Source organism: Moschus berezovskii, chromosome 20 (assembly GCF_049115385.1).
Source record: "Moschus berezovskii isolate FMDL1 chromosome 20, NW_MosBer_1.0, whole genome shotgun sequence".
NCBI classification, from domain to species: domain Eukaryota; kingdom Metazoa; phylum Chordata; class Mammalia; order Artiodactyla; family Moschidae; genus Moschus; species Moschus berezovskii.
The window spans coordinates 55,140,585-55,268,121 of NC_142479.1; the positions used below are offsets into that span (position 1 = coordinate 55,140,585).

The 127,537-nt window shown below is 42.0% G+C and overlaps 4 protein-coding genes and 1 pseudogene across 23 annotated transcripts; 2 read left to right on the plus strand and 3 right to left on the minus strand.

The window, feature by feature from the left end:
- Positions 1–4,163: 4,163 nt before the first annotated feature.
- Positions 4,164–74,485, minus strand: BRCA1 (BRCA1 DNA repair associated). Of its 3 annotated transcripts, none has more exons than XM_055407958.2 (23): positions 74,376–74,485; positions 73,429–73,539; positions 68,227–68,280; positions 57,793–57,870; positions 56,750–56,838; positions 54,581–54,720; positions 53,396–53,501; positions 50,490–50,535; positions 49,431–49,495; positions 48,404–48,520; positions 44,653–44,741; positions 35,141–35,312; positions 29,424–29,535; positions 27,497–27,684; positions 24,709–25,019; positions 21,957–22,044; positions 19,360–19,437; positions 18,823–18,863; positions 13,436–13,519; positions 8,542–8,596; positions 6,937–7,010; positions 6,276–6,336; positions 4,164–5,419 (listed from the first exon to the last, which is right to left on the minus strand). In XM_055407958.2, exons 2-23 carry the CDS (start codon positions 73,506–73,508, stop codon positions 5,304–5,306), a joined length of 2,244 nt encoding a protein of 747 aa, XP_055263933.2. In that variant the 5' UTR covers positions 73,509–73,539; positions 74,376–74,485; the 3' UTR covers positions 4,164–5,303. The 3 variants fall into 3 exon arrangements, with proteins under 3 accessions (XP_055263933.2, XP_055263930.2, XP_055263927.2); XM_055407955.2 differs by having other exon boundaries at positions 27,497–27,648; positions 45,113–48,520; XM_055407952.2 differs by having other exon boundaries at positions 45,113–48,520.
- A 249-nt stretch (positions 74,486–74,734) lies between these two features.
- Positions 74,735–104,530, plus strand: NBR1 (NBR1 autophagy cargo receptor). Of its 6 annotated transcripts, none has more exons than XM_055407962.2 (22): positions 74,735–75,194; positions 79,276–79,386; positions 80,589–80,651; positions 81,368–81,386; positions 82,121–82,143; positions 88,878–89,072; positions 89,375–89,452; positions 89,942–90,156; positions 90,645–90,812; positions 91,237–91,446; positions 92,230–92,389; positions 92,483–92,773; positions 93,551–93,697; positions 94,192–94,267; positions 94,794–94,904; positions 95,162–95,326; positions 95,543–95,620; positions 96,761–97,178; positions 97,615–97,709; positions 98,347–98,404; positions 99,288–99,402; positions 102,775–104,530. In XM_055407962.2, the coding sequence occupies exons 2-22, from the start codon at positions 79,285–79,287 to the stop codon at positions 102,946–102,948; spliced, it is 2,961 nt and encodes a 986-aa protein (XP_055263937.2). In that variant the 5' UTR covers positions 74,735–75,194; positions 79,276–79,284; the 3' UTR covers positions 102,949–104,530. The 6 variants fall into 6 exon arrangements, with proteins under 6 accessions (XP_055263937.2, XP_055263936.2, XP_055263938.2 ...); XM_055407961.2 differs by lacking the exon at positions 74,735–75,194 and adding an exon at positions 75,404–75,556; XM_055407963.2 differs by lacking the exon at positions 74,735–75,194 and adding an exon at positions 75,404–75,556 and having other exon boundaries at positions 89,378–89,452.
- On the minus strand, positions 86,422–87,061 carry LOC148774748 (thyroid transcription factor 1-associated protein 26 pseudogene; annotated as a pseudogene).
- Positions 104,531–104,675: 145 nt separating the features above from the next.
- Positions 104,676–117,956, plus strand: TMEM106A (transmembrane protein 106A). Of its 12 annotated transcripts, none has more exons than XR_016035541.1 (12): positions 104,682–104,861; positions 105,042–105,149; positions 105,729–105,794; positions 105,939–106,165; positions 106,696–106,759; positions 107,900–108,053; positions 108,611–108,751; positions 108,861–108,904; positions 109,581–109,634; positions 110,118–110,278; positions 112,564–112,649; positions 115,202–117,956. XR_016035541.1 is itself a non-coding variant. In XM_088829145.1 (11 exons), exons 4-10 carry the CDS (start codon positions 105,958–105,960, stop codon positions 110,236–110,238), a joined length of 786 nt encoding a protein of 261 aa, XP_088685271.1. In that variant the 5' UTR covers positions 104,682–104,861; positions 105,042–105,149; positions 105,729–105,794; positions 105,939–105,957; the 3' UTR covers positions 110,239–110,278; positions 112,564–115,177. The 12 variants fall into 12 exon arrangements, 10 of the variants coding, with proteins under 10 accessions (XP_088685269.1, XP_055263944.2, XP_088685272.1 ...); XR_016035540.1 differs by lacking the exon at positions 112,564–112,649 and having other exon boundaries at positions 104,683–104,861; positions 115,202–116,362; positions 116,743–117,951; XM_088829145.1 differs by lacking the exon at positions 115,202–117,956 and having other exon boundaries at positions 112,564–115,177.
- CCDC200 (coiled-coil domain containing 200) lies at positions 111,292–116,377 on the minus strand. Of its 2 annotated transcripts, XM_088829148.1 has the most exons (5): positions 116,288–116,377; positions 114,280–114,565; positions 113,784–113,833; positions 112,542–112,745; positions 111,293–111,431 (listed from the first exon to the last, which is right to left on the minus strand). In XM_088829148.1, the coding sequence occupies exons 1-4, from the start codon at positions 116,375–116,377 to the stop codon at positions 112,719–112,721; spliced, it is 453 nt and encodes a 150-aa protein (XP_088685274.1). In that variant the 3' UTR covers positions 111,293–111,431; positions 112,542–112,718. The 2 variants fall into 2 exon arrangements, with proteins under 2 accessions (XP_088685273.1, XP_088685274.1); XM_088829147.1 differs by lacking the exon at positions 112,542–112,745 and having other exon boundaries at positions 111,292–111,431.
- Positions 117,957–127,537: the final 9,581 nt, after the last annotated feature.

Consider the following 127,537-nt stretch of genomic DNA (forward strand, 5'->3'; position numbering starts at 1 on the left):
ATTGCAAGGCAGGTTTGTAACCACTGAACAGCCAGGGAAGTCCCTTGTGATTATTATTGTTGCTCTTGAGAGCTGGCAAGATCAAATGGTCCCCAGAACCCAGGATTGGGTTTCCATTTCTCTTTTTAATTGAGTCTTCTTCTTCCCATCGACCTCTGGTTTTGCCCTCTTTGGGCCTTTCTTGTCACTAGGGGTCTTCCCTGCCTTTCTCCCTCCAGGCCAGCTTTCTCTTCTCCCCTCAGAGCCTGCTGGTGGCCACCTCTCACTGTGTAAGGGCTTGATCTCCGTCAGTCAATAAAGGTAAATTATAAAATCATTTGTTGTATTTGTTCTCATTACCTGGAGGGTTGTCTGAAATTGCCTTTTGTTGCAATGCCACATTTGCATATCTCTATGCTGGAGTCAAAGGCTGCAGCTGTGGTTTCACTGCAATTTAAATATTAATAAAACCTCCTAAACCTCAAGCTGTTGTTTTAAGCAGCCTGGCTCTTTGGCTCCTAGGTTGCTAATATAATTTAATCTTTGTCCTTTGCTTCATATTTGTTTAAAGAGCCATTCTGGAGTCAACTGAAGCCAGCTCTGTAGAAAAGATCCACTCATCGACCCCGGGAACCTTAGTTTTCCTTAAGGAGCCTAAGACCTACTTCTCCTGGAGACAGAACAGAACATGGGTAACATTTTATACCAATTAGCAGCCCCTTACACTAAGCCAGTGGTTCTCAAACCTGAGCTTGCTTCAGAATCTGACTGCTGGGCTCTTCCCCCAGTTTCTAATTCACCAGGTCTAGAGTGAGGCCCTGGAATCTGCATAGCTAACAGGTTTTGTCTCAGCCTCCCCCCTCACTCCCCATCAGGAGACTGTGGTTTGAGAATCACTGTGCTAACCTGCCCTTTCATTCTGGGTCCCTGAGCTCTGGTTGGCTGGCTCCCACAACATGCAGGGAGTCTTCTGTTCTCCATTTCTTCCAGTGGATTTTCCTGATCTCTGAGACTCATTTCGGAATCCTCTTCCTCCATCTCCCCGATCCCTGCTCTCCACAGCAGTTGACTGTCTCCAGTTCTTAATTTTCTATTTGCCCAGATTCATTTCTTTAATTTTCTCCTTGTTAGGGGCAGATTTACAGGCTGTTGAAGGGAGCCAGGAATTCTTCGAGTTTGGTACAGGGTTCCCAGGCTTAGCCATTTCACAGCTAGCTCCCCCATTCCTGGCCAGAGCCCCACTCTCTCCTGGGTTCTATAGGTGGATCTGCAGTTCCCATCTTACCCTGCCCTGCTCCCTGTGCTGCCTGCCTCTGGGGCTGCCCTTATCTGCTCCTCGCAGCCTTCACAGGATACATTCTGGGCACCTTGGCTCCTTCCGCTCCAACCACCCCAACACTGATTCCTTTCTTCTTCCCCTGCATGTTTTTGAGCCGATACTTTGTGGATGATTCCGGTTGCATTTTTTTAGGAGGGAGATAATCTATGAGCTCTTCTCTAGGCCCCCCTCCCTGTGCCTGCATGATAATCCCTCCTCTTCTCCTTCCCTTCCAGCTTCTTTGCAGTTCATTTCATGAAATGAGATAAAGGCAGTACAGGAAATCATTCCCCAAAGGCTGCTATGCTCAGAAAGGGCTGAAGATTGTGGGATGGAAAAGTGGGAGGATACCTTAAAGCCAGAGGTCAAAAAAGCAAGTAGCTTTATTCTATCATCAGATAAGATTCTTAAGCTCTGCCAAGCATCATGAGGCCAGGCCCAGAAGCTGACTTCTGGGAGAGGTTAGGCAGATCGGGGAAAACAGATTGGGTGGATATTTGTTGGGAGACCTTAAGAGACAATTACAGAAAACTTCTTAGTCTCTGCTTTCACTCAGGATTCCTGGGAAGGCAGGATATACTACATAGATGTGCTTTTTCTATTAACCCATCAGTGATAGGGGAAGCAGGATGAGACTGAGCTTACTCTCAGGGTCCAGTAAGCCATGGCTTGTCACAGGAATGAGACATTTTGGACTGAAGACTGTGAAGCACTTGCTTCCTGCCTGCCTTTATGGACTCTCTGCCAGGTACACAGGAAGCTGCCCTGGGCCCAAGAGAGGTTGCGCAGTGGGTGAGGCTGAACTGGACTGAACAGCCTGGACAACTGAAAGATAAACAACCCTAAGTGAGGAAGCTGGATGGGAGTGGAAAAACAAGTATCTAGGATCCAGTCATGTAAATCCCCTTGCCTAGGGCTGCTTTCCAAGTAGAGCTGCCATCAGGAGGTAGGAATTTTCTACTGTCTCTCACTGTAGCCCATAAAAGAAACCAGAGAGGGACTCCCCTGGCAGTCCAATACAGGAGGCACAGGTTTGATCCCTGGTGGGCGACAAGATCCCACATGCTGTATGGTGTGGGCAAAAAAAAAGCCAAAGTGCACCAATTCCTCTCATAATTCACACCTCTCCCCAAAGTCCCTTGACCTGAACTGCTGCTTTCTAACCCAGGGTCCGTGACAGATGCAGGTGAAAAGCTGAATGGTGGGATGGAAAGGGTGTGGGTTCCGATCTTTGCGTTGTCATTTACTAGCTGTGCAAACTGAGTACAATCTTGAATTTCTAGCTCCTAGTCTTCAAATGAGGTGACAAATACTACATGAGGGACTGTGATGAAGACTAAATGAGGGACTTCCTTGGTGGTCCAGTGATTAAGAATCCACCTAGCGAAGCAGGGTACATACATGGTTGGATCCCTGGTCTGGGAAGATTCCATATGCTACAGGGCCAACAAAGCCCATATGCCACAACGATTGAGGCTTTGCTCTAGGGCCCGCTCACTGCAACTAGAGAAAGCTCATGCACAGCATTGAAGACTCAGCGAAACCAAAAATAAATAAATATTCATTTAAGGACTAAATGAGATAAAAATATAATAATGGCAGGTAGTTCCATTTTCTCTAGTTCTCCCCTCACCTATGCGCCTTCCTTACAAATAAGGCAGTACTGAATTATGCAAGGATTTCCCTCTTTGTGTCAAAGAGGATGCTAATTTCTGAACAGAGCAAGACAAAGAAAAGATGATATAGACCTTATCAGTGGATTAAGCATGTTAAATAGGAGGGGTTGTCAGAATTCTAAAGATGTCCTCCCCGGATTTCTGGCCCCAGGGGTTATTCAATCAAGCACTAAGCTAGGTGCTGCTGTGAAGGGACTTTGAAACTCTAATTATGGTTATGGACCTTAAGATAGGGAGATTACCCTGGATTACCTGGTGGGTACACTCCTACTGGCTTCCCTGGTAGCTCAGACAGTAAAGCGTCTGACTGCAATGTGGGAGACCAGGGTTTGATTCCTGGGTCAGGAAGATCCCCTGGAGAAGGAAATGGTAACCCACTCCAGTATTCTTGCCTGGAAAATCCCATGGATTTAGGAGCCTGGTAGGCTACAGTCCATGGGATCGCAAAGAGTTGGACACGACTGAGTGACTTCACTTTCACACTCCTACCAGAAACAGAAATTTCTCTGGCAGAAGTTATGAGGTAGAAGCAGGAGTCAGAGAGATCCTGTGAGGAAATTTGCGCAGGCAATGCTGGCTTCTGAAGATGTAGGTAAAAGGCCATGAGTTTGGAATGTGGGTGACCTCTAGAAGCTAAGGATGACCTCTGGCTGACAGTCAGCAAGGAACAGATATCTCAGTCATAAGACTGCAAGGAACAATTTGGACAACATGAAATGAACTTGGAAACATTCATTCCTAGAGCCTCTGGGAAGAAACACAGTCCTGTGAAACCTGAAACAAAGAAACCAGCTGAGCTGAGTTGGACTTCTGACCTACTGAACTACAAGATAATAAATGGGTGTCTTTTTAAGCCACTAGATTAGTGACAATTTGTTATGGCAGCAACACAAAACAAGTACAATAAGATTTTGAAGTCCCCTTGATAATCCTAGGAGGTAGGTACTATTATTACCCCCATTTAACAGATGAGAGGGGCTTCCCTGGTGGCTCAGTGGTAAAGAATCCGCCTGCCAATGCAGGAGACTTGGGTTGGATCATTGGGTTGGGAAGATCCCCTGGAGAAGGAAATGGCAACCCACTCCAGTATTCTTGCCTGGGAAATCCCATGGACAGAGGAGCCGCAAAGAGTTGGACCCACGACTTAGCAACTAAACAACAGTAACAGCAGAGATGAACGTAGAGTGAGAAAAGGCTCCAAGCAAGTCTGCAAGTGAGCCGTCAGACTTGGTGGAAGTGTTTGCTACCGAGTTTATTTGCAGGTGAAAATACAACATTTACAAAACATATTTTGTACAATCAAGTCTTTACTGCCCCACACACTGGGGGACTAAGGAAGACCTAGTCCTTCCAACAGTTATAAACAGTCCTGGATCATGAGTTTATGAAACACTTTCTCTTCCTTCAGCAAACAAAATTATTTATGAATCTGTACAGTTCAGCAATAGGGAGCAAAGGGAAAAAAAATTACCTCAAGGAAAGCAAACAGCTCCTTTCCTGGTGGGATCCGTCGTCTCATGGACATGAAATATTCATATCAGAGATCTTACATTTCAAGAGGAATGGGTCACATATCAGAGCTACAATAAACATTTTATTTATTACTAATGGGGAGTTAGAAGACTCTCTTTGGACACCAGTTCTTAAAAAGATTCTGTTTTAGAGCACATTAGTGCTGAGAATTTCTTTAGAAATCCAACAACTATGGCCCAGACTTTAGGAGATCAGGGCCAGTATGACTCCCCTCTCTTCTAAATAACCCTCAAATTTTATATTATATCCATTATCTGCCTCTGGATTCACTCGCCAATGCTCCACTCCAACACTTGAGAGCTGCCCTGGGATTGTTCTGATTTTAAGTCATGTCACATATCCTCAAGCACTCACCTTCCATTGAGGATCTGACTTTTAGCCTTTAAGAACACAAGGTTTTTGAGAAACAAATTTGGGGAAACCAGCTATTCTCTTGCGGCCAGTCACTCTGTGCCTCCAGCTCACCCTCGGACAAGGAATAGGGCTGATAAATAATGAATCAGCATCCTGTTCAATTGGTGGGGTTTAAATGATTTTAAATTCTTTTCAGATGAAAAATTACTACAATTTTGTGCTTATGGCAGATTTCAAAGGGAGACCTGAAGCAAAAAATCTTTAAGCGACCCTTGCAGAGTCAGAAGTTCTTTTCAGGCTAATGTACATAAAATATTTAGTAATCAGGGCTGTGGAAGTACTGAAGAGGCACTTCTTAGACCTGGAAAAAGACCATTTCTTAAGCTCATTTTTGGGGTCCTGCAGAGACAGGCCCTATCTCTAATATACACGGCTGGTTGGAATCAGCAGCAGCTCTGGGCGACCAGATAGGTGTCCAGCTCCTGACACTGGTAGAGGGCCACACTGTCCAGTACCCACTCTCGGGTAACCACTGGTGCTTCACACATCTGCCCGATCACTGGGGACAGAGAACACAAGCAGAGATTAGTATCAGTTCACATTTCCCAGACGAGACTCTAAATCTACTCGGGACAACTGGTTGGATGAGTTTGTAGAGCTCCTCAGGCAGGAGCAAAATCACGCACGGATCCTCAGCAATGCTTCAGGATGTATTAATAGAACCTTACTCTGAAGCCCAGGAGTGACTGTGGGTAAAAGCCTACAGCCTCTGGCAACTTTATTAACATGCGCTCCCATCTGGTAAAGGAAAAATCAACGGAAAGAGCAAAACAGCACTGCAATTTAATGATGTGGAAACATGTTTGCAATATCTTAAGTGAAAAAGCAAAACAGTTGATGAGCATGATCGCATCTGTGTAAAATAAGGTGTGCATACAAAGACACACACACACAGAGGCCTGGAAGAACTTTCTGGTGATCCTCTCCAAGTGGATTTACTGGGATTATTTTATTGTGTTTGTGCTCATTTATATTTTATGTGATGAATTTTCATATTTTACCCTTCCCCCCCGCCCAGGGAAACAATTCAGGCACTACTTTTAAAATACAAAATAAACATGTTTTGAAAGGACATTTCAGCCATTCATTCATGCAACAAATATTTATAGAGCACATAAGAGTGTACTGAGAACTGTGTTAATCAACCACTAGGTAATCTGTGGTGAATAAAATGCATCCCACACCATAGGATGCAAGTACAAGCCTATGGCCTGCTGGAGGCCCTCACAGGTGCATCCTCCACCCAGTTGATACAAATAGGACATTTAGACCTAAAATCACCACAGTAATATGCACACTTAACCTGGACCTTCTACCCCAGACTCCTCTGGATGAAGGCTTACAGAGAGACTCACCACGGAAGCCAGCATCCTCTGTCCAGGCATCTGGCTGCACGACCACAACTGGGTGAGTACCCTGCACCCCCCAGGAAGGAAAAAGCATTAAGGGTGTCAGAACAGGACTTTGGTGACTGTCACTTCACCACTCCTCAATGGTTTGCTGAAGCAGACTACTCTGCGGGTGACCACACAAATGAGGGAGAAGGGCACATGGTAAAAAGGAAGGGTCAGAGGGAAAGAGGGCTTCCCAGGTGGCTCGGTGGTAATGAATTCACTTGCCAACGCAGGACATGCAGGAGACCACGTTTGATCCCTGGGTTGGGAAGATCCCCTGGAGGAGGAAATGGCAACCCAGTCCAGCATTCTTGCCTGGAGAATCTCCTAGACAGAGAAGCCCGGCGGGCTACAGTCCATGAGGTCACAGAGTTGTATACAACTGAGCGACTGAGCACACATGCACAGAGGGAAAGAGCATCCCCTAGGTGTGTTAAATACCTGGAGCTCTTAGGTTCTCACTTATCCCTTAGAGATAGAGTCTTCTGGCACAGCTACAAAGTCAGTGAAGGGTCAGAGTGAGGTGAGGCACCTGAGGGTACACTAGGGGCTGATGGGTTCTGTCTTGCTCAATCTCAGGACAGGATACTATGTCCTTCCTGATAGGGCACCAAACACTTACCTGGCCTGGGGTGAATGATGAGGGCTCCTTCACCACAGAAGCCCCACACAGCTGCACCATCCACTCTAGTTGATCTAAACAGGACATTTAGACTCAAAATCACTATAGTAATCTACACATTTATCTGAGCTCTCTAACCCATCCTCCTCTGGATGAAGGCTTACAGCAAAACTTCTCAGTGGGAGAGTCCATGTTTTGCCACTCCAAAGGGACAGAAAGGCCTTAAACTACAAATTCTAATTCTACAAAGTAAGTCAATTTGCCACTGATATGCTACTTACTTTGCTTATCAGTACCCATAAGGCCACTTAGTATATAAGGTCAAAGTCTCTCAAATGAAACTCTTTGGAAGAAAAAAAAAAAAAAACACCAGAGATCTAATTTCCATTAATTTGCTAAATTGCTGGCTAAGATACTATGAAAAAATACCCACCCGCCATCCCTCCTTCCCTGCCTAATTCTGTGTTGGTAATTGATAATCACAGCCACTGCGAGCACCATGCTTGGTGGTAATTACTGTAAATGTCAAGAGACGGGAAGATAATTCATTTAGTCAAGAAAAAATACAAGTCACCATGGACAGAGACTCAGCAAGTGGGGAAAGGCTGTCTACAGAGCTGGAATCAAATCACTTGGGGGAAGAAAAACCCGAAGAGATGCTAGAGATATGCCACTTGGACCTGGAAAATCAGCAGAACTGACCGCTGGGTGGCTTCCAGGCAGCTTCAAGTTCTCTTTTCCATCAGTCAGTCCATTTCTAGGGATTGCTGAGATGCTCCTTTTTGTTTGGCTGAGTACACTGAGGTCCATTAACTCATGACAGCTGCTAGAGACCCCGGTTCTCATTATATCAAAGTACAGAAACACTCAGAAAGCTCTGAGTGGCACTTGGAAATTTCATAAAAATCCAATCAGTAAACAAAGACAAAAGTAAAATTACTTTGCCAGGTTCTGCTCATCTGGTCCTCGGGGGAGTAGGAGGACCTGATCCCTGGGACAGAAGTGGGTACAGAGGCAAAGCTGGGTAGCCAGAGGGTAGCCTCTGTTTGGAAAAGAATGAACCAAATCTATACACACCTCAGTACCTCAGCACTGCACAACTCCAGAGCTGAGTTCCACAGCACTTCTCAACATAACATTACATTCAGTATCAAATTTAATTAGAAAATGTTCATCAAGAGTCTTCCTCTACTCTGGGCCTGTGTGGGGCCCCAGGCCCACAGGGCTTAGAGGCAGCTGCTGTGCTTTTGTCTCTGTTTCAAATAAAGATGGTTTAGGAGGAGCAGAATTGTTTCTTGACATTTTCAAGCCTAAAAGGTATCTTCTCCCTAACTTATTATTTCCCACTTTCTTAGACCAAAGGGCAGTAAAAGCAGCTCTATCCCACTGAGCACAGAGCATACTGTGTGCTAACTCTTCACTGCCTTCTAGCTCTTGAGAAGGGGCACTGGGCTAGTTCTCGGCTACAGGCTATTTAGGTGCAGTTTTGTCTGATGGGTGGTAGAGAAAGAGAATAACCTCTAGAATATCTCACCCACCTGAGGGAACCCCCATAAGGTGACGATGTAGGGGAAAGGTTGGTGCTGGATTTAGCAGTTCTCTTACCTGTGGGCATATTGGTAAAAGGTCCATAGCAACAGATTTCTAGGCCCTTGAAGATCTGGGAGAAAGAGGGACAGAGGAGTGGAGAGAAAGAAACATTCGTTGTAAAAGATATGGATTTTATAAAAAGCAATATAGAGGACTTACCTGGTGGTCCAGTGGTTATGATGGCACTTCCGAAACAGGTGGCAAGGGTCCAGTCCCTGGTTGGGGAACTAAAATCCCATATGCCATGGGGGTCAACTTCCCCCCAAAGCAATATAGAGACTCTTAAAAGTAAGAACTTCTCCTTTTCTTTAACACCTGATAATTTCTGCTGCTATTTTCCAGAGATAATCAGCCCAGTGTCCAGAACACTGATGGATTTTAGAAGAATTTAAGTGCTATATGTATTTGATCTACTCTACAGACAATCATTCTTTGTTGTTCAAGGGCTGAGCATCCCACCTTGGTACCAATCAGGTCTAGGCTCTCCCCTGACCTGTGCAGGTTAACTATACTTCTCGTAAGAGGAGAAGGAAAAAACTGGTCCTCCTCTATGTTTAAGAAAAGGCTTGGATGGCAAAAGATTCAAGTTATCATAAGAAGTTTGATATTTATCCAGACTTGATAAGTCAGTACGAACCCTGACCCTAACTGCCAGAGAGGTTCGTATTTATTTTATGTGTACATGCTCCTTTTCTTCTAGTCCTAGAACATCTGTTCCTGCCTTCACAATGCTCTTTGAATGGCCATTGTTCCTTCAGGCAACCCAAGTTGTCTTTAATCTGAAAGTGAAGCCTGATTCTGCCTCTCTCCACTAAGCTGACTGCATAAATTTCAGGAGACACAGATCACAATGTAACTTGTAGGTACCTCTTCTACTCACAGTACTCGACAGACTGTCCAAAAGAACTTTCTGTGATGGTGGAAATGTTCTATATTTGCTTTAATGAGTTACCTGTAGCTAACCACCACTTGAAATGTGATCAGGATGATTGAGGAACTGAACTTCCTATTTAATTTTAGTTAATTACAATGTAAACAGCTTCGTGTGGCTGGTGGCGACTCTTTCCAGACAAGCAAATTCTTACCCATGCTTTGGCACAGGTTCTTAGGGAAGAAATTTGGTATCATTTTAAAGAAAAAGTCGAAATTGTGCCAGTTGGCTGGATACATACGATTTAGGTAGCCTGTGTTCTCTCCTGACCCTCCTTCTTTCTCCCTATTCCACAAAAACGAAAACTGTCTAGGCCTAGAACTCACATGGCTTTAAGAGAGACTGGAACAGAGAAAAATCAGGAAGCTAAAAACACATAGGGCTTTTTAGGAAATGCTCACCTCTCTCCTTCCTCCCCTCTCACTTTAACCTCAGCCAGAGGAATAAGGACAGACAGCAGGACAAGTCTGCTTCTGCTGTAAATGACAATCTCCATCTGTGCCATTCTTACTATCTCTACAAATAAACTGCATCCCAAACCTGTTGGCAGGACCTACATGTTTATGATGCTAAAAGTTGTCTCCAGACAGCCAGCTGGAGCCAAGTGAAGTGAAGTGAAAGTCGCTCAGTCGTGTCTGACTCTTTGGACCCCATGGACTGTACAGTCCATGGAATTCTCCAGGTCAGAGTACTGGAGTGGGTAGCTGTTCCCATCTCCAAAGGATCTTCCCAACCCAGGCATCGAACCCAGGTCTCCCACATTGCAGGTGGATTCTTTACAAGCTGAACCACGAGGGAAGCCCAAGAAAACTGGAGTGGGTAGCCTATCCCTCCTCCAGCGGATCTTCCCAACCCAGGAATCAAACCAGGGTTTCCTGCATTGCAGGAGGATTCTTTACTAACTGAGCTACCAGGGAAGTCCAACTGGAGCCAAATGTTGCTGCAAATAGTACAAAAGATTAGGAATTCTAATTCCTAATTCCATTCTGGATGTCAACATCCAGCTGTCATTCACTGATGAGGATGTCTAGTTATGAGAAAGGAAATCCGAAATTTCACCTCTTCAAATACATTTCTCTGCCACAAGAAAACACTACGGTGACTCCTGGTGTCTTATGAACGATATTACTTTGACCAGCACGTTCTGTCACTGCCATCCCAAATGCAGGACAAAACCCCAAACGCTGGACTTTCCTTTCAAGGAGGGAAGAATCTCGTGCGGATTCTGCCTCGCATCCAGTGGAATAAAAACAACTGACTGGTTCACACAGAGCTGCCCTGGGGCCCAAGCAGGAGGAGAAACAGGGCAGAAACTTTTCTTGGCATCTGGACATTACTTGATAGGCTCAAAGGGTGGGGGTATGCCAACCCCAGGGGTTTTTGAGCTCCAGGGCTTGATCTATGCTCATCTCCCAAAGCAGTTTTTCTCAGAAAAGCATCTCTGTTGGCTCTCTCTCAAGTCCTATAAAGGAACAGGAGGTGCTCTGTATGGGGATGTTCTGAGATGCCCAGTGGTGCACACTTGGAAAAGGAGGGAATGCAGACCAAGAGCATCAGCGCTCAGTGTGACCCAAGAGCAGCCAGTTCAGGCCTGACCTACAGGTGTGAAATCTTTTTCTTTTTTTTAAGTTGGAGTATAACTGCTTTACAGTGTTGTGTTAGTTCCTGCTGCACAATGACGTGAATCAGCTATATGTGTGTGTGTGTGTATATATATATATATATATATATATATATATATATCCCCTCCCTCTTGAACCTTCCTCCCATTTCCCCAGCCCATTCCACCCCTCTAGGTCATAACAGAGCACTGAGCTGTGCTCCCTGTGCTCTACAACAGCTTCCCACTAGTTAGCTATTTTACACATGGTAGTGTATATATGTCAGTGCTGCTCTCCCAATTCATTTCACCTTCCCCTTCCTGCACTGTGTCCACATGTTCGTTCTCTATGTTTGCATCTCTACTCCTGCCCCGCAAACAGGCTCAACAATACCATTTTTCTAGATTCCATACATTTGCATTAATGTACAATATTTCTTTTTCCCTTTCTGACTTCCCTCTATATGACAGACTCTAGGTCCATCCACATCACTACAAATGACCCAATTCCATTCCTTTTTATGGCTGAGTAAAATTCCAGTGTGTATACACACCCCCCAAATCCTCTTTATCCATTCACTTATCAATTTGACCTGACTATTGTAAATAGTGCTGCAATGAATACTGGGGTACATGTGTCTTTCTGAAGGTGTGAAATCTTGCCTGGATTTCTCCCTGAAAGAATGACATAATTTTGGCTACATCATCCACAATGGTATGATCGGGGGAGGAAAGTCACTGAATCTTCCTGGGCCTATAGTCTTTTATTTGTAAAGTTGTTAGAATAATTAATTTTCCTCCTGTATGAAACCTCCTATAACATGCCAGGAAACTATGGTGTTGTCATTAAGAGTCAGATTGGAGACGGAGACTGCAGGGGTTCAGCTTCTAGTTGGGCTCACAACTAGCTGTGTGAGCTTGGGCAATTTACTCAACCTCTTTGAGCCTTAATTTTCTCATCTATAAAATAGGCATAATTATAATAAATGCTTCCTAGAGTTGCTGTAACATTCTTAATTAGCAGTCCCTGGATATAGTGAACATGGCATAGATGTTGTTAATGATTATCACTTCCTCTATGCTGCCCAGACAGCACTGGGTACATCCCCCTCACAGCACTTTCTCTGTAGAGAAACACCACCGCAAAGGAGAAAGCGCAAAGGTTTTAGATTCACATCTATCTCAAGTGCCAGCTCTGCCATTTATCAGCTAAGATTTGCACCCTAGAATGAAATCCAAATTACATAACTTCCCTAAACCTCTAAGCTCCCTCATTTATAAAACAGATAATACAGTTGGCCCACTGCCTTATTGGATCCAACAAGTTCTGTGTCCAGATTTAATCAACTGTCAATGGAAAATATTTGAAAAAAAAAAAAAAAATTTTTTTCTAGAAAGTTCCAAAAAGCAAAACTTGAATTTGCTTTTTAGCAACTATTTATGTACCATCTACACTGTACTAGATATTAGCAGCAACTGAGAGTTGATTAACGGAGAAGACAATGGCACTCCACTCCAGTACTCTTGCCTGGAAAATCCCATGGACGGAGGAGGATGGTAGAGCGCAGTCCATGGGGTCACGAAGAGTCGGACACGACTGAGCGACTTCACTTTCACTTTTCACTTTCATGCATTGGAGAAGGAAATGGCAACTCACTCCACTGTTCTTGCCTGGAGTCCCAGGGACAGGGGAGCCTGGTGGGCTGCTGTCTATAGGGTCGCACAGAGTCGGACACGACTGAAGTAACTTAGCAGCAGCACATTTGATTTAAAGTATATGGGAAATGGAATTCCCTGGTGGTTCAGTGTTAAGAATCTGCCTGCCAGTAGGAGGGACATGGGTTTGGTCCCTGTTCTGGGAAGATCCCACATGCCTTGAGGCAACTATGCCTGGGTGCCACAGCTACTGAACCTGCGCTCTAGAGCCCATGAGACCTAACTACTGAAGTGTACATACTCTGCAACAAGAGAAGTCACCGAATGAGAAAGTAGACCCTGCTCACAGTAACTAGAGAAAGTCTGAGCACAGCAACCAAAGCAAAAATTTTAAAACAATGTAAGGGAAGATATGCAAATGCTACATCATTTTTAAAAGGGACTTGAACATCCTTGGATTTTGGTTATCTTCAGGGTTTCCTGGTACCAATTCCCCAAGGGTATTGAGGAATGACTTTACTTATTTACTTCGTTGGGTTAGGAAAGCTAAAAAACAAACAAACAAAAAAACCTATTATGAACGCACCTACTTGGTATTCTAGCAGTGTAAGGGACCATCTTATAAGGCCCCTTATAAGATGAATGAGACCATCTCCTTGAAGCGGGTCGGAATGCAGAGGAGTGGGTGGGTTTTTTGTCAACACTGGGGAGAAGGGCTTTACCTTCTTGTCCTGGGATTCTCTTGCTCGCTTTGGGCCTTGATGGTTTCTTCCATTAACAACATCTCCTCTGACTTCAAAATCATGCTGAAAGAAACCAAACCCAAACCACAGGGGTCAGAGAAAAAGAAGCTTCCTTCAATGGAAACAGAGGAGATACGTCATATTTAAGGAATGTATTGCCAGGTAGTTTTGACCCCCTTCCCCCAAAATCATCCTTATTGGTAGAATGAATGAAATGACCAGCATCTGAGATGCTGAAATCAATTCACTGAAGCAAATCTTTCTGGACAGAAACTAACAATTGGCTTTTCACCTCACTGGGACTTGATGTATTTTAATTTTCAACACCTATCTCCTCTCAAAACATTCACTTAGCATTTAGATTAAACCGCTAATACTGGGCTGTTTAAAGATAACTGGAGAATTCCTGATCTTTTAAATCAATCTGTATTACCATCGAAAGAAGTTAGGCCTTCTCAGGTTTCCCACTGAGAGATTTACAGTTAATGAAACCAAAATGATAAAATATACATTTAATATACTGAAGAAAGAGGCTTTTCATAATGATATTTTGACTGGTCAAGGATGAGGAAATAAAGACTAATCAGATTGGAGAGGTTAGAGCTTTTGGGAGAATTTGAGGAAAAGAATGCTTAGAAACAATTCTTACTGAAACTCAGATTGTCAGGGACTACATCTGTTGCTAAGAGTATTGCAAAGAAAAATAAAGTCGTGAGTATAATCATAGGCTGTTATTAGGTGAAATAACTCTGGGACTTTCCTGTGGTCCAGTGGTTAAGACTCTGTGCTTCCAGTGCAGGGGCACGGGTTCTATCCCAGTTGGGGAACTAAAATCTCAAATTCTGCCTGGTATGGTCAAAAAAAAAAAAAAAACTCCGAATATTTCCTGGTCATGTGAGTGAGAAGAGTCTAGTGATAAATATATCATCTATTTGAAGATGACCTTAAAATTACAGTCCTCATCGTACCCCTGTGCCTACTAACCTCTATCTGGGTGTCACACAACATAATTTCCCAAATCCATCCATCTGAAACAGAGCTCATGGGGCTTCCCTGGTGGTCCAGTGGTTAAGAATCTGCCTTGCGATGCTGGGGATACCAGTTCAGGAAGATCCTACATGCTCTGGGCAACTAAGCCTGTGAGCCACAAGTACTGAGCCTGCACCTTAGAGCCTGCAAGCCGCAACAAGAGACGCTTACTGCAGTGAGAAGCCTGTGCACCAAAACTAGAGTAGTCCCTGCTCTCCTGCAACTAGAGAAAGGCTGCCTGCAGCAATGAAGACCCAGAGCAGCCGAAAATAAATAAATAAATAAATAAATAAATAAAACAGAGCTCTTGATTCTACTCCTGCCTCACTCCTCCCCCTCCCAACAAGCTTCTCCCTCAAGTCTTCCTTATCTAATTAACATCACTAACATTCACTTCATTGTTCCTGACAATCGGAGGTTCCTGACAATTGTACAAGAGGCGTGATCAAGACCATTCCCAAGAAAATGGAATGCAAAAAGGCAAAATGGTTGCCTGAGGAGGCCTTACAAATAGCTGAGAAAAGAAGAGAAGCTAAAGGCAGAGGAGAAAAGGAAAGATATACCCATCTAAATGCAGAATTCCAAAGAATAGCAAGGAGAGATAAGAAAGCCTTCCTTAGCGATCAATGCAAAATAGAGGAAAACAATAGAATGGGAAAGACTAGAGATCTCTTCAAGAAAACTAGAGATACCAAGGGAACATTTCATGCAAAGATGGGCACAATAAAGGACAGAAATGGTATGGACGTAACAGAAGCAGAAGATATTAAGAGGTGGCAAGAATACACAGAACTGTACAAAAAAGATCTTCATGACCCAGATAACCACAGTGGTGTGATCACTCACCTAGAGCCAGACATCCTGGAATGCGAAGTCAAGTTGGCCTTAGGAAGCATCACTACGAACAAAGCTAGTGGAGGTGATGGAATTGCAGTTGAGCTATTTCAAATCCTAAAAGATGATGCTGTGAAAGTGCTGCACTCAATATGCCAGCAGATTTGGAAAACTCAGCAGTGGCCACAGGACTGGAAAAGGTCAGTTTTCATTCCAATCCCAAAGAAAGGCAATGCCAAAGAATGTTCAAATTACCACACAACTGCACTCATCTCACAGGCTAGCAAAGAAATGCTCAAAATTCTCCAAGCGAGGCTTCAATAGTACATGAACCAAGAACTTCCCAGACGTTCAAACTGGATTTAAAAAAGGCAGAGGAAACAGAGTTCAAATTACCAACATTTAAAAAAAAAAAAAAAAAAAAAGGCCAACATTTGTTGGATCATAGAAAAAAGCAAGAGAGTTCCAGAAAAACATCTACTTCTGCTTTACTGACTATGGCAAAGTCTTTGACTGTGTGGATCACAACAAACTGTGGAAAATTCTTAAAGAGATGGGAATACCAGCCACCTAACCTGCCTCCTGAGAAATCTGTATGCAGGTCAAGAAGCAATAGTTAGAACTAGGTATGAAACAAAGACCTGGTTCCAAATTGAAAAAGAAGGACATCAAGGCTGTATACTGTCACCCTGCTTATTTAACTTATATGCAGAGTACGTCATGAGAAATGCTGGGCTGGATGAAGCACAAGCTGGAATCAAGACTGCTGAGAGAAATATCAATAACCTCAGATACACAGATGACACCACCCTTATGGCAGAAAGTGAAGAACTAAAGAGCCTCTTGATGAAAATGAAAGAGGAGAGTGAAAAAGCTGGCTTAAAACTCAACATTCAAAAAACAAAGATCATGGTATCTGGTCCCATCACTTTATGGCAAACAGATGAGGAAACAGTGGGAACAGTGACAAATTTTATTTTCTTGGGCTCCAAAACCACTGCAGATGGTGACTGCAGCCATGAAATTAAAAGACGCTTGCCCCTGGAAGAAAAGCTATGACCAACCTAGACAGCTTATTAAAAAGCAGAGACATTACTTTGCCGACAAAGGTCCATCTAGTCAAGGCTATGGTTTTTCCAGTAGTCATGTATGGATGTGAGAATTGGACCACAAAGAAAGCTGAGTGCCGAAGAATTGATGCTTTTGAACTGCAGTGTTGGAGAAAACTCTTGAGAGTCCCTTGGACTACAAGGAGATCCAAACAGTCCATCCTAAACAAAATCAGTCCTGAATATTCATTGGATGGATCGTTGCTGAAGCTGAAAGTAAAACTTGAACACTTTGGCCACCTGATGCGAAGAACTGACTCACTGGAAAAGACCCTGATGCTGGGAAAGTTTGAAGGGAGGAGGAGAAGGGGATGACAGAGGATGAGATGGTTGGATGGCATCATCGACTAGATGCACATGAGTTTGAGCAGGCTCTGGCAGTTGGTGATGGTTAGGGAAGCCCGGCCTGCTGCAGTCCATGGGGTGGCAAAAAGTTGGACGTGACTGAGCAACTGAACTGTACATCCACTTCATTGTTCAGGACAAAAATTTAAGCATTACCCTCTCAATTCCTTTCTTTACCCCATCCTCCAATTTAACCTATTAGTAAGTCTTATTTCCAACCATCGCAAACTAAACTCTTCTTAACCATTTCCAGGCCTCATTACTGTAAAGATAACATTCAAACTCTTTACCATGACCCACACCAAATCTGGCCCTTGTCTATGACCTTCTCCAACATCTTGTCTAACCTCAGCTGCCTACGTAAGATTCACCAACTCCCCAGCTATACTGGCCCATTTTTCTTTTTTTAAAAATATTTATTTATTTGGCTGCACTGGGTCTTAGTTGCAGCACACAGGACCTACAATCTTCAGCTGCAGCATGTGAACTCTTAGTTGTAGCATGTGAGATCCAGTTCCCTGACCAAGGACTGAACCTGGGTCCCTTGCATTGGTAGTGCAGAGTCTTAGCCACTGGACCACCAGAGAAGTTCCTCCCTGGTCTGTTTTTCTTTAACAAACCAAGCTCATTCCTTTCTTAAGACCTTTATGTTTGCTGTCCTCTGCCTATAACATTTGTTCCCTACATTTTTCAAGGCCAATTCTTTCTTGTTTCTTAGGTCTCAGCTCAAGCTTTTCAGAAAGCTTCCTGGGTCTCTTTACCTAAATATTAATAGTCAACCTCTGTCCCCAGTCAACTGCCAGTCTGTTGTTCTGTATATTTCTTATAGTGCTTATTGATATTTAAACACACCTTTATCTATTTATCTTTATTTATTATGTATCTCCCACCTCCCAATGAACATTCAGCCCACCAGAGCAGAGGCCTATCAGTCTTGCTTTCTGCTGTATCCCTGGTGCCCAGCAGATAGTAGGCTCCCAGTAATATGTCACTGAAAGTTAAAACCAACAGAAATGTCAATTAATTAATTATGAATATACTGAATAGTGCATAATAGTTTAAAACTGTTTTTTGGTAATTTTATTTTGCCTGATCTGTTGTCACCAGCAGCTCTAAGATGGCTGTGCTAAAATTATTCCTCCTCCTACGCTCTATCTTATTTACCTCTCACTGTTCTCAGTATCAAAGAGTAAAATCTCTTTGAAGGAATCAGATTTCTAAACAGACACATTTGCACGTTAATATGAAGGAATCTTCTTCAACTGTGAATGAGTTTTCTACAAAGGTGTATGTATGCGTGTAAGATTTAGGTGGGCCGGTTTCTCCTGTTTATGAATCTTTGTTTGCTACTTTATAAATTCCTTTTCTTTTCTCTGAGGAAAGGATTGTTTCTATTGAAACAAACAACTGAGAACACAGAATTTCCTAGTTTGCTCTGCATAACTCTTTTTTTCTTTTTGGGGGGGCTGCACTGGGTCGGAGAAGGCAATGGCAAGCCACTCCAGTACTCTTGCCTAGAAAATCCCATGGATGGAGGAGCCTGGTAGGCTGCAGTCCGTGGGGTCGCTAAGGGTCGGACACGACTGAGCGACTTCACTTTTCACTTTCACACATTGGAGAAGGAAATGGCAACCCACTCCAGTGTTCTTGCCTGGAGAATCCCAGGGACGGGGGAGTCTGGTGGGCTTCCGTCTATGGGGTCACACAGAGTCGGACACGACTGAAGTGACTTAGCAGCAGCAGCAGCAGCAGCAGCACTGGGTCTTCCCTGCAGTGCGTGGGCTTTCTCTAGTTGCAGTGTGCAGGCTTAGTTGCCCAGAGGAATATGCGATCTTAGTTTCCCAACCAGGGATTGAACCCGCATTGCCTGCATTGGAAAGCAAATCCTTAACCACTGATCACCACGGAAATCCCTGCATAACTCTTGATGATCCATATTGTTAAAGAAAATCTTTAGAAAGTAGTGCAAGGAAGGAAGCAGATAAATTTTTGGTGACTGATTCAGTGGTATAAAGTCTCTCTGATTAGTTTGTAAAACAGAGTACCTACCTCATCCAGCATCTTTCTTTCTTCAATAGACTGGGTGACCCCTGAAGAGATCACAGAAAAGACAGGTTACACAAGAGCAGAAGACCTCCTTTCATGGAGGTGGATGGTGAAGTGATTCACATAAGAGTGTGGGAGAAATAACACTCAACAGAGAGTCTCTCTTTGTAAAACCACAGCTCCTTAATAGACTTCCTTCGAGAGACTGTTGATGCTTAATTTAACATTATAAAAAGTGCTTGCTGCACGTGGATTTCTGCCTACAATTAAATAAATCCGTAGTTTTTATGCTTAACACTGCCTGGAGCAGATTAGGTCCTATTAGTTATCAAAAGAAAAACATTTCCCCTCATACCACCAGCGTTTTATCTGAACAAAGACATATGCACTAAAGATAAAACTTAGTTCAGTGTTACCGTTAAAGACCTTTCCTTAATTCAGATTCAGCATCAGCAAAAACCTTAGGTGTTAAAATGTTAGGTGTCAAAATGCAATTCAAAGGTGTTAAAGGGAGGAGGGGAAAAATTATACAGTACTTACAAAAATAGCTAACTACCCATTTTCCTCCTGCAATTCCCAGAAAATATTTCAGTGTCCGTTCACACACAAACTCAGGATCTGCAAAATGGAAAACATCCAAAGGATTAGAAGTCTAAAATAAATTTAGGAAAGGCTGCCATTAAGAAGCTGAAGCACCCCAGGCTCCTTACACTACTTGAGATCAGTCTGGATGGATGATTCCAACTCCTCTGGTGATAGAGGCTAAAAGCACTCGTAATTCTAACCAGCCAGTGTGGATGTTTGGAAGTTTGGAAAAGGCTGATAGGAAGGCAAGACCACAGGAAATGTCAGCCCTATTTTCTAGATGCCAAGGCAAGTTAAAGGTGTCTGTCATTGTGCTCAAGAAATTACCCATGTTGGTAGTATTGATATGTGTCGACGGGGAAGATCTATTTTACTGGATGGTACATGTAAAAGGAGAAAAAAAAAGTGTTATTGAAATCCTAAATTTGAAATGTCAATGTAAGTGATGGATTTTCACCCCTAGAACTTCTACTTGGGGAATCCTAACCTTAATTCCTAATTCCCCTGCAAGTGACCAAAAAAAAAAGTATTTTCATAGTTTTCCTCTTTTCAACCTAAGTATTTTAGAAAGCAGCTGAAGAATCGCTTCTGTTTATTTTTTCATGTTTTAAAGGCCCCTGTGAAGGACTAAGCGAACTCAGGAAAGAACACTTAGTTTTAAACAGGAGAAATGTATTTAACTAAATCCTGAACACAGCAGGCCATCTGCTGGGAGTAGCAACTGCCATTCTTCTTAACCGAATTCTTCACAAATTTAAAAAAATCTCCACCCCACCCCCCCACCCACAATTTTTAAAGCTTTTTGTTTAACTGCTGTGAAGGTTGATTTAATAATATGTTTTAAACCCAGAAATTTTAGGTCATTTCTAGTTTAAAAGCAACAAATGTATTATTGCCTTTGAGTTTAAAGACTTGAACCACTTTCAATTTAATTTGCATTTTAAAGTTTTCTTTTCACCTATCAGCAGCCTTGATACAAACCTATAGCTTAAGATATATTCAAGTTTAAAGATATTCATCTCTAAAACAGTACTTAGTTCACAGTACCTTGTTGTCTGGTTCCTGTGAGCATTATCCTCTGTTCCCGTGGTATAATCTTAATACAGTAGAAACCTAAGCTCTTAAAGGTTTCAAGGCAATGTGTCCCTGCCAAGGAGTTTTGACCACATGCTCAAGAACCTACAGTTGTATGAACAGAAAAACCCAGAGAGGACTAGAGAATCCATTTTGTTAGGAAGGTTTTAAGAGGTGTGCTTCAACCTGCATTTTCTGTTTGCCACAGGAACCCATCTTTGCTTTTGAGAGCTCATGAGTGAGCCTAACTCCTTTTCCAGACAACAACTCTTCAGATATTTGAAGACACTTGTCTTGTTTCCTTAGGTCTTCTTATTTCTTCATTTCTTCTTCAAATGACATTGCTCTGAATTCCCTTTCCCCATTCTCTTCATCTACCTCTGGATAAACTGTTGTCAGGGACCAGTGTGAAAAGAAAGCATGGTGCTCAAAACAGAGCACATATCTTCCAAGAGCTTGCTCTAGAGTGGGTGGGGTTGTGTGTGTGTAGGGGGGGTGTCAGGATCATCACCTCACTTGCTCTGGTGTTAGGCTTGTATCAGTAAGGCCCAATTTCAAATGAGCTTAGTTAGTGGCCCTGAAATGTTTACTCAGATTTACCTTCAGTTCAGTTCAGTTACTCAGTCGTGTCCAACTCTCTGCGACCCCATGAATCACAGCACGCCAGGCCTCCCTGTCCATCACCAACTCCCGGAGTTCACTCAAACTCATGTCCATAGAGTCGGTGATGCCATCCAGCCATCTCATTCTCTGTCGTCCCCTTCTCCTCCTGCCCCCAACCTTTCCCAGCATCAGAGTCTTTTCCAGTGAGTCAACTCGTCGCATCAGGTGGCCAAAGTATTGCAGTTTCAGCTTTAGCATCAGTCCTTCCAATGAACACCCAGGATTGATCTCCTTTACAGTCAACTAAAAGCCTCTGCGGTCTCCCTTGTCATCACATAAGTCGAACTTAAGATTTTTAAAAGGGGAAGGAGTTGGACAAATGAATTTTTCCTTTCTTTTTCCTTTTTCATATGCTAGGCTATTTCAGAGTGATAACTGGACTTGTTTCCTGAAAAACTCTCAACCACACTGAAACTAGAGTTGAAGTGGAGAGAGGACTTGGAGCCAGGGTTTCCAACCACCTAGATTTTGAATAAGCAGATTTCACTTCTACTCATTCCCCTCTTTGCCCCATGTGTTTCTCTAGGACTTGGGCTCTGTTCTACCCAGAAAGCCCTCACACAGTGTAGTCCAGGCACGGTGGACTAGAAGTGATTCATTGTTCTGGCTTATCACTCTCCAATATTAACCCAAAATAAAAGAGGTTCAGGAAGTAGCAAAACTTATTATTTTCCTTTCATCAGGTAACAACTGACTGACTATTGGAACAACTGACTGACAGAGCATCATTCATGCTATGCTTAACAAAGATTCCCATTTCTTCATGTACTTTTATACAACAGATATAACATATTCTGTAAAGGCTCTTGGTATACCTGTTTTCATAATGACATGAGTAGTCTCTTCGGTAATTAGATTAGTTAAATTGACGTGATGTTTTCTGGCAAATTTCTGCACAAGTATCTGAAACCAAACCAAATATTACATTATAATAAATTACCACTAGTACACAGCTTGAGAATTAGTTATCCTAGTTTTGAATTTCCATTTTTTCTCATAAAAAGTACACCCTTTTTATTCTAATATGAAGTCTCAAAATAAATAGTAATTTAATAAAAATTATGTACAAATCAGAGGAAGAAATTCTGAAGTAGTCTGTGCTAGCAGACATGGAATTATAACCAAAGATTCAAAATAATATTAATTTTCCCTTTAATAACAGATATGCAGATATCATTTGATTCCCTAAGACAGTTTCTTTGTGGAGTGACACCCTTTTATACTATAATTTAGATTTATGAGTCTATACTTTATAAGCTGAGGGGTAACTAGCCTATACAGAAAGTTATGCTCAGATAAGTGGCTTATAAAGAACTAGATTCACCCTGGTGACAGTTTCAAAACATTCAAGTCAAGATGCTTCTAGAGGTTAATACAAATCTATCAATTCGTCTTAAGGAGAAGGATTGGAAGAGACACACACTCTCCCCAAAAGAAATCTAGAGCCTTTGAGCTATTATCTAGCAACCAAAAAAAAAATCAATAGGCAGTAAAAGAAATGAACCAGATCCATTATGGACACAGCTGACATAATTAGCAGCTACTGCTTGGTAAATAATTTTGTTTACTAAGGGTCATCATTGACTAGCCATCGCCACCCACGCCAGTGTTTATGGGTGCCACGAGACTGCAATGGAGGCCCAGCAACTTTCTTTCATGCTGCCTCACTCCATACTGCCAAAGGGCACTGAAAAAGACAAGCTAGAGAAGTTAATGACATCCTCCCTCTTTTGCCACTGCCCTCTGCCAGGATCATTAGCAATTCTGAACTGATTAATTGCTGAAATCCCAGCCTTGAAACAGTGTTCAGTTAGAAGAGCAACTGCTGAAAAAATTATCTTAATATGGGCTTCAGAATTAATCATGTGTAATACAGTCAGAAGCTTTCATAATAAATTTACCACACTTCAGCAAGTCTGAATAGAGCTGAAAAGTTTTCCTCTTTGCTTGTTTAAAGACAACAGTACCCAAGCCACTTAGAATCTAATATGCAGTTCAGGATTGCCCAGGGCAAGAAAGATTACATCATTTTAGCCTCCTCTGAAAAGCTGATCTCACAAAACAAAGGAATGAGAAATGCTAATTTTCAACGAATAAATGGGAATTTTAGATGTGTTGGCAAAAGAACAAAAGCAACATTATCAGACATACGTATGAATTTTTAGAGCAAACAGCTATTCTGGGCACATAAATATGAGGTGGGAATTCTCGCATTATTGATGAGATTCACTGTCTCTACTAGGGCAGACATAGCTTACTTTTTGCCGTTTTAGTAGTGAGACACATCTGGCTAGAGAGATCAGATGGAGCTGCTAACCTATCAACAAGCTAGGATGAAAAATGGCTCCTATCCCAGGAAGGATATATCAAGAAAGATATTTAAGAATGAGTGTGTGCATGCTAAGTCGCCTCAGTTGTGTCCGACTCTTTGTGACCCTATGGACTATAGCTCGCCAGGTTCCTCTGTCCATGCGATTCTCCAGACAAGAATACTAGAGTAGGTTGCCATGCCCTCATCTTGAACCTGAATCTCTGATGCCTCCTGTATTGGCAGGTGGGTTCTTTACCATGAACGCCACCTGGGAGGCCTCATTTAAGAATGACTGAATCATTTCTCTGCATGCAATAAATGACATCCACTATTGAATCTTTTCAATAGTGAAAATAGCTGAAGCTCCAAAACTCTGGCCACCTGATGTGAAGAACAGACTCATGAGAAAAGACCCTGATGCTGGAAAAGATTGCGGGCAGGAAGAGAAGAGGACAGCAGAGGATGAAATGTTTGGATGGTATCACTGATTCAATGGACACGAGTTTGAGCAAACTCCAGGTGATGGTGAAGAACAGGGTAGCCTGGTGTGCTGCAATCCACGGGGTTGCAAACAGTCAGACACAACTTAGCCACTGAACAACAACAACAAAGAATAGTCAAATTCATAGAGACAGAAAGTAGAATGGTGATGCCAGGGGGAATGAGGTGTTACTGTTTAATAGGTATAGAATTTTAGTTTTGCAAGATGAACAAACTTCTGGAGATTGGCTGCACAACAATGTGATAAACTTAACACTAATGGAACTATACACTTAAAAATGGTTAAGAAGGTAAATTTCATGTTGTGTGTATTCTACCGTAACAATATAACAACATCAAAACAGTGTAATAAGCCAGGATAAAAATAAATAAGCAATGGAAAAATGCTACTATCTGACGATGTGCTTAGACCAGCGGAAATTTAATCATGCTGGTAAGTTCACTTAAGGGAGGAAAAAGATACCTTATACTTACTTGTTTTCAGTAGAAAGAAACTTAAAAAAGCTCTGTATCATACTGAACACTCTAACCTTTCTTCTATTTCCTTTAGTAAATATATATAAAAATAACTCATGCTATAGCTTTATCTAGGTATAAATTTTTAGAAATTAGTAATGGAAATTAAATTACATAGAAATGAGCTTGTTGGCTAGATTTCTTCCTATAGGTTATTTACAGTTAATACCCATTTAAAACCACCTGCAGTATGTCAATGAAGGCTTGGTCATTAGGGAAATACATATGGAGACACTCACAAGTTCTTTTAGGGTCAAGCCTGATGCCACCATAGAAAGTCTTTTGTTGCTTCTTTCTGTTGAAGATATCACTTCTGGCTTCTCTTTGCTCATACTTTCTTCCCTCAGGTTACACCCTGTAGTATTAGTAATGTGAGCAGCAGCTGGATTCTTGGTAGATTCTTCTACTTGAAATTGGGATAATTTCGGTGCAGAGGCTGAGGGTGGCATGCTGTGAACATGAGCTGGCTCTGGGGCTCTGTCTTCAGAGGGATCAGACTCGGTGTCATGAGAGAAGAGGCTGATTCCAGATTTCAGGTAAGGGGTTCCCTCTGGAAGGAATGAAAAAAGAAGTTGCAAAAGCCTTGTGTGTTTATACTTGCAGTCAACAATTCTAGTTTTAGAAATGTATCCTAAGGACATTAAAGAGGTCTGCACAAGTGTAGTCATGGGAGGGTTCACTGCAACAATGTTTATAACAGTAAAGCTTTAGAAACAAACTAAATGTCCAATAATGAGATTAAAAAAATCATGCCACATCCATCACAATGGAGTACTTACTCATCGCACAGTCCACTGAATTACAATAAAATGGAGATGTGTACACACGCACCTTCATTGTAGAATTATTCACAATAGCCAAGAGGTGGAAGCAACCCAAATGTCTCTCAATGGATAAATGACTAAAGAAAATGTGATACACACACAGATTTTTTTTTCCAGAAGTCTTTTTGTTAGTTGTGTTATTATTTTATTTTTTTAGTTTGTCTTGGCCATGATGCTCAACATGTGGGATCCCAGTTCCCTGACCAGAGATAGAACTCAAACACCTTGCATTGGAAGCATGGAGTCTTAACCACTGGAATGCCAGAGAAGTCCCTCACACAATGGTTTTTAAAGAAAATCCTGTCACATGCTACAAACATGGATGAATGTTGAAGACAGTATACTAAATGAAAGAAGTCAGTCACAAAAGGATAAATACTGCATGATTTTATTTGTATGAGCTATCTAGAATAGCTAAACTCTTAGAAAGTAAAATGCTGACTCCCAGAGAATGGGGGGAGGGAGAAAAGGGAGTTGCTATTTAATGGGTACAGAATTTGTTTTACAAGATGAAAAATTTTAGAGATCTACTGCATAATAATGGGAGTATACTTAATATCGTTGAGCTCTTAAAAATGGTTAAGAGGTAAATTTTATGTATTTTTACCACAATTACAGATAAACTTAAAAATTTTAAAAGATACCAATTTCTTTTAAAGGAATTATGGTTTATTTATTTATTTATGGTTGTGCTGGGTCTTTGTTGCCACTTGGGCTTTTCTCTGTTTGCTGTGAATGGGGGTTATTGTTATGGCTCCTGGGCTCTAGAGGACAGGCCCAATAACTGTGGTAAAAAGGCTTAGTTCCCCCAAGGCATGCAGGATCTTCCCACACTAGGGACTGAACCCATGTCTCCTGCACTGGCAGACAAATTCTTTACTAAACCACCAGGGAAGTCTAAGATACCACTGATTTTTAAGATGCTACCCTATTTCAGTCTTAACATGAAATATGTTTGTATCTTAGAATCCCTTAGATGCAATATTATAAAGCCTGCTTTCTGTAATTTCTGTCATTTATCTATTTTAGTTCTTAGGGGATGGTTTTGATTCAAATGTATACTTCAAAGAAGTTTTTATCTTATATTGGGGTATAATTGACTTACAACATTGTATTAGTCTCAGGTACACAGAAAAGTGTTTCAGTTATACTCAAATGTATACTTTAAATCTTTGGGTTGTTTGTGAAAATTTTGGCACTGCCTATATCACTGAAACTTAAAAAAAAGGACCAAATACAAATAGTTTACTAAATACAATCAAAATGTTTTTAAATTAAAAAAAAAAGTAAGACATGCTCCTGATATACTAAAGATGGCAAAAAAATACTGATCATGATTTTTTATTAAAAAATTAAAGTTTATGTAAACTGACTAAAGATATATAGCATATTTTATTATTGATGACAAAAATATAAGTAGTTTGAAATGGCCTTTTTATTACTTATATTCTCCAACCATCTGGTACTGAACATATTAGTACTTTTGTAAGGAAGGAAAAAGGGTTGAAAATGAGACAGCTACTTACGATGGTATCATTAAATTTTTCACTCAATAAATTATCAGCTATCATTACCAAATTAAAAAAATACATCATCCCTAAAACATTTCAGAAAATGTCACTACATTAGCAAGTAAGCACAGCTAAGTAGAATGTATGAGATTACTAAAAGACCCCAGTGAATATGGACAAAAATACATTTAGGTGCCTAAGAGTACCTTTTATGACAATGTGTTTTTGAGGATTAATTTAAAACTTTCTTTACTGATTAAAACCTTGATTTACAAGCCATAAAACACACCTTTCAGTTATAGTGATTTATAAGGCATAAAATATACAGCAATTTATATTCATTAATTCATAAAACAAGAGCTTACTTTAGAGATCTGACTCATTTTTCAATAAAGGACAAGCCTAAAACTTTACCCTAGGGCCCTAGAACTCTTATCTAACAGTTGAAGTGAAATATTTAGACAGTACCAAGAACTCTCTCATCCTCAAAACTGTTAAGAGTTAAACCAGTATAGACAGATTAACAGTGGCAATAATTTTCTACTTGGATTCAAGCTATTTTTCTGACGTGTTTACATATAACAGATGCATTCACGATAGACTACTACATTAGAAAGCTGATTCGCCCAGAATGTCTTTAGGTAAGACTCAGAGTAAAAGTGTTTTCTCCACCAGAGCAGGTGAAATATTACCTTGATCTTGTCTTGGCAAATAAGACCCCATTAAACCTTGGGCCTCACACTCAGTCAGCTGTTGCTCCTCCATGTCAGCAACATTAATGGGCTCCTTTTGAGATAGGCAGTTTCTGTCCTGAAGACTCCTTGAGTGGCTGTGCATATACCACCTATTATCAGACAACTGGAATTTAGAAGGGGAAGACCTGGAAATAAGGAAGAAAGCAGAAAACCACTGCTGCAGCTTGTGAAAGGACTAACCACACTTTCTAAACAGCCAAGGCATAAGTGAAACAGCTCACCGTCACAGAGATTGGGAATGACTAGTGAAAGAGAACACCAGAGATGGCTAGGAGACTGGATTCATGATGTCTGCCAACATGTCAGGGCTGACATGTAACGTCCCCCCTTAGGTGCTGGTCTGAGGCAGCGTATCTCCTAGCTGTTTAAAAGCATGTCAGCAAATTTCATCAAATTATCCACTGACGCTCACATTCTATACACTATTTCAAATGAATGTATGAGAATCAGCTCTCACGAAAAGAGAAAACTGATTAATTTTGACACTGTTACACTCATTCTTTCTACCCAATTTTAGCAAAATTCATAGAACCATCCCTACCCTCCTGCCTTTTCAATGTCCAAAATCACTCTAAAAACAAAAATCAGCTATAAAATATCGTTAGAAGAGCATATGTACATTGTAATTACTCTACTCTTCCAGGTGTTTAAAACTTTGCTGAATAAGATATTTACCTGCAGATTTAAAGGACCTCAGAGGTCAGATAATTAATTCAAACAATTATTGGGTATTTACTATGAGTCAGGCATTAAAGCTAGGCTCCACAGATGAAAGATGAGCAAGAGTCTAGTAGAAGGGGAAGTTCAATCAATGTGTAGGTTCTTTAATAGAAGTCTCAGGAGGGTACACTGGGATGGGAAAGGAGGAAGAGGAATACTTCATCTAAATATTAAATGGGTGATTAGCTCAATTGGATAAAGCATGGTAATGAGGTCATTACCTCTAAACACGGGTTTAGTACCTATGGATGTCCAATCTTTTCACTCTCCATCACAGCCACCAGGCCAGCATCCCAGCCTCAAAAATATATCCTCAGTTGGAAAAGATGGTGTGATTACATTATTGACAATGTGTCACTATTCCCAGTTAGGTAAGTGGAAATAGACATATATTTGGTAGAAGCTCCATACGTATGAATTCCCTTTCTTTCTGGTAGTGGTGAGATGTATGATTCCATCAGTTCTGAGACTCTTTCCTGAACTATCAACTTGGAATAATAGTCCAGAACTTGTCCTTTTACTTTCACTGTTATTAAGATCAAATGAAGGTACTTTTAAAACTAGGTAGTGTTTCATAGTCTTATATCAATAGTGATGTGAGTAACATCTCTTAAAAATATTCTGAATATTTACTGGGGTAAATCAATAGCTAAACTTTTTCTAGGAAGGCAAAAACTACGATGAGGGCAAGTATGGCCTTAGAGAAGTCTACCTTCAGCCTCCAGGCTTACTGAGGCTTTAGATCTATACATATATATATATATATATATTTTTAAACATTTTTTAAATTGGAGTATAATTGCTTTACATTGTTGCTAGTTTCTGGTGCACAACCAAGTGAATCATACATCCCCAAGCTTGAACGTCCTTCCCTCCCACCCCTCACTAGTTCTCTATTTTATTCCAACATCGAGAAGGGGTAGCTGTACTGTGCATGCCTCAAGTTGTAGCTCATGCCTGGTATAGGTCCAAAAGGCCAACATGAAATTAAACAAAAGACGTGTCCTAGGGCAATGAGAGGATAGAAATGTCTATGTACAAAAACCTAGAGAAAGTATGGAAAAAAAAAAAAATTACCAATAAGAGTTTAATGTCAGTGCAGGTGCTATTCAGCTCCCCAGACCTGACATTTATTACTTCTTACCTTTCCATTCCTGGTTCTTTATTTTTATTGGTAGAACTATCCAGAGATACTGGAAACTTGTCAGCAGAGAGGCTTTCAGGATTCTGGCTTCTAGAATAGTCTCTACTTTTCTCTGAAGTTAATATTGTTTTAAATGGGATGAGAAAACAAAAGAAATCAACTTTACTGCTTTGTTTTGATGATGATCATTAGGTGAGATAATTGATTTTTATCAAAAGCAGCAATATGTGACAATCAAATTGGTTTTTAAACAGGTACACCAGACAGAATTCTATAAACACAAGCAATACTGCACCAAATGAAACTAAATGACTAAAAAATAATAATGACAATAAAAAGGAACATTTTAAAACTGGGTAAATAAAGATACCCAGCTGAGACAAGGTTGAAAAAATCATATGTTTATATTTTTTGACCCTGAATGATAAGGAAACAAGAATAGGAAATGAATTTTTATCTCTGCTGCAAACTACACTCAAATCCTCTCATATAATAGGGAAGAGAAAGTACTAGAAAGCACAAAGCACACCCTCTTCCATCCCTATTTACCTCCACATCAAAGATTGTATAGGATGGGGTTAAAGCTTCTACATGTGTGTGGAAACAAGAGGGAGGGGTTAGATGAGAAAAAAAAAAAGAGGTGACATTTTGCTTCACATTTTCAATTATTAAGAAAATAATAAACTGAAAAACCAATACAAACAAAAAACTCAAGGTGCCGACTGATAAGGAATCTAGAAGTAATATATGGAACTAATGATGAACTGGTACAAGAAAGGAAAAAACACAGAAAAGACCCAAGGCAAAGCTCTGGCATGTTAGTACATCCTTTTTATTTATTAATTCCTCCAAATGTATTATTGTGCCACTTCTTTCTAGAAAGTGGCTTAAAGGCAGAAATATTTAAAAAGCAAAAACAAATACTTAAAAATTACAAATGTCTTCTATCCATTACAAAGTCACTGACAACTGTAATTTATTTTTAGCTTTTATTAGGAAAGCCAAACTCCATAAATCTAGACAGAAAAATGTAAACAAAGAGCTGTATTAATTAAACTATTTTTTTTTAAGACACTGGGTAGCCTGGGGGAAACAATCATTGATTTCCTGAGTTAATCCTCAAATACATTATTTATAGCTTCCTTTATAGTCATCATTTCTGGACCCGAGCCTTTCTAGGAACACAAGAACCCTACCCTGGAGGTAAGGTGCTGAAACGAAGGAGGGTCTAACCATGAACCAGCAGGTTTTTCTTTCAATTGGAAAGTAAAGTGTGTTTTTAATATAGGCATCATTTTCTGCCTAAATATAGGGTGATCACTGATAGAAGGTAATGCGCAGTCTCTAAGGAAACAAATCAAACAGAATTAACCACTGGAAAGGGGGTTTTTTTGGTTGTTTTTAAAGTGAGAGAGTGGGAAGGGAAAGGCCTAAGACACAAACACAGATATTAAAAAGTCATTCTATCACCTGGACAGTTAACATACAAGTTCCTCTTTTCACTACAATAAAGCCCAAACTACAAAGAAAATAAGCTACCCTGAGTTAGGATGCAATAACTCAGTATTACCTAAAAAAACACAGGGAAAAATGTTTCTGCTCTCCTTTTTCTTTAATCCTTTTTTCATAAAAGCAGGGATCCAGTGCCCAAGTATTGAAATAGTATTGTAATCCCCCCAAAATCAGTCCTTCACCTGTGGATCTTAACATTAGTTATATCCTTCATGGGTAGGGAGTATGGGTCAGACCAAACATTTAATAAATTTTACTGACTGCCTATTAGGTACTTATAAGCATTGTTGCAAAGTATTGGGAAGAATCAAAGGAAAAGACATTGAAGAGGCAGGAAAGAGATACTGACTTGTGATAAGCTCGAAGTGTCCACAAATGAATGTACTGTAGGACAACAAAGCTCAGATGTGTCTGAAAATTATCTCAGCTGTAATAGACTATGATGTTACAAATGCTAATGTTTGCTTTACGAATGACAGGTAATCCAGGAGGAAAACAAAAAGCAAAAAAAAAAGCTAAGTGCATGGTATGAAATAGCTTTACCTGCAGAGGGAAGTACACATAATTTGTAATGGTTAAGAATACACATTTGCACAAAAATATTATGTAGACTTGGAATGACCCTTAGATAAACAGCAGGGCAGGTCTAGGCTGAGGACAGGACATTTGATATACAGACCTTAGAAAGGGGACTTTCATCATCTTTAAGAATACTGAATCTTAAGTAAAAACGTGAAATCTGATTAGGTCGAGTTTCACTCACTACTAGTAATGTACTGATTTCTTAGTCTTGACAATTGTGCCATGGTAATGTAAGTGGTTTTTCCCGTGGTCATGTATGGATGTGAGAGTTGGACTGTGAAGAAAGCTGATCGCCGAAGAATCGATGCTTTTGAACTGTGGTGTTGGAGAAGACTCTTGAGAGTCCCTTATACTGCAAGGAGATCCAACCAGTCCGTTCTAAAGGAGATCAATCCTGGATGTTCATTGGAGGGACTGATGCTAAAGCTGAAACTCCAATACTTTGGCCACCTCATGAGACGAGTTGACTCACTGGAAAAGACTCTGATGCTGGGAAAGGTTGGGGGCGGGAGGAGAAGGGGACGACGGAGAATGAGATGGCTGGATGGCATCACCGATTCTGTGGACATGAGTTTGAGTGAACTCCGGGAGTTGGTGATGGACAGGGAGGCCTGGCGTGCTGTGATTCATGGGGTCGCGGAGAGTCGGACACGACTGAGCGACTGAACTGAACTGAACTGAATGTAAGACAACAACATTAGGAGAACCTGAAACTAGGTAAGGGGTAGAGTGCCTGCAGGAACTCTCCGTACTATCATTGCTCCTTTTCAGGAAATCTAAAGTTATTAAAAAAATAAAACATTTATTTAAAAAACAAGTTATTTTAATACAGCTGAAGGTAAACAGAACTTCTTTTCCCAGGGTTAAGAAGCTGCATGAGGACTTTCAATGCTTCCAATGCAGGGGACGTGGGTTTGATCCCTGGTAGGGGAAGTAAGATCCCACATGCCACGCACTGCGGACAAAAAAATGTTTCTTTGAATTTCAGTTAGAATCACACCAATTTAAAAGGGAAAAAGACACAAAACTTAAGCTGCTATTAAGTTGATGCTCAAAATGTTTCAGAACCAAAGCCACAAAACTCCAAAATCCATATCCAGAAATTTTCTTTCAGTAACTCTAGAGTGGGCTTCAGAGTTGTTTTCTGTTTTAATATTTATTACTTGGCTGTGCTGGGTCTTAGTTGTGGCAAGCAGGATCTTTAGCTGTGGCATATGGTTCCCTGACCAAGGACTGAACCCAGGTACCCTGTGTTAGGAGTGTAGAGTCTTAGCCACTGGACCACCAGAAAAACCCCTGGGCTTCAGAGTTTTAATCAAGTGAATTAAAATATTCATTGAGGGGACTTCCCTGGTGGTCCAGTGGCTGGGAATCCACCTTACAACGAGGGGGGACGTAGGTTTGATCCCTGGTCAGAGAACTAAGGTCCTACACGCTGCCGCAAAGTAAGCCCATGAGCCATAACTAGAAAGCCTGTGTGCCACAACTTTGTTGCTGAAACTAAGACCCAACACAGCCAAATAAATAAATATACTCAAAAAAATATATTTATTGAGTACCTACTGTGTTCCAGGCACAGGTGTAAGGGTTCTCTGCCCACATGGATCTTATATTCTAGTGGGAAGCAATAAGGAACTCTAAACAATATGCAAGACAAATTAGATATTGTTAAAAGTTAATAAGGGCTATGAAAAAAAGTAACAGTCTAACAGGGTAAAATGGGGCTGGAAAAATCAGACTTAAAAATCACGATTAAAAAATACTGTGGTTATAGGTGATCCTGAGAAGTAGCATTTCAGCATTTTGAACAACATATTCAAGTTATACAAATAAAAGTGGTCATGGCAGACACTCCCTGTGGAATTGGAAATTTTTTTTTAATGGGAAACTTCTCATAATCCTCTCCTCCCCTCCTCTCAACATTTACCCACTACCTTCTGAGGATGTTATAATTTCATGAGAAAGCAGACCAATGACTACATTTATTACAAAGGATAGAATAAAAGCTTTCTCTAAAGAAAAATGTTTTAAATAGAGATTTGGAAGAAATTTTCAGAGTTTGTCAAATTCATCGTAAAACAGAATATATAAAACTATAGCAAATTTGAAAAAAAAAAAAACCTCACAAACATTTTGTGTACGATCTTCAGGAAATAATAAACACCCTCCCCACAAAGATGAGATAACAAATTTACAGACATATTCAAAGTCAGACAATAACATTTTATATCTGGTGCATTAAAACTGAAAGTCATCTGTTTTTAGACTGAAGACAGTGAAAGCACCAAAGAGAATTGTGATGGGTTTGAGATTTTGGGCTTCATTATCTGGGAGATGAACTAAATGAAGATAAAGTTACAAAGAATGTATTTAAGGAAATACATTTTGAACCAGTGCCATAGCAACAGAGTTCCTAGCTTCTCATGCATGAGTTACTGTTTCTGAACATAAAAACACTGCAAGGCACACTCTACAATCAAGGCCACTCTACTGAATAATTAAGAGTAGAGTTCCTAGAAAGACTCAAATGAAGGCCCTTTGGCCCCTGCAGCACTGATGAAAGGAGCAATGAAGAAGGGACTTTAACAGTAAGTTAGCTAGACGGCTATCACTGAGATAGCTCTAAAGAGCACTGTGGGAGGGCCCACCACACCTGCCAGTTCCTAAGCACCAGTTTTCCCCTAGAACCCAGGCCGGTGTCTGGCATTTTATCTGTGTGTCTACTACATATTTGCCCCTATTTAGAACAATGACTGATATGTTGTTTTTCACAGGCCTTTTCCAATTAAAATTCAAATTTTCATCTCACTTTCATTTATGTGAGGTTATTCCTCAGGTCAGTGCTCACTTCTTCCGGCTCAGAACAATTCCACCTTCCCGGTTACTCCAAATGCCTCCTCTTGTCTTGGTGGTAACAGTCATGCTGTTATAAAGCACTTATCTCTACTGCATAATTGGGCTTTCTGTGGATCAAGGTGCAGTTCCTAAAGTATGTAAATCATGTCCAACTCTTGCGACCCCATGGATTGCAGCCCGCAAGGCTCCTCTGCCCAGGGGATTTCCCAGGCAAGCATACTGGAGTGGACTGCCATCTCCTTCTGCAGGGGATCTTCCTGACCCAGGGATCAAACCTGCATCTCTTTGTCTCCTGTATTGGCAGGTGGATTCTTTACCCTTGAGCCAACTGGGAAGCTCATGAAGTATGTACCGACATCTCTCTCCACAAACCGAAAAGTACATTAAATAGTTTTGTGATCTGACACCAGTGTTATAAGAAGTAAGTCTGAGTGGTTTTTAGTAAGCTTTCTAAAATGATGGGGTCACCTATTTCCAGCCTGCCCCATGACATTCAGGTTCCTGTGGGCACCCCCATGGCATTTTCTTACTGTGGGTAGTCAGACAGCAACACTTATTGACACTCTTGGTCCCTCTGAATGGCAAATTAGTTGTAAGCAAGAACTAGAAGTAAGGCTCTATGATTTCCCATCACGTGACTCAGCAAATACATACTGAGCAAGGATCATAAGATATTGGTGGTGGATTCATACCTTTCAGAAAGAGATAAAAGCTTAGAGAGGGAAGAATCTTGCTTAAGGTAACAGAGATTGGCCAGTATTACAAACCTCTTTCTGATGTGTCTTGCTCGAGATTTAGCAGGTGCTCTGGGCCACAAGAATCAGCTGTGAGGGAAGCAGAGCTGTGGGAAGGCTGGCTCCCGTGCTGCTCTAACACAGCTTCCAGTTCGGCCATTTCCTGCTGGAGCTTTAGTAGGTTATCTTGCATGGTATCCCTCTGCTGCAGACACGAGAAAATAAAACCAAGAAAGTCACATGCTTTTACAATAGAAACTTGCCAGAAAGCAAGAATATGTCAAACCAATTAATTTTAGCATGGGAACTGAAATCACCTCGTATGGAATTATGAGTTATGGCTGAACACCTTTTAATTTGACCATATTCACACAATTAATGCCATGAAATTATTTCAAAACAATGTTAGAGGAGGAAGAAAAATTCCTCAAACCCTCTCAAGTATCCCCTAGCAGTGGAAGTGCAGAGTCTTAACCACTAGACTGCCAGGGAAGTCCCAACTGTGATGTCTTTTTTAAAAAATTTTTTAGTTATTTGGCCATGCTGTAGGGCATGCAAGATCTTAGATCCCTAACTAGGAATCGAACCCACACCCTCTGCAGTGGAAGCTTAGAGTCTTAACCATTGAATCGTCAGGAAATTCCCAATGGTGATGGTCTTTTGAAGTTAGTTATTTTCTTTTAATGCTAGGGAGTGAAGAATTAAGGTACTTAAATACTTTTGGTATTTACAGTTAGCATGATTGGAGAAGGAAATGGCAACCCATTTCAGTATTCTTGCCTGGGAAACCCCATGGACAGAGGAGATTGGAGAGCTATAGTCCATGGGGTCGCAAAGGGTTGCTCTTTCACACTCAGGGTAGATTTTTGAGCTCTAAGTCACACTTTGAAGAACTACCTCATTTTATACTGCTTTGTGTAAAAATAAAGACTACTGTTGAAGAGGAAAAAAATTAGCATAAGTGTTAGTCCATACAAAAATGTCTGATTTCTGGCTGTGAGGTCTCTTCCTTTTCGGGGACTCTTTGAACATTTATCTCTAACAGGAAGAGCACAGAGTTAACTCATTAACTTATCTATTTGTTCATTTAACTATTTGCTGACCACCTATTATGTGCCAGGCACTGTCATAGGCTGGGGATACAGCCCTCATGGTGCTGCCATTCTAGACAGTGACAGGGTACCTAGAAATCCATCGCCAAGAAGAACCTGCTAGAAGAAAGGGGCCCACAGAAAGAGCCGTTGGAAAGTCTGTAAGCCATTACTGTTTTCAACTCAAGATAACAGGTTCCTCTTGCTTATGGGGCTCCTGATGTTTATTTCTCCAGATGAAGAAGAAACCTGCTTAGTGTAAGGTTTTTGATTAGCAAAGTATCAGGTAAGTAAGGCGCTCTCCAAAATATATACTTATTTTCTATTTAAAAAATTTTTATTTTTGGTTGAGTGGGGTCTTCCTTGCTACGTGAGGGCTTTTTCTAGTTTCACAGTACAGGGTTCTCACTGTAGTGGCTTCTCTTGTTGTGGAGCATGGGCTCTAGGGCACATGGGATCCCATAGTTGCAGTGTATGGGCTCGGTTAGTTGTGACTCATGAGCTCTAGAGCATGGGCTCAGCAGCTGTGTGGCATGTGGAATCTTCCAGGGCTAGGGATCAAACCCTACACTGGCAGGTGGATTCTTATCTACTGTACCACCAGGGAAGTCACAAAATACACATTTCTTCATTACTTTAGAAGGAGCAGGAATGGTTGCCAGCAAACCCTGGGGAAATACAAATTGCTTCACCGTTTCTTCTTCAGATCCTTGCAAATGACTTTGCTCTCTACTAAAAACAAGTCATCTACTTTATCCCACTACACTGAATTCACAGTTTTTAGGAGGTTTTTATGACTGGTAAATGCATTCCCTGCTCCACAAAGGCTTCTACTGCTACCCTGAGACTGCCGTGCTGCCAGTGTCCACAGCAGCACCATTGCCACCACGTGGTGCTTCTGAGTAGTTCCATCACTGATTGAATCCTAGTCAAGGGCTCACCACAGTAATCTGGGATGAAATCGCAGATATCAGATGAGGTTCAGGAGCTCTATTGGTAACTACTGTCATGATCATCACCTCTAACTTCTGTGGCCATTAAATAGGTTAGAAAATCAGAAAATATTAACAGTAATGGGAGAATAATTAGTAGATAACTTTCCTTTAGGTTTTTCCAAAGCAATTACTTCGTAACTTAGACAAATTCCCCTATAGTCAACTGGCCAGATACATTTGGCAGACTAAACCCAAATTGGTTACCAAGTTTTCCTGATTAGAATTCTTATGTTTCTTGAATTAGTCCTACTTTTCTTATCTATTTCTACTCTGCTACTCTGATCTCTACTTTCACTACAGCTAAGGTTCCCTAAAAGCCATGTTTATCATATTTTTTCTTTTATCATTAGGAGCTTAGTAGTTCACCACTGCTCAGATAATAAGTTAACACTTTCTGAATACTATATATAATTATTACTTGTTATTGCTCTCACGATAAATTCCTAAGTACAGTATTCAAAATAGGCCTTTATACTCTGATCTTATCTCTTATTTCTCCCCAAACCATCACACATGCCCTATTTTCCAGTCACAATTTTGTGCTTCCTTGGCATTTCATGCTTCTGTGTCTTTGCCTTGATTTACTGCCTCCCTTCTGTTCCCACCTGGAAAAAAATTCTTCTCATTTTTTAAGGTCCAGCTTGAATATCTCCTTTGGAAGTCCCCACTAACAATACATCTCCTATCAGGAACATAATTCCTCGGTCTACATCATTTATATTGCTAATGTATTAGTATACCAAAGTGCAATACCTGACTCTTCAAGATGGGAAGAATCCTTCCTTAAGCATTCTTGTATTCAAAACACCCAGCAGATAGTATTAGTAAGTGTTTAATGCAGACATGAATGAACGAATTTAGTTAATCAGTCTTTGATAAAGAACGAACACTAATGATACTGAATTAGCATTTATCCCCTAAATATGTCTCCCCAGTTCTGTATAAACAGACTTTGGGAAAAGATCCCACTTCAACCATTTTGCTTGTTAGCACTACTCTAGATTTAAGTTAGCCCTGAAATCTGACTTTGGCTCTATTTTGGGTAGATTTGATAAAAAACACCTTTAAAAATGAATATTGAACAAATAGATACATCTCTAGGAGTAAGATCAGAAATATAGAAAACAAGGAGATAGTTTAGTTTATTGAATGTCATATATTCTACAATATGGCTAAAGCAGATGGAATCAGAAACCAGACACAACTCTAAAACACAAGGTATAAAAAGGTGAAAGCCATGTTGACAGAGCCCCAAACCCATACCCAGAAAAGATCACAGGAATTGCAAACAGAGAAAAGGCTTCCTAGGGAATTCCTTGGTGGTCCAGTGGTTAAGACTCTGCTTGCACTGCAGTGGGCACAGGTTCGATCCCCGGTTGGGGAACTAAGATCCTGAAAGCCACACAGCATGGCCAAAAAAGATAAAAAAGAAAAGGCCTCCTAAATCCTTTCATGAATTTAGTCATCATGGCAATCCTGCAGAAGTGGAGAATACTGGCGACAGTTCAGGCAGAGAACAGGTAGTGGTCTGACTCCAGAAGACTTCAGTCCTAGAGGGATTTGCTCCATGTAGAAAACAGGCAAGATAAGACAAGCCCTCTACCTACAGTCCTCAGAGCAATGCCAAGACTTAGAAGTTTAAAACTGGATACTACCCAGTGCTGGCCAAGGTATAGGAAAATGGGAGCTACCAAGTATTACCAGGGCTGGAAGAGCACAGCTTGGTTCAGTCTTTCTAAAGAACAATTAATAACATGTGTCAAACACCAAAATTCCATACTAAGGAAGTCATTGGGGATATGGGCAAATTATTTAGTTATCAAGATAAGACTACAGTGCTGCACATGATAGCAAACTGTGTATCTTGCCCTGAAACCCTGATATTCAACCCACAATTCAAATTTTCACTGAAGAAAATTTAGTGACATAGTAAAAACAATATAAGGCCTTGGTAAATTCAGAAAAATTGAAATCATTTCAAGCATCTTTTCTCTGATCACAATGAGGTAAGATCAGATGTCAACTACAGGAAAAAAACCACTAAAAATACAAACATGGAGGCTAAACAACACGCTTCTGAATAACCAACAAATCATGGAAGCAATAAAAAAGGAAATAAAAATATGCATAAAAACAAATGAAAATGAAATCACAACCCAAAACCTATGGGATTCAGTAAAAGCAGTGCTAGGGGAAGGTTCATAGCAATACAAGCTTACTTCAAGAAACAAGAGGAAAATCAAATAAATAACCTAACTTGACACCTACAGCAACTAGAAAAAGAAGAAATTAAGAACCCCGGGGTTAGTAGAAGGAAAGAAATCATAAAAATCAGAGCAGAAATAAATGAAAAAGAAACAAAGAGACTATAGCAAAAATCAACAAAACCAAAAGCTGGTTCTTTCAGAAGATAAATAAATAACATAGGCAAACCATTAGCCAGACTCATCAAGAAAAAAAAGGGAGAAGAATAAAATCAATAAAATTAGAAATGAAAAGGGAGAAATCACAACAGACAACACAGAAATACAAAGGATCATAAAAGACTACTATCAGCAACTATATGCCTATAAAATGGACAACTTGAAAGAAATGGACGAGTTCTTAGAAAAGTATAACTTTCCAAAACTGAACCAGGAAGAAATAGAAAATCTTAACAGACTTATCACAAGCACAGAAATTGAAACTATAATAAAAAATATTCCAACAAACAAAAGTCCAGGACCAGATGACTTCACAGGTGAACTCTACAAAAAATTTAGAGAAGAGTTAACACCTATCCTATTCAAACTCTTACAGAAAATTGCAGAGGAAGGTAAACTCCCAAACTCATTCTATGAGGCCACCATCACAATAATACCAAAACCAGACAAAGATGCCACACACACAAAAAAGAAGACTACAGGCCAATATCACTGACGAAAATAGATGCAAAAATCCTCAACAAAATTCTAGCAAACAGATTCCAACAACATATTAAAAAGATCATACATCATGACCAAGTGGGCTTTATCCCAGGGATGCAAGGATTCTTCAACATTTACAAATCAATCAATGTGATACACCACATTAACAAACTGAAAGATAAAAACCATGTAATTATCTCAGTAGATGCAGAGAAAGCCTTTGACAAAATTCAACACCCATTTATGATAAAAACTCTCCAGAAAGCAGGCATAGAAGTAACATACCTCAACATAATAAAAGCCATATATGATAAACCCATAGCAAACATTAGCCTCAATGGCAAAAAATGGAAAGCATTTCCCCTAAAGTAAGGAACAAGACAGGGGTGCCCACTCTCACCACTACTATTTAACATAGTTTTGGAAGTCTTAGCCACAGCAATCAGAGAAGAAAAAGAAATAAAAGGAATCCAGATTAGAGAAGAAGAAGTAAAACTCTCACTGTTTGGAGATGACAAAGGACAAACCCAGAAAATTACTAGAGCTAATCAATGAATATAGTAAAGTTGCAGAATATAAAATTAATACACAGAAATCCCTTGCATTCCTATACACTAACAATGAAAAAACAGAAAGAGAAATTAAGGAAACAATCCCATTCACCACTGCAACAAAAAGAATAAAATACTTAGGAATAAATCTACCTAACGAAACAAAAGACCTATGCATAGAAAACACTGATGAAAGAAATCAAAGATGACACAAATAGATGGAGAAACAGACCATGTTCATGGATTGGAAGAATCAATATAGTGAAAATGTGTATACTACTCAAAGCAATCTATAGATTCAATGAAATTCCTATCAAGCTACCAACAGTATTTTTCACAGAACTAGAACAAATAATTTCAAATTTTGTATGGAATAGCCAAAGCAATCTTGAGAAAGAAGAATGGAACTGGAAGAATCAACCTGCCTGACTTCAGACTATACTACAAAGCTAAAGTCATCAAGACAGTACAGTACTGGCACAAAGACAAATATAGATCAGTGGAACAAAATAGAAAGCCCAGAAATAAATCTACGCACCTATGGACACCTTATCTTTGATAAAGGAGGCAAAAAGATACAATGGAGAAAAAGTAATCTCTTTAACAAGTGGTACTGGGAAAACTGGTCAACCACCTGTGAAAGAATGAAACTAAAACACTTTTTAACACCATACACAAAAATAAATTCAAAATGGAGTAAAGATTTAAATGTAAGACCAGAAACTATAAAACTCCTAGAGGAAAACATAGGCAAAACACTCTGACATAAACCACAGCAAGATCCTCTATGACCCAACTCCCAGAGTAGTGAAAATAAAAACAAAAATAAACAAATGGGACCTAATTAAACTTAAAAGCTTTTTGCACAATGAAGGAAATTATAAGCAAGGTGAAAAGACAGCCTTCAGAATGAGAGAAAATAATAGCAAATGAAGCAACTGACAAAGAATTATTCTCAAAAATATACAAGCAGCTCATGCAGCTCAATACCAGAAAAATAATTGTCAACCCAATCAAATTGATTGTCAACCCAATCAAAAAATAGGCCAAAGAACTAAACAGACATTTCTCCTAAGAACACATACAACTGGCTAACAAACACATGAAAAGATGCTCAACATCACTCCTTATCAGAGAAATGCAAATCAAAACCACAATGTGGTACTATCTCACACAGGTCAGAATGGCTGCTATCAAAAAGTCTACAAACAATAAATGCTGGGGAGGGTGTGGAGAAAAGGGAACCCTCTTACACTGTTGGTGGGAATGCAAACTAGTACAGCCACTCTGGAGAACAGTGTAGAGATGCCTTGATAAACTGGAAATAGAACTGCCATATGACTCAGCAATCCCACTGCTGGGCATACACACCGAGAAACCAGAATTGAAAGAGACACATGTACCCCAATGTTCATCGCAGCACTTGCAATACTTGTTTACAATAGCTAGGACATGGAAGCAACCTGATGGCGTTGGTGATGGACAGGGAGGCCTGGCATGCTGTGATTCATGGGGTCGCAAAGAGTCGGATATGACTGAGCGACTGAACTGACTGGATGGATAAGAAAGTTGTGGTACATATACACAATGGAATATTAGCAATTAAAAAGAACGCATTTGAATCAGTTCTAATGAGGTGGATGAAACTGGAGTCTATTATACAGAGTGAAGTCAGAAAGAAAAGCACCAATACATTTTATTAATGCATATATATGGAATTTAGAAAGATGGTAACGACGACCCTATATGCAAGACAGCAAAAGAGACACAGATATAAAGAACAGACTTTTGGACTCTGTGGGAGAAGGCGAGGGTGGGATGTTTTGAGAGAATAGCATTGAAACATATATATTACCATTTGTGAAACAGACGACCAGTCCAAGTTTGATGCATGAAAACAGGGCACTAAGTGGGTGCAACGGGACAACCCAGAGGGATGGGTTGGGGAGGGAGGTGGGAGGGAGATTCAGGATGGGGGACGCATGTACACCTGTGGCTGATTCATGTCAATGTATGGCAAAAACCATCACAATATTGTAAAGTAATTAGACTCCAATTAAAATAAATTAATTTAAAAAAACCACTATAAGTATGTAGAGTATTAACTGAATGATTTTTTAAAAAATGTTTAAATTGAAATATATTATATAACTGAATGATTTTTAACAATAAGGTATGCATACAACACATACCCTTGTGTACAATAAAAAGAGTAGAATGTATGCCAATAAGTTAATGGTAATGATATTTAACTCACAAGATTTAATTTTAAAAAATAACTAATACAAGGGAATGATATAAAATACAAGACAAAAAAGGATATTCAGAGAAAAATAAGGCTTTCTCCTTCTGTTAATCATCTATTTTCCCCACCTGAAGGCAACTTCTATTACCTATCTTTTGTGCAGGCTTCCAGAGCTAAATGTTAAAATTTACCGAACCATTCTCTTTGGGTGAGTTTTAAAACTGATAAAATATACCATCCTTAAGCATAAAGTATTTTCATATTGTTGTCCACGCATCATCAGTATCTATCTCCATATCTTTTTCACCATCCTAAATTGAAACCCTGGGCCCATTAAAGGATAACTTCCACTCCTCCCACCCCCAAGTCCCTGGTAATTATTAGTCTATTTCCTATCTCTATGGATTTAACTATTCTAGGTCCCTCATAAAAGTAGAGTCATACACTATTTGTCCTTTGGTACCCGGCTTATTTCACTTAATGATGTTTTCAAGGTTCATCCGTGAATGATTTTTATTTGTATTTTCAAGGTTTTCTATGATGCACATATATAATTTTACACGGCTTTTCTCAGTTTTAGCTAATCTGGCATTTCAGGAAGTTCAGAAAAAAAAAAGTCATTCACTTGCTAGTAGCTGAAGGTGCATTTAAGATTTGGTGAGAAAAAAAAGTCAGGGCAGGATGATTTCAGGTAATCCAGATATCTCCACCTTAAGAATGTGCATTGGGACTTCCCTGGCGGTCCAGTGGTTAAGACTCTGCCTTCCAGTGCAGGGGATGTACATTTGATCCCTGGTTGGGAACTAAGATCCCACATGTTGAGGGCAACTAAGCCTACATGCTGCAACAAAAACCCAGTGCAGCCAAAATAAAAAAATAAAATAGAGAAGAAAAAAAAAAAAGAATGTGTATATCATAGTTCAGAAATAAGTAACACAGTCAGGTATAGAACACTTTTCAGTATCACACCAGCAACCACTGTGCTTGTACTCTAAAAAAATAAGCTGAGATTAGCCTGAATTTTTGAATATAAGAACTTGAAAAGTTTGGTGCCACTTCTACAACATAAAAATTAGGAGACAAAGCCACGTTTTGGGAGGACTATGATGTTAATTTTCAGTAGGGAAGGCTTTTTTCTAGGAGACTATTCTGCCAGAAGCACTGAAATAGTTATGTTACTAAATGTGGTAGATATGACAAAGCTGTTATGCCCCTCATATGTAACCAAAATATTGGATGTTGACCACTAGGTACAGGAAATAAAATTCTGTACGTTTTTTTTCAAAAAGATGACTTATCAGCACTAAAGAAAAAATAACTAGCTGATTAACAAAGAAAAAAGAGAAAGAAATACTCATCAGTGAAAGGTTAGATAGTCTCTAATAAGAGAACTCTGTAGGTAACAATTTGGTACTGAGAAGAAACACACCCCTCTGTCTGATACAGTAGTGCTTTCACATACATTTTTGCTATAGGGCAAATGGGTTTTGAAGGTTTCACTTTCTCATTAAGTTCAGTATTTAATATTCTGCAATGAACAAACTGGTTAAGTGTGTGTGTATGTGTGGGTGTGTGTGAGAGACAGAAGGTAGCATGTGTCCCATCTGGGGATTTACAATTCAATTTGAAGAGACTAGATCCCACACACATCTGTTATACCATTAATTCTAACGGATGATGTAAGCACACGTAAGAAGGCAGGAGGCATAGCAGTGAATGCAAAGAACACTGCACACACATCCCCTTGTGCTTTTTACCTGAGTGGTTAAGATATCGCTCTGAGAGGACAGCCCCACACAGTCTTCAGAGAGGCTTGTTTCACTCACATAGTTCGATGGTGCTTCACCTTAAATGGTAATAAAAATAGATTCTGATGTAAAAAAAGATGGCAGGACAAACTTCATTTTCATGTCACACAAAATGATTATACTCTTTGGGGACACCCAGATGGATTTCCTCTAAGAAATCATAATGAAAACCAGATGTAAGTCTCCCAGTAATTAGGGCATTAAATCTCATTCAAATAGAAAAGATGTTCTAGCTGCGTAATGGACTTTTTAAAGGAAAAGCACCCGGGGAGGAACATGTTTAAAGTTTAAGAAATAGTTACTTTCACTGTGCCTGGAAACTCGTAAAATGTGCTCCCCCAAAGGCATAGACATTTAGCTCATTTCTACAAAACAGATGGGGGCAAACACAAAAACTTGGTTCCAATACCTAAGTCTGAATCCACACTCTGCTCTTCTTGGCAACTATCTTCTTCCAAGTCAGTTTCCCTTTCTTCATCATCTGAAACCAATTCCTTGTCACTCAGAACTTCCTCGCTTTCAGACTCATACACTTGTTTGGAAGGATGCTCAAACATCAAGAAAGGATCCTGGGTGTTTGTATTAGTGGTCAAGTCTTCCATTGCACTGCACTGTGAGGAAAATAAGCTACTAGAACATCTCGCTTCCTCATTAAGGTGATGTTCCTGGGATGCCTTGGCTGATGTTACCTGGCCACTGCAGTCATTTAAGCCACTCTTCAATGATTCTAGGTTCTCCTCTGTTTCCTTAGACAGACCCTCAGTGGCAACAGTGTTACGTCCAGTAGATGGAGACAGTGTATTGGTTACTTTACCAAACAATAATTGTTGGAAGCAGGGAAGCTCTTCATCCTCACTAGACAGAGTCTCTTCTGACTCTAGTTTCACAGCCCCTCTTTGGTGACCCTGAGTCAAATGTGTATGGGTAAAAGGGCCAGGGGTCCCTCTGAATTCTTTTTGGACATTTTCACTAAAAACAGCAGATCTTTCCTTAATGTCACTTTCAGCAAAGTGGCTATTTTCTTTTATTTCATCATCATTTAACAAGTTGTCAGGTGTCTCAGAACAAACCTGAGAAGCATGATAGCTTCCCATAGGTTGTTCGACGTTATCTGAAATTAGACATGGGGAGAAATCTGACTTAACAGCCTGAAGCATGTCCTCATTTTCTCCTTGCCTTTTTATTTCAGGATGGTGACAGTTACTTACAGGAAGATTTTGCTTATAGACTTCAGGTTGCATAAGACCTAATCTGAGTAAAGCTCTTAATTTAGGTTCTCTGTTTCTACCTGGTTCTGCATGAATGTTTTCACCACTGGAACCTACTTCATTAATACTAGAGCCTACTTCATTAGTACTGGAACCTACTTCATTAACACTGCTTGAGCTGACTTCTTTAAAAGTGCTTTCTTGAATGTTATTTTGGCTGATTGTGCTCACTGCACTTTGAATGATGCTCTCACTTCCCAATGTTCTTTCAGGTGACTTTACAGGTTCCTCAAACTTCTCTGATGGGCTTTTCTTACACATGGTTTTAACAGATGCCTTGATGGGAGAAAGTGATGGTATAAGATTTGGTTTTTCTGAAACCCCTTGTTTATTTGCAAAAACAAGTTCAGTTTTGTGGCCTCTCAACTGTGATGACTGACAAAGCCTAGTTACTTCTTTAGGGCTATATTTGGCATCATCACCCGGTGTCCTATCTTTCTGACCAGCCACAGGAGAGTGCACTGTCGTACAAATGGCCTGCACATGCTGGCTTTCAGACTCACTCTTTTCCCGACTGTCTTCTTTTTGTCTGCATTTGAGGGGGTCTCTTGGACTTTGATCCCTTAAGGACCCCGAGTGGGCAAAGACTGTGGCACATTCCTTTTGTGGATTTCCTGGATTTGAAAACAGAGCAAATGTCTGACGCTTTGAAACCTTGAACGTATTCTGCAAATACTGTGTATCAAGTTCATTGTCTTCCATTTCTCCGTTTGTCTCCTGAATGACATAGTTAACGTCATGTCCCAGTAGATCCTGAAAGCCCTCTGTGTTGTTTTTGCTATCTTTAAAATCCCTATGGATAAGTTCCTTGGGGTTTTCGACTGCTGCACACAGACTCACACACAGATTTGATGCAGTTTTTGCCTTCTCTGGGGTTTTAGCTTGTAGTAATGAGATACTATCCTGAGTGCTATAATCAGTATCAGAAACCAAGGAAACATTGGTACTCTCTACAGATCTTTCAATTTGCAAAGCTTTTCCTCCTCTTAATATCAGATCTTTGGGGTCTTTGGTACTATTTGACACTTGAATTGTTCCTAGGTTCTCCTCTCTTTGAAGGCTAGGATGAACAAACTCTTCAAGTTTACTAGAACAGTTAGTAAAATAACCAGGTGTGTTTGTTAAATTTAGTTCTGGAAAAGCATCACTGGCAAGTCTTTTATTTATTTGTTCATATGTTTTGTTCCTCTTCTTGGCCCCAGCTGTAGGTTCTTTATTTCCCATGAGTTGAAGCTTTTGGCCCTGCCTGACTGGTATTTGGCTAGAATGTTTTTTCTTCATCTCTTCATTGCTAGAACTGCTATCAACTGGTAGCTCAGTATGATTAGGGGGACTTGGGTTTCTACTGACTACTAGTTCAAGTTCAGGAATTTTCCTGGTAGAGGACTTCCTCTTCAGCCTATTCTTAGGTGCTTTTGAACTGTGGGTATTTAATTCTAGTTCCATATTGCTTATACTGATGCTTACAGGTTCAGCCTTAGTTCTGAAAACAGATTCTTTTTCCAATGATTCTGTTGGGTTAGCGTTTTGCTCTTTCTGAACATAATCACATTTTGTTTTATTCTCATGATCATCACTAGTAATATTCATCCCGTGACGTTTCTGCTCTATTTGGTCAGTTCCCTCAATCATCTTTTCAGGAGTCTTTGGAACAATTGTCGAATCAACTTTCTTGATAAAATCCTCAGGCTGAAGGCCTGATGTACCTCTCCTTTTACATTTTAGTTTATTTGTGAGGGGCTGCTCTTGTGTTATCTGAGGTTCTACAGTAAATGTGCCTATAATTAGATCTTCAGCTACGTGGCTGAGGTTAAGGAGACTTGACTTCCTCCGATAGGTTTTCCCAAATATTTTATCTTCAATATTACTCTCTACTGGTTTAGAGTGGACTCTTTCATGTAGTAAAGCACCATGAGGATCACTGGCCATTAAGTCGATTTTCTCTGAAGAACCTGAATATCCATCAACTTTATTTGGAATTTCCACTGCACCAGCTACTTTATTATTTGATTCAGACCCCACATCGCATGAGTCGTCAGGAGGTAATATTTCATCACTTTTGGAAAACCATTCATTAACTTTCTGTATGCTATTATTCAGGGTTACCCAAGGAACATCTTGGGAATCTCCAGGACTGTCAGGGCATGCAGGTTTCTGCTTATGCAGTTCTTTTCCGTACAGGGGATCAGCATTCAAAACTATCTTTTTCCCAGTGCTGGGAATCTGCCTATCCTTACATGTGCCCTTACTTTCAGCCCATCTGCTCTGTTGGCTCTTTACTAAGACAGGCTGTTTGCTTTTATTACAGAATTCAGCCTTTTCTACATTCAGTCTGTTTTCAGTGAGCAATAAGCTGCTGTTCTCATGCTGTAATGAGCTGGCATGAATATCTGTGCCACATGGCTCCATGTGAAAGTTTGAAACAGAAATACCCTGATACTTTTCTGGATGCGTCTCAGTTGCATGCTTCTGGTTGGTGATCAGATCTTTAATACTGAATTGATGATGTTCAGTATTTGTTATGTCCTTGTCAGAAAACTCACAAGCAGCTGGAAAAAACAACAACAACAAGGTGCTTAAAAACTGAATTATTATGAAAACAATATGCACTTCATACAATTTAGTAACTTGGTTGGAGGGTAATGAAGAAACTGGCTACCAAGTATACAGAAGATGCAGCTCATACTCTTTTGCTTAATTCCTGTTTGTCTAGATTCTCATTATTTCTGCTCAAGATAATTAAAACTTTAATTTCAGAATTCTCCCTACTCATAAATCACACCTTCTATTTCCCGAGCCTCTAACAGAGAATTAAAAGCACAGTTTGAGACTCACAGACACAGAGAACAGACAAGTGGTTGCTAAGGGGGAAGGGAGTTGGAAGAGGGATGGAGGGGAAGTTTGGAGTTAGTAGATACAAACTAGTATATATAGAATAGATAAATAATAAGGTCTTACTGTTTAGCACAGGGAACTATATTCAATATCCTGTGATAAACCGTAATAGAAAAGAACATGGTAAAAAAAAGAATGTATTTTATACATATATAACTGAATCGCTTTGCTGTGCAGCAGAAATCAATACAACGTTGTGTATCAACTATACTTCAATTTAAAAAAATAGCAATTTGGGCATCAGACATATAATCTTCTATCTTCAGATTCATACTCCCTGTATCTGAGTACTAGTAAGCAAAATATGAAATACAAATACAGCAATTAAAAGTAAAACGGCAACAACCAATCACATAGGGTACTATTATAACCACACTGGTCTAGTGCTATTGAAATAGATCAGGCTGTACTATGACATCTGAGAAAGCACCATATCCTAACTCTGCCAAAAGATATTGTAAATTATAAAAATGTTCCGAATGGTTCTTCAAAATACTCTAATTACAGTACTGTATCTATCTATTCTCTCATTAGTGTCTGTTGAGTTAGAAGACTTGCGATTACCCTTTTTTGCAGGATTCAAATTGGTCTCTGCCTTGGCTCCTTGAGGGGTGATTTCTAACAATTCACTATAAGGAAAAGACACAAGCCTTAGTGAGAAACAGTAGTTTATATGTGCACAGGGTTGTCAAACAATCAAGTATTTTAGCTTCGCTAGGTAGGGTTATGATAAGCTGATCGATGTGATTCACTTTCTGAAATCAGCACTCTCCTTTGGTAACTTCCAGTCAAAATGAAATGGTCAAAGACAGAACACAAAAATCAGAGCAGGAGTATAGAACATTGCTTTATGGACATAAAAATAAGAACCAAAATTTAAATGACAGTTGAATAATAGCTAAAAGATAGTAAAGAAAAAAACAAAAAAACCTAAAGTATGTATTAATGAAAACACAAGCACAGTTACCTAAACAAAGGGAGCACTGGGATGGAACAGACATTCCAGTAGAATGCAAAGAAGATACCACTTTGCAACACTGCCTTCAGGGCTTTTTTTCAAGCTAAAAACCATTTTCTCCCAATTGGGAGATCAGGAAAATGTCACTTGCAAACAAAATCTCCTTGACAGTGACATTATCATAGTTCAGACAAGCCATCACAGATCTTAGGGTCATGCAATAATTCCTAAGGAAAGCAATTTAATAAGTAATCCATCTTGGGGCTGCTTGCAAATTATGGTTTAATTGATGTAGACAAAGTCTGAGTTACAGACAGAATTAACGAAAGTGGAAGGAAAAACTGAAAACTGAGTAATGTTTTCAGCAGCCACAATCGCCACTGAATCAACACTGTTGTACACCAGGAACTAAGCCAGAGCACAGCCATCTGCTGGAAGCAAGTCTGTGCAGAGTTCTACTGCTACTTTAAACTCTTTCAAATGCTTTACTAAGAAACCAAACAAACAAAAAGGGTATTTTCTCAGCTATGAAATAAGGCGGTTAAAGTAAAAGATCTTTAAGGTCTATTCCAATACCATGATTCTAATCTAAAGAAATATCAATCCTTAATATTAACTAAATACAAAAATGCCAGCTTCATAGAAAAAGGCTCTCTTCGACTCACCTGAAATAACTGGCCTTATTAACTGTGTCTTCAGAAGAATCAGATCCTAAAAAAATTCCCCAAAGACCCCCCAAATAAGAAATCAATAAAAGGATTTTTGTTGAAAGGGCTAAACTCAAAAAACTATACTTATTTGCAAAACATATTTTCAAGGAATATTTACTGAGCATCAAGTACATAGCAGGGCTTCCCAGGTGGCGCTAGTGGTAAGGAACACACCCACCAAGGCAGGATATGATGTGGGTTTGATCCCTGGGTCAAGAAGATCTCCTGGAAGAGGGCATGGCAACCCACTCCAGTATTCTTGCCTGGAGAATCCCATGGACAGAGGAGCCTGGCGGGTTACAGTCCACAGGGTCACAACAGTCAGACATGACTAAAGTGACTTAGCACACATACACTACATGGCAGGAACAATACACAACTGTGATTACAAGTACAGGTTCTGAAGCCAGAATTCCCAGGTGTGAATTGTGGCTCTGTCACTTACTAGCTTTACGACCCCGGCAGAATTTCTTAATCTCTTGTGCCTTAAATTCCCTCATCTATAAAACAGTGTAATAGTAGGAACCACCTCAGGTTTGTCATGCATCTTCAATGAGTCACACAAGTACAACACCCCAGTGCCTGGACTACAGTGTTTCTAAATATTGTCTATTATAATTATTTTTATGAGGCAACATCTGTAGTCTAGGAACTTATGATCTTAAAAGGGAAAAAAACATACAAGAAATTTCTAAAGAATCTGCTTAGTGCTATGGCAAACATATGGTAGTGTCTGGGAGCCCAAAGGAGGGTCATTCTTTCCAATTATAAATATATTCTACAAGATAAAGCATAGAGAGACCTGTTTGAACGGAGTTCAGCTGTTCTTAAGTCTTTCTAGTCTAGTATAATTAATTTTCATTTCAGTTCAGTTCAGTCACTCAGTCGTGTCCAACTCTTTGCCACCCCATGGACTGCAGTACGCCAGGCTTCCCTGTCCATCACCAACTCCCGGAGCTTACTCAAACTCATGTCCATTGAGTCAGTGATGCCATCCAACCATCTCATCCTCTGTTGTCCCCTTCTCCTCTTTCTTCAATCTTTCCCAGCATCAGGGTCTTTTCAAATGAGTCAGTTCTTTGCATCAGGTGGCCAAAGTACTGGAGCTTCAGCTTCAGCATCAGTCCATCCAATGAATATTCAGGACTGATTTCCTTTAGGATGGACTGGTTGGATCTCCTTGCAGTCCAAGGGACTCTCAAGAGTCTCCAACACCACAGTTCAAAAGCATCAATTCTTCTGCACTCAGCTTTCTTTATAGTCCAACTCTCACATCCATACATGACTACTGGAAAAACTGTAGCTTTGACTAGATGGACCTTTGTGGACAAAGTAATGTCTCTGCTTTTTAATATGCTATCTAAGTTGGTCATAGCTTTTCTTCCAAGGAGCAACTGTCTTTTAATTTCATGGCTGCAGTCACCATCTGCAGTGATGTTGGAGCCTAAGAAAATAAAGTCTCTCACTGTTTCCACTGTCTCCCTATCTATTTGCCATGAAGTGATGGGACTGGATTCCATGATCTCAGCTTTCTGAATGTTGAGTTTTAAGCCAACTTTTTCACTCCCCTCTTTCACCTTCATCAAGAGGCTCTTTAGTTCTTCTTTGCTTTCTGCCATAAAGGTGCATATTGATATTTCTCCCGGAATATCAATCTTGATTCCAGCTTGTGCTTCATCCAGCTTGGCATTTTGCATGATGTACTCTGCATACAAGTTAAATAAGCAGGGTGATAATATACAGCCTTGATGTACTCCTTTCCCAATTTGGAACCAGTCTGTAGTTCCACGTCCAGTTCTAACTGTTGCTTCTTGACCTGCATACAGATTTCTCAGGAGGCAGGTAAGGTGGTTTGGTATTCCCATCCCTAAGAATTTTCCACAGTTTGTTGTGATCCACAGTCAAAGGTTTTGGTGTAGTCGGTATAGTCTAGATAAGTCTCTCTAGTCTAGTAAAATTAATCTTAGACCCCTCCAAATTCTATAGCCCACCCATCATGTTCTTTCTTAGCCCTACTCTCCATCTTTCCAAACTGTGTTTTTCGGCTCCAAAATCACTGCGGATGCTGATTGCAGCCAGGAAATTAAAAGATGCTTACTCCTTGGAAGGAAAGTTATGACCAACCTAGATAGTATATTAAAAAGCAGAGACATTACTTTGTCCACAAAGGTCCGTCTAGTCAAGGCTATGGTTTTTCCAGTGGTCATGTATGGATGTGAGAGTTGGACTGTGAAGAAAGCTGATTGCCGAAGAATAGATGCTTTTGAACTGTGGTGCTGGAGAACTCTTGAGAGTCCCTTGGACTGCAAGGAGATCCAACCAGTCTATTCTGAAGGAGATCGATCCTGGGTGTTCATTGGAAGGACTGATGCTAAAGCTGAAACTCCAATATTTTGGCCACCTCATGCGACGAGTTGACTCACTGGGAAAGACTCTGATGCTGGGAAGGATTGGGGGCGGGAGGAGAAGGGGATGACAGAGAATGAGATGGTTGGATGGCATCACCAACTTGATGGACAAGAGTTTGAGTGAACTCCGGGAGTTGGTGATGGACAGGGAGGCCTGGCGTGCTGTGATTCATGGGGTCGCAAACAGTCGGTCATGACTGAGCAACTGAACTTAACTGAACTGAAAACCACATATCCTTCCTTTTGTTCTCTTTATAAAGTAAGGTGCTTTAAAGTGAGATCTGCATCTTTCTACATTATTTATCACACATCATAAGGCTAGTAAAATTATTTCATTTTTACTTTCCAGGGCTCCCTGCCATTGCATAAATTGTGACTAAGGTTTTTAGTAAAACTCTTAGACAAGGAGTCCAGCAACTATTATTCTAAACTTACAAAATCTGAGAATCTTACCCAATTCAATGTAGACAGACTTATTCTGAGATTGTGTCCGCTGCTTTGTCCTCAGAGATCTCACAATTCCAAGGTTAGAGAGTTCAACAGTAAGACTGGTTTCCTGCTAAGCAGTAAATGATCAACAAATTGTTAGCCAGTTCTGTGCATTTTTTTCTGTTAAGAGAAACTCAAAGCTCTGTACAAAACAGACAGTTGTCAATGAGCTAACCTCGAAAAAACACTTGGCAAACTACACACCAAGATGTACAAGTATTGTGTGGTTTGAATACTTTCTCCCTCTCTCATTTGTTCTAAATTTTTCTATACTTAAGTGTGTATCATCTGTGTAATTTTTTTAAGGATAAGGAAAGCATATTTTTTCTTTTCATTTTCTTTTTTTTATGGGGAAAGCATATTTTAAACTAATACTTAATTAGCCTCCAATTAAAATAAATAACTTTTAAAAAATAAATTAATTAAATAAACTAATATTTTATATTATAGTGTAGAAAGGGAATGAAATTGATTTATTACACACTTCTAATCACATCTGATAACAGAGGCGATAACTAAGATAAGGTAAATTTTTTAAAAAGGATAAATGAAAATAATAAAATCCAGCAAGCTTAAGAATACTCAGTACAGGAAAGACTATTTGGATACCCAACACTACTCTGATGAAGCTTTCTTTCTTTTTCAGCCCTTCAACGTCTACTGAGAAATGAATGCTGGAACTATGAGAACTATTATTTTTAATATCCTCATTATTCATTCACATATGAGTAACAATAGAGCAAATCTCTGTATTTTCTTTGACCATTACACTTAAAGTTGAAGCAATTTTCAAGTGTTAAAAACTGATTTTTTTTCCCCAGGCAAGTTTTCAGAGGAAACAAAATAGTAGATACTTCTTCATGTCTGGAGAAATGCCACAAGATGGTTATTTTTTAAATTAGCAAATAATAATAATAAAACAAAAACTAGCAAGCTAAGTGTCCTTGTGGCTATCTTAGACAAGCATCAGAATGGATAAAGCACTAAAACCAGGGAACTTCTCTCAACTCCTCTAACTCTTGTTCACATACTTAACTGACCATCTTCCCTTGTTTACTGACTTTATATAAATCCAAAAGCATCCAGCACATTCACTAATTCACATGCTCCATAAAGAGTTATTATCAGAACATACAAAAGTGGCCTTACCAAGGTAGGATTTTCAGGTTCACTCTGCCAAAGTCTTTTGGCCCGGTTCCGGTAGCCTGTACTTTGGATGATAGAAACTTCCTCCTTCAGATGCTCAGGAGAGTTATTTTCCTTTCTCGAAAAGTTATAGCTGTTTGCAACTGTGAGTTACAAAGAGAGACACTATTTTTGCAGTTAGAAAAAAAATGTACTGGGTTCCCTGGTGGCTCAGTGGTGAGAGATCCCTGATCCAGGAAGATCCCATATGTCACAAGACAACTATGTCCGTGCGCCACAACTATTGAGCCTATGCACCCTAGAGCCTGCACTCCACAAGAGAAGGAGGCCACCGCAGTGAGCAACTGGAGAGTAGCCCTTGCTTACTGCAACCAGAGAAAAGCCCGCACAGCAAAAAATGAATAAATAAAATTTAAACATATATATATTAAAAAAAAAACAGATTACAGGTAGTTAAAATTAACCTAGGCCAAAAGGTCTGGTCTTATCTTCTATTCATATAAAATAACTGCACAAACTTCCATTTTAATAGATGGCCCCTTGAGCATTGGTGGTAAAAATACACAGAAGAACTGTACCAAAAAGATCTTCATGACCCAGATAATCATGATGGTGTGATCACTCACAGTCACATAGAGCCAGACATCCTGGAATGTGAAGTCAAGTGGGCCTTAGGAAGCATCACTACGAACAAAGCTAGTGGAAGTGATAGAATTCCAGTTGAGGTATTTCAAATCCTAAAAGATGATGCTGTGAAAGTGCTGCACTCAATATGCCAGCAAATTTGGAAAACTCAGCAGTGGCCAAAGGACTGGAAAAGGTCAGTTTTCATTCCAATCCCAAAGAAAGGCAATGCCAAAGAATGTTCAAACTACCGCACAATTGCACTCATCTCACAGGCTAATAAAGTAATGCTCAAAACTCTCCAAGCCAGGCTTCAGCAATACATGAACCGTGAACTTCCAGATGTTCAAGATGGTTTTAGAAAAGGCAGAGGCACCAGAGATCAAATTGCCAACATCCGTTGGATCATCGAAATAGCAAAAGAGTTCCAGAAAAACATCTATTTCTGCTTTATTGACTATGCCAAAGCCTTTGACTGTGTGGATCACAACAAACTGTGGAAAATTCTGAAGGAAATGAGAATACCAGACCACCTGACCTGCCTCTTGAGAAACCTGTATGCAGGTCAGGAAGCAAGTTAGAACTGGACATGGAACAACAGACTGGTTCCAAATAGGAAAAGGAGTACATCAAGGCTGCTCATTTAACTTATATGCAGAGTACATCATGAGAAATGCTGGGCTGGAGGAAGCACAGGCTGGAATCAAGATTGCTGGGAGAAATATCAATAACCTCAGTATACAGATGATACCACCCTTATGGCAGAAAGTGAAGAAGAACTAAAGAGCCTCTTGATGAAAGTGAAAGAGGAGAGTGAAAAAGTTGGCTTCAAGCTCAACATTTAGAAAACTAAGATCATGGAATCCGGTCCCATCACTTCATGGCAAATAGATAGGGAGACAATGGAAACAGTGACAGACTTTATTTTCTTAGGCTCCAACATCACTGTAGATGGTGACTGCAACCATGAAATTAAAAGACAGTTGCTCCTTGGAAGAAAAGCTATGACCAACTTAGATAGCATATTAAAAAGCAGAGACATTACTTTGTCCACAAAGGTCCATCTAGTCAAAGCTACAGTTTTTCCAGTAGTCATGTATGGATGTGAGAGTTGCACTATAAAGAAAGCTGAGTGCAGAAGAATTGATGCTTTTGAACTGTGGTGTTGGAGAAGACTCTTGAGAGTCCCTTGGACTGCAAGGAGATCCAATCAGTCCATCCTAAAGCAGTTCAGTCCTGGGTGTTCCCTGGAAGGACTGATGTTGAAGCTGAAACTCCAATACTTTGGTCACCTGATGTGAAGAGCTGACTCATTGGAAAATACCCTAATGCTGGGAGAGACTGAGGGCAGGAGGAGAAGGGGACAACAGAGGATGAGATGGTTGGATGGCATCACAGACTCAATGGACATGGATTTGGGTAGACTCCAGTAGTTGGTGATTGACAAGGAGGCGTGGTGTTCTGCAGTTCATGGGGTCGCAAAGAGTTGGACACGACTGAGCGACTGAACTGAACTGAGCATTGGTACCTGGGGTTATGTAAACTTACACTGCAATCCTGTGTCAAGCTCAAAAGCATGAATGATCTTCAACAGCTCTTCAACAAGTTGACTAAATCTTGTACTTTCTTGTAGGCTTCTGAAAGTAAATTGATTGAAAGACATACTTAGCAATAGATTATCAACTTAAGGATACTAAAATAAGAAAAGACATTAAACAAAAAATGATGCAGCAACAGTAAAAAAAAACAACAACTATTTGATAAGAACAGAGCTATTATGTGATATTACACTATAATCAAAACATCGACAGCAGAATAAACCATAGAGCAGTATTGTTTTTATATACATGTATTTTTGCCATTCAAGCTTATCAAAAGCCTGTAACAATCTAAAATAATAGTACTTTGAATCCAGAGTAGATATAAATCCACTGCATACAGAATTTAGTATTCTTAACATCTGAATGCCATCCACCCAAACACCCACTTCTAGATCTCAGGGATTTCTGCCAAATGATGATTACACTATTTTGAAATCACAGATAGATAACAATGCCCAAAGAGAGATTTTGGTTTATAAAAGTTGTAGGACAATATAATTTATTTATTCACTTAAATCTGAGTGACTACCACATGCCAAACATTGGATAAACAGTGTTGACCAAGACAGACAAAGCCAATGCCCTAATAGAACTTACATCCTGGCCAGAGGGACACACAATATATAAATCCACTGTGTTTGTGTATAAAAAATTAAGTAGAAATAAGTGCAAGAAAGAAAAATAAAATAAGAATTAAGATAATGGGGGAAGGGTGGTACAGTCCTATGTTAGATAAGACTGTAAGTTCTTATATCAGTCAGAAGGATTAGAAAAAGCAATGAATTGCAAATAACTGTACACGGCAGATGTACTGTAAAACTCTCAGAAAAATGATTTTGAAAATAATTTACTCTGTCAGCTAAACACCCTTTTATGTAGTTTTCTACTGATGAGTGGTTTGATAGGAACACCAACTATATTATTAAGGAATTTTTACTTTTTCCTGATGTTGTCACTTCCAACCTCCCATCAACTACCAAAATTATATACCTTTTGGTTATATCATTCTTACACAGAGGACATTGTGAAGGCCCTTTCTTCTGGTTGAGAAGTTTCAGCATACAAAATCTATACATTATAACGAATGAAAAGAACACAAGTTACATTCTTTTTTTTTTGCAGAGAGAATATTCAAAAAGCAAATAACCATGAAAAGATAACCTCTCAACTGCCCTTAAGAGCCATTTTAAAGGTAATGGCAGATGAATTACAATAAGTGGCTCTCTTTAATTGTTTTTAGATGCTGCATAAGAAGAAAACCAAACTATATAAGCAATAATCTACGAAAACTGAGCTTACATCCATGTCTTTCTGTTATGATCAAATAAAACTTATTAAAATATAGCATATTTAATGATCTACTCATAAGTATTTCAGGCTGCATAATCAGATGTAAACAGTAAGTACTTCAGGTAAAATTATTATAATTAGTTTAAAAACTTAGCACCTCAATACAAAAGTTATAGTAATCAAGACAGTATGGTACTAGCATAAAGATAGATAAACACATAGATAAAACAGAATGAGAGTATAAGTCATACATCTATGGTCAAGTGATTTTCAACAATACCACCAAAACAAATGGAAAAAGAATAATCTTAATAGTACTCGGACAACTAAATATTCACATGCAAAAAAAACAAATATAGATTCCTACCTTACACAATACAGAAAAATTAACTCAAAATGGGTCACAGAACTAAATTCAAGAACTAAAATATAAATGTTTGTGACATGGGTTAAGCAATGATTTCTTAAATAAAGAAATGACAAAAGCACAAGCAACCAAAGAAAAAAACAGGAATATCAAACTTAAAAACCTTTGTGCTACAAATAATACCATGAAGAAACTGACAGGACAATCCACAGAATGAGAGAAAATATTTGTTAATCATATACTTGATAAGAGCAAACTTGTATCCAGAATATATGAAGAACTCTTAAAACTCAATAAAAAAAAAGACAGAACCCAATTTAAAAAATGGGTAAAGGATTTGAAGAGCCATTTTCTCCAAAGATAAACAAGTGATCAATAAGCACATGAAAAGCGACTTCTCTGGTGGTTTAATGCAGGGGACATGGGTTCGATCCCTGTCCCACATGCCATGGGGCAACTGAGCCCAAGCACCACAACTAGAGAGAAGCCCTCTCACTGCAACTAAGACCCGATATAGCCAAATAAATAAATAAATAAATATTTTTAAAAACAAAACAAAAAACAAAATAAACTCAAAATGGATTAAAGATCTAAATGTAAGACCAGAAACTATAAAACTCCTAGAGGAGAACGTAGGCAAAACACTCTCCGACATAAATCACAGCAGGATCCTCCAAGACCCACCTCCCAGAATATTGGAAATAAAAGCAAAAATAAACAAATGGGACCTAATTAAAATCAAAAGCTTCTGCACAGCAAAGGAAACTCTAAGCAAGGTGAGAAGACAACCTTCAGAATGGGAGACAATAATAGCAAATGAAGCAACTGATAGAGGATTAATCTCCAAATTATACAAGCAGCTCCTGCAGCTTAATTTCAGAAAACTAAGTGACCCAATCAAAAAATGGGCCAAAGAACTAAACAGACATTTCTCCAAAGAAGACATAAAGATGGCTAATAAACACATGAAAAAATGCTCAACATCCCTCATCATCAGAGAAATGCAAATCAAAACCACAATGAGATACCATTTCACACCAGTCAGAATGGCTGCTATCCAAAAGTCTACATGCAATAAGTGCTGGAGAGGGTGTGGAGAGAAGGGAACCCTCTTACACTGTTGGTGGGAATGCAAACTAGTACAGCCACTATGGAGAACAGTCTGGAGATTCCTCAGAAAACTGGAAATAGAACTGCCATATGATCCAGCGATCGCACTCCTGGGCATACACACCGAGGAAACCAGAATTGAAAGAGACACATGTACTCCAATGTTCATTGCAGCACTGTTTATAATAGCCAGGACATGGAAGCAACCTAGATGTCCATCTGCAGATGAATGGATAAGAAAGCTTTGGTACATATACACAATGGAGTATTTCTCAGCCATCAAAAAGAATGCATTTGAATCAGTTTTAATGAGGTGGATGAAATTGGAGCCAATTATACAGAGTGAAGTAAGCCAGAAAGAAGAACATCAATACCGTATATTAACGCATATATATGGAATTTAGAAAAATGGTAACCTGAACCCTGTATAAGAGACTGCAAAAGAGACATAGGCATTTAGAACAGTCTTTGGGACTCTGTGGGAGAGGGTGAAGGTAGAATGATTGGAGAGAATGGAATTGTAGCATGTATATTATCATAAGTGACCAGTCCAGGTTCGACGCATAAATTTTCCTCTGTTCATTTCTTTGCATTTGTGCTTTTTTAATAAAATTCTTAAAAAAAAAAACTGAACTGTATACTTTAAATGGGTAGATTTTATAGCATGTAAATTATATCTCAATAAGACATGTTTTTTTAAAAAAAAAAACCTCAAAGCAGGAAAAAAACATGCTCATTTTTATATTTACAAGGCCCAACAGAGTGTCTGTTGAACCAGACACTTGTTGAACCAAGCTGTTCACCAGACATCTAAGGAATCAAGGAGGCTCACTCAGGCTTTTAGAATGGCTTGGGATTTAGAACAATTGTTTTGGTTGTCTCAGACAGTGAATATGGCTAAGAAGACTTTGATGATCATATGCAATGTGTTCAGAGTCAGCTTCCTTAATAAAGGAAACTACTGCTCCCATTGGCTGGTGGTGTCCATAAAGATCAACATTCCCTTAGGAAAAAGACAAAAGACCCAAAACAGAGGTAGACAGAAAAGGGAAGAAAGCACTAGAAGTAGCTGTGGTGATGATTATTAAAAGCAGTGATTCACTCATACAACCAATATTTAATAAGTTAGGTATCATTCTAGATACAAGAAATTCAGTGAAAAACGAAAATAAAACCCCTGCCATTATAAAGGACATGATATTATGGCGAGGGAGGTGAGTGGGGAAGGGATTAGAGAGAAGATACCAGAAAAGAAAAGATTATGGGAACTGAAAGGGCAGTGGGAATGGTGAGCCAGCACACTTCAGTTCAGTTCAGTCGCTCAGTCGTGTCTGACTCTCCGCGACCCCATGAATCACAGAACGCCAGGCCTCCCTGTCCATCACCAACTCCCGGAGTTCACCCAAACTCATGTCCACAAAGTCGGTGATGCCATCCAGCCATCTCATTCTCTGTCGTCCCCTTCTCCTCCCGCCCCCAACCTTTCCCAGCATCAGAGTCTTTTCCAGTGAGTCAACTCGTCGCATGAGGTGGCCTAAATTCACCCATTCCAGTCCATTTTAATTCACTGATTCCTAGAATGTCTATGTTCACTCTTGCCATCTCCTGTTTGACCACTTCCAATTTGCCTTGATTCATGGACCTAACATTCCAGGTTCCTATGCAATATTGCTCTTTACAGCACCGGACCTTGCTTCTATCACCGGTCGAAACCCAAATAAGCACACTTAGAGAAGCACTTTTTACTGGTCATGTTCTTTAACATGCATTGCTCTGTCAACACAACCCTGAAGTATTATCTTCATTTTACAGTAGAGATTTGTCCCAGATCACACAGTAATCAAGAAAGTGGTAAAGGTGATATTGGATCTAGAATTTAAATGTATTGCAATAGCAAAGCCCATGGCTTTTCCACCAGAGAAAGTAAATGTAGGTAGGTTTGGTCAAGGAGACCCAGGGGTCTTTCTACAACTCTACACCTATATAGATGCTTGAACGACCACATTGCACTTGACAACATATAGGTTAGGAAATGGGGGTGTCAAAAAGCTAGCTGCTTTGTATAAAAAGTCCATTTAAAGAGCCAAAACAGGGACTTCCCTGGAGGTCCAGTGGGGGAACTAAGATCATATATGTTGGTGTGGTGCAGTCAAAAAATAAACTTTTTAATTAAAAAAAAAAAGAGCCACACAATAGAGGCTACCACTCCTTGAGAAGATGCAAATACTACCTGCACTCTACCATAATTGCTCTGCTGCTGCTGCTGCTAAGTCACTTAAGTCGTGTCCAACTCTGTGCAACCCCATAAACAACAGCTCACCAGGCCCCTAGGAGGCATCAAAGCATCACACTGGCAAATGGCACAATTTAACAATTCAGAGTAGAGGTAGGGAGGTCATTCCCTAAACACAAGACTGCAGAATACAGTAGGGAAGCTATAGGATGATAAGTTAAGCTATAGATGTTGCAGCCTGTACATAATTACACAAATAACACCGGAGAAGCAGATATGTAGAAATCAACCAAGATATGGGTTGCAATCTTTCTTTACGCTAGGAAAAGGACAGATGCATAAAGGTTATTAACTAAACACAAAAGAGAAAATGAACTTGTACATGATTTGAAAAGACTGAGGTAAGGAAAATATTGACAGATCAACAGAACACTGGCATGTCTTTCAGGGCTCAGAAGAATATATTAAACTCTATTTTAGAGCTCTGGGGAATCTACGTGATACACTGATTAAATGAGAACACGTATACAAGTTCTACACAAGGTTCTCAATGAAAAGATCTGAGACAAGTTTCGGGCTTCTTGGGTTTCTAAAGCCCAATGCTTAAGGAAAGGCAATACGTTTTTAAAGCAAATGTAGTTATGTTTTCCAAAGGGCAGCTTCAGCTTTATAAGAAAAAGCTGATGGAGAAGAGTAAAATGACAGTGCCAAAAAACTAATTTGGGGGACTTTTCAGAGTACTCATTTTTGAGCATATCTTTACCCTGAACAGTTTAACAACTTATGGAAACTCATCTAATTTTGAGTTGCTTGTCCAAGTCTATCCTAGCAGGAAGTAAAGAATTAATAGTTTTAAATCTAGGCAAAATAAAGGCAAGGTGACTTTTTGGCTACGTTCAGTAATACTGGGTGCCCTGGATTACTGTCAACAGAGCTAAGATAATGGACTAATATGGGCCCTTGTTAGAGGAAATAAAGACCCTGACAGCTCCATGGCTCAGCATCCTCTTACATTGCTGGTCCCACTAAACCTTGTCAGTTTGGCTAATTAAGGCTCTGTTTTCTTGATCAAACCTCTGGTTTGTACATTAGTTCCAACAATTAAGAAGCTATCTTGAGTTCTTCATCGGGGAGATTCTGCCTGACTTCCTTCCCAAGTATCACAGTCCTGTGGTCAAGGCTGTTGTCTCCTCAGGATGAGAATCTTACTGCTAACCCTCAACTTCCCGTGGCTGGGTTACTGTTACTTTTCTTCCTTTGTAACTGCCACCCTAAACTTCTCATTTCTGCTGCTAGACTCCTGCAAGACTACGTTCATCTACTTGCTAGATTATCCATCTCTTGCCTACTTCTGGCCCTCTGACATACCAACCTATTGCTACATTCCAGAATTCCCTGATATCACGATCTAATGTATCTGGCCATGAAACCTCCCTGACACTGACTTACCACTTATCTGGATCTCCTCAGTTAACTGACCCCAAGACTTGCTTTACTTGGTCTTTCTGGTCTTTCAACCTCAGCCATCCTTGTTCTAGTCTCTCTTATTAATACTATCCTCCAAATAAGTGTCTAGAAAGGTCACCATTTCAGAACACTGCTTCTTAAACTTTAATGTACATAAGAATCTCCTACGGATCTTGTTCAAATGCACATTCTGATTCAGTAGGTTTGGGGTAAGGCTGAGATTCTAGGAAGTTCCCATGTGATGTGGTTGCTGCAGAGCCATGAGTCCCACTTTGAGTAGTCAATTTTCTAGAGCTGTTTTATCCAACACAGCTGCCACATGTGGCTACTGAGCACTCGAAATGTGGCCAGTCTGAACTAAGACGTACGTTAAGTATGGAAAAACAGGCTTTCAGAGACTTACCACAAAAAAAAAGAATGTCAATTATCTCACTAACATTTTTATATTTTGAAATGATAAAATTTTAGTCATAACTGGACTAAAAATATATTAACTATAGTTAATTTCACCTTAAAAAACCTTTTAGTAGGGACTTTTCTAGTGGTCCAGTGGTTAAGACTCCACACGTCCACTGCAGGGGGAACTAAGGTCCATCCCTGATCTGGGAACTAAGATACCACATGCCTTGGCACAGTGGGGAAAAAAAAAAACTTTTAGTAATGCGGCTATAAGAAAATTTAAATTAGATTTATGGCTCAGATTATATCTCTTTGGACAATGTGAAAAAGTACTATACATTTCATCTGTTGTTTAGAAACTACAAGCTAATGCAGGAATGACCTAACGTTTTCTAAACTGGTACTACTGTACCTTTTGTGTATCTCAGGAAAGACTTCAGATCTACAGGCTTACTTGGTCAAGAAAGCTGCTTTATTGTTAGCAATTAGAGTCCACCCTCAGAAAATCCAATTAATGCTTGGGGGTATTTTTCTGAGCTTTCTTTTCATATAGATCAAGGTGTTATTCAGACTATAAAGACATTACAGAAGCTACTTCATGAAAAGTTGATATATCACACAGGCATTATATTACAATTTTAATTCTAATATACCACTTAAAATATGGCTGCCTTTTCTGCTTGTCATATCCTCCATATTAAGAATTGCAAGCCTTTTCCATTCTGCTCTAGTTACCAACTTTATTTAACCTCAGTCTCAACAGATATCTTCACCTCCAACTTCACTGAGCTCAACTACCTCAACCACCCCTACTCTATCTCAAAATCTTTCTATAGAATTAATTTCCCTTTCCTTCATTATTGTTCATAAATAACATTTCTTTTTCTTGCATCCCTTTTCTATTTTAATCCCTTCTATCTCTTCTTGTACCGTCTCTGTTTTGCAAGTATCTCCCCTCTGAGGGCTCCTTTCTCTTTTAGTATAGCTCCTCTATATTAACTTATATGCAGAGTACATCATGAAAAACGCTGGGCTGTAATGCTGGAGGAAACACAAGCTGTAATCAAGATTGCTGGGAGAAATATCAATAACCTCAGATATGCAGATGACACCACCCTTATGGCAGAAAGTGAAGAGGAACTAAAGAGCCTCTTGATGAAAGTGAAAGAGGAGAGTGAAAAAGTTGGCTTCAAGCTCAACATTTAGAAAACTAAGATCATTGCATCCAGTCCCATCACTTCATGGCAAATAGATGGGGAAACAGTGGCTGACTTTATTTTTGGGGGCTCCAAAATCAGTGCAGATGGTGATTGCAGCCATGGACTTAAAAGACGCTTACTCCTTGGAAGGAAAGTTATGACCAACCTAGACAGCATATTAAAAAGCAGAGACATTACTTTGTCCACAAAGGTCCTTCTAGTCAAGGCTATGGTTTTTCCAGTAGTCATGTATGGATGTAAGAGTTGGACTATAAAGAAAGCTGAGCGCCGAAGAATTGATGCCTTTGAACTGTGGTGTTGAAGAAGACTCTTGAGACTCCGTTGGACAGCAAGGAGATCCAACCATCTCCATCCTAAAGGAGATCAGTCCTGAATATTCATTGGAAGGACTGATGTTGAAGCTGAAACTCCAATACTTTGGCCACCTGATGTGAAGAACTGACTCACTGGAAAATGATGCTGGGAAAGATTGAGGGCAGGAGGAGAAGGGGACTACAGAGGATGAGATGGTTGGATGGCATTACCAACTCGATGGACATGGGTTTGGGTAGACTCCGGGAGTTGGTGATGGACAGGTAGACCTGGCGTGCTGCAGTTCATGGGGTCGCATAGAGTCAAACATGACTGAGCGACTGAACTGAACTGAATACATAGGAAAAGTTAGTTTCTTTTTCCTGCACATATTCTTTCTTTTCTTTATACCTCTGCTCATATTACTTCCTCTGCCTGTAAAACTGCCTTTTTCCACAAGCTCTCAAATAAATGAATGTTCATAATTTAATCTCTTCTTTACACACTACAATACTGTATATTCATTATTCCAGGTGATAAGAAAGCATACAGGACATTTCAGAAAGATTCTTGTCAAACAGTGAAAGTCCCAGCATTTAAAAGGTTAGTCTTCAGCTCTCTGTAACCTTTCCTTTTCTTTACTTATTTTTGTGTGTGTAACCTTTTAAATACTGGGACTTTAAAATGTTGTTTTACACAAGTATTGATCACACTTCCCTGGTGATCCAATAGTTAAGACTCTGCCTGCCAATGAAGGGGATATGGGTTTGACCCCTGGTCCAGGAAGATGCCACACGCCACAGGGCAACTAAACAGGTATCCTGCAACTACTGAAACCCACCCACCGAAACAAGAGAAGCCACCACAACGAGAAGCCCATGTACCACACCCAGAGAGTAGTCCCTGCTTGCCACTAGAGAAAGCCTGAGCACAGCAATGAAGACCCAGCACAGCAAAAAAAAATTAGAAATAAAAAAGTTTCTTAAAAAAAAATTGATCTACAAAAAAACTGCCCCAATACCACAGATAGTTTGAGAAGCTTCCCTCTGCTGCTGCTACTGCTAAGTCACTTCAGTCGTGTCCGACTCTGTGTGACCCCGTAGACGGCAGCCCACCAGGCTCCCCCGTCCCTAGGATTCTCCAGGCAAGAACACTGGAGTGGGTTGCCATTTCCTTCTCCAATGCATGAAAGTGAAAAGTGAAAGTGAAGTCGCTCAGTCGTGTCCGACCCTTAGTGACCCCACGGACTGCAGCCTACCAGGCTCCTCCATCCATGGGATTTTCTAGGCAATAGTACTGGAGTGGCTTGCCATTGCCTTCAAGCTTCCCTCTAGAGGTCACAAAACTAAAAATTCTTGAAGCAGAGATAAAGCCTTGCTGCCTTGGCACCTGACCAGGGAGATGGGCCTGAGGAATGAGAAGGAAACTGCTGGGAAGAGAGCTAGGCCAGTGGGCTGTCCTGGGAAAGGCGTGAGAGGCCATGGAAATGGCCTCTGGATCCTTACTGGGACAGCTAAATAGCAAGAAAGTAAGATTCAGCGGAAGGAAGGGGCTGGCCAGCTGGCAGCCTTGTGTTCAGAGGATCTTCCTCCAAAGGGAACAGGTTTCCTCCAGTTCCAGTTAGTCCTTGTTATCCTTTTTTTCCAATAAATTTTTTTTCTTAATTATTTTTAATTGAAGGATAATTGCTTTACAATATTGTGTTGTTTTCTGCCATACATCAACATGTATCGGTCATAGGTATACATATGTCACCTCCCTCCTGAATCGCTCTCATATCATTATTCTTAAATCAGAAGCTTTTCAGGATTTTTTTAGGTTACAGTAACATTCCAAGCTGATGAAAATTATGAACTATCTTCCCAGAAAATTGCACAGGTCCATAGTTTTTAATATAATTGAACTTAAAATTCAATATAATTCTAGGAAATTCAAGAAAACCATTCAGGAATCCTAAGTTACAAAGTCTTGAATTTGAAAATTTCTTACAGGATACTTAAGAAATTGACAATTTTCCGCCCCCGCTTGGGGATGGAGGGGTTCTGAGGTACGAGTGAAGAATACTTTGCATCATATAACCTTTTATGCTAGTAGACTCACTACCATGCACATAGCTTTCCTTTTCAATTAAAATAGAAAAAAATACTTAAAAACAATTGGCATTCAGGGCAAGTCTCAACCATAGCTTACCATCAGGGAAAGGAGAAAACCCTTGTTCTACAAAATTACCTACCAAACTTTTCTGAAATTCTTCTATCCAAGAAACATATCCATGGACTTCCCTGGTGGTCCAGCGGATAAGAATTCGCCTATCAATGCAGGAGACACCAGTTCAATCCCTGGTCTGGGAAGATTCCACATGTCACAGGGCAACTAAGCCTGTGTGCCACAATTACTGAGCCTGCGCATCCTACAGCCCATGCTCCAAAACAAGAAAAGCCACTGCAATGAGAAGCCTGCACATGGAAACTGGAGAATAACCCCCATTCACTGCAACAGAGAAAGCCCAAGGTGCAGCAACAAAGACCCAGTGCAGCCAAAACAAATAAATAACTACAAGGAAAACAAACAAACCCCAACTGCCTTAAAAAAAGGAAACATCCATTCCAAAGGAGAAGATCCTTAAAAATATAACTTGAATCACTGGTCTGAATGAATTCCAGCCTAAATATAAACTGACATCAGATTCTCTATTTTCACAAGGATTATGAAGCAGGCAAACACTGAACCTTAGAGGTCGGAGAGGAGAAGGACATCCAGAAATGAACAGAAAGGAGAAAACTGGGACAGTTGAAACACAATTTGCTAATTTCACAATTGCCTGCAATCTGCTTCCATCCTTGGACACAAAAAACAAACAGCTCTTCAAAGTGATTTCATATCCCACTAGATAAATGTGCCAATATTGTACCTCAAACTATGGCTACAAGCAACTTACAACTCTTTCCACATAATTGAAGAAGCTAAAGCTTCAGTAGTTGTTTTCTGTATTATGAAGAATAAGTACAAAAGCTAATGATGGAGCCACTTAAAACATTCAAACTTACTTGCAAAATATGTGGTCACACTTTGTAGAGACAGGCTCTTTGATTAACTCCAGACTAGAAAGGTGGGGGGGGGAGAAAATAAACGAAGGTCAATAATTCATTTAAAAATAAGTGTGTTCTGGGGTACATAAACCCTGGTGATCCAGTGGTTAAGACTCCGTACTTCCAAAGCACAGGACTTGGGTTCGATTCCTGGTCGGGAACTAGGTAAAATCCCACAAGCAGTGCAGCACGGCCAAAAAACAGATAAGGACTTTTTTAGTATAAACATGAAACTATTATTAATCCTAAAAAATAATTTCCTTAACATCATCTAATATACAACCAATGTTCCAATTTCCTTCACTGTCTCATAAAAATTTAATCATTACATCCATTTAAATCAGAATCCAAATAAGATACACATCCTGCATTTGGTGGATATGTCTCAAGTTTCTTTTAATCTATAGACTTCTCTTTTCCTTCCTTGTCATTTATTTTAAAAACTAGGTCATTTGACCTGTAGAATTTCCCAGATTCTGAATTTTGCTGATTATAATACTATAATATGGTTTAACTTGTCCCTCTAATCTCTACTTCCTGTAAACGAGTCTTGATCAAAACCAGGTTCAATTTTTGGCAAGAACACTTTACAGATGGTTCTGTGTACTTTTATTACATCACTGCAGGAGGTACGTGATATTTGGTTTGTGATTACTTTGTAAGAACAGTGTAAAAAACACTCACTGAAGAAAATTCAGAAAACAATAAACTTAGAAAATTTAAGTACTCGGAAAAGAAAATATGTCATCCAAATTCCCATCCCTGCCCATTTAACCACAAAATTTCAAGGTGCTCCTGAGATTAACTCATTTAACAATTTATTAAGTATTTATTGTGCTTCTCCTATGTGCAAGTACTGCTCCTGGAGATAGAAATACAGCAGCAGTGGTAGATAGTTGGCTGAGAAACAAAGATATAGGGGAATAGTGCTAAAAAGAAAAATAAACCAGGATAAGGGGAAAGGGGGTGCAGTGTGTTGGGGGGAGGGGTGTATACACAAGGTGGTCAAAAAAGGACTCATCAAAGGGTGACACTGCTGGACAGCTGAGCCATGTGAGGAAACCAGTTGTGCAAAGGCTGGAAGAAGAACATTTCAGCAGGGGGAGCAGAGAAGACAGTCTCTGAGCAGGACCATGCCAAGGATTTTTGAAGGACAGCAAGTAGGCCAGGGGCCAGGATGGAATGATTAAGGTGGAGATACTAGTGGAAGAGGTCAGAGAGGTAGCTGGCAGCCTGAGTAGGGAGGGACCTACAGGCTGTTTTAAGTCTCTGGTGTTTATTCTGAATGAGAGCTTCAGAAACTGATTTTTGGTAAAGTTCAAGCAAGGCATCAAAGAACAGGTAACCTGTGTGTGTAATAGGAATGTGGCTGGTTAAATATTTAACATTTTAGAAAGGGATGACAAGAAAAGCTGGGGGACAATAGCCTCTTGTGAAGGGTTCAGTAACAAAACTCTCGCAATCATCAGGTTTCTAACACAGCATAGGGCAATGAAAAGAAAAATACCAGAGCAAGTCAGACGACTGGGTTTCTACTGCAATTCTCTTTGTCAGCAGAGTAATCTTAGGCCAACCACTCTACCTGAACCTCAGTTTCCTTCTCGGTCACCCACTCTACCAGTATCTTAAGGCTATTGTGAGAACAAAAGTAAATGCTACTTGGGAAAATGTTTATAACCTGAGATGATTTGTACCAATGTTAGTATTATTATTGGGACTGTGATTTTAAGAAGAAAAACAACTGGACAAAGAGAATTCTGATTTGTTAGCAAATCATTATTCCTCAGATAGGCTAGATAGCAAAAGAAATTCTCAGTAAAAGAGAAATTGGATTTAGCTATGATACCAGATGGCTTTCATTCTCACCACTGACTCAATTTTGAAATAATTATATTTCAGTATGGTAATTAAAAACTAAGCTATATAAGCATACTGTAAACACAAACTTTGAACAGATGAAAATTCCAATATGTAAAAAGGTAATACTGTTGAAGGAAAAGGCTGGAGAACGGGAATGAAAGAAAAAAAATGTAAATGTTTTCTTTTAGGTCATGATGTTTACTATAAAAGTGATTCAAATTTTTTAAACACTCTTCAAACCTGGAAATATTTTAGGCCTACTTCTGCATTTTGAATGTAAATTACTAATTACATTTTGAGCTTCCAACATGGTAAATGACTGGAAAAAGCAGCTAGGTTAGGTTCAAAATACAACCATACCACCCACTAGGATACACACTTTAGCAAACTCTTCTGAAAGTCAAAGAACTTATATATTCATGTAAAAAGTTAGAAAGAAATACCAATTATCAGCAATAAACGCCAATACTGACTCAGAGGCCAGCAGAAGGAATTTCAGCTTGAGACCTCAAAGATGGAAACCTACCCTACAGCTAACATAAGTAATACTGCTTCCAGTCACAATCAGAAATCATTTATAAAAATGTAACTGAAAATTGTAGTTCTGGGCAATGTTTAAAAAAAAATGAACTAAATATGATTCCCATCCTAGAATTCCCCACTTAAATGAATTTAAGGTTTAACAACAACCAAGAATAGTTTTAGTTTAAAAACCCATGTCTATGTCTAATAGAAAACAGACTGAAAAAATAAAAAAGGAGCTGGAAAATACACAATAATTGACTGAAAATAAAATTTAACATTAACTTTCATTCTCACATGTTTTTTTATCTGAGATTTTTAATTGATGGATTAATTTGCCAGAATGAGAAAGAATATTATATAATATTATGACTGAGTCTCATGGAAACGTAAAGTAAATGGACCCAAATGCCATATTATTAAGGACTTTTTGATCACTCTTTGTAATTATCATGAGTAAGTTTTATGCTCTTCCAAAAGCAATTTTTCCCCAACTGTCATTTCCTGCTTCCCTGGCTCTGATGGTTCATAAATTTGGCTGGAAAGCTCATTCAGCTTGGGTTTTTGTTTAGTTGAAATGTTGAGGGACAGGAAAGCGTAAGGCAGGTTACTTATAAATCTTGTTTCTCTCTGAAAACACAACTTGCATTTTCTTTCACATTATTTTTTGACTCCAAATATGAAAAACAACTTTCACAAAGCACAAAGGAAAGTTGCAACTTTCCAGACTATTTTTTGAATAATACTCACCACTATCACCATATTAAAAAACTCAACTATATCAAAGAACAAATTTAGTTTATTAACATCTTCAACAAATATTGACTGAGTGGCTATCATGTCTCAGATGCTGTTCTAACTACTGATGATATGAAGTAAATAAAAACCTCTTCCCAGAGTTTATATTCTGCAGGGGTTGAGAAAAAGGATAAATTATACAGAATGTCAGGTAGTAATGAGTTACAAAAAAATTAAGCATTATGGAGGAAAGGGGGAAAAAGAGTATGTTGGGGGTGGGAGTGTTTCAATTTCAAATTAACACTGTCTGCCTCTTTCAAAGATGGTATTTCCATCAAGATTTGTGAGCCATGCAATTACCAGGGGAATAATGTTGTAGGCAGAGGGAGCAGCAAGCAAAAAAGCTCAGACACAGGAGAATGTCTGAAGATCAGTGAAGAGGACAGAATGACCCGAGAATAAGAGGAGAGGGGGTAATCAATAAACTTTCTAAATTTCCTTTCCGGCTTTTCACCAAGAAATTCTGAGGTATGGTTTTTAATTTATTTTGTAGATTCATTTTAATTTATTTAACAGATTTAAGAGATACCATTGAGATCATTTAGCCTGGGGTTCATAACCTTTGTTGTACCACTGACCCCTTTTGGCAGCTGATAAAGCTCATGAACCCCCTTCTCACAGTAATGTCTTTAAATATATAAAATACAAAATATAAAATTACATTAAGAAACTATATAGGAATATAGCTCTATCTATAGGCCTCCAAGGGTCGTGGAGGGTCAGTAAGTTAAGAGCTCCTGAATCCACACAAGATAACTTTCTGGGGTTGAAAATAATTTTCCATATCTTGAATGGGTTACAAAGATACATACACTTACCCAAAGTCAAAGACTTGTACACTTATGTTTTCTGCATTTCACTGAATGTAAATTATAAGCCTTTAGAATTCTAGTCCCCTCCTTATATTGTAAATGAAGAAAAACAAAGGTTCACTCTTAATGTCTAAGAGTGGGGAGGGGCACGATAAGATTTGGGGGGATGAGAGGTGTAAGATAGGCTACAAGGATGTATTGTATTGGGACGGCCAAAAAGTTTGTGTTTCTCCATACCATCCTACAGGAAAACTAAATGAAGTTTTTGGCCAAACCAATACAACATGGGGAATACAGCCAATCTTTTGTAATAACTGTAAATGGAGAGTAATCTTTAAAAATTGTATTAAAAACTGCTGCTGCTGCTGCTAAGTCACTTCAGTCGTGTCCGACTCTGTGTGACCCCATAGACGGAAGCCCACCAGGCTCCCCCTTCCCTGGGATTCTCCAGGCAAGAACACTGGAGTGGGTTGCCATTTCCTTCTCCAATGTGTGAAAGTGAAAAGTGAAAGTGAAGTCGCTCAGTCGTATCCGACCCTTAGCGACCCCACGGACTGCAGCCTACCAGGCTCCTCCATCCATGGGATTTTCTAGGCAAGAGTACTGGAGTGGCTTGCCATTGCCTTCTCCGGTATTAAAAACTAAAAATTGTTAAATAAATAAAGGGGTATAAAAGTCAAAGAAACTTGCGAAAGGTTTTGAGGACTTGCAGTATTCTCATTTAAATACACAGGGCTAATTTCAGCCAAAGGTTCTCCCAGGACATAGCCACTCACTGACATCAAGCATTTGTGATTTTATATTCCCATTATCAATTATGTCCATTCCAAATGATCAAGCTGGTTATGGAGCTGGATGAAAAGTTCAAGTATCAGTTAAGCTAAACCAGATCCCTGGTTCTACACTGGTAGAACCAATCAAGACACTTTGTCGACATTCAAGACAGGGAGCTGTGTGTGCTGAGGTGACAGAAAGGGAAAGGGAGAGCCCAAATGGAGAAATTTCCTATATTCTTAAAGGCCTTCAGCTAAGAAAAGCAGCAACTTTAATCGCTTAATCTTAAGAGACATAATTTTTCTCCTTACCATCTTAAGGTCAATTCCATTCATTTGCATAGGATATACTGGATATACAAGAAGAATCTCAAATTAATAAACTTTCAACTTACCATATTGGACACTCTAAGATTTTCTGCATAGCATTAAGGACATTTTGTACTTCTTCAACATGATCCGTAGATAAATCCATTTCTTCCTGTTCCAATGAACTAAATAAATCACTTTAAAACGGTTATATAAACAAGTTTAGTTTCATTGTTAAGATTGGAATGCTTTAAAATCAGACCACAGAACTAATGACTAAAGCCATGTTTTTTAAAAAATTCTAAACGTTTTGTGTAATTAAGACCAGTTCAATACTCTTTGTGCACATCTAGCCTCCAACCATTTCCTTTTGATTTTTTTCATTTTCCAAGAAAGGGAAAGCCACAGTGGGGTGACTGACTGGGTGAGTGGTGTACCCTATTTATCCAATCATCACAGTTGTTTTCTTTCTCGTCCTTAAAAATCAACACCAACCAACGCTCCTATCCCTGTCCTTCCCCAGATATTCCCACTGGCCTACACTCAGGATTCTCCTCAGGCACATCGGCACCGGCAGCATCTGGGCCTACGGAGGCTCCTCCCTCTACTTCCTTCTGGGCCCTTCACAGAAAGTCACAAGAATCCAGTTCTTAGGGGCTCTGCCTCGCACAAAGTCCTTTCTCTTCCTCTTCCCAGATACAGTCCCGCCCCCGTTTTCCCTCAGGGTCCCTTTCTCAAACATACCAGCTCGTCTTTTTACACCATGTTGTCCCCCTCAGGATTCCCCCTAGGACACACCCTGCCCCCGCCCTTATCATCTGCACCTCCCCCCAGATCCCGTGACCCACAAATAGCCCCTCTCCCCACGACTTCCCCGTTTTAGGCTTCTCAGGTTCCACCTTCCGTCCGCCCCCCGCCCGATAACATCCGACTTGCTCGTCTTCAGGAGTCACCTCTCCCCGGCTCTCCCCACACCTGTTTACTGCCCCAGAGCACCCCACGGGCCGCTCTCCCTTCCCCCCAGGTCTCTCACCTTTTACCCAGAACAACAGGTCCTGGCTTCCTGGGCCCAGCGGCCCAGTTCCCTGAAAAAGCCCCCGGGACAGTCCTCGGTCCCGAGAGCTCACACCGCGCAGTCGCAGTTTCAACTAATCCGTAATTCCCGCGCTTTACTGTTGCCACGGAAACCGGGGGCTGCCGCAAGCGAGAGCCTCTCAAAACGCGAGAACCGGACACGTAACCGAAGGGCGGAGCAGAAAGTGCTGAGTCTCTCGGAGGCTCCCGATTGGTCATCCATTCTTTCCCTATTTACGTAATTAGAAAGAGACGGAAGAGACCAAGTTCTCCCGGAGTTTTCTAATAGGCGCCCTCCCTCTCACTTCTACGCTTCCAGTTGAGGGTTATTACGTCACAGTGATTGTTGTACTAAGGTCGAGATCGCTCCCTGGAGCCCGAATATGAGCGCCTGATAGTGCCTAAAGCAGTGGCAGGAAGAGGCCCAGCTCTCGCAAGCTTTCCGCCGCAATGGGAGTTTCAAGTTTAGGTAAATAGGGTTGTGAGGGGAAAACTACGACTTCCAGCATGCATTGCGGATCGAAAGGCGTTGGCCGCAGTGTTCCTTGGAAACTGTAGTCTTATGGAGAGGAACTTCCGATACGGGAGGCAGACACGAGTCTAACAACTCAGTTGATAAATTGAAGAGCTCCGCGCGGTTATGCATGTCAACAAATATGGATTGGAGTGTTACGTTTTCGTATGTCGAGAGTGGATAATAGGCTAAAGAACCTACAAGTCCGAGTAAGACTACAGTCCCCATCCAGCCCCGCGAGTCTTCAGCAAGTCGTCCTCTAAGGTCAGTGACCTAAAGAAATGCAACGGACGCGTTTTTTACGTGGGAAGGGGAAATCATCCGGGGCCCCGGCCCACGGCTGCGCACTCGCAGTTCCGCCCCTTTGCCCCGTGTTTGTTATTGTTGTGAGGGTCAAGCTCCTCTTGTCCCGCCCCCGCAACTTATCTTCGACCAATCAGTGGGGCTGTAGTTTTGAGGGACACTTGGTAAGAACCAATCATCTTGTCGAAAACTCAGAGAACCTGGGGACTAGGCCCTGTCTCTGTCCGCCATATTAGATTCACCCCGCAGGGATAGCAGCAGAGCTGGCAGCGAACGGTTCTTGCATTGGCCTCCGGCAGGCGCCCCCCGGGGGCGGGAAGCTGGTAAGGAAACAACTGCGGTTACCTAGGGGTGGTGTCACGTCTCACTGAGAGGACTTGGGGAAGTTCACGGGAGGAAGCCTCCAAAGGAGAGGGGCGACTTCTTCCGTGACTTGGACAACCGATCTTTCAGTGACCGGATGGGAGAGCCGTTCGTGTTCTGAGGGGCCCAGGGGTCGGATACCACAGAAGGGACGCAGGGTCCGTGGTTCAGAACGCCTAGCTTTTGGTGAAGGATGCCAGTACTCCCCAGGACAAAAAGGCCTGGGTAAAAGAAAAGAGAGAGTCCTCAGGGGGTCGTGACACTGTCTTGGGGACAAGGAGTGCTGCTGCTGCTGCTAAGTCACTTAAGTCGTGTCCGACTCTGTGTGACCCCATAGACGGCAGCCCACCAGGCTCCCCCGTCCCTGGGATTCTCCAGACAAGAACACTGGAGTGGGTTGCCATTTCCTTCTCCAGTGTGTTGAAAGTGAAGTCGCTCAGTCGTGTCCGACCCTTAGCGACCCCACAGACTGCAAGCCTACCAGGCTCCTCCATCCATGGTATTTTCTAGGCAAGGGTACTGGAGTGGCTTGCCATTGCTTTCTCCGCAAGGAGTGCTAGGAAACGATAACTGGAAGACTAGGATGAAGTCTGCAAGAAAAAAAAAAAATGACATTGCCCATACAGCCTCCTCACTCCCCCTCATCCCACTTTTGGGGAACCTCATAAGGAACCTCTCCTTGTTCAGGGACCTCTGGTACTGGGGCACCGTTTTTCCTTGTTATGGAACACACAGCTTTCAGGTCACACGTTAACTCCAGGATAGGCCTCAGGTGGAGGCAGTAATCAAAGCTCAGGTTCCCGGTCAACTTCAAAAAGGGATGTTTGAGATCCTGGAAAAATTGACTTAGAGGAAAAGCTGACTTGTACCAGGGAAAGCTGAGCCAGAGCATGAATTTAATATAATCCAGTTAGTGAAAGCTGAAGGCCTAGGCCCCAGCTACCTGACTTGACTACCTACAGTGACAGAGGACACTAACCACAGCTTTGGTATTTTCACAAGTTCGAGACTCATGCTCTTGCTGAAAGAATTTCACATCCAAGGCAAATAAATAGGCGACTCTTTATGAAGACCTGGCTATAGTCCAGCTAAACTAGAATCTCCCACTTCCTGTTTTCACCTCCCTAGTCAGCCAGCTGGATGAGCTCCAAAATATCTAAACTTATTTCCAGTTGTGTAATTTGAGAAAGAAGGAAGAAGGTTAGCTTCCTTTTGGATTCTCAAAAGTGTGGAAGTGTGTTTCTCAGAAGTTGAAAACAGAATGTGTTTTAGAAGATCCAATTTTGGTAGAATGATGTCAATCGCCTCAATTTTTTGGCCCAGGATTCTGGGGCGTTGACAGGAGTTTTGTCCAGATTTTAAGGACCCCAAGAATTGCATTCGGTGTGAATGAAATACTGGTTGTCAGCAGGATTGGTGCCAGAAACTATTTTGATAATGCTCTTGGCTCTAGGTGGAGACAGAAAATGGAAAAAGTTGGGGGATGTTTGTGTTTGAATTTACAAAAAACCCCCAAAATCCCTGATTCTCAGAGTTCAAGGTCCTTTTTAATGACAGTCTCACAGTTGTATTGTTTTACAGGGCAGTTCATTATACTATGGAAAACAGCACTATGTTAGGTTCTAAAGGCTGATATATATAATAATAACTTTCATGTTTAAGTACTGTTTTCAAAGAAACAGCATACACATTTTTACTTAACCCTTATGATAGCGTTGTGAGGTTAGCAAAGCGGAGATCTCAGGCTTATTTTACAGATTCAGAAGCTGAAGCTCAGAGTTTAAATGACCTGTTCACACTTATATGGCTAGAAATGTGCCAGAGCTGTCTGGAATCCAACTCTTCTAAACCACTGTGCTCCCTTCCTTCTTCACTGTAAACTCCTGAGACTTAATCTGGTCCTCTGCAGTGTCTGTGCCTGGAGTAGAATTGAATCTGTAGATGCTTCGTCAGGATTCATTAATGAATATGTTTTTAAAAAAACATGAAACATGAAAAGGTTGTTCTTTTACAACTTACGTTTAGATTTAAACTTTTTTATAAAGTCATAAAAAACAATTAACAATTTGTAAGTAAAATTCTTATTTTTGAGAGGTAAAACCCTCAATTATTTTATGGATAAAATGACGGCTGTCAAATAATCCAGTAGAAGGACTTCCCTGGCAGTCCAGTGGTTAAGACTCCACACTCCCAATGCAGGAGACAGAGGTTTGATCCCTGGTTGGGGAGCTGAGATCCTGCATGTGGCACGATGTGGCCAAGAAATAAAAACAATAAAATAATTTGGTAGGGAAAAAGCATTGCTATAACAAGATTAGTCCTGAGTTGATGGTAATTATGAAGACAGTCGATGGGTCTTTCAGGGTTCATTGTATATTAATCTCTCTTGTAAAGGTTTAAATTTTCCTATGATAGATTTTAAACGTTAGTTGACTGTAGTCAATCCATATTGGGGGTATGGAAGAGTATAGATGAAATGAGGGTAACTTTGAGCTGGTCATTATAGTTAGATCATCACTATTCTTTTATGTATATTTGAAATTCTCCATAAAAGAAAAAAGTAGACTGCCAAAAAAAACCAAAATGAACTTGAATAAAGGGTGTTGAGTGCTATGCCTGTGTAGTTTCTTGGCTAGCGTTTCAGCCTCTAAATTGTTAAAATAGATCTAATAGAGAACCTAGGTTGCTCAGTTTAGGAAAAGGCGTCTTTTCCAAGAAAAATGTATTAGAACATTTCCTTCAAGCTTTAGGAATAGAAATTCCCCAAGAGTAGAGTCCTGCTCTTACTAATCTTGGTATCCTACTAGTAGATATGTAACAGCAGGTATCTGTTTAATTAAGCAGTCATCATAAAGTTCATAAAATCCAAAGGATTTTACAAATGTTAGATGATTTCTAGGAACGTGACCAAAATTTACATTCTCTTTGCAAACATATGGCAGTGAGATTTGTTTTAAACCACCTACTAGACTGTAAATAGCAGAAGAGCAGGGACATTATCTTCTCATCCACTGCTGTGTCCTCCTCAGTTCAGTTCAGTCGCTCAGTCGTGTCCGACTTAGCGACCCCATGAACCACAGCACGCCAGGCCTCCCTGTCCATCACCAACTCCCGGAGTTCACTCAAACTCATGTGCATCGAGTCGGTGATGCCATCCAGCCACCTCATTCTCTGTCGTCCCCGTCTCCTCCTACCCCCTGTCGCTCCCAGCATCAGAGTCTTTTCCAGTGAGTCAACTCGTCGCATGAGGTGGCCAAAGTATTGGAGTTTCAGCTTTAGCATAAGTCCTTCCAATGAACACCCAGGATTGATCTCCTCTAGAATGGACTGGTTGGATCTCCTTGCAGTCCAAGGGACTCTCAAGAGTCTTCTCCAGCACCACAGTTCAAAAGCATCAATTCTTCGGCCATCAGCTTTCTTCACAGTCCAACTCTCACATCCATACATGACCACGGGAAAAGCCATAGCCTTGACTAGACGGACCTTGGTTGGCAAAGTAATGTCTCTGCTTTTTAATATGCTATCTAGGCTGGTCATAACTTTCCTTCCAAAGAGTAAGCGTCTTTTAATAGCCTAGCCCATATTAGGTCCTCGCAGATATTAGCTGACTGAATGTTTATGCATTTACAGAACGCTGTCTAATGTGGTTTCTCTCCCTCACCCATCCTGTCTTCTCTAGCCCCACAACATGGAACCACAGGTTACACTAAATGTGACTTTTAAAAATGAAACTCAAAGCTTTCTAGTTTCTGACCCAGAAAATACAACTTGGGCTGATGTGGAAGCTATGGTGAGTGTTATTTTGTTTTGTTTCTTCATCCTTTAAGCAGGCATATTTTCCCCCAAAGTACTTATTTTTAGCCATGCTTTTTAGCTGTAAAGTCTGTCATATTTACCATTTCTGAGCCTTTTGGAAAATAATTTTTGTCACGGGTTCATTCATATAGATGTACCTGGTAGAGGAAACAAAGTCATCTTGAAGAGTTTAGAAAGGAAAGGTAAAACTATTTTTTTTTTTAAGAAAAATAGGACTTACAAATTCTTTCCTTGTCGATACAGCCTAAGGAATGAATTGGTGTGGGCTCTACCCTAACCAGGCCTCAGGTTAACGTTCTCTTGATTGAGAGCAGATAGGTTACTGTGGGTTTTGAACCACCAAAGATACAATTTGTGTTTCTCAAGATCTGATCAGTTGCTTTTATTGGGAGGTCAAAAGGATGAGTGTCTCAGAGTTGAGCAGGAAAACTGCTACAGATGTTTACACAGCAGCTCATTTTGTTGTTATTGGTAGTGCCTTTCCTCCTCTAGGTTTGCCCTTTGTTCTGTTTTTGTTTGATTTGCGGTAGTGAATGTTTTACTTCCTGTGTAACTGTGTTTGTCTAATGTAACTCTTTGGTTAAAAACCTACTTTTACCAGGTTATGTGTTATGGTGAGACATGGTGGGGAGACCTCAAAAGATGATCTGATCTAGTCCTCTGTCTTCCAGGAGAGATTTCTTTATATTTATTTATACTGCCTGCACAAATGGTTATCCAGAAAGTTGGATCTTGTTTGTCAAATGATCTGAAAATCAAAAACAGCTATCTTTCTTTTCCTATTAGTTAAATGAGCTGACAGCTTGCCTTTTTTCTTTATGGTAAATTTTAAATTATAAAAGTATAATACGTGCCTGTTACAAGAAATAAAACAATCCAAACATATATAATGAAAAGATTAATGTCCCTCCACTCCCCTCATCCTTCACCCACTATTTCAGCCTCTTTGGGAGTAATCAGTGTTAACAGCACTGTATGTACTCTTAGTTGCGGCATGTGGGATCTAGTTCCCTGACCAGGGATCAAACCCAGGTCCCCTACATTGGGAGCATGGAATCTTAGCCACTGAACCACCAGGACAGTCCCTGTCCATCCTTTATATTACGATTTCTAGGGTTCTATTGCAACCTGCCTTTTTGATAACTTGATCATATGGTGTGCACATTTTATTTGCAGGTAAAAGTTTCATTTGATCTGAACACTATTCAAATAAAATACTTGGATGAGGAAAACGAAGAGGTAAAGTATATTATAGTACCCATGAGAGTAAGGATCTTATTTCTCAAGAGGGATGTGGTGGTCAAAAATATCAGAATACTGTTTATCTCATTTGTGTAGGAGTTTAAATATATTTGATAATTGCATGTTCTAAGCCAACTTGTGGCATCTGAAATGGAGTTGAGAAATAGGAAAGCAGTGTTGAAGAAGAAAATCTGAGAGATAACTTTTAAAACTACATAGGGATCTTATATTCAACTATATCACAAGCTGCTATTTAGTTTATATAATAAAAAATAATGGCAAACCCTCATTTAGTGGTTCTAACGTGTTACACTAACAACAGTACTAATAGTGTATACACTATTATCATCATCAGATGATGATACTTATGAGGAAACTGAGGCACAGAGAGTTTCAGTAACCTTGCCTAAAGGAGCAAAAGCTTGGAAGTAGTGAAGTAGTGTACCACTCATACCCTCTGATATATGTACTTCATCCTTTCTGGCTCCAGAGCCCAGGCTCCTAGCCACTATACCATGCTGCTTCTCAGTGTACCTGAAATAAAGGTAGATGTAATAGTTAAGCAATAAAATTAATTATTCACAGTTAGTTCAGGTACTGAAAAAGTGGAACCCCTAACCTGAGATTTTACATCTGTCCTGTGAGGCTGGATATGCTGAATTGCTCAGTTGATGAGAAGCTTATAATTCACTGTTGCTTTTTCTTCCTTACAGGTATCCATCAACAGTCAAGGTGAGTCCCTACGAAAACCTATTGAGCTTTATTTAAAAATCTTAATCTGCTCATGGGCATTGGTCTTTCCGTTTACACTCAAATCTTGTTGCAGTATTAGAGTAGAATTTGGGATAAATGTACTCATTTACCCATGGGCATTAGATTCATGGAAAATCTTTATTTTTTAGCAATTTTTGTGTGTAGGTTGGTACCCTTATTGGACCCAAAGGACCTCTTTAATGAGAGGTTCTCTTATATTTAAGATGCTAATCTTTTGAAAATACACTTCCCAGTTCAACACATTTAACTTGTTATCCTGGTATTGCTTTTTCCTTGATTTGGTATATGTGTTAAAGTCCATGTATAAATAAGATGGTTGTTCAGAACATGGGTGCATTTTCCATAGGAACAATGTTATATTTTTAACTGGCTGAAATGATAGTGTTAACATTATCCTTGAACTTCCTTGAGTCCTGAGATTCGTTAAGCCTAGTGTAAGGGAACTGGATTGAGTTTTTGTAATTGGAAGGCTCCGGTAGCAAAGAGAGAAGGATTTAAGTGGGAGAACTAATCTGCAAGTAGCTTCTATTTATGACAGCATGAGAAGGGAGTTTGTCAGCTAAAAGGTAGTAGCTGTTTGTATATAACAATTGAAAGCTAAGAATTTTAAAAGTAAGAATTTACTGTGCTTAATTGAATCTTTTGGGCTGGTTAAAAAAAAAAAATCACAGTATGTATTTTTGTCCTTTTAGGAGAATATGAAGAAGCACTTAAGGTAATGATTATTTCGTCTTATTTTCAAATAATTAAAAAAATATTTATGGACTAAAACTTGAGCCTGAATTCTGTTAGCAGTGGGGAGAAACTAATGACTAAACACAGCAAAACCCATTTTTAGGGAGACTGGGAGGAGTTTGGCATACCACACAGCAAAAGGTACATCTTAATGTAAAGATTCTTTCTGATGATCATGGCATCTCATTGCTGATCTTGAAGCCACCATCTTGGCATTTCAGAATTCAAAAAACTCTGGATTGATGCTTTCTGGTTTACACTTTTCATCTCCTTCCTTCACTTTGTTGCCTGTAGAATATTACACTATAATGTGGAAGAATTTAAGGTGTAACCATGCAGTTACAAATACCATCTTGTTTGTCAATGATCAATTAGAGCATTCCTCAAGGTCACTTATTTAAGGTGTGCTAAGCTGACCTTTCATTGACTATCCTTTTTGAACTTCTAATCCAGATTAAATCATTTTCCATAATCACTTTTGGTCTAGGGAGAGAAGAAGGGAAAGGCAAACATTTTTTTTTTAAATCAGTAGCTGGATTTATTTACCCTTTCCAGTTTATGGTCAAAACTGCTGTTCTGGGTGCCACTTGTTTCAAAAATTTAGCCAATTTTTTCTTGTTTTTTTACTGAGAAATCTTTATTTCCCAGCCAGTCTCTTGGTTTTAGATATCCATGTCCTCTCCTGGTTTCTCGTAGTTGAAATATCTGTCTGTGTTAAGAATTTCTCATGCTTCGTAATTTCTCTCTGCCTCAGTTTTCATGCAATCTTCCTGTTTGCTTTTTGCTTTTAAGCTGTTCTCACATGATGTTCCCTAACATTCCTTTATTGTTCTTCAACTCTTCCAGCTTTTTGATTTCCCAATTCCCAGGATCTACAGTAGTTTCACTAAAAAGATCTTTTTAAAACTTCAGAATTCCTCTACCTTTCCCACATTCACTATTTTACCTATTCAGTCAGAAATCTTGGATATCAGGAGTCTAGAATTTATATAAGCCTGTCTTGCCCTAGGGAGCAAGACTTCTTTTATATGCATAGTTTTTACATAATTACTATATAATACTTAAAATCCTATATTTATATTTTGACACAGTTTCACTATAGTTGTTTCTTGAGCAGTGTTTTTCACAGACTCTACCTATTATTTTAGAAAAAGCTTCTTGGTTTCTGGCCTAGAATAGGAGTTGACAAACTGTACCTGGTAAGGGGTGTGCGCGTGTGTGCGCACGTGTCAGTTCAGTCGTTCTGTCGTGTCCAGTGCTTTGTAACCATGGACTGCAGCACCCCAGGCTTCCCTGTCCATCACCAATTCCCGGAGCTTACTCAAACTCATGTCCATCAAGTCGGTGATGCCATCCAACCATTTCATCCTCTGTCGTCTCCTCCTGCCTTCAGTCTTTCCCAGTGCTGGGGTCTTCTCCAGTGAATCAGTTCTTTGCATCAGGTGGCCAAAGTATTGGAGTTTTAGCATCAGTCCTTCCAATATATATTCTGGACTGATTTTCTTTAGGATGGACTGGTTGGATCTCCTTGCAGTCCAAGGGACTCTTCAAGAGTCTTCTCTAATACCACAGTTCAAAGGCATCAATTCTTTGGTGCTCAGTTTTCTTTATGATCCAACTTTGAAATCTATACATGACTACTGGAAAAACCATTGACTAGACGGACCGTTGTCAGCAAAGTAATGTCTTTGCTTTTTAATATGCTGTCTAGGTTTATCATAGCTTTTCTTCCAAGGAGCAAGCATCTTTTAATTTTATGACTGCAGTCACCATCTGCAGTGATTTTGGAGCCTCAAAAAATAAGTGAATCACTGTTTCCATTGTTTTCTTATCTGTTTGCCATGAAGTGATGGAACTGGATTCCATGATCTTAGCTTCCTGAATGTTGAGTTTTAAGCCAACTTTTTCACTCTTTCACTTTGATCAAGAGGTTTAGTTCTTCACTTTCTGCCATGAGGGTGGTGTCATCTGCATATCTGAGGTTATTGATACTTCTCCCGGCAATCGTGATTCCAGCTTATGCTTCATCCAGCCCAGCATTTCGCATGATATACTCTGCATATAAGTTAAATAAGCAGAGTGACAGTGTATGTCACCTAGACGTACTCCTTTCCCAATTTCTCTGTTGTTCCATATCCAGTTCTAACTGTTGCTTCTTGACCTTCATAAAGATATCTCAGGAGGCAGGTAAGGTGGTCTGCTATTCCCATCTCTTTAAGAATTTTCCACAGTTTGTTGTGATCCACACAGTCAAAGGTTTGGTGTAGTCAATAAAGCAGAAGTAGATGTTTTTCTGGAACTTGCTTGTTTTTTCGATGATCCAGCAGATGTTGGCAATTTGATCTCTGGTTCCTCTGCCTTTTCTAAATATATATATATTATTTAAAATTTTTTCTGAATGTTGTATTTCATCTGAATTTAAATGACAAAAGTATTATACCTGTCAGTCAACTAAAAGGTTCTTTCAGTTCTCCAGACCAGCCTTCCTTCAGAGGTAAATAAAAAAGAAACAGATCACCTCACGCCTGTCAGAGTGGCTGTCATCAGCAGGGTCACAAATAACAAATGATGACAGGGCTGTGGAGAAAAGAGAACACTTGTACACTATTGGTGGGTATGTAAATTTGATGTGGCCACTGTGAAAAACCGTTTGGATGTTCCTCAAGAAACTAAAAATACAACTACTGTATGACCCAGCAATTTTACTCCTGATTATATATCCAAAGGAAATGAAGATACTAATTTGAAAAGATGTATGCACCCAATATTCACAGCAGCATTATTTATAGTAGTCTAAATATGGAAGCAACCCAAGTGTCCATCAATAGATGAATGGATAAAGATGTGTATACACACCCACACAGTTAGTTGTTGTTTAGTTACTAAGTCACGTCTGACTCTTTTGCAACCCCATGGATTGTAACCTTTCAGGCTCCTCTGTCCATTAGATTTCCCAGGCAAGAATACTGGAGTGGGTTGCCATTTCCTCCGAGGGATCTTCCTGACCCAGGGATTGAACGAACAGCTCCTGCATTGGCAGGTGGATATCGCTGAACCACTAGGGAAGTCCAGCAATACTAGTCAACCATAAAAAAGAATGAAGTTTTGCCATTTACAACAACGTGGATATAGCTTAGTGAAATAGTTCAGGAAGAGAAAGGCAGATATTGTATGTTATCATATATGTGGAATCTAAAAAGTAAAATGTGAATATAACAAAAGAAACAAACTGACCGATACAGAAAACGAACTAATGGTTACCAGTATGGAAGGACAAGAAAGGGGTAGAGGATTTAAAGATGCAAATTATTACATATAAATAAGCTACAAGGAATGGAGAATTTAGCCGTATCATATTTTATCATAACTATAAATGGAATATGATCTTTAAAAATTATAAATTACTAGGTTATATACCTGAAAGCATATAGTATTATAATTCAACCCTACCTCAGTTAAAAAAAGAAAGGAGGGACTTTCTGAAGGTCCAGTGGTTAAGCCTCCACACTTCTGAAGGAGGGGGCACATGTTCAATCCCTTGATGAGGAACTAAGATCCCACATGCCCTGCAACTTGGACAAAAATAAAAAGTGAAAGGAAGGAATTATGTAGAGTATTTAGATACAGTGTCTTTTTATAAAAACAGTATTTGAACATTTTCAGTATAGCTTAGCAATCCAGTTTCTGTTGACAAATTTAGTTCAGTGTCAGGAGGGATAGTACATACCCAAATTCAGTAGCCAACAGATATCTTAATCCTTTTCACCAGAAAGTACTGGTGGAAATTCCCGAGTGGTCCAGTGGTTAGGACTCTGAGCTTTCACCATGGAGGGCACGGGTTATCTGGTTAGGGAACTAAGATCCTATAAGCTGCATGGTGCAGCAAAAAAAAAAGATAATACTGGCCTTTTTAGTAAAGCCTCAGAGCTGCTTCTCTCTTATTTCCTCCTAATTCTTGTTCTTTAATAGCACGGTTACCTTGTTCACATTCTTCCTGTGCTTTTTTAAGATTATTTTTTAAATTATTGTTTTTTGGTTGCACTGGGGTTTTGTTGCTGCATGGGGGCTGGCTCTGTTTGCAGGGGGCTACTCTTGGTTGCACAGGCTTCTCATTGCAGTGGCTTCTTTTGTTGCAGTGCACAGGCTCTAGGCATGTGGGCACGGTAGTTGTGGCACACAGGCTTTGTTGCCCCGTGGCATGTGGGATCTTCCCGGACCAGGGATTGATCCTGTGTCCTATGCATTGGCAGGCAGATTCTTATCCATTGTACCAGGGAAGCCCCTTTTCCTGTGTTTTTTGGTATGATGTTTTCTTTTTATTAATATTTTTCTTTGGAATAGCAGGAGAGTTTACTCTTATGCTACATTGTTCTGGCTGAGACTGCTCAAAGTTCAGAGTTCTTCAGACAAAGCCTGACTAGTACTACATTGTTCTAGCAAATACTGATCTACTCATTCTTCTGACAAAGGATGTTCAACTTCTAGTTTTGACAAGGACTGGTTACTTCTCTAGGTTGCTTCCTGAATCTTTCCTCTTTAGCTAATTAGAGATATTTCAAATGATCATGATATAAATCTGTGAATTGAGATTCCTGTGAGGTTTAAGTCTTCATCTCCTGCCATAACAATCTCTTACATGTTGCTGACTTTTTAGTTTTCTTCAAAATGTAAAGCTTTCCCTTGGAAGGTAACTTCCTTATGAACTTTCCCCACAGAGGCCTATAGATGATTGGTAGTTAGGTCACCACGTTTTCTGTTTCAGGTTCTTATTTCTGAATCCGATGGGTAAAACTCATTTGCCATATGTCCCCAAACTCCTTGTTCACCACCTTGCTGCTGACCTCACCCTGGCCACATATTTAAAGTTTTATTAGAACACAGTCATGCCCGTTCATCATGTTTTGTCTCTGGCTACCTTTGTGCCACAATGGCAGTTGAGTAGTTATAGCAGGAACTAAATGGCCTACAAGCCTAAAATATTTATTATGTGGGCCTTTAAGAAAGTTTGTTGAACAACAAGAACCTCCTGTATAGCACGTGGAACTATATTAAATGTCTTGTAATAACCTATTATGGACAAGAAACTTGAAAAAGTGTGTGTGTATATGTATTGCAATCACTTTGCTCTACATCTGACCTGAGTCATTATAAATCCACTATACTTCAATTAAAGAAAAAAAGAAATTTTGCTGATCCCTGACCTAAGATAAGAGCTTTCAGATATTTTGGCCACAGAATGCTGTTTCTAAGTGGAATCTTAAGAAATCTAATGTGTGAAAATAGATAAAGAACAGTTCTTGTCACTGGTTAACAAGTGCTCCCACAGACTTGATCCTTAATCTCTCCTTGGATGCTGGAGTACCCTCTTAAAACCTCAAATGCTCCTTGAAGTAGAATTTTTAAAAATAGAGTGTTGAGAAGATTCTCTTCAAAAAGAGTTGACCACTTAAACATGCTTCCCAAAATACTATTCTTAGTGGGAAGGTAAAGACTTAACTATGGGATGTAAGTTTAACTTTTCCGAGTCTTAGAATTGACTTTTGTAAAGTTGAGACTGCTGCTGCTGCTGCTGCTAAGTCACTTCAGTCGTGTCCGACTCTGTGTGACCCCATAGACGGAAGCCCACCAGGCTCCCCCATCCCTGGGATTCTCCAGGCAAGAACACTGGAGTGGGTTGCCATTTCCTTCTCCAGTGTGTGAAAGTGAAAAGTGAAAGTGAAGTCGCTCAGTCGTGTCCAACCCTTAGCGACCCCACGGACTGCAGCCTACCAGGCTCCTCCATCCGTGGGATTTTCTAGGCAAGAGTACTGGAGTGGCTTGCCATTGCCTTCTCCGAAAGTTGAGACTGCTGCTGCTGCTGCTAAGTCACTTCAGTCATGTCTGACTCTGTGCGACCCCATAGATGGCAGCCCTCTAGGCTCACCCATCCCTGGGATTCTCCAGGCAAGAACACTGGAGTGGGTTGCCATTTCCTTCTCCAATGTGTGAAAGTGAAAAGTGAAGTCACTGAGTCGTGCCTGACTCTTAGTGACCCCATGGACTGCAGCCTACCAGGCTCCTCCGTCCATGGGATTTTCTAGGCAAGAGTACTGGAGTGGCTTGCCATTGCCTTCTCCGAAAGTTGAGACTAGAATCCGTAAATGGAGTCCTACATTATAAACCAGTTAACAGATGGTAACTGGACAAAGGTGGTGATCATTTCACAATGTATTCCAACATCGAATCGTTACATAGTCCACCTGAAACTAATGTTATGTCAATTACACTTAAATTTTAAAAAATTAAACAACCCAGTTAAACAAAACATCTCACCTAATGAAGAGCTACACTAAAAACTTCGTTTTTAACAAAACCATTCCTAGTTAACATTCTTGGCAAAGAAACAGTAGGCTGAGCATTAGCATATTTGTCATTTGACTTAATTTTAAAAAGCATGAATCCTTGGGGATTTATCACACTACTACTCCTACTTTTGTGTATATTTGAAATTTTTCATAATAAAGTTTGAAAAAACGCTCCCTCCATCCCCCAAAAAGAAAGAAACCATTTTGAGGAATAGGTATAGTCTTGGAATATTACAGATATATAAAGAAGCATAAATTGTGATATTTTCCAGCAAATGTCCCCATAACTTTTCTGTTTTTGTTTCTTTGAATTTTTATTTAGGAAAAGAATCACATGATATTGTTTTTATTTCATAACTTATGCTCTCAGATGGCAGTTAAGCAAGGAAACCAACTGCAGATGCAAGTCCATGAAGGCTATCGTGTTGTCGAAGGAGCCCCACCCCCCATTGGAACAGAAAAACGATCAGTTGCTAGGACAGGAAAGAAGCCACTCGCACATTATTCTTCACTGGTGAGAGTCTTGGGGTCAGACATGAAGACCCCAGAGGATCCTTCAACACAGGTACGAAGGGAACGACCTGTCTCTCTGATTTTTCTGACCTGTGTTTCATTGTCTCTGGTCTAAGATTTGAGCTATTCTTCAGTGGTTTGGGAATTAATTGTGACCATCTCTGTCTGACTTTTTGAACTGGTAACTGATTACTTCTAGAGAGGACCATGAATAGGGTGACGTTTTTCTTATACTTTTTCATGCTAATTTTTTAAAACTGTACGTTATTTGACAAAAGAAACCTCAAAATACATTATAGGACAATTACTTTAAACGGAAGGAAAAAAGTATTTTGGATTTGTGTTTACTTGCAGCAGCTTCCACCTGCTCCACGTAATCCAGACCCGCCTCAAGACAAGCCCCCTGACTGGTTCACAAGCTACCTAGAGACAGTGAGTGTTCTTTCCAGCTTGGGTTTAGCAGCAGTGTTCGCACAGATGGATTGTTGAAGAATTAGAAAGCTAGCTCCAGAGGGCCGCTGCTTCTGGTACAGGTGAACGAAGAATGGTAGCTAATAATTTCCAAACTACAGCAGTTCCAGTCAAGAAAGTTCCCGGCTTTTGCAGTGATGTACTAGAAAAGGGAGTTTAAGGATGTAAGGGAAAGAGACAATTTCTGTGCTTGAGAAGGAAGTGTTAGAAATTTACTTATCAAAGGGCTTCTTGATATTTGCTCTGAAGCCACTTTAGCTGTGGAAGGATTGGACCTTTTTTTTTGCTATGTTTCTGTCCATTTGTTCTGTATCTGTTATCTGATTATTGTGTTCTTATACCAGAGATAGTGAGGTTTCAGGTTTATTTTATATTTTCGTGCCTTTTTCCAGTCTTGGAACTGAGAGAATTCCCACCCTACCCCCGCCCCTCACCTTTTCTGTATTCTAGTTCAGAGAGCAAGTGGTTAAAGAAACGGTTGAAAAGCTTGAACAGAAATTACATGAGAAGCTTGTCCTCCAGAATCCATCCTTAGGTTCCTGTCCCTCAGAAGTTTCAATGCCTGTTTCAGAGGAAACACTGTTTTTGCCAGAAAACCAGTTCAGCTGGCATATTGCTTGTAGCAGCTGCCAAAGGAGTATCGTGGGTGTGCGCTACCAGTGCAGGTAAAACAGTAGCTTGGGAATGAACACCCCTTAGTAGACCTCAGAGCGGGAGGTTCTAATGTTCTGGGGGGTAGAGGGTGTCCTTACTCTGAGCATCAGACACATCAGCTCTGTATTGAAAACAAGCTACTCTTCACCTACAAGAGAAAGTAACTATTTGAAGAGTGGGTAATTAGATTGCTGTGTTCAGGTGTACATTTGAATTGAGAGAGCCAGACAAAATTAAGTTCCCCAAAACAAAATTGGATCCCTAAGGGTTGTCTCCCTATTCCAAACACTTTCATATCTTTCATCGCATAGATTGTCCTTTGAAACAGGTATAGGTGAAATGTTACTATCTTCATTTTATTCATGAGGATTGAGACATGGCATGTGTGGGTGGCATGCTAAGGTTCCCACCTCAGTGGTGATAGAGCAAATATATGGAAGTCTGGGTCCGTATCTCCTGACCTCAGGTACTTCCCACTGTGCCATTCCTTTCCTCACAGCCTCTGCCCATCCTACAATATCTGCGAAGATTGTGAATCGGGGCCGTATGCCCATGACTCCAACCATGTCCTGCTGAAGTTGCGGAAACCTGTTGTGGGTTCCTCTGAACCGTTTTCTCACTCGAGGTTCTCTACTCCTCGTCTTCCTGCTGCTCTGGAACAGGCCAGGTAAAACCATATATATGTGGGGTGTTTGTTCTCTGGTTGGTTTCTTGGTTTTGGTGACAGGGTGGGATCACAAAACTAAATAGCCTCCTGGACTTCCTTTGTGGTCAGTCCAGTGGTTAGGACTCTGCGCATCCATTGCAGGGAACACAGGTTTGATCCCTGGTTGAGGAACTGAGCTCCCACGAGCTGTGTGGCACAGCCAAAAAAAAGACTGAAGAGTCTCCTTAGTTCCAGCTCCCTTCCAGTTGATGTGGTGTGACAGGGATAATTATCCAGAGCTAATGAGATGGAAACCAGAACTGCAGAAATTAAGAAACTAAACTAGAAGCAGACGCTGATGAAGAACACAGGTGGCTCAGAATACCTTCAAGGTTTATTTGTGAGATTTGTTTTTTAAGACTTTTTTTTTTTTTAAATCTCACAGGCTCCAGAAGCAAGTTGATAAGAACTTTCTTAAAGCAGAAAAGCAAAGGTTGCGGGCTGAGAAGAAACAGCGTAAAGCAGAGGTCAAGGAACTTAAAAAGCAGCTTAAACTCCACAGGAAGATTCATCTATGGAATTCGCTTCATGGGCTGCAGAACCCCAAGTCTCCTTTGGGCCGACCTGAGAGCCTGCTGCAGTCAAACACCCTAATGTAAGCCCAGGGCCAGGGCGGGAGCCAGAGCTTTAGGCTCAGCTCTAAAACTGGAACTTAAGCCAACTTCTGTCTTATTTATTATTGCTAACTCCTAACACTCATACCCTTAAAACTCCCCATTTTCTGATCTTAGTGTTCCTAAACGGTGGTTTGCTAGTCATCTTTGACACTTACTTTGTTGCCTTCTTCAGAAAAACAGAAACCAATAAGGTTGAGAAACTGGTGTAATTTCTCTTCACTGGAGGGAGTCAGGATTTGAAGCAAAAGGAACAAATGTTTTAAGAGCCCAACTCTAGTTGTGGTATTTATGGACCCTTTCCATTATCCTCACCATAGCTTTTTAACTTAGAAGTCAGGTCCCCTTGTTTTGTTCTTTCAACTGTGCCATATGGCAGGTAGGATCTTAGTCCACTGACCAGTGATCAGACCCGTACTCCCTACAGTGGAAGCACGGAGTCCTAACCACTAGACTGCCAGGGAATTCCTTGGGTCGGCTTGTTTTCTTTAAAAATGTTAGTAGTTTGTTCTTGTTGTTGGAGGGTTTTTTGGCTGCATCACATGAAGCTTGCGGGGTCTTAGTTCCCAGACCAGGGATTGAACCCAGGCCCTCAGCAGTGAAAGCAATGAATTCTAACCACTGGACTGTAAGGGAATTCCCATTATAAAGCAAACGCACTAGTATGCCCTCCAGGGTCACGGCCTGCATATTGAACCACATATTGGATATTCAGAATACATCACACCCAACACAAGTAATTAAATATCTAAATTTCTGTTCAGGCTGCCTCTGCAACCCTGTGCCCCAGTTATGCCAACGCTCAGTGCAGCGTTTGTGGATGAGAATTTGCCTGATGGGACTCACCTCCAGCCAGGAACCAAGTTTATCAAACACTGGAGGATGAAAAATACAGGAAATGTCAAGTGGAGCACAGACACAAAGGTAGTTTTCCCCACAAAGTGTGACTGTGAAGTGGTTGAGATGGCAGAGTGTTTAACTGACAAACTTTATTTCTCTTGTTACTATTCTTTTCAGCTCAAATTCATGTGGGGAAACCTGACTTTGGCTTCTACCGAAAAGAAGGATGTTTTGGTTCCCTGCCTAAAGGCTGGCCATGTGGGAGTCGTGTCTGTGGAGTTCATTGCGCCAAGCTTGGAGGGAACATACACTTCCCATTGGCGTCTTTCTCACAAAGGCCAGCAGTTCGGGCCTCGGGTCTGGTGCAGCATCATAGTGGATCCTTTTCCCTCCTCAGAGAGCCCGGATAACAGTGAAAAGAGCATGATCAGCTCAAGCAGAGGTGATGATCTCACCTGCCAGCAAGAGGTGAGCATTGGAAGGGCCTATTCACAGATGGTGGGTCCTCCAGGAACCTGGAAAGGCCAGCTTCTCCCCTCCCCACCAAACACATCAGTATGCTTATATTGGGCCTAGTCTTGTGGGGCTTTGTGTGTCCTTCAGATCTGAGTGCAGGTGTCCCTCAGCGCTTAACCCTGGTTGTTACTCGGTGCACAGTTTTCTTTTAGATTTTTCTTGTTGTTGTTTATTTATTTGTTTTTGACTGCACTGGCTCATCAATGCTGCACAGGCTTTCACTAGTGCAGTGAGTGGGGGCTACGCTTCATTGCGGTGCACAGGCTTCTCACTGCAATGACTTCTCTTGTTGTGGAGCATGGGCTTCAGGAGTGCACCAGCTTAGTGCTCCACGGCACGTGGGTTCTTCCCAGACTAGGGATCATACCTGTGTCCCCTGTATTAGCAGGCAAATTCTTAACCAGTGGACCACCAGGGAAGTCCTGTGCATGTTGTTTTAAGGCAACTTCCCTATTTACTGCTTAAATTTAAGTTACCCAGTGGTAATGTCCTGGTTTTGACTATTTATGGTTAATCAAGTTACTGTCACTAGGGGAAGCTAGATAAAGGGGGTAATTAGTAAACTCTCTGTACTCTTTTTGCAGCTTTTTTTATAGAAAAGTGTGAAATTATATCAAAACAAAAAGTTTTACTACATACAGTGCATTTGATTTTTGGTAGGCAGCCGTCAACTTGCTTTTTGAGTTCTGTTGAGGGCCGAAAATGTGTCCCATTTGTTTCTCTCCATAGGAAGCTTTTCTGGCTAAAGAAGAAATTCTTCCTGGTGAAACAACTGAGCAGACAGAAGGGACAGGAACCCGCATCCCACAGAAGGCAAAGAATGCTGCCAGCAAGAGGGAGCTCTACATTCCATCTGTGGATCTTCTGACTGCCCAGGTGGAAGATTGAGCATTTTGAGGGGAAGGGACAGAAGCCCCTGGGGAACAAGTTCTTAACTTGTTGAAGGGAAGGTGGTAGAGCCATCAGTGGTGCTCAGGAAGTTAGAGATAGACCCACTCTAATCTAGTGAGATGCATCAAATGAGAAGATCATCCCCAATGGAAGCAAGTTTCTAAACTAAATGTTTCCTCTTTGAATTGGGAACTTATCTTGTGCTTCCCACAACTTCCCCTTCGCTGCCTCTTCTTTCTGCCTAATTGGTTCACCTTCACCCCCACTGCGTCTGCTCTCTCTCCTCCCAATGGCTATTTGAATGTTTGGTTCCCATTTAACTCTTCATGTTCTCACTTGACTGAGATGAGGCATGAATTTGAACAAAAGTTGAATCTAGGATGATGTGGAGCTCAATAGCCTTTAACACAAAACATGGCTCTAACATGTGTTGCAAGTAGCCTAACATGCCTCCCCGCCTCCCCTTTTTTTTTTTTCAGGACCTGCTGTCCTTTGAGCTTTTGGATATAAATATCGTCCAAGAATTGGAGAGAGTGCCCCACAACACTCCTGTGGGTAAGAATGTCACTTGGTCCACCTTGTTTATTAACAGACCCACTAGTACTGCCCCCCGACTCTGGAAGTTACTGTGTCATTCTGAGATATTAGGAGGCAAGGATTTCTCCCACAATGTGATATTAAAGCTGCACCCATGGGCCCATTTTCCTTCATTTCCCTGTTGTCTGTCAGAGGCAACAATACCAGCCTGTACAGAGTTTCCCCACCACGAAGGGACCCTCTTCTCCATTTCTCTCCAGGTGTTTGTGTCCCTGTTTACTTTACATTCATGGTGCTGTGTCTTGGCCATGGTCTTCCAGAGCCAAGCAGCTGTTCGTGATCCTTCCTGTGTTGATTGACCTGTCTGAGATACTTGTGTACCTGATGGTCTGGAGGAATTCTTTACAATAGGCCTTGAAGCGTACCTGGGTTTATTTTAGCTCTGCAGGAGGCAGTAAACCTAGAAGCTGCTGCTTCTGGACACTGAGTATTGATGATGCGATGCTTTTTCTTGGTTGATGGTTCTCCTGTCTTCATTCTCCAGATATGACTCCCTGCATGTCTCCTCTGCCACATGACAGTCCTTTAATAGAGAAACCAGGCTTGGGGCAGATACAGGAAGAGAGTGAAGGGGCGGGATTTAAAGCACTTACTGGTAAGGGGTTAAATATTTGTAAAGCATTTGCATCTTCCCCTTCCATACCGTACCTGGTTGTTATCCATACCTTCTACTAACCTTACCTTGGTGTGTGAATGGGTTTTCCATAGGATCTGATTTTTTGAAGTCTCCTTACCTTCACATAGCACAGACAGCAGCTATTCCTTGGCATCGTATCAGCAATGGGACATGACTGGAGAAAGCTCTGCAACACTTGAAACACCAAGTGCAGACAAAAGTTCTGTCCTTTCCAGATTCCACAGTGTCAGTAAAGAAAGAGGCTGAGAACGTTTCTTCCATGGAGGAACCAGAAGATGATTTGAGTGGGACCCAGTTCGTGTGTGAGACTGTCATCCGATCCCTTACGTTGGATGCCGCCCCGGATCACAAACCTCCTTGGAGACAGAAGTCCCCGCAGAGTGAGTGTCCCTGAAATTCCCGGACCCTACCCCACCTGCCCATTGGGGTGACGCCTGACTTGTGATTGCCAGACCTGAGCAGGTAGAAGTGCTCTTCTTTACCGAGAGTGGAGACAGGGGAATCTTTGTTAGAGTGTGGATCACGGTGGTTCGTTTAGACTCTACATGTGCATCAGGAGCAAAGCAGCTCCCTAATTCATTTCTGCACTTTCCCAGGGGCAGAATTACAGCTGCACGCCACAGAGGAACAGCAGCCAACTGTGCTGCCGGGGTTCTGCAGTAAGGAGTCTTCTTGTAAGTGGATGGAGCCCCTCAGCAGAGAACCCTCCCCTGCCCTCCCACCCCCACCCCCAGCAGCTGAGTTGTCGTCTCATTTCTCCAAGGGCAGCAGTCAGGAAATAGTGGGCAGAAGCAGGAGCACCAAGCTGAAGTTTCTCAGGGTTAAATTCTGCTGTAATAAATTTCTTTGTGGCAGAATTTCTAGAGGTCAGATAGGCAGAACCAATTTCATGTATTTCAGATACTATTCAAACACTCAAACTTTAAAACTATGTATTTAAAAAATATATATTTCCACACGCACACTTGAGTACAAATGGATAACAAAAGTCTAAACAAAGTCTAAAAGGACTTAAACCAAAATGTTCACAGTAGTTGTCTCAATAAGATTATCGGTAGTTTGTTGTTATTTTTTTTCTTAACTCATCCATGTTTTGCCAGTTTTCTGTCATGACTACTCCTTACTTTGCAAAGAAGAGGAGGCAAGGAGTCAAAAGTAGTCATATAGTCCTGCCGTACTTAGCACCAGATGTTTTCTCTTCTCATAGCACTGTTAGCTAGTTTAGCAGTTTCGATTTGAAACCATCCCAGTATGTTAGGTGCTTATCTGATAGCTCAGTTGGTAAAGAATCCGCCTGCAATGCAGGAGACCCTGGTTCGATTCCTGGGTCAGGAAGATCCCCTGGAGAAGGGATAGACTACCCACTCCAGTATGCTTGGTCTTCCCTTGTGGTTCAGCTGGTAAAGAATCCACCTGCAATGTGGGAGACCTGGGTTCAATCCCTGGGTTGGGAAGATCCCCTGGAATAAGGGAAAGGCTACCTACTCCACAGTGTTCTGGAGAATTCCATGAATTGTATAGTCCTTGGGGTTGCTCTGACAATTATGTTAACTGTCACCTAAAGAGAAAAGGAAAGGGGCCTCCTTGTTTTAAGGTTCATAGTGTTCTCAGAAGCTTTATTGTTTCTGCTGACCTTGTTTTTATGAACTTTGGTTCTTTGCAGCTTCAGACTTTGAATATGGCCCTCTGGTTTGTCCCTTTCCTCTGGCTTTCCTAATTATAGCTCATGACCCACACGGCTTGGTATAGGGTAGGGTAAGCACGAGGGACTGTTTTTAGCTTGTACCTTAAAATTGGATGCTTTCACCCTTTAGTGAAATTTGTCTCACCTGAAGAGGGACCACTTGCAGACGAGAGGGAGGAGATTGTCCAAATTGCTGAAGAAGAGGCTGTTGTGGAGGAAGAGGATGAGCTCAAAGATGAAGTTCGGAGTCAGTCCTCTGCTTCTTCAGAGGACTATATCATCATCCTGCCTGAGTGCTTTGACACCAGCCGCCCCCTGGGGGACTCCATGTACAGCTCTGCACTCTCACAGCCAGGCCTGGAGCGAGGGGCTGAAGGCGAGCCTGGGATTGAGGCTGGGCAGGAACCAGTCGAGACTGGGGAGAGACCCCCTGGAGGGGAGAATCAGCCACAGGGGCACAACATCAATGACATCCTTATGACCTCACAGACTCTGGACACAGTGCCCCTAACCCCAGAGGTGGTGGGGCCTCCACCACAGCTGCCCAGGTACCATTTGTACCCCACTCTGCTGGGCTGTCCTTCAGAGGTGGAATAAAGAGAGAGGACTCAACCTGATCTCAAAACCTGTTTCTCTGTCAGCGGGGGAAATGGTGATTTCCCATAGTAAAGTCTGATGAATAAAAGTTGTACTTCCCAATATTTGTGGATCCTGGATTTAAAGAAATACTTGCTTTTGTTAACCTTAATTAGCTGAGTAATTAGCAGGGGAGTAACCAGACTGCAGCCAGTCTTTCTAGCTTGACTGTGGCTGAAGAGGAAAACAGAAGAGTGAGCCCTTCCTACCTGATCCCTAGATGTGCTCTGGATCAGCAGTGTGAAGCCTCTGTAGAGAATCTAGCCCTGCTGTGCCCTGTTTGCTGTTTTTCCACCATTACCGGAGTTGCCTTCTCAACTTACTTTCAATATTGTGTCTTTCTGAAAGGAATCCTCCCTGTGCACAGCATCATGGTTCCCCAGGAGTGGATTTACCAGTTATCATACCAGAAGTTTCTTCAGTCCCTGGTCAGATCAGAGGAGGTAATGACCTGCCTGAGCTTTCTCTCTGTGCTCTTTTCTCATGGAAACCAGGTATAAGTAGGCACTCTGTGGTTCTTGGCAGTTTTGCGAAACTTGCCCTTTGACTTTCTCTGTGCTCCTCCCTCCTCCTGTTTTTGTTCTATCTTCTAGCTTAATATTTATTAGATGAGACCCCATAGAAGCTGGCATTGTGCTGTAGTGGAGAGAACACAGGTTTTGGAACCAGCCCAGTCTAGGTTCAGCCCCCGCTCTACCTTTCCTTACTGTGTCACCTTGCAGTGGCTCAGCAGGTTGATAATACCTGAAGGTCTGTTTCCTCATCTACAAAATAAAGAGAATAGCACCTTGGAGTTGTGAGTAGACCCTCAAAGTGGCTTCCCTCTCTTCCTCAAAAAACAAAACCTGGACTTTGCTGGCAACCCAATGATTTAAGACTCTGCATCCAATGCAGGGGGCACAGGTTGAATCTCTGATCAAGGAACTAAGAGCCCACATGGCATGTAGTGCAGCCAGAAAATCAAAGACTTGAAATGTTGTGATCAGACTGTTACCTGCCTCAGAAATAGCCCTGCTGGGAGTTAGGAAATCCCAGGCATTTCTAGATGCTGCATCTAACCAACAGCTCTTTTGCTTTTAGAGCTCAGAGGCTCATCAGGACTTGTAAACAGCAGACCGAAGAGCTATGACCACTCAAGGTAACTGGACCTTGCCTGTGCAGCCTCTTCTTCAGAAGCAGGTGGATGTCCTAGTGTTACCCCTGCTTACACAAGCCTCTCAGAGCACATGCCCCCTCCTGAGAGTGACAGAGGAGCGCCATCATCCCTTCTTGTTCTTATTTCTCCTGAAGCTCATGAGCAACCCTGAGCAGAGGGCTAATGTTGATGTTTAAGAGTGTTTCCAGTCCAGACCAGGAAGAAGCGCCCTTAGGTTCAGTTCCTGCTTAGTAACAGGAGGGCAGGAAGGTCCAGCCCATTGTGCATCTCGTAACTTGTTCTTAGACAAACCTGCCTCTTTGCTCCTAATCGTCTCAAAGCAGTGTCAAGTTGGGCCCCTCCCGGTACACAGTGTGCAGAAAATCACATTTCCTTTGGGAGGTGTTTCCTCTGAGATGGTAACTGAGCAGACATGCTGCCAGTACCTCACTGCGCCCTTGACCACATTAACTTTCCACTGGGGCTGAAAGCTGGCATGCTAACCAGAGTGACGTGTTTTCTGCAGTGCCCATATCTTGTAGCAGTAAGAACTGAGCCCTACATTGGACCTAGATTTGTAACTGTAAAACTGATAGGAAAACAGTCACACATTTTACATTTGATTTTTTTTTCTCCAGGAAATCTCATTTCCTTTCCAGGATGAGAGCCTAGATTATCTTGTAGGAAGATAATAATTAGTGTTTCTTAGGGAGATAATTCGGAGAAGGCAATGGCAAGCCACTCCAGTGTTCTTGCCTGGAGAATCCCAGGGACGGGGGAGCCTGGTGGGCTTCCGTCTATGGGGTCACACAGAGTCGGACACGACTGAAGTGACTTAGCAGCAGCAGCAGCAGCAGCAGGGAGATAATTTGGCTTTCCTCCTCAGGCACCACCACCACCACCATGGGAACAGCATTGCTGGAGGACTGGTGAAGGGGGCTTTGTCCGTTGCTGCCTCTGCGTACAAGGCCTTATTTGCTGGACCACCAGTCACCGCACAGGTCAGTGTAGGTTTTATTTTCCTGAACCTTATCCAAGTCATTAGTGAAAACAATGGTATCTGCCTGGGCTGGAGGGAGTCGCATGTCATCATAGAAAGCATGAGCTTTAAGTTTAGTCTTCTTTTAATGGGAGGATAATTGTTTTACAATATGTGTTAGATTCTGCTATATAGCAGCCGAGAATCAGCCATAAGTACATGTATGTCCCCTCTCTCTTGAACCTCCCTCCCATTCCCCCACCCCATCCTACCCCTCTATGTTGTCAGACCTGTGCTATACAGCAGCTTCCCACTAGCTATGTATGTTTCTTACATATGATAACATATATGTTTCAATGCTTCTCTCAATTTGTCTCACCCTCTCCTTCCACAAGTCTGTTCTCTATGTCTGCCTCTCTATTCCTGCGCTACAAATAGGTTCATCAGTACCATCTTTCTAGATTCCACATATATGTGTTAATATACGATATTTGTTTTCCTCTTTCTGACTTACTTCACTCCAGATAACAGGCTCTAGGTTCATCCATCTCTCTAGAACTGCCTCAGTGCTTGCTTCGGCAGCACATATACTAGAACTGCCTCAAATTCGTTCCTTTTTATGGCTGAGTAATTCCATTGGATATATGTATCACAAAACTTAGTCTTTGATTAACACACAAAGACTTGGCCACTTTCCACTTAAATGACTTTGGCTAAGTTAAGGGAGGAAAGAAAAAAGACCTAATGTGTGTTGCAGACCTAGTATGTGTGTGGCGCTCTCCCAGGTGGTAGTGCTACAAGAGGAATCAGACACCAGTCCCTGCCCAAAGTGGTGGGACCGGTGGAACACCTCAGTCTGATATTGGCCCCATAGTGCAGCACAGGAAGGCTTCCTAGTAGATGATGCCTGAAGTCATCCTAAAAGTTTTTGCCAGGAGTCAGAGTCAGAAAGGGCAGACATAGAGAGTAGCCAGTAAAGAGATCTGAAAATGTGAGCCTGGATGGTAAATTTGTTCTGAGAAGAGAAAGAAGAGAAAAGACCAGTGATGTAGGTGGGTTGCTGTGTTAAGTGATTTGGATTTTATTTTAGGACCCGTGGGCAGCCTCTGAAGGATTTTAGGGAAGTAATTAACATGATCAGATTTGTTCTTTGTAAGATCACTCCACTCCTCCATAGTGTGGAGGCTGAGGGAGCCTTAAGAAATCCAGCTGAGAATCCACGTGGAAGAAGAAAAGAGGGGTAGAAGAGAAATAGAAATGGCAGAACTTGGAGGCCATGAGGCTAGAAAGAAGTCAAGGATAAAAGTTTCTGGTTTAGACAGTCAGTGTTAACATTCTTTAAGAGGGGATATATAAGAAGGGTATATTTGGGCAGGAGGGAAAGAAAAATCAGGTCGGTTTTGGGGTGGTGTTGAATTTGAGACACACCCAGGTCAAATTATCCAGAGTATAGTTGGATTTATACATTTGAATTACAGAGAAAAGAAGTTGGCCTGGAAATGAAGTCATTTATGTACAAAATATAACAGGAGCCACAGATAAAATTTTCCAGGAAGAATGGATAAAGGAAGGAGCAGCCTCTAAGGATCATGGAAAGAAGGAGGGCTCTGCAGAGAGGACTGAGAACTAGGAGGAGGATGAGGAAGGGAAGGGAGTTCTACGCTGGTGCTTAGGGAAGGGAGTTTTAATGAGGAGGGCATGGCCAGCAGTGTCAGGTACCGCAGAGGAGTGTGAAGGAGCAGGGAGGACTTTAAGAGTACAACTGTGTCTCGCTTTCAAATAGCTGGACTATACAAAGGGGAAAGGAGAGTGAAAGCTGGGACATGTAAGGCAGAGGGAGACATTTTTAAAGGTGAGCCAGTAGCAAAGGAGGTTAACAATCAATGAGAGAGGTCAATTAGTAGAAAAATATTTCCAAGGTGACGAGAGGTAATGAGATACAAAGTAAAGTTCATACAGAAGGATTAACCTGGAAAGAAGGATGGGTAACTTACTGTGAAATAGAAGGGAACAGTAAAAGAGAGAAATACCAGAGACAGTGCTCAACACATTGACATGTTTTCTTTTCTTAATCCATTCAGTTCAGTTGCTCAGTTGTGTCCGACACTTTGTGACCCTATGGACTGAAGCATGCCAGGCCTCCCTGTCCTTCACCAACTCCCGGAGTTTACTCAGACTCATGTCCATTGAGTCAGTGATGCCATCCAACCATCTCATCCTCTGTCGTCCCCTTCTCTCGCTTTCAATCTTTCCCAGCATCAGGGTCTTTTCAAATGAGTCAGTTCTTCACATCAGGTGGCCAAAATTGGAGTTTCAGCTTCAGCATCTGTCCTTCCAATGAATATTCCGGACTGATCTCCTTTAGGATGGACTGGTTGGATCTCCTTGCAGTCCAAGGGACTCTCAAGAGTCTTCTCTAACACCACAGTTCAAAAGCATCAATTCTTCGGCACTCAGCTTTCTTTATAGTGCAACTCTCACATCCATACATGACTACTGGAAAAACCATAGCCTTGACTAGACGGACCTTTGTTGGCAAAGTAATGTCTCTGCTTTTTAATATGCTGTCTAGGTTGATCATAACTTTCCTTCCAAGGAGTAAGTGTCTTAATTTCATGGCTACTGTCACCATCTGCAGTGATTTTGGAGCCCAAAAAAATAAAGTCAGCCACAGTTTCCACTGTTTCCCCATCTATTTGCCATAAAGTGATGTGAGAGGATGCTATGATCTTAGTTTTCTGAATGTTGAGCTTTAATCCACTCAACCACCCTGCAAAATACTAGCTAACCCGTGTCTCCCTTTTTTTTTTTAATAAGAAAATTGGTACTCAACACAGCTATTAAGTAAATGATAAGAGGGTGAGGATTTAGGAAGGTTATGAGTTCACCACAGGGCTTGGCCCAAAGAGGAAAGTAAAATATTAAGTAAATTAGTAATAAAGAATTGCTATTCTTTATTTTTTTTTAAAAAAAAAAAGCCAAGAAGGATGCCCAGGATATCATTTCCTGAGCAGTTTCAGGTCCAGCTCCTTTGCATATCTGATTTCCCAGACTTTTTTCCAGTAACAGCTCTTCTTCTCCTTGGCCCATCATCATGATCACCTTTATCTTCACAGGGTTTCCAGAGTGTGTTTGCATCTCTTCCTTCATCTAATTCTAAAGACAGTTCATTTGTTACCTGGTTTGGGATACAAACATACCTCATCCAAAATAGAGTTTTCCCAGTCCTTCTTATCCCCTCAGAAGACCCATTGGTATTGAGTGGACAGGAGTGCCATAGTCTTGCACCTAATTACCTAGTGTTTTGAATAAATCTGGAAAGATTAGAATTACTCAACAAAATAATACAGATTTTTACAGAAACTGTTTTTCTGCTTTTCTTGACTCTACACAGCCAATAGTTTCTGAAGATCAGACAGCAGCCCTGATGGCCCATCTCTTTGAAATGGGATTCTGTGACAGGCAGTTGAACCTAAGGCTGCTGAAGAAACACAATTACAACATCCTGCAGGTGGTGACAGAACTCCTTCAGGTCAACAACAACGACTGGTACAGCCACCGCTACTGAGGAGTGACCTCATATTAAATAACTTTGCCTGCTGCTCAGAGATGATCTTTATTCTGTTGGGGCATAGGGTAGAGACCCTTGCTTATTTTTTAATCCGAAGAATCTACAATAGAGCTCATCATTGAACTATCAAGACAGTACCTGCCATTGCAGTATTTTTTGGAGCAAATCAAAAATCAGAACTTAAATTTTCACGGTAGACATTAGGTGAATTGTAGGAAGAGCATTTTTCAATTGATTTGGATAAAGCTCCCTTCTCTGTTTTAGTGCACTGAAGAGTATAACTTAAACTTCCTATAGAACCATTTTTCTTTCTGCTTGTACTGAAGTTGAGTATTTTTCTTTGCTTAACATGGATGTTTTTATGAGGATATCTGTTGTCAGTTTTTAAAAAGAATTAATCTTGGAAGTTGTTTTTCAGAAATATTCTCATAATTTCTCTAACCTGTCCCAAGCTTAAATAGCTATGTGGTATTAAAATGACACCTAGAACGTGATAGGAATTTTGTTACTCTTCCCATTTCAAGTAGAAAGTCATTTCTTTGCAAGTCTCGGTAATCAGCACTGTTGTTTTCTAAAGACCCCACTGATGCGTCTCTGCACTTCTGAGTAAGGAGCGGGGAGTGTGCTAATTAACCCACCAGCACCTGTTGAACAGTGTCTATTGTAGCAATTTTGCATACATTTATATTTTATTTAAGGGAAAAAATTTAGGTAGTGTGAAATATTTTGCTAATCCTATAAAGAAGGAAAAAAAAGTCTTCTATTAAGGGAAAAAGTAAATTTAACAGTTACCTTTTTATGTCAGGGGGCAGGTCTTATTTACAGTAGAGTGGGCAAGGGCTGTACAGAAACATGAGAAAACTGAACTTTATTATGTGAATCTCAGTAAAATTCAGGAGCAGGCAGATGAGTGGGTATGAGGCTTTGAAATAGGATTCAGGAAGTCCTGAATGTCTCTTGAATGTTTGAAATCTGTTCAAGAGAACTTAGAACAGGAAAAAGAGACTGATGTTTTACAAAACTTGGATGGGGCACAAACTCACAGAAAAAAGTTTTGGTTTAATTTAACCCCAGGATAAGTGAGTGGGAAAGAGCTTGCTTACAAAGGTCCAAAGTCCTCACTGTTTATAGAAGGGAGTCTTGGGTACAGCTGGTAAAGAGGTAACAAAAAACACTTAAAGATTTTAGTCATAAAAATTGCTTACAGAAAAATCTGACCCCCCCCCCAGCCTGAAGGGGGAAGGATAATAAAATAGTATTATATAACCTGATTGGTATTACAATGAATGATGATGTAATCATTAGCCATAATGATGTTTATTTACAGTATAACTCTTGAATGCTGTTAAATAGGCCAGGATTCAGACTGCGAGCCAACCAGGCTGTTCGTTATTTAAAACGTTTTTATGGGGCCTTCTGGGTAGAGGCTGAGCGGCCGGTTGTGTGTAATTAATTGGGTTGATTTGGGACGGGATATGTCTTGACCATCTGAGTCGTATTGTAAGGGTCCAGTCGTCTGTCCCATTGTACTTGTGCGTAACCGCTTAAAGAATGGTGAAATAAACTTTGAAACTCTTTACCTGCCCTGGCTGGTACCTTCGTCCAGGACCTCGCGTGGCCCTTGAAGATCTTGAGAAACGTTCTGGCCGCTGTGTTGAGAGAGGCGGGCCCTGGGAGGGAGGGGGCGGGCCTTGGGAGGGCGGGTTCGGAAGAGCCGGGGCGGAGCTTCCCAAGGCTTTGAATCGGCTGGGGCGAGACCCCGGCTCCCGCAGTTTCGGTTCTACTTTGCAGGCGTTTCTGTCGCCGCGGTCGCCCGAGGGTAAGGCGCTTTGAGAAATTCCTTCACTTTTCCTCTGGCAAGCAAGGGCCCAGGCCCCTCCTGTGCCTCTTCCTCCTAGCCCAACAGGCAGGTACCGAGCTCTACTAACGGCCTCTCGGGGTGTCTGATGGGACTTAAAATCCTCTTTCAATGAAATCCTAGCCTCTCAGTACACGCCCAGCTTCAGAGTAGGGCGTAAAGCAGCTGGGCCTATGGGTAGGCCACAGTCGCAGCTCCCCACCTGCCCCAACGGGGCATTCTCTTCCCCCAGGACTCCGGAACCACCCTTCCCTACTGGCTCTCGTCGCCAAATACGTACTCCAAAAATCTCTCGTCCTCTTGCAGCTGAGAGGAACCCGGGATCTCAGACCTAAGCCAGGTGAGGCTCACTTTATTTTAGCCCGGAAGGTCAGAGTTCAGTTCACGATGCCCATTCATTTGACTCCACTCTTTAGGGAAGAATCTAGATTTTTAGCCTCAGTTCTTCCTCGTAAAGGACTGACCCAGACATTGCTCCTTCCCCAGACATTCTTTCCCATCCCAACTCAGAAAGCAACATAGAGGAGGTTTATGCTTCCTTCCACGACCTTTTTAGGGGTTTTTTAAGCCACATCTGTGGCCAGTCTAGCTTCCTTTTTCTTTCTTGTTCCAAAGAATCCCTACCTCCCTACACCAGTACCTGCCCAGGTTCAGGAATGGAAGCTTTCCTTCCACACTCAGGCTGGGGAGACCTCGGGCATTTCTGCCCTGGGGTGCTGGAGGGACATCTTCAGAATCATCTTGTCTAAGAGGATGAAGGGACTCTCCTGACTGCTGCCCCCAAGCCAGCCCTATCTAACTTCCTTCCTTGGTAATAATCAGTGACAGCTCAGCAACTTTTCCAGAAAATAAGTGCGCCGCTTTCACTTATGAAAGTCCCTTAAAGTGAAATAACCTATGCTTTGTTTTTCCCTCTCAGGAATTGAGCTGTCCCACAATAAAGAGAGGAGTTGAAATGCAGAGATTCCTGATCTGAGAGCCATATGTAACTGCTTGAATTTCCATACCTTGACTTTCTTAGGCTTGAGCTTGCTGAAATTGTGGTGGGGCCCCTTGACAATCTCGAAAACTTAAAACCAGAGTGACACCCAGCATCCACGCTAACTGAATTTTGTTCTTTTTTCATCAGTGAAAAATACCCCTGAACAATGGGTGAGACGTTCTCCCAGCTGGCCTCTCAGGAGGATGAGAACAAATTGATCCTGCCCCCCGACCCAGCCTTTGGCAGCAAGGCTGCCAGCTACTCCAGCACCGGCAACAGCAAGCCTTTCTGTTCCTGTGTGCCTTGTGAAAGGGCTGCTGGTGCTGGCTTTGTAACTTGTCCCACCTGCCAGGGCAGTGGGGAGATTCCTCGAGGTGAGTAGCCGCAGGCTCTGGAAGTAGCCTGGGATCCAGGAAAGGCTCTTAACAGCCAGCTGGCCAGTGCCAGGCCCCTCTGAGTCTCCCTGGATGGTGTTAGGTAATCCGGCTCCTAGTCCCCCAGTTTCAGGCTGGCCCAGGGAGATTCTAACCCTCCCTGGGCTCTCTGCAGACACCTCCCTCCTGCCCTGGTGGTACCACCCAACCCCGGGGGATTTCCAGCCTCTCTGCTTCCTTAGCAACCCTGCCATAGGATTCAGGAAGTTACCATGACCTCTCCAAAGAAACTGGACTTTTCTGACTTGTGACTTGCAGAAATTCTTCACCCATGTTAATGAAAATCTCACCTCCATTCGAGAGATGGCAAAACTGAGTTGCCAACAGCTAGTGTCCCCAGTCCTGCCCTAGGTCAGAGATAGCATGCTTCTGAGACTGCTCTGTGGGATGGAGGGGTGCTTCTCGCAGGCTGGTACAGGAAACTTGTCATGAACACTTCGTGGCCCTCCTCACCCTCTTTCTCTCTACAGAGCTAGAGAAGCAGCTGGTGGCCCTTATCCCCTATGGGGACCAGAGGCTGAAGCCCAGGCACACGTAAGCCCCTCTTCCTACCCCAGTTCTGCAGGCATTGCCCATGGGGGAAATTCCTCTTTGTCATCCCCATGTGCCCTCCTCTACTAAATTTTCTCCATTGGTTCTCCTCCAAAAGCCTGAGCCTTACTGGGCTCAGACATATTAGCACCCTGTTTCCACAGATTTTCCTAGTTAAAGAATCTCAGGGCACAGCAGATCACCTGAGGTCAGTTGGTATCCAAAGCATCACTCCTTCCAAGAAGCATGGCTCCCTTTTGAAAACAGAGAGGACCTCTTGACTCTGCAAGTCCTTCCAGGATGGACAGAGTTGCCATTGGTTTGGGGAAGTGATTTTTCCAAAGAACTTCCTTTGCTATGGCAGTTCAGACCTGCTTGTTCTCTTCCCCGTAGAGATGGAAAGCCAGCTCCTCCCTGACCTGGGACCCTTCAGAACCTCAGAGGCAGCCCTGAGTGTCATTGTTGGGGCCTGTAGCTCTGTTTGTCATCTGGATTGTTTGACATGAATCCCTGCAGCTCCTCCTCCAGGGTCCTCAGCTTCCATCTGGGAGCCACCACCCAGCCCTCCCCCACCACTGCATCAGAGTGCAAATCTGGCAGTGCCCCTTCGAAGGTGCTACCAAGGTGCAGTCTCTTTAATGCATATTACAGTTTTGAATTAGATGGACAGATGATGTCTGGTTCTGAATATGAGGATTAAAATTCAGAACTCCCAAAATTCATGTGGCCTTCTTCCAGTGATAATAGCTGGCCTTGGTTTAGCCTTTGACTACGCACAAGGACCGGGAATTGGTGGCTTTTCCTGAATTAGCCCATAACAGATTGTACGAGGTAGGTAGGTACAGTGAATTATCTCCATTTTATAGACAAGTTAAATGGATTGTTCAGAGTTACTGGGCCAGTGGGTACAGAGAGCTGGGGATGGACACCAAGCTGCTGGCTTCTCAGTTCTGTGCTTCTCCCCACTCTGGGCCACCCCTGACTCTAGGCTGGTCCTCCATACCTGAGGAGCTAAGTGTCCAGTTGTGAGGGGAACTCAAAGGAGAGCCTTGTGTACAGAGAAGAGTATCTGAACACCCCTGGCCAGGTTGCTTCTGTGTCCAAACTTCTCCACTTCCATACCTGGGTCCTGCTTTCCCACAGGAAACTCTCCGTATTCCTGGCAGTGTCCATCTGCCTGGTGACCTCCTCCCTCATCGTCTTTTTCCTGTTTCCCCGGACAATCTCCGTGCAGCCTGTGGGCCTCAACTCCTCCACGGTGGCCATTGATGAGGCCAATGTCTACCTCAACATAACGGTGGGTGGGTGCCTGTGTCCCTGGGCTCTGACCCCACCTTCCAGGCACCACTCCTCTGAAGCCCTTGCCCTGTGTTCTGCCCCTGTAGCCAGGGATCTTACAGCACTCAGAGGATGTCAGAAGCCTGGGGAGAAGCCCCTAAGAGATTGTGTAGGATTGGAACTCTGAGAGGTTAGAATTGAGGCCAGAGCAGTATTAGGGAGTGATATGCCTGAGACTTTCTGGGTGGGCAGGGGAACAGAAAGAGCCTTGCAGGATGAGACTGGATTTTGAGACAGCTTAATGCCCCAGTATTCTTGCCTGGAGAACTCCATGGACAGAGGAGCCTGGCAGGCTACAGTCCATGGGTCACAAAGAGTTGGACAAGACTGAGAGACTAACACTTTCACTTTTATGGTCTTAGTTAACGGTGACCCCTCCAAGGGGCTCTAGCACTGGTGCCCCAGCAGCTGAAGCTCTCACTGAGGGTGGGGCTCAATCAGGCTGGGGGTGAAACTGACTTCTTCTTGCCAAGGATGGTTACTCTCACCCCTCCCTTTCCCTGTCTACCTTCCCAGAGTATCTTGAATATCTCCAATAACAATTACTGCCCTATCACTGTGACCCAGCTGACCATCGAGGTTCTGCACCTGTCCCTCGTGGTGGGACAGGTCTCCCACAGCCTCCTGCTCCATATCGGCTCTTTGGCCAGTGAACAGGTGACTCCCTCTCGCTGGCCAGCCCCACACCCCACAAGTGTATGGACAGGTGGTGGGAGAAAGGGGGTGGCTGCAGTTGGGGCTAACCCTATGACCATTTGGTTGACAGATGTTTTATGCAGTGGCCAACAGGATATGGGATGAAAACACATAGTGAGTAGCCCTTGATCTCTTCTCCCTCACCTCCTTCCTGGTTGGAAACCCAGTTTGAACCCCCACCAGATTTCTTGATTGCTTAGCAACCCTGCAGCCAGCATTCAGCCTGCACGCTTATGGCCAAGACTGCAGTGTGCAAGTGTTCAGGGCCTCCTGTTTGGAGTGGGATTGGAATGAAAACCAGGCTAGAATTGGGTTAATCCTTACAATATATGGGACTTCCCTTGTGGCTCAGTTGGTAAAGAATCTGCCTGTAATGCAGGAGACCTGGGTTCGATCCCTGGGTTGGGAAGATCCCCTGGAGAAGGAAAAGGCTACCTACTCCAGTATTCTGGCCTGGAGAATTCCATGGACAGTGTAAGTCCATGGGGTCACAGAGTTGGACACAACTGAGTCACTTTCACTTTCACAGTATATGACTTTGGGGTCTTCAGCCTGACTCGCTGTTTTCTACTAAGGGAATGGCCAGCACATATCTGGGCTAAGCCAGTGGGGTTTGGGGGAGTGATGTGCTCACCTTAGGCAGAGGGAGTGGGAAGGGGTGGGGGTGGCCTGGGTCCTTGCCCTCCCCATGGAAAGGAGGCCAGGGGTCTGGGACTGCAGGTCTCCTCTGAACTGACAGGCTTCTCAGTGTGAAACGTGGTCCCGTGTTCTTCCTCTTTGTTTTTCTCAGCAAAATCTGTACCTGGCTGGAAATCAAAGTCCACCACGTGCTTTTGCACATCCAGTAAGTAGGATTTGAAGCCCTTGTATTCCCTCTCCCACTTTTTTTTTTTAATATTTATTTTGGCTTTGCTGGGTCTTAGGTTAAGCATGCAGGATCTTTAGTTGTGGCATGTGGACTCTAGGACCCAGGGATTGAACCTGGGTCCCCTGAATGGGAAGCTTAGAATCCTAGCCACTGGACCACCAGGGAAGTCCCCACTCTCCCACCTCTAACTCCAGCTCCCCCTAGTGGGAAGGAAGTCATCCAAGCTGACTCCATGAATCTGTTGGCTCTTGATAGTGGCAGGTCCAGCCCTTCCTCTAGGGGCCACCTTGCTTCTGAGCTGTTGATGTGACACCCATGGAGCTGCCCGGGACCCGGGTGGGGCAGCTGCCCCAGGAGCCATGACAGAGCAGGAAGCCAGCCCTCCCCAGAGAACAGAGCAGGGCCAGGGCTTTCCTCTTCCTCCCAGACACAGCGCCAAAGCCTGCTTTTCCTCTCCAGGGGCACCCTGACCTATTCCTACCTGAGCCGTTCCGAGCAGCTGGTTTTCCAGAGCTATGAATATGTGGACTGCCGGGGAAACACATCTGTGCCCCACTTGCTGGTCTCTCACCCACCGTGACCTGTGTGCTGTCCTCAAGCTCCAGTCGCCTGCCAGCCTGGTCTGTACCTCCCACAACTCCGTGGTACCCAGTAAGACCATAGTGACTTTGCCAAAGGAAAAACCCTGCTTCATCATACCCTCCCCACCCCATGAACCCCCAGCAGAGGAAGCTTCCTGTGGAAGTTAACTTCATATACACTCACACATCCCTACACACTGTCTCTCACACATACACCCATATGCACAGTGTCTCTCTCTGTCACACACACAGACACAAATACACACACACACACCCTCTCTGATTTCCACAGGATCAGAAGCCTGATTCTTCTAGAGGCCAGCACCAGAGGCCTCTGGTGATGTCTTAAGGAAAGTCTGACCCAACGTTTCCTCAGAGCTGCCTCTTGAGGCGTGGGGCAGCACCCACCTTCCTATGCTGAGCACCTTGGTTGCCTGGTTCCTCCAGGGAAGGCATTCTTCCTGCCTGAATGCAGAGAAAACTTTCATTTTATCTGGTTTGACTCCATGGATCCTTTTCCAGTTCTCCACCCAGTGATGGGAATGACTTAGGGATCAGCCCGTGCTGTCCCCAGGGCCTTTTGCTTTGGTCACGTGACAGATCGTTGGTGATGGCCTGCTTCTCTCCTGGTAACTTGTTGCCTACCCTTTGGCCAAGGCCCTTTGGCTCTGCCTCCTTCCTGGTTATAGATGGTCTGGGTCCCCAGGAACACAGAGCTGTTCTGCAGCTAAAGCTTCTCTTCTCCATAAAGCACTTTTATTAATATCATTTTCTGAACAGCAGGAACAAAAGGAGAGGAGGGGAGGGAGGCACCTGGCACCCTCTGGGCCTGCACAGGAAAAACAGAGACAAAGCCAGAGTCATTTTAAAAGGTATTTATTGAAGGAGGTCACACCCTGAGCCCATGTGAGTGGACACAGACAGGTCAGATGGTGCCACAGTCGCCTTTACTGTGGTTTCTATCACTCAGACAGGCAGAGAGATGAGCTTGGATGGTGGGGAAAGCTGAACTTGAAGTAGGAAGGATGGAGAAAGGGAAGTGGGGACAGAACCTGATGGCTAGCTGACCAGGGGACAAGAGGAAGGAAGGAGTTCATGCCGTCTGCACGCTTTCATGCCTGAGTAACTGGGGTCAAAGTGGTGCTGGCAACAGCATGAAATTCAGTCCATGAAGTCCAGGCTGGAGCTTGTGCTGTGTGGAGTTCAGAAAATGTAAAGGATTTATATTGTATTCACTGAACTGTACTTAACAGTGTTTAAAAAGGAAAAATTAAAGTCTCCTATAATTGGGAAGGGAGCTGCTGGTGGACACTCCCTGTCTCACAGCGTATTTCTTAATGTCCAGGTGGGCATCAAGGACTCTTCCCCAGTACCTGAGCCCCTTGGGAACATGCCGTGCTTCTCTGGCTTCTCTCCCTTTCTCTCATTATGTATCTCTGAAGTCGCATCCAACTTTAATATTCTTGTTCTGTGTCCCCACCCTCCCCATACCTCCCCCAAGTGCTCCTCTCAAGAAACACTGCACTGAGAGGTTCCTTTGTGCATGCTAAGTCACTGCAGTCATGTCTGACTCTGCGACGCTATGGACTGTAGCCTTCCAGGCTCCTCTGTCCATAGGATTCTCCAGGCAAAAATACCCACCCAAAGGCCATGCTACAATGAAAGGACCCGGGCACCGTCCCCCCTTACCAGTCAAGAGTGGAAGAGGGGATGAGGCTGGGGGACCCCACCTGTCAGTTTCAGGAAGTGGGGAGGGGGATACCTGGGGGCTTTAGAGCCTCTGGAAAGGCTGAGACCCAGGGAGGAAGAAGCCTATGGATTTGGGGGGGGGGGCAGTCCCTCTCTTCCTAACGTCAGGTGTCCTGTGCCTGAGACTACAGTCCCCCTTTCCTCTGAGTTCTTTATCTCTGTCCCTGCCTCCCATCATCAACAGCGGAGTGCCCACAGTGGACCAGACTGACGCTGGACTTGGGGGAGGGGGTCCCTGTCTGCCACTTCTTCCTATCGCTGCCCCAGGTCTGCTCTGGTGTGATACAACCCCTCCTCCCCCAGCTATATCTCAGTAAGCATCCTCCAGGGGGCTGGGCTGACGGCTCTAGTGAGAGTCATGAACCTGAGCTCCCGACAGACCTGTCATTGCTAAATAAGGGCCAGTAGTGGAGCTGTAAACTTGAGGGGCGCAAAGCCAAGTTCTCCCATAGGCTTTGCCTGGAGAAGCAGGGCCTTACCTTCCACCTTCTTCCCACACTACCTCCATCCTCTTCCTGCCCTTCCTCCTCATCCCAGTCTCACAGAGCCTCACCAGTCTCTTCGATTCTTTCCAGGAAGAAATCATTTTATTCCTGGCTCAGCTCCTCTGCCAGAGTGGATCAGGAGGGACTGGCTTTTGAAGTGGAGGTGTTGCTGGGTGGTAAGAAGATCGGGTCGCTTATCTGATATTTTGCTGATGGCCAGTGGGATCTTGGGGTCTATTTCTGAATCACCACTGCTGGATGTAATTCGTTGACTGAGAAGAAGGATAGAGAGGAGGCAAAAGAGGTCAGCAGTTCCCAGGCCCACCCCTTTTGCTTACTGTATTAAGTAAGCCCTTTGAAGCCAAAGGAATCAAAGTGAGATGTAGTGAGCAGCCCAGTCCTCTTCTTAAAGGACTAGCATCGGGCTCTCCCATCCTTGGCACCTGTGTCAGGAGAAAAAAAACCTTTCCAAAGCTCATCCTATTTTATGTAATTCCCAAGACTCTCAAGAGTCTTCCTGGGTTTGATGGTCTATGATTATCCGGATGCTAAGCTGCTGCTACTGCTGCTGCTAAGTCACTTCAGTCGTGTCCGACTCTGTGTGACCCCATAGACGGAAGCCCACCAGGCTCCCCCGTCCCTGGGATTCTCCAGACAAGAACACTGGAGTGGGTTGCCATTTCCTTCTCCAATGTGTGAAAGTGAAAAGTGAAGTCGCTCAGTCGTGTCCGACCCTTAGCGACCCCACGGACTACAGCCTACCAGGCTCCTCCATCCATGGGATTTTCTAGGCAAGAGTACTGGAGTGGCTTGCCATTGCCTTCTCCGGGATGCTAAGCTAAGTGCTTCAAATGCCTTCCCTTTTAATCCAGTCCTGACACCTCTACTGTGGAACTGGTATCATTCTCCTTTAATGGATGGGCAGCTGAGGCTCAGAGAGCGAGTCATGCTCCCAGAGAGTGGTGATCCTAACTGAGACCATACCTCTTACTTCAGGTCTTACCTCCCTCCTGCCTAGCTGGCTCGACCCTAATCAGCCCCTAGACTTTGCTTCTTTGTACCTATCCAGCCTTCCCAACTAGACTGTCAGCTTCTTCACTTACGCTCAGTGCTGAGCAGTGGGGCCTCCCAAGACATTCTTATGGGGCAAGGAGTGGAGGAATGGGCCATCCAGAAATGACTGAATACTTCAATCCCCTCTCCCAACTCCTGCCAAGGAAGCCTTTCTAGACTCCCCTACACTCACACACAAGCACACTCAGACACGCAGCCAGAACCTATCTGGCTTTCACATTCTGAATCTGTCTTACCGTGAATCGTGAGTACTTGGTTTGCATATCTGGGCTAGATTTCTTGCCACCTGATAAGGAAACAAAGCACAATTACTCATCTGGAAGCTTCTGAGAATGGAACATGACACAGTTGGATTCTTTACCAGGCAGGCCATGGCCCCTATCTAAGGCAAGGCACAGACCCCCCACACTGAAAATTCTCTACCAGGAAGCCAGCCTGTGCTTCCCTGTTCCAGACCCCACAGGGCTCAGGATATTGTTGCTAAGCCTACAACTCATCTCCCGTCCTCTGTTGGCTCCCTCCCCCATCTGTCCCCCTCACCCTAGAGGAGGGACTAACAACTTCTGAGCCACCCTCTGTGGAACTTAGCAGGTTTCTCTGCCGCCCTAGCTTGGCACAAAGCCGCTCAGAGAGAGTGACTCCCAAGTAAAGGAGATTTCCCCAAATATGGAATCTGGGCCCTAACCAGGGACTCCCTCCTCACTACCTCCCGCTGCCGGGCATCTTACTTACCAGGACCATGAGGGTTGGTCACCTCTCCTTGGTATGTGTCCTTGTGGGGACCTGGCCTCTGGGAATCCTGGAGGATGCACTGGGAGCTGCACCAAGTAAGACGTTCTTGGGCGTTTTGCTGCTTTGGCTGAGGCGGCTGCGGTGGCTGCTGGGGCACCTGCGGTGGCTGTGGCATAGGTGGCAACTGTGATTGCACCAGGGGGGGCTGCGACTCCTGCCGGGACTCCTGAGGTGGCTGGGTTTTCTTCTCACATTGCCATTCCTCTTCTTGGAGTTTCTTCAGTTCCTGGCAAGAAGCCCCCCACAAGAGGAATCCTCCTCCCACCCCATCCAGTCACCACCTTGCCAGGGACACTGCAGGAAGCAAGACAAGGGAATCCTGAGGTGGAGGTGACTGCAGAGTCTCTGTTCCCTAGAGTTGAAGGCTGAGCCTGGAGCCTGAGCCATCTCGCCTCACCCACCCACACCCTAAACTGTTTCTATAGCAACAGTGCCCCCTGGCACAGTCCCTGCCCACTAAACACAGCCTCTGACCACCTACCTCCTAGCTTGAGAGCTGTGTGCACTGAAAGCCGTTTGCAGTGCCAGAGAGTAAAGAATAATCTCTTACAAATGCCTCGAAACAGCACTGTCCAGTAGAAATGTAATGGGTACCATATTCGGAGATGAACGCTTTCACTTTCATATATAATTTAAAATTTTCTATTAGCCACATAACAGAGGAAGAAGAAATAGGTGAAACTAAGTATAACAATGTATTTTGTTCAACCCAATACATCCAAAACATAAAATCATTATGATAATATTGATAGTTTATAGTGTTTATTTTTGTACTAAGTCTTCAAAACACAGAGGGCATTTTATACTCAACAGCACATCTGAATTTAGACATTACATTTTTGCAAAAAATGTTTGGTTGCAGGGCTTCCCTGGTGGCTCCGTGGTAAAGAATCCACCTGCCAATTCAGGTGACACCAGTTCGAACCCTGACCCGGGAAGATCCCACATGCCCAGAAGCACGTGAGCCCGTATAGCACAACACTGAGCCTGTGCTCGAGAGCCCATGTGCCACAGCTACTGAAGCCTGCGCTCTGCAACAAGGGAAGCCACTGCAATGGAAAGCCTATGCACCGAAACCGGAGAGTAGTCCCTGCTCTCCGAAACTAGAGAAAAGCCGGAGCAGCATGGAAGACCCAGCACAACCGTTAATAAATACATTAATAATAACAAAAATGTTTGATCAAGGGATTTCTCTAGTAGTCCAGTGGTTAAGAATCCACCTGCCACTGTGGGGGCATGGGTTCGATCCCTGGTCCAGAAAGATTCCACATGCCATGGGGCAACTAGGCCTGTGCACAACTTCTGAACCTGCACTCTAGAGTCCACCAGCTGTGCTGAAGCCCATGCACCTAGAGCCTGTGCTCCGCACAAGAGAAGCCACTGCAATGGGAAGCCCTCGCACTAGAAAAAGCCTGCATGCAGCAACGAAGAGCCATCACAGCCAAAATTAAAGTAAAACAAATTCGTTTTAGAAAATAAACTTGATCGATATTTCGAGTTCATATAATTTACTATCAAAAAAGTAGATTTACATACCCACATTGTTTCAAACATACTTAAAATTTTGCCAGTATGTAAAGTGGATATTTGTTTTTAAATTTATATTTAAATAAATGTATGTAAAATTTAAAATTCAGTCCCTCAGTCTCCTAGCCACGTCTCAAGGGCTTTAGCACACAGGCTGGTAGCCATCCTATCAGACAGTGCAGCTTAAAAACCTCCTGTGGCTAACCCCTCAGTCCCACATGAGGCCTCAGCCTGGTATAACCACAAAGCTGAGCCACCCCAATGCACACACACACATCCACGACATCAAAGGAACTTGCTTTCCTCCAGCTCCCAGCAAAACAACATTCGCCAGATAATAGCTTCCTGGGGATCTGTCTCCCCTCCCCATCGCCTCCCTATCCCTGGAAGGACCCTGGTGAACCCGGCCCCTCGCGTGAACCTGCTCTTGCTGCTGCTGGGCCATCAGCCACCTCTTCCGGTCCAAAGCCATCTGCCTCCGACGGGCCTCCCAGTGGTAAGCACTGCCCATGATAGGGTGACAGAAGGGAGGGGTGACAGAAGGCAGAGGGGTGGGGGCAGGCAGAGCTCAGGAGGCTGCCACTGCCCCCACCACTTCTGTCTCCTCCCACCTCAACTCCGTGGCCTGTAACCAGAACCACCTCACAATGTGACCACTACCAGGGCAACTGGGCAGGCCCCCCTCCCCTGCTGTGGGAAGGTGGGAGGTGTTCCTCCCAAGCCTCCCAGAGAACATCTTTAAAGCACCTTTCTCTCTGGGGCCCTAAGCAGGTAGAAGACACCTTTCCACCTTAGCTTTGAGTTTCAATGGACCCCAGGGACAGTTCCCAAGTGGTCTGACTTTTCTCTCTGGTTTCTTTCTCTTACCCACCCCAGGATTTCAGCATCTTCATCTGGCCCTCTGCTGACCTCTGCCTCTCCTCCTCCCTTAGTCCTCCATCTCCTCCCCCTGTGCTGAGTCAAGAAAATGCAAGGACTTCCCTGGTGGTCCAATGGTTAAGAATCCACCTGCCAATTCAGAGGACAATTCAGGTTCGATCCCTTGTCCAGGAAGATTCTACATGCCATGGGGCAACTAATCCTGTGTGCCACAACTACTGAAACCCATGAGCCTAGAGCCTGTGCTCTGTAACAAGAGAAGTCACCGCAGTAAGAAGCCTGCGCACCACAACTAGATAGTAGCCTCGGCTCCCAACAGCTAGAGAAAGCCCAAGTGCAGCAACAAAGACCCAGAACAGCCACATAAAAAAATTTTTCATTAAAAACAAAAATCCAACTAAGTTTCACTGGGGCCTGAGCTCTGTGAATACAACGTGGCTTATTAGAAATTACTCTAGTCCTGCGGATTTAATACGCTGGGCTCAAGTCAACCCTCTATCTCTTCTTCTGAACTTGGGCCCAGTCTTACCTCTCTGTGACTCCATTTCCTCACCTGGAAAACCAGAAAGGTAGTACTTGTTACTGTCCTCACAGGGTTCAGTTCAGTTCAGTTCAGTTGCTCAGTCATGTCCGATTCTTTGTGTCCCCATGAACCACAGCACGCCAGGCCTCCCTGTCCATCACCAACTCCTGGAGTCCACCCAAACTCATGTCCATCAAGTTGGTGATACCATCCAACCATCTCATCCTCTCTTGTCCCCTTCTCCTCCTGCCTTTAATCTTTCTCAAGCATCAGGATCTTTTCCAGTGAGTCAGTTCTTCGCATCAGGTGGCCAAAGTATTGGAATTTTAGCTTCAATATCCGTCCTTCCAATGAACTCCCAGGACTGATCTCCTTTAGGATGGACAGGTTGGATCTCCTTGCAGTCCATGGGACTCTCAAGAGTCTTCTCCAACACCACAGTTCAAAACCATCAATTCTTCAGCACTCAGCTTTCTTCACAGTCCAACTCTCACATCCATACATGACCACTGGAAAAACCATAGCCTTGACTAGACAGACCTTGGTTGACAAAGTAATGTCTCTGCTTTTTAATATGCTATCTAGGTTGGTAATAACTTTCCTTCCAAGGAGTAAGCTTCTTTTAATTTCATAGCTGCAATCACCATCTGCACTCATTTTGGAGCCCAAAAAAATAAAGTCAGCCACTGTTCCCACTGTTTCCCATCTATTTGCCATAAAGTGATAGGACCAGAAGCCATGATCTTTGTTTTCTGAATGTTGAGCTTTAAGTCAACTTTTTCACTCTCCTCTTTCATTAATAGGCTCTTTAGTTCTTCTTCACTTTCTGCCATAAGGGTGGTGTCATCTGCATATCTGAGGTTATTGATATTTCTCCCAGCAATCTTGATTCCAGACTGTGCTTCCTCCAGCCCAGCATTTCTCATGATATACTCTTCATATAAGTTAAATAAGCAGGGTAACAATATACAGCCTTGACGTACTCCTTTTCCTATTTGGAACCAGTCTATTTTTCCATGTCCAGTTCTAACTGTTGCTTCCTGACCTGCATACAGGTTTCTCAAGAGGTAGGTCAGGTGGTCTTGTATTCCCATCTCTTTCAGAATTTTCCACAGTTTATTGTGATCCACACAGTCAAAGGCTTTGGCATAGTCAATGAATCAGAAATAGATGTTTTTCTGGAACTCTTTTGCTTTTTTGATGATCCAACGGATGTTGACAATTTGTTCTCTGGTTCCTCTGCCTTTTCTAAAGCCAGCTTGAACATCTGGAAGTTCACATATTGCTGAAGCCTAGCTTGGAGAATTTTGAGCATTACTTTACTAGCGTGTGAGATGAGTGTAATTGTACAGTAATTTGAGCATTCTTTGGCATTGCCTTTCTTTGGGATTGGAATGAAGACTGACCTTTTCCAGTCCTGTGGCCACTGCTGAGTTTTCCGAATTTGCTGACATATTGAGTGCAGCAATTTCACAGCATCATCTTTCAGGATTTGAAATAGCTCGACTGGAATTCCATCACCTCCACTAGCTTTGTTCGTAGTGATGCTTCCTAAGGCCCACTTGACTTCACATTCCAGGATGCCTGGCTCTAGGTGAGTGTGAGTGATCACACCATCATGATTATCTGGGTTGTGAAGATCTTTTTTGTACAGTTCTGTGTATTCTTGCCACCTCTTCTTAATACCTTCTGCTTCTGTTGGGTCCATACCATTTCTGTCCTTTATTGAGCCCATCTTGGTATCTCTAATTTTCTTGAAGAGATCTCTAGTCTTTCCCATTCTATTGTTTTCCTCTATTTCTTTGCATTGATCACTGAGGAAGGCTTTCTTATCTCTCCTTACTATTCTTTGGAACTCTGCATTCAAATGGGTATATCTTTCCTTTTCTCCTTTGCTTTTCTCTTCTCTTCTTTTCACAGCTATTTGTAAGCCCTCCTCAGACAGCCATTTTGCTTTTTTGCATTTATTTTTCTTAGGGATGGTCTTGATTCCTGTCTTCTGTACAATGTCACAAACCTCCGTCCATAGTTCATCAGGCACTCTGTCTATCAGATCTAGTCCCTTAAATCTATTTCTCACTTCCACTGTATAAGGGATTTGATTTAGGTCATTCCTGAATGATCTAGTGGTTTTCCCCACTTTCTTCAATATAAGTCTGAATTTGGCAATAAGAAGTTCACAACCTGAGCCAGTCAGCTCCCGGTCTTGTTTTTGCTGATTGTATAGAGCTTCTCCATCTTTGGCTGCAAAGAATGTAATCAATCTGATTTCACTGTTGACCATCTGGTGATGTGACAGGGTTCACACAGGACCAAATGGATTAATAGATGAGAAATATATGAAATGAAGCATAAAACTGCTGAGCTACAGGTTAGGATTCTTTATTATCCTACCTAATTTGCATCCTGTTGAAGAGGAAAAATTCATCCTCTGGGCTTCTAGGTTCTTTGGCTGGTCTAATAATCAAATGGACACAAGACAGATTGCATGCATGCATGCTCAGGCACTCAGTTGTGTCCAACTCTTTGCAGCTCCATGGACTGCAGCCTGCCCAGACTCCTTTGTCCATGGAATTTCCCAGGCAAGAATACTGAAGCGGGTTGCCATTTCCTCCTCCAGGAGATCCTCCCAATCCAGGGATTGAACCCATGTCTCCTGCATCTCCTCCGTTGGCAGGCAGATTCTTTACCACTAAGCCCCCTGGGAAACCCCTAAGACAGATGGACAGGAGCAAAACAAGTGTAATTATATATATTCAGGGATCCCATAAGAATATAAGGGCCTGGGACTTCCCCTTGTGGTCTAGTGGTAAAGAATCTACCTTCCAATGCAGGCAATTCAGGTTTCATCGCTGGTAGGGGAGCTAAGATCCTACATGCCCCAGGGCAACTAAGCCCAGGTACCTCAACTAGAGAGAAGCCCAAGCTTTACAGGTAAGACCTGATTCAGCCAAAAATAAAAATAAATATTTCTTAAAAAGAATATGAGACCCAAGGACAGTTGAGGCTAATATGCCATTCTGAGCTAAGGAATGGGATAAGAGTTTAGGGCTTCAGAACTGAGGAAGGGGTACTTCTCTGGTGGTCCAGTGGCTAAAACACTATGTTCCCAATGCAGGGGGGCTAGGTTCAATCTCTGGTCAGGGAGCTAGATCCCGCATGCTGCAACTTAGGCATTCAAATGCCACAACTTGAGTTCACATGCCCGTGTGCCACAGCTAAGACCTGGCACAACCAAATTAAAAAAAAAAACAAAACAGAGGAGGGTAAATCACAGGACAAAAAGAGATCACGTGTTTGGTAATGAGATGTTTGCCCAGATGTGCAGATGAGTCTCTCAGATAAAAGTTCTCTCTGATAATAACTCTCTCTGAGACAAGCCCCCTGTCTAAATTCTTTCAGGCAATTGAGTGAGAGATAAAAACTCTTCCTGGGTCTTTGGATCCTCCATTGCCTTGAGCTCAAATCACCCTCCGTATTAGTGACATATTCTGGGGAAATTCATTTTGAACTCCTTAGGTCTCCAGTAGGTGGAGAGAGGCTAGAACAGGGGGTCATTTCATCAAGTAGATTATTGGCCTTTCCCCACTGATATAAATTTTTCTAGAAACAGCAGAGGCTGATTGCAGCTGGAAACAAGGGAGGGACATGGGTGAAAAAGGGGTTTCAAACCCAGCCTCTCCCTGTAACACTGCGCTGGCGGAGGGAGGGTGCAGGATACAGCCCTTGAACCAGAGAAGAGGTTCATAAAGAGTGTCAATTCAGGCAGCTGGTATACTGAAGGGTATACACATAGGGTTCTGGAGTTAGACTGACTTTGGTTGAATCCTGGCTGTGTCACCTATTAGCTAGGAGAACTTAGGCAGGTCACTCAGCATTTCTGAGCCTCTCCTCTGAAGGTCGTTGGAAGACACCATGGAATGTGCAGGAAGTGCCTGCCATCCCAGCGGGGGACCTGGCTGTGGCTGGCTGATAGGGTTGCCCCAGTTCTGTTGAGGAGCCAGTGGGTCTGTGAACCTTGTTACATCTCTCTTTTCCTATTTAAATTTTTTTGGTAATATTTATTTATTGGGCTGTGTTGGATCTTTTATTTTATTTTTTTAATTTTGGCTGTGTCGGGTCTTCGTTGCTGCTCCAGCTTCTCAATGCGGTGGCTTCTCTTGTTGCCAAGCAAGGACTCTAAGGGCACTTGGGCTTCAGTAGTTGCTGTGCGTGGGCTCAGTAGTTGCAGCTCCTGGGCTCTAGGGCACAGGCTCAGTAGTTGTGGCCCAAGAGCTTAGTTGCTCCAAGGCATGTGGGATCTTCCTGGACCAGAAATCCAATGCATGTCTCCTGTATTCGCAGGTGGATTCTCTACCTCAGAGTCACCAAAGAAGCCCTGCATTGGGTTTTGGCTGCAGTGCATAGGATCTGTGTTGGGGCACAAGGGCTCCAGAGCACGGAGGGCTCAGTAATTGTAGCTTGTAGTCTCCCCGGGTTGCTCTGTCCATGGGGATCCTCCAGGCAAGAATACTGGAGTGGGTTGCCTTGCCCTGCTTCAGGGGATCTTCCCAAGCCAGGAATCGAACCCAAGTCTCCCACATTTCAGGTGGATTCTTTACCGTCTGAGCCACCAGGGAAACCTGAATACTGGAGAGGGTTGCCATTTCCTCCTCCATGGCATCTTTCCAACCCAGGGATCAAACCCAAGTCTCTTATGTCTATTGCATTGCCAGGTGGGTTCTTTACCACTCGCACCACTTGGGAAGTCCTGTGGGACCTTAGTTCCCAATTAGGGTTTGAACCCATCCATGTCCCCTATATTGGAAGGCGGATTCTTAACCACTGGACCACCAGAAAAGTCCCTTTTTCTTCCTTTTTAAAAGAGGTGCTACTCCCTTCTCCTCCTAGCACCCAGGGGTGTTATATGCAACAATAGATACACGAAGTTTTCCAGACACAAAATGTGAAGCTAAGGCTTGTCACTGGACATTTATTTTCACAATAGGTATATCTTCCTATAAACTAATTCTACAGACATTTAGGTGGAAAATAACTATTATAAGAGGAAGAGAAAGGCGCTTGACTGTCTCAATAATTAAATGGGCAAAAGAGGTAGTGGGTTTCTGTCTGTATCCCTTTGTTTCTCAGTTTCCCTCTTCCTCTCTTCCTACCCTAGAAAGAGGGCTTCCCAGGTGGCTCAGTGGTAAAGAATCCACCTACCAATGCAGGAGATGCAGGCTTAATCCCTTGGTCGGGAGGATCCCTTGGAGGAGGGCATGGCAACCCACTCCAGTATTCTTGCCTGGGAGATTCTATGGACAGAGGAGCTTGGTGGGCTACAGTCCATGGGGTCGCAAAGGGTTAGACAGACATATACCCTAGAAAGAATAGGGTTCAGATGCAGAGATGCTCAGGGTCGGGGAGGTGGGTTGGGCTGAATTAGGGGAACTGTTTTCAACCCTCTGAGCCTGTCCTCCTGCCAGAGGAAGGATTTTCAGGGTAAATCTGCCAAGACTGTGTCCCTTCCCTTCTCATCTCTCTTTCGGAGCCTCTCTCCTGCTTCTGTACACCCTGCCTCTCCCAACCCCATTTCTGACCTCAGAGCTCCTTCCAGCTCTAGATTCCACTCCATGTCCCACTTCACCCCTTCAATCTGGATTTCAACTCATGGGCCCTCGGGGAACTTTCTCGTGCTGCTACCTGATTGTAGTCACTTGGACATTTGTATCTTTTAATAAAGCTTGTTAGTATACAAGACCCATAATCTTTTGTTGTGGAAGGAACAAAGTATACTTAGATGTGTGGACCAGGTAAATCTTGTGAAATAGCAGCTGCATTATTTATTAGGTGTGGGAACATGATCTAGCTGCTCTACTGCTCTGATCAGGGTTTCCTGGGATCAGGGTTTCCTTGATAGCTCAGTTGGTAAAGAATCTACCTGCAATACAGGAGACCCCAGTTCTATTCCTGGGTTGGGAAGATCTCCCTAGAGAAGGGAAAGGCTACCCATAGTGAAAGGCTACCCACTTCAGTCTTCTGGCCTGGAGAATTCCATGGACTGTGTAGTCCATGGGGGTTAGAGTTGGATACAACTGAGTGACTTTCGCTTTCACTGCTCTGATCAGTTTCCTCTCGTGCAGGGTAGGGGTAATAATATCTCTACCCTAGAGGGGTTGTGATGACTAGAGGAAATAATCCATGTGACACAATAAACAGAGGAATTTTTTATTATGAATTTCATGAATTTAAGATGTCATCATTCGTGAGAGGTACCCTTGTTTTCTCTAGACATGCTGCAATGTAAATACTGGCAGTGCTTTCTCCTGGCATCAAATGTAAGGTGCATCCTGGTTTCTGAGATATAAATATGTGAAAAATAGGGCTTCTCTGGTGGCTCTGTGGTAAAGAATCCATGTGCCAATGCAGGAGACACGGGTTCAATCCCTGATTCGGATAGATCCCACATGCTGTGGAGCAACTCAGCCCATGTGCCACAACTACTGAGCTTGTGCTCTGGAGCCCAGGAGCCGTGACTATTGAATCCCTCGCACCTAGAGCCCGTGCTCCGCAACAATGAAAATCACCACAATGAGAAGCTCACACACCACAACTAGAGAGTAGCCCAGTTCTCTGCAACTAGAGAAAGCTCGAGCATCAACAAAGATCCAGCACAGCCAAAAATAATAAATGAAACTATTCTTAAAAAAAAATATGGATGTGCACTTTGGAATGGAGGAAATTAGGATCATTATTGAGTGTGACACTTTCTGTTTAGGGCTGCTGAAAGACCAAAAAGAAAATGTGGGTATTTGGAGATACTCACTGAGGCTCAATAATGCCAGGCAAGTTTTGAAAAGCCCAGCTCTTGGTTGAGCCCAACAAGTTTTATGGATCCAGTCTAGTTGGACAGGAAACTGGCTCTCTAGTACACAAACACTTATTGTGTGCCAGGATCCCCAGCACATTCAGGGTTGGGGGTGAGGAGCAGACATTCTGCTGGCCCATGCACACCCGATCATGTTGCTGGGAAAAGCAATCTCCTTTTCCCACTGCAAAGACAGACAGATGGATCCAGTTCTATTGTGAGTCATAAAAGTGAAAGATTTTTGTTCTGTGACTGGGAAAAAGGAGAAGGAGGGAAAGAGAACTGAGGGCAAGAGGATGGGGCCAGACAGAAGGGAGAGAAGCTCAGGAGAAAACAAGATGGTATTTCCCTCTGGGTCTCTTCAACTAGTTGTGGAAGCTGACAAGTGATGAAAAGAACCTGATGGAGCCATCCAAAAGGACAGGGTCAAAACTGAGGTGAAGGCAGGGCTGCTGCAGGGCCAAGAAAAACAGACACAGTGATCCTGGACGTGAAGAGGTGTCCTCCCCAGCTGGCAGGGGTCAGGCAGACCTCTGATGCCCAAGGATGGAACACTCAGAAGCACTCAGAGTTGGCAGCCTTGGCGTGGGCAGACCTTATCTGATTGTCACAGGCTTCCATAGCAGCAGAGAGCAGTGGGCGTGATTGAGTGGCAGCCGGAGGAGGAATAGCAGAACACGGGCAGGTGCCCCTTGCTGAGCATAGGGGAAAGGTCATGTTCACCTGTGTGATCCCAGGACCCACACAGTGACACACACAGAGAAGGTGTGATACCAAAGAATCAGTTCAATCAAGAATCTTAAAAACAGGATATCACAAAGTTTTGTTTTTGCTTTTTTAAAGAGAAGTCCAGAAATAGACACATACAGACTTTTTTTTTTTTTTTGCTGCTCTGAGTCTTCGTTGTGGTGCAGAGGCTTAATTGCCCCATAACATATGGGCTCTTAGTTCTCTGACCAGGAACTGAACCCCTATCCCCTGCATTGGAAGGGAGATTCTAAACCACTAGACTGCCAGGGAAGTATCACATACAGACTTTTTAATATGATAAAGGTGGCATCTGAGGGAATTCTTTGGCAGTTCACTGGTTAAGATTCCGAGCTTCCAATTCAGGGGGCATGGATTCAATCCCTGATCAGGGAACTCAGATTCCCTCATGCCTTGGGGCATGGCCAAAAGAGAAAAAAAAGATGGCATCTGAAACTGATGAGGAGATGGACTATATCATATATAATGTTGGGACAACTGGGTAGCCATCCAGAAAAAATAAAGTCAGATCTATATCTGAATTCAAGTACTAGGACACATGTGAAGTAGGTTAGAGATGGAAATGCAAAAATATCAACAATTCAAAGGATAGTGGGCAAAGGATATGAACACTCAATTCACAGAAAATAATAATGAATCTCAAGCAAACGAAAAATTGTACAACTTTGCTCACAGTAAGAGATAACATTGGATAGTATGCAAAAGTTTGATAACATGGTTGGGCAAGGCTGTGGGAAACAGCACTGGTTGAGAAGTCTGTCTGTGCTCTTTCAGTCTCTGTTCTCATTTATCATTTTCAGCTCCCTGGTGTCAATGATAACTGGTTGCATAGTGAGAATGGAGGACATTGGGACAAAGGTTCGTCAGTCAGCCACACCCCTGATGTTGCCTGAATTTTTATAGGCACTTTGGTCTGTACACATGGATGTTGTCTGGCTGAGGGGCACTGACTCACACTCACCAAACTCACAAGAAGGTGGTGCATGAACCAGAAGGCTCAGTCATTCATTTACAAAGGGAGATATTCCTTCACAATTACAGACCATGCATGTCTTCAACCCCATTACAAAGGTCAAAATACATAGGAAACTTAACTAGTGAACACAAGATGGCCTGATGAACATGGAAGCAAGCAGAAATGTAGTGAAACACAGTATCATAATAATTACTACAAGCCGGGAGGTTCGCTGATCTCTATTTGTACAAATTTCATTCTTTAATATTTATGCATTTATTTATTTAGGCAAAATATACTAAGTGCCTAGTATATGCCAGACCTTATTCTAAAGATTGAGGATATAAATGTGGATAAAACAGACAAAGGTCTCTGTTCTGCAGCTTACACACTATTAGGCTAAAAGCGACATATAAATGTATAAAATGTCAGGTGATACATGCTATGGAGTAAAAATAAAACCAGGTAAGGGAGAGTAGGGGCCCTGGGTGAGTGAGGGAAGATTAAGCACAGGATGACATGTTAATATTCTCATTTTCTAGATGAAGAGGCTAAGCTACAGAGAGGTGACTTGCCTGAGATATTTTCCCTAATGCTTGCTCTTACATGTTAACTATATGCTAGGCATGTCTCATAATTCCTAAGATTATATCTAGTAATTTTTCATCTCATTATCTCCAAATTACAGATAATATATTGAAGACAGAGGGTTAAGCAAGGAGATCAAGTCACGACTAGGCCATGTGATTACTAACAGGTAAACAGGGATTAGAGGCCAGGTATTCCAAGTCTCTGCTCTTAACTGCTGCACCAGACAACTTGTTCCTATCTCTCCACAGAAGACCTGTGTGTCAGGCTCAGCAACACTTACTCTTATACTGGGCTGGACACACAAGAATGGCTCTTTCTTTGCCTTTATCTAGGTCCCATACTCTTGACTCCAGATGGATTTGTCCCTGTGTGGTCTTAGGCAGAGCTGCTTAACCTCTCTGTCTCAACCAACCCATCTGTAGGTAAACTCTGAAAGTTTGATATAAGGAAAACAATGCAAACCTTGGCCCAAACAATGTTTCTTATTGCGTTGTCTCTCTGCGATACAGTTGCTCAGTCGTTTCAGTGTCACAGCTATGCCACCTTCATTGGAACCTCATTGGTTGGACACTAGGACCCACATTCTAGATTACTAAACCAAGGTCGCCTCCTTAGCTCCCTTTGTATCCCCTCAAGTTGGATTCAAGACTGCCGGGAGAAACATCAATAAGATAAACAGGTGACACTACTCTGATGGCAGAAAATGAAGAGGAACTAGAGTCTCCTGATGAAGGTGAAAGAGGAGAGTGAAAAAACTAGCTTAAAACTCAGCATTCAAAAAACTAAGATCAGTAGCATCCGGTCACATCTGCTGCTACTGCTAAGTCGCTTCAGTCGTGTCCGACTCTGTGCGACCCCATAGACGGCAGCCCACCAGGCTCCGCCATCCCTGGGATTCTCCAGGCAAGAACACTGGAGTGGGCTGCCATTTCCTTCTCCAATGTGTGAAAGTGAAAAGTGAAAGTGAATTCGCTCAGTCTTGTCCAACTAGTAGCGACCCCATGGACTGTAGCCCACCAGACTCTTCTGTCCATGGGATTTTCTAGGAAAGAGTACTGGAGTGGCTTGCCATTGCCTTCTCCTCACTTCATGGCAAATAGGTGGAGAA

Bases quoted from the DNA above. Each gene is read 5' to 3' on its own strand.
- BRCA1 (XM_055407952.2), bottom strand. From the start codon at position 73,508: ATGGATTTATCTACGGATCATGTTGAAGAAGTACAAAATGTCCTTAAT. The intron at 27,685-29,423 runs GTAAGAAGTAAT...CCTTATTTCCAG, and splicing joins AAAGAACCAGGAATGGAAAG to GTCTTCCCCTTCTAAATTCC. The intron at 8,597-13,435 runs GTAAAGCCCTTC...TCTTTCTCCCAG, and splicing joins GAGAATCCCAGGACAAGAAG to ATCTTCAAGGGCCTAGAAAT.
- NBR1 (XM_055407962.2), top strand. From the start codon at position 79,285: ATGGAACCACAGGTTACACTAAATGTGACTTTTAAAAATGAAACTCAA. The intron at 91,447-92,229 runs GTAAGCCCAGGG...ATTTCTGTTCAG, and splicing joins CTGCAGTCAAACACCCTAAT to GCTGCCTCTGCAACCCTGTG. The intron at 93,698-94,191 runs GTGGAAGATTGA...TTTTTTTTTCAG, and splicing joins TGGATCTTCTGACTGCCCAG to GACCTGCTGTCCTTTGAGCT.
- CCDC200 (XM_088829147.1), bottom strand. From the start codon at position 116,377: ATGGGCAGTGCTTACCACTGGGAGGCCCGTCGGAGGCAGATGGCTTTG. The intron at 113,834-114,279 runs GTAAGTAAGATG...TTTCCTTATCAG, and splicing joins GACCAACCCTCATGGTCCTG to GTGGCAAGAAATCTAGCCCA. The intron at 111,432-113,783 runs GTAAGACAGATT...AACTCCACACAG, and splicing joins CCAAGTACTCACGATTCACG to CACAAGCTCCAGCCTGGACT.
- TMEM106A (XM_088829143.1), top strand. From the start codon at position 105,958: ATGGGTGAGACGTTCTCCCAGCTGGCCTCTCAGGAGGATGAGAACAAA. The intron at 106,760-107,899 runs GTAAGCCCCTCT...GCTTTCCCACAG, and splicing joins AGGCTGAAGCCCAGGCACAC to GAAACTCTCCGTATTCCTGG. The intron at 108,054-108,610 runs GTGGGTGGGTGC...CTACCTTCCCAG, and splicing joins ATGTCTACCTCAACATAACG to AGTATCTTGAATATCTCCAA.